General features: G+C 47.2%; 1 protein-coding gene and 2 pseudogenes across 1 annotated transcript in view; all 3 read left to right on the top strand.

Annotated features, from left to right (window-relative positions):
* The first annotated feature begins 25174 nt into the window (after positions 1–25174).
* On the top strand, positions 25175–26035 carry LOC146204826 (histone H2B pseudogene; annotated as a pseudogene).
* A 28709-nt stretch (positions 26036–54744) lies between these two features.
* LOC146204825 (uncharacterized) lies at positions 54745–114429 on the top strand (annotated as a pseudogene).
* A 26028-nt stretch (positions 114430–140457) lies between these two features.
* Hasp (Hig-anchoring scaffold protein) overlaps positions 140458–144179 on the top strand; it is a 550586-nt gene continuing 546864 nt past the window's right edge. The window contains exon 1 of the mRNA XM_084589524.1: positions 140458–140640. Coding sequence (XP_084445650.1) covers positions 140577–140640 — 64 coding nt within the window. The 5' untranslated portion in view covers positions 140458–140576. The remainder of the gene's footprint in view (positions 140641–144179) is intronic.

The raw sequence follows: 144179 nt of genomic DNA, 5'->3' as shown, positions 1-144179 counted from the left end.
GCATCAACGCGCATTGGTAACTGTGTGGAAATCAGCTTGTACCTTTTGGTGGACATGAGAGGAGAAATGTTACATGTAGAAAATACGAAGTACAAGGCGGCTTTCACCTATGCATGTGTCATGCGACAGGCGCTCTGCTTGGGACCTAACTACAACGCGCGGCATTGAACGTTTTGAGAAACGGGTGCGGTTACAGTGAGCTGAAAGAGTGTTTTTCTGTTAATTCCCATTATGCTTGGGCTTTTTATGTGATGTTTTGCGGAATTATCAGTCGTGGGGCACGACATCGCTGCGCCTATATTGTTAAAAATAAAAAAAATGCCACTTCACTCGCTCTGCGTGGTTGGGTGGAGAGCGAACTTGACTTCAAAGCAAAACCTGAAGACAGAGGAGGTAGAAAGGAAGTTGCGATTCGGTGCTTAAATGGCTGGTTTTGGGGAAGGGGGGTGCGCCTCCGCACCGGGTGCGGGTAGGTGCGGGTGACCCTAGCGACGCCAAAGTCCCATAGCGACGCCACTGCTCATTCGCTCTGTTAGGGCACCCAGCTGACCCAGCTCCGATCGACCAGAGAAGATATAGGGGAAAAAAATGAGCATGATAGCAACTGCTACCACCCCGTTTCAAAGGGGACGCTCCTATATTCCATCCATCCCTTCACACTAGGCAAGATGGCGGCAGTATTCACGGTTCACGCTTCATTCTGACATGCCCAAGTGCCCCAGGGACTATCAGACCGAAGTTCAGGCGCCGGCGTCGCTGGATATCCTCAAGGAATAGTGATCAGCTGACGAACGTGTTAATGAAAGCTACCGTGGAGAAAAGCGACGTGTTACTGCGTCGCCGATGCTTCTACGGAAGCACGTTGGCACTGCACTGTGTTTACATATTACTACAGGTAAGGACCTCAATGATTTCAAAATTATTCAGCGTGAATGGAAAGGCGCCACGCCACGCTCATCTTACGAGCTTCCGCGGTCGTCGAGCTTGTTGCCGCTGTTTGATAGCGATAAGCAGCATAACCTTTTTCTTTCCCCCAGTCTGTGATATGTTTTCGTTTCCAAAAATACTATGAAGCTATTCGTGGCGAGAATGGTCATCAAGAGTATTTTAAACGAATGTGGTTTTTGATGAGATCTGGCTTGTGCGCGATAGTGCAGTTTAAATTAACAGCGCATTTCACTGAACTAGTGCAACAATTTTTTTTGTGATTGATGGTGCCTAATGGTGCCGCTTGCATTGCTCCGTGTCAATTTGAGCACACAGGCGTCTTGCGTTTGCGTGTTATGTCACTACGCCGACTGTCTGTGTGACGGGCACGTATGCATCTGCTTTCCTCGATATCGAGTGCGAGCGTGATAAGTGATGCCTTCGAAAAGCTTGCGTGTTGTCTTTCGCGTGTGTATTTTCATCTAGGCTACCGGATATTATAAACTCGTTCTCTAGCGAGGCCCTCGGGAATTTTCGCTCCCTCAGGCAGTCTGTGATCGAGAAGCTTGTTAGTATTAATTCCGTGTTGTGTCGTATTCACACGCTGCTCGGCCAGCCTGGCTTGTGTCTACCTGTCGACGAATTACTTCCAACCCAGTTACAGGCTTTAAAAAAACAAAAAAAAGGTGCTAGGAAAGTTGTTAAAAAGGCAGACAGGAAAGTAACCACAAAACTGTGCTTTCTGTTGGCCTGCATGGTTCGTCACCCTCAATTTCGTCTTGCTCCTTTGATGCTTGAACTAGTAAAGTGATTCAACAACTGAAGTGGAAGTGAAATTAATATGGGAACTTTGGCTCCCCTACTGTGCACTCTACACAGGAGTTACCAGTTGTTGCAAGGCACACGCCCTGGATGTGTTTGCCTTTCTCATTCGGATGCCTAAATCGGTGTACCTAAATCATTCGAACCATAACATGTGTTACATGGTATCTCATCCATTACTTTGCCACTGGCCTGGTTTTAGGTTAAGGGAGCATATGACACTGCTAGTGTAGGATGGGTTGCAAGAGGTTTTTTTTTTTTTTTCTTTATGGCACCAGCTTCAGAGTTTGGAACTTTTCTGGCTACATGATATATAACCTGTTCTCTATAGGCGGCAAGTACCACTAGGAAGATATTTCAGGAGAGAAAGAAGTTCTGCTTGAGGAAGAATATGCTTCTACGCATTTTCGGTGCTAATAACTCGAGCATATGGTATAAGAGGAGCGACGTGTCCTTCCTTTAATGTTGTAGGCCTTTTTACTAGACTGTGGAACAGCATATGATTGTTATTTTAATCGGTTGTTTTAAACAAGTTTCTTAAGATGTTACATATCTTTGGCAAAGGAATAGAGCAATGCTTTCTTCAATTTTAGTTGCTGACTCCTTTGTGAAGTTATTTTATTTGTACTCCGTTTTCAGAGGCTTTCTTCACCATATTTTTATGTTTATACATTTTCTATAAACCATAGTGCTCGTTTCATTTACTGATAGTATTTTGTATTGTTCTAATTGTGCTTTTTAACAATGCAGCTGGAAAGGCCTGCCGTCCACATCAACCTAATTTGCTGAAGAGGACCGGCGGATGCCTGTGTGTGGAACATGCGACGCAGAGGGTGACAGGAAAACAGTCGAGTCAATGACACTGAACATTTTCTTGAGTGACTCAGATATCAAAAGGATTGCATCATTGCAATTATCGCACATACCATCTTTATCAGGCAACAAAGCTTGCTTCTCAGCCACAGTGTATTACAAATAACACTCCCAAAGACTAGAACACCTTATTATTTGAGGAAAAGGGTGCTTTTGCCTTGTAGAAGTTCAGAGCTTGGAGGTAGTGTGGTGCTGTATTGCATGACTAAGAAATAAAATTTGATGCTTTGTCAATTTTTACAAACTATGCACCTACAGTCTGTGCAAACACATTTCATGCAAAATTCTTATCAGACATTTATCCCTTGCTTACTCGTATCTAATAGTAAACCTGTCTACTCTAGCCAGGATTGCTTGAATGCCAAAATAACATTTTGTAATACGCACTGAGTTGACTGAGTTGTGACACACAAGATAGGCATTATGTCACTCCAGTTTCTTATCACTGGCTGCTTTGTGCCCATGAAGCTAGTAAATTAAATTCAATTATAGGGCACTTGAATGGTAGTTGAGTGACACAACTCTCCTGAATGCTATCTAAAATAGTCGACTTTGTCTTTTCCAGTGATGATTATCGTATATTGTGAATCTATGCTATGATGGTGCTGCGTTCTAGGCACCTAAAGACTTGTTTGTAAAAGTGTACTAAGCAAAAATCATCACAGTTCCTTCAGAAAGGCTGTAGGGAATTCCTAGTCGATGCTGAGAGGAGGCGACAATATTTATTTGGACACCGGATCTTCAGTAAGGTAGTTCACAAACTGTTAAGACTGCCAAACTACACTCCCTGAAGCTCAGTATTGTGCTTATCTATGATTGTAAATACTTAAGAATTTTGTACATTAATGCCCCACTCCACATAAAGTTTAAATCTGTAGGACATACAGTGACAATTTTTCAATTAAACAATTTCTGGTACCTCATGTACCACACAAATTGTAGCTTATGGTCTTAAGCTTGGTTTCTTAACTTAAAAATAATTTATGAAGACGAGCAGGCTTCATGTGTCTTTATACAAGCCCATCAGTTTATTGCCAACCTCTTCTGCATTTCATATATCGTTCAGATAATTAGTTCAATTCCTTCAAACCTTCTGCTGTTGGCTTTGATAAGCCCAGCAAAGGTTCGCTTGATTGAAGTGCTTACACTGTTGTTCGTCCTCTTGATATTTCTTTGTGCTTGGATTTTCATGAGTGGTGCATGGCTAGTGCTGATGAAGATTGATGTTTATTTGTAAAACAATACTTTGGTGAATGCAATAATATTTTGCAGTTAATATGTTATTGTTGTGCAGTAGTGATTCTGTGGTCTGCACTCACATACAGATGCATGCCTCCAGTACCCACCTATGTAAGTTCCTCTACTATGGGCAAACCCCCCCCCCCCTCCTCCCTCCAATTTTGGGAAGGCGTTCAGCCACCCATGCCGCTGCATGGACTAACATGAGTGCCATTCAGGGATACGTAACAGCACTTTTTAACAAGGGGGCTTTGTAACAATACAACTGAGTGCCATGGAAAATGTGCTCTCTCCTTACCTTCTCTGATGAGGTGACAGAGTGCCTAAGGAAGCAGTTGAAACATCACTCTGGCATAGTACAAAGCATGGGAACTAGAATCTCCCACCCTCTCCTGTTCCAAGCCCTCAATAGCTTTCGGCATAGCGGCTTTGCAGCCCTTTCTATGTTGTTCTTGGAAGAATAGAATACAATCATAAATGACATGTGGAAGCGCATCAGTGGAAAGAATCAGTGGACCTGGGATTCGCATGTTAAGGATTAAATAAGCTCTCATCAGTGACAACTGCAATTTCTCATTGCCGTACTTTTCTTACTTCTAAAATAAAACTTCAGATATATAATGCATTATTTGTCTCGCGTATGAATTATTGTTCTTTAGTTTGGCTCACAACTACTAAAACAAAGATAGAGAAAATTTACCTCCTTCAAAAGAAAGCCATTCGTCATATAGCAAATCTTGGTTACTTAGCCTATACTCAACAAGCTCTCCAGACAAAATGTAAGGATTCAAGATATGTATGAATTTCGAGTTCTTTTGCTATATTATTTTCCTTCCAACTTCAGAACTATGATTAAGGATGCCACCCTGCTGAAAGAAAATAGACATCTAGTGAACACACGTAACACAGACAAGTGGCAGGTACCATTTTTTTTTTTTTTTTGCCCGGACTATTCGCCTCGAGATCGACCTAGAGGTAGCGCCACCGTCACTCCGGTAGTGTGGATCGGCAGCCGGCGGCGTGCGCAGAAACGCACGCTGCGTAGGTCTGCTTCCGAGTTTACGGCGGGTTTGTTGGCGATGAAAACGTGTCTTCTGCAGTATTTCTGCAATATTGCAGAAAAAAATCTAAGGATTTCGCCAATGCAGCAGAAGAAGAGCGGATTTTAGGAAAACAATGCACGCAGCCACCAGACTTCTAGATTTACTTTGCACGTTTCTGGCGCTGTACCGCGCTCACGCGCCTAATGCTTGGGCCTGCCTAACGACAGCTTTGTTTTTCTTATCGACTTTTAAACAGTTTGCGCGTGTCTCATGCGAGTGAGACCGGCGAATCTAGTGGCAAGCCCACGCAGATACAAGGTTCGTGCTCTGACCTGCAGTAATTTAGATTGAATCGAGAAAGCCTGGTTCATTATATCATACTTGACTCGAGGATTAAGCAGGTTAAATGTAGCATTCGCAGCGCACTGCATGGCGAGTTGCTTTAGACTGAGTGCACATCAACTCTGGCCCAGACAACCAAGCACAAGTATTCCCCAAATATGAGATCACGCCGACACTATACAGGAAACCTCACCGCACAGGAAAGCTGATTGTTCACGTGTACAGCGCTGAGTGGATTGAATTTGCCGAGATGCTTTTTGCGGCCACTGTCATAGAATGTTGTTGTTGTGTGTTGTTGTGTGTTGTGTTTTATGGCGCATAAGCATCTAAGGCTATCATGCGCCAAACACATGATGAGATCTGCTGTCCATGCAGCAGATGGTAATATGGTAATTAAAACTCATAATTTGTTAAGAAGGTTGACATCTTTTAAGAACATAAAAACGCATGATATATTAACAAGGGCATTTTCTCCTATGAGTAGGCTAGGGTGAAGAGGAATATATTCTGAATAAAATATTGGAAAATGCTTCTTTCTTAGTTCTTCTAGCTTTGTACAGGAATATAATGTCATAGAATGTGATAGTATATTAATGCATGCGCCACTAAATGTAAATGATTTCCTGTAACCGAGGAAAGCATAAAGGATTTCTGATGTGTGTGATATTAATATATAACGGTAAATTAGTAGTGTAATTATTTTGTTTTGCAATGCGAATAAATTTCACCCTGTGAGAGCACTTTTACACACTTGACAAAATTTAAAATAATCCGCGATTAATTTTTTAGTAACGATAAAGTGCAAGCTACGAATTACTCGCTGCGAAGGCATCGTTATAAACTGCACATGGGCACTGTCATGTTCTGGGAAGCAATTTTACAGGCTGAAAATTTCTTTATGACTAATTATTTAGCAGTGACTAAATCTTATGCGAAGTAAAATATTAGGGTTGCTTCCAAAACAGATGCCGGATATAAAACTATTCCGAAAGAAATGGAGGTCATCAATTATCATGCGACTATAAAAATGTATTTATTCCCGAACTAAACACTGACAATAAAGCCCGCATGAAGCTGTTTTACTCCCCCTGTCAGAAATGACGAGTTTTGTCGGAAGATATCACTTGGACGAAAAGGGATTATAATGATTATAATAGGCTACCAGTAAAGTACACTGATCTAGATGTTTTATGTAATATTTAGGGTAACAATTAATTGCAGGGAATATGTCTCCCAAACATTCGAGCATTTCTCTAAAGCAAAATGTGCTCACTAAAACTTTTACGGATGCACAGAAGCCTTCAACAACAAAAGAAAAGAAAAGAAAAGAAAAGAAAGGCATATTGGCCCGGGTTTAACGCATGAAAGCGGCATCGGCTATGACGGATGATTGTAGAGGCTGGTTTTGGTGTCGTTTTTTTTTTTTTTTTTCATTATTAACACCACATTTACCACTTGGGACTGTTTATTGTGCAGTCAAATCCCACAGCAGAGGAACGCCTTTCGAAACGGTTTTGATTGAATCCCCCGTTCTCGAAATCAGCAGTCGAGCGCCCTTACCATTGAGACACCGCGACAGAGGTTTAAAAGCAAAAAAAAAAAAAAAGTACTCACACAACTCTATCGTGCATACACACGGCATAGCAGGCATAGAGTGGTCTGTTCAAACTGCATTCTGCTATATGAAGCAGTCTGCGGTGGCATATGTTTTAGTAGCTGCGGTATTCCAAACAGAAACGGGAATATGCGATTTCTGAGCGTTTGCATTAACTTTTGTTGACGGCAACGGCCTGTTTTGCTTTAACACGGCGGTAACGACAGTACCACTTCTTTTGAGACATTGCATGTCAAAGGATCTCAAGCGCCGAAGACGGCGATGGATGATGTCCTTGCATGACATGCAAGGACATCAGCCGTCATGCTCGATACGGACAAGTATATATTTTTTTAATGAAGCGTGGGGTTATAGACTGTTCATATTTATTTTGCAAGAGGCATATAGGTAAGCAAAAGCTCACAGGAACTGCGAAACAAACAAAAACACTCCAGTACACGCCGCATGCGCGCGCGTAAATCACTGCGGCCTGGCACGCGACGCTAAAATGCATCCACACTGAGTAGGTTTCGCCGCTGAGCCGCAAGGTGGCGACTCTGCTCGATCTCGAGGCCAATAGGCTGCAGACATTAGAATATATTCTTCCCACAATTTTAAATAAATTAAAAGACATAAATCAGTCCACTAAAACTGCACTGCATCAGTATTTTGTAACTATGTAACCCGATGGTATCTTCCACAGGTATAAAGTTCTCTCTTATTTTCTTTCATGGCCTCTGTTATAATTTTCACTTAAAGCATTGTTAAAGTATGCATTTTTGGCGGTCATTTTTTTCCCGGTGATTCTGTGAATATATCCTGCTAGTTTGTTTTGCTTGCAGAACAGATATTTAGATGCTGTTGTGATATACCTATGTTTCCTTTGCATTACTTACATTAGTGATTCGGTTAGCTGCATTTAAGGCATGAAAAAAAATGTTTTTCTTTCTTGATATGTATGTATATTATTTTATTTTATGATGCTGGCCTGCCTTATAACGGCTGTGTGGGTCTCGTCAAGCACAGCTTTTAGCCCTGGCAACCGAGCAGAAAATTCTGGGAAGTAAAATTGAAATTGAATTCAATTTGACTAGCAACGCGTGTGTCGATGGGGTGACAGGGCGTAGGAGGCAAGCAGGAAGACAGCCTCTCGACGGGAGAGGGTTTTATACCTTACCGGAGAAAGTGCTGCTGTATTTGTTTTTGATATAGTTCATATAGTGGGGCCCTGGGTAGGGCCAGACTAGCAATACGAATTGACTTGTAGGCCCGGCCACTTTAAATTACTGCCCTTATTTCTTTCTTAACCCTGTAATTGAAGAAAGGGTAGTTCAGTCCATTCTGAAGTTGGACTCCATGCTTAGTCATGTAACATGGTTAGGTTGTAACCATTTATTTGCTTAGGCCCTAACCAGTTAAGTAGCAGAAAGTAGTTGCTTTTGTTAATTCATTTTTGGTCCTTCCAGTTTTACTCTTAATATATATATGCTCTAAATATATACTCTGCTAGCGGCTGGGCTAAAGCCAAAAGGACGCTGAGTTGTGGATGCGTCGGGAAGCGACCGGAAAGTCCGATGTTGCCAGGAGATATATCACATAGCAACATGGAATGTAAGATTTATGACGCAAGGTAAACTGGATGTCGTCAAGCGAGAAATGGACACATTGAACATTGATATCTTGGGTATCAGCGAGCTCAAGTGGACCGGAAGGGGAGAATTTAATTCCGGCGACCATTATGTCTTTTATTGTGGGCACGAATCCAAGAGAAGAAATGGGGTCGCTCTCATAGTAAACAGAAGAATGGGCAAAACAGTGCTTTGGTACAACCCCAAAAACGACCGAATGATTTCACTTCGGATCCAAGGTCACCCTTTCAACATAACAGTTATCCAAGTCTATGCACCAACCACTACTGCTGAAGAAGCTGACGTTGAGGGATTTTATGCTGCCCTGCAATGCCTTTTAGACCGCACTCCATCATCAGACGTCCTTTTTCTCATAGGAGACTGGAATGCTAAGGTGGGGAGTAAAGAAATACCCGGAATTACAGGCAAGTTCGGTCTTGGTGCGCCAAATGAAGCTGGGCAGAGGCTAGTAGAGTTTTGTCAAGAAAACAACCTGATCATACCGAATACTCATTTTCAACAGCACAAGAGGCGCCTGTACACATGAACTTCACCGGACGGTCTGTACAGGAATCAGATTGATTATATTCTTTGCCGGCAGAGATGGAGAAGCGGTATACAAGCAGTAAAAACAAGGCCTGGGGCCGATTGTGGCACCGATCATCAGCTTCTTGTTGCCAAAATTACGCTTCGATTGAGGAAAACGCAGAAAACTAGAAGGCCTTTCAGGTATGATCTGGATCAAATTCCATCAGAATATGCTGTGGAAGTGAGGAATCGATTTCAAGAATTAGATCTAGAAGACAGCCTGAAGAGATGTGGACTGATTTTCGTGATACAATACAAGAAGTTGCTACTAAGGTAGTTCCAAAGCCAAAGAAATGCAGGAAAGCAAACTGGTTATCTGAAGAGGCTTTGCAAATAGCTGAGGAAAGGAGGATGGCAAAAGTTATGGGGGAAAGAAAAATACAAGGTTCTCCATGCGAATTTTCAGAATATAGCAAGAAGAGATAAGAAGGCCTTCCTGAACATAGAGTGTCACGCAATTAAGGACAACAGCCAAGTGAGGAACACAAGAGCTCTGTATAAGACAATCAAATATATCAAAGGAAGCTTCTGTGCTAAGCTGGGCGTGATAAAGGACAAGCGAGGCCGGGACCTCATTGAAGCCTCAGAGATAAAGAAGAGGTGGCAGGAATACACAGAACTGTACAAGAAGGACCCGGATGTGCAAACCCAACATAAGACGGTTGTGATTACTGATATCGAGCCGGGCATCCTGAAGAGTGAAGTTGAATGGGCCTTAGCCAGCCTTGCTAAGAACAAAGCTAGCGGAATTGATCGCATTCCAGCTGAGTTGCTTCAAAACCTCAACCATGACGACGCTGTTAACGTTCTGTATACATTATGTCAGCAAATTTGGACAACCCTGCAGTGGCCACAGGATTGGAGGAGGTCAGTTTACATCCCTATTCTAAAGAAAGGCAGTGCCAAAGATTGCTCCAACTACCGCACGATTGCGCTTATTTCGCATGTTAGCAAGGTGATGTTGAAAATCCTCCAAGGTAGGCGGCAGCAGTATGTGGATCGGGAGCATCCGGACGTGCAAGCTGGGTTTCGCTGGATTATGGAAAAAGCAAGAGAGTTCCAGAAACCCATCTACTTCTGCTTTATTTATTATGCGAAAGCGTTTGACTGCGTAGATCACAGCAGATTGTGGGAAGCTCTCCAAGAGATGGGAGTTCCTATTCACCTCATCTGTCTCCTCAGGAACCTGTATGAAGGGCAAGAGACCACAGTCAGAACTGGGCATGGTCTTACTGATTGGTTTCCGATTGAGAAAGGAGTGAGACAAGGCTGCATACTGTCGCCCTGCCTATTTAACCTATATGCAGAGTGCATCATGAGGAAAGCCGGTCTGGACGAGTCTTCAGTTGGAGTGAAGATTGCTGGAAAACGTATCAACAACCTTAGATATGCGGATGATGCCACTTTGATGGCAGAAAGTGAAGTGGAACTCAAGAGACTTCTGATACGCGTACAAGAAGCGAGTGAGAAGTTTGGGTTAAACTGAACATTAAAAAGACAAAGATCATGGCGTCTTGCCCTATCAAGTCCTGGAGCATCAATGGAGAAGAAGTGGAAGCTGTGAGAGATTTTCTCTTCTTGGGCTCCAAGATTACCTCGGAAGGAGACTGCAGCCATGAAATGAGGAGAAGCCTGCTTCTGGGAAAGAGAGCCATGGTTAGCCTTGACCGCCTAGTAAAGAGCAGAGACATTAGTCTGCCAACCAAGATCTGTATAACTCGTGCTATGGTCTTTCCAGTTGTGATGTATGGATACGAGAGTTGGACTGTGAAGAAGGCTGACCGCCGAGGAATTGACGCGTTTGAATTGTGGTGCTGGCGAAGACTCTTGAGAGTTCCTTGGACTGCCAGAAGATCAAATCAGTCGATATTGTCGACCATAAACCCTGACTGCTCATTGGAGGGTCAAATTCTAAAGTTAAAGCTCAGCTACTTTGGTGATCTGATGAGAAGAGAGGAGTCGCTGGAGAAAGATTTGATGTTGGGAAAGGTTGAGGGTCGCCGGAGAAGGGGTAGGCAGCGAACGCGATGATTAGATGGCATCCTCGAGGCACAACAGATGAAATTATGTGATGTTAGGAAGATAGTGAGAGACCGGAAAGCGTGGCGTGACGCGGTCCATAGGGTCACGAAGAGTCGGACACGACTGAACGACTGAACTGATAAATAAAAAAGAAATAAATGCAGCTAAAATTAGTTAAACTTGAAATGTTTGCTGTAATTCGTTGTTTTATGACGTCAGCTGACGTCAAGCTCCACCAATCGGCTAACTGCGTGAAAAAAACGAGTCCCATTGTCAGCAACATCAACTCGATGATGACGAACAAAGCAAAAGGCCCCTGCGAACTGTGCGGCAAAATATTAAGCACAAAAATACGATTGCTCTAAAGAATTAGCAAGCAAATATATAATGTTCACGCGCAGAAATGAATGCACATTTTTCTTTCTTGCTTAAGGAAAAGATGGCAGTGGCTTAGCTCTGGTTAAGCCTGGTAAATTTCGTTAGCAATGGCCGCATCGCTACGCTTGTGTGTTCGCTTGTGGCGTAGCTTGTGTGGTTCGATAATTTGGCTATAGAGTAACGTATGACACACAATGGTTACGACTGTTCTTCCGGCGATTCTTCAGCGCGCTGTCTTCGCTTGGTGGCATTGCGGCATTCCTGAGCAGTCATGTGTTCATCAGTAGGCGACGAGGTGGAAGCACTCGGAGTGCTAGAACGTAGTCGCCGAGCTTCATCTTGTGCACGACGCCTTGCACGACGTTCATCACGTTCTTCCACTGTCTTTTGTGGACGTTGTCGCTTCCTTGCCGCAGCTTGTCGCTGACGTCTCTCTTTAGCAGCCTGCATAGCAAAGTAAACACAGCGAGGCCGAAGCTCATCTTGTGCATGACGCCTAGCACGACGTTCATCACGTTCTTCCACTGTCTTTTGTGCACGTTGTCGCTTCCTTGCCGCAGCTTGTCGCTGACACAACGAGGTCGAAGCAGCGGCGAACCATCTGTTCGGCGCGGCAGCGACGCCGCTGCAGCGCGCGCCGCGCCGATGGTTCCGCCATCTGGCGGAGCTCGTCTGAAGCGGTTGCTGTTCAAGGTCAAACACGGCGTCCGCCGGGGATACGCGACGGCTCGAAACATGGCGCAGTAATCTATCGCAATAAAAACGCATCATATGTATAATAATATTTAAATTGTTTTAGTGACCTCTCTCGGCCATTTAGCATCCGATGCGTAGTTGCCGGAAGCTCGGACATGGCTCAGGCAAGGCCCATCCCATGGTCGCGTTACTTGGAACCAAACGGGGACAGAAACCCATTGCCAGCGACGCCAATCGCTTGGAAGTACATCTTCAAAAGGGGTTGTAAATATTGGAACTACTCAGTAAAAGCAAACATAAAATAACATTTTCACGTTCTTTTTCTTTTTTTTTTTGTACGCAAGCTTGCCATGAGGCATATTATAGAAACTAATGTAAATGGTTTTCCGTGAGGAACCGGAGCAGGATCCCACTCTTAGCGTTGTCGGTGAGCCATTTAGAAAGGTCCTCTTCTCTTGTTGTGGTTAATGAAATTTAGCTTCTTGATTTCTTTGAAAGAATGAGGCACAGATCATCATCATCATCATCATCATCATCATCATCATCATCATCATCAGCCTGATTATACCCACTGCAGGGCGAAGGCCTCTACCATATTTCTGCACTTAACCCGGTTCTGTGCTAGCTGCATCCACTTGACCCCTGCGAACTTCTTAATCTCATCCGCCCACCTAACTTTCTGCCGCCCCCTGCTACGCTTTCCTTCCCTTGGAATCCAGTTTGTTACCCTCAGATACCATCGGTTATCCTCTCTTCGCGCTACATGTCCTGCCCATGTCCATTTCTTCTTCTTAATTTCCCCTAGAATGTCGCTAACTTGAGTTATTTCTCTGACCCACTCTGCACGCTTCCTATCTCTTAATGTTACCCCTACCATTTTTCGTTCCATAGCCCTCTGGGTTGTCCTCAACTCTCTTGTAGAACTCTCTTGGTTAATCTCCACGTTTCAGCCCCATAGGTGAGTACAGGCAAGATGCAATTGTTGTATACTTTCCTCTTGAGCGATACCAGTAAGCTGCTAGTCTGCGAGTGCTGGCCAAATGCGCTTCGTCCCAATCTTATTCTTCTTGTTATTTCCTTTTCATGGTCCGGATCTGCGGCTACTACCTGTCCTAAGTAGACATATTCGCCTACTACTTCCAGTATTTCGCTACCTAATGTAAACTGCTGTTCCTTCCCGAGGCTGTTGAACATTACCTTAGTCTTCTGCATATTGATTTTCAAGCCTACCTTTCTACTTTTCCTGTCTAGGTCATCAATCATTATTTGCAGTTCATCCCCCAAGTTGCTTAGCAAGGCAATGTCATCAGCAATTCGCAGATTACTGAGGTATTCTCTATCTACCCTTATCCCTAACTGCTCCCATTCCAAGTCTCTGAATACTTCCTCTAAACAAGCTGTCAATAGTACTGGAGAGATTGTGTCTCCTTGCCTAACACCTTTCTTTATGGGAATTTTGTTACTTTATTTACACACAGTTATTGTGCAGTTATTGTGCACAGTTATTGTGCAGTAATTATAATGCACCGTAGTTTTTAACCGCCTTTTTTGCTTTTGTAAACCCGGCAAAACTTTCCAAAACACGATGGGCTTGCGTGTGGGAAAATGGCGGTTCAGCAGTGTCTGCTTTGTATCGTCATACAGAGGAAGGAATTGTATCGTCACGTCTTATTCTTGCGATTTGGACGCGGTACGTAACATGAACGTAGTTTCTAATGTGGCACTCGTAGGCGCACGTCGTTATGTTAGTCGCGGTAAAGCTTGTATAGTGCAAAGCTTCTCGGACGGTGCTGCGTCAGGGCTTCTCCGGGGAGACCTTCCGTCGCGGCAAGTGGCGGCATGTACTACTCGAATGGCGCCTGAATGAGTCGCTTCGGAATTTTAAATGGGAAGGTGAGCAAGCGAGCATTTAAATTCCTTTCTGGGCGCGTGGCATTCTGCACAGCCTTCCTCCTGTTACTTTGCTGCCCATTTCGGTTACTGCGTCGCATTAACCAGCCTTAACTGCATGAATCCGCTCGAAGAGTTGCTACTAACGAATATGCGTGTGGACAATAGTGTTAGGTGATTTACATGGCTGCATTAAAAGAATACGTCAAAAGAAGTGTTGCTGATAAATGACACTGCCTAGACAGTGGTGACTTCTCGTGCCTCTGCGAGTCCAGCAGCATGCTGTGAATTACTCGTTGGCGTTCCTCAGTTCTCGTTTTTGTTACGTTTTATAATACATTGATAGAATACACTTGCTCCTGTGGCACTTTACAATAGCACTTTTGTAGCGTGAGCTACACTGGCCGCACTCTCACTGGCTTCGTGTGGTTCTGCGGCAACTGTACTGCTCATGCTCGAGGAGTGAGTGACGTCACTGCTCGCAGCCAGCGGCCCTCGCCCTGGCTAGGGAGCCTACATGTTGCACAGCAAAGCCTCATCTATTCTTCAAGAGGCGGCCTTCCCCCCTCTGCTCCCCGCTCAGAGCTCCGGCCCGCCAGCAGTTCCAACCGCTCTCATGGTTGACACTTTCTAAAGCGCTGATTATGCTCTCCAAACAAAGGAATCCCCTCCATGTCGTCAGACGACACAGCTACAGCCCCCTCAGGGAGACGGAGCTACTGAACTCTCTCCCATGAAAACTGCCAACTCCGATGCCCATCCCCAATCAAAAGGAGTCGCCGCTCCCAAAAGTAGCCCCCCCCCCCCCCCCCCCCCCCGCCCCTGCCAAGAGCGATACTCGCAAGAAGCGTCGCCTTGCCTTCCGCCCCTTTGAGGAGGCCCTATCCTCCGCGGATTCTTCTGCTGGCTCCGCACCCGCGTCGGAAGCAACTGTCGGCACCACACAGGCTGCAGCTACGCCGCAGAAAAGTGCTCAACACCTTGTGGCATCAGCTGCATGATTCAGCGACGCTTCAATCGACCCACCTGCACTCTCCAACAGCAAAGCAACTGCTTTTTCGTCCCGTCGGTAGGAAAGTGGAACTTCCCAAACTCCCAGCTGTGAAGCAAATCCGCATCAACCTTGTGGGGATTCACAGTCCCCTTCCTCCATTATAACGCCGGCGCGTAATTAACACGCGTGATTACGCGCGCTGGCAGAGAGGTTGGCGGAGGAGAGGGCATGCTGGCCACCCCCCGCCGCCTCCCGGGCCTGTGGCGACGCTGCCGCGGGCTTCCCTCTTTCCTGCCGGCGTAACCGGGAGACCTCCTCTCCCGTTCCGTGTCGAGGAGCGTGACTGTAGCAACTCGCTCGGGTTCTTCGGCGAATGGGCGCGCACGCGCGCGGTTCATGATTTCCGCCGAGGAGACCACCGCCGTCACCGAGAGTCACCCATTGACCGGAGGTACTTACCGCAACGGGATGTGAGCGAGAAGCCGTGTCAGGTGAGAAGACACTTCCTCTCACCTCCCTGACGCGCTTCCCCATTAGGTGGTTTTTATTTCACCCCCGTACGCGGCGTTCGCTCGCTACACGGTGGTTGTTCTTGATTGCTATTCCTTTGCCGTGTACTCGAGCACAATAAACTCTGTTCGAGTACGTAACTCGGTGTTTGTCCCCTCTGGCCCGAACCCGCCGCAGTGGCGACTTCTCGCACCGCGGGTCGGGGGTCACAGCTCTGTCTGCTAGGGCTGGCACGTCGGACTAGGAGGCGACTGTAGCGTCTAGCCCTCCCGTGGCGCATTCTCTTGCGAGAATTAACCCCCTTTTATGGCGCCCAACGTGGGGCCAGAGGTGTGACAAATCGAGTGTCTGTGTGTACAACGCCGACACATAGACTAGCCATGGCAGTGAGCAGGACTGACCTTTCAGTCTCTTCTAATACTGCAGTGGTTATTGCACAACGGCAAGCAAGCAAAACCACCTTAACTGTTTCTATTGCGAGAGCTCAGGAGCTGACGCTAGCCACTGTGATCTTGCAATTTTCTGCGAGAGCAGGATGTCACACGACTCCACCGCTCTGTAGCAGGGTGACGCGCGGACGCTGGTGTGATGGGCATTCTCTCGTAGTGTTTTGACTTACCATGCTCTACGTGAGGACGGTCAACGTTGTAGCGTATGTATTTTTGCACGCGCACGTTGATGGCATGAGAAGTGTTATTACTATCCTTTCTGCCGTGCCCGTTAGCCAGTTCGTCGCGATAGCTCGCAGCTTCAGAGGAGGGGCGGCCTACCCGGCTTCTCGGAGTGGTGACCGTTTTAATTGCATCAGTGCAGTGGGGAGCCTAGTCAGCCTTAAGGGAGCTTTAAGAAAGCGGTAGGATCCTGTTTTTTATTTTATTTTGTCGACCAGTGTTCGACGGGCTCTGGGAGCCGAGTGGCGCGGCCGCGGTGCACATAAGGGCACGCTGGTATTGCTGCCTGTGCGGGCGTTACACAGCTTGTATTGCTGTGAGCGCATTGGATCCTTGCCGTCTGTAATCCTATAGCACCTTGCGCAATCCTTTCCCCACGCGAAGGATACACATGAGTCCTTCGAGGTTGGTCACGCCACGCTAAAACGAGCTAATCGCACATGTGCATCACGGAGCATGCGAACGGCCCTAAGACTTTTCTTCAAGTTGTGTCATTTCGCTGCCTAGTGATGTGCATGGTGGTGACGTTGTCGAATGGGTAGAACTTCCTCTATAAGTTCGCAACAACGCCACGGTTGCTGCGTTGGGCACACGCCGATGCGCGACAGAGCTGCAAGCAAAGATGGCGGAGCTAGACTTTACACAAAGCGCACCGCAATTCGAGCCCCGCTGCGTGGCCCGAGGAGGACGCACTCCCCCACCAGCAGGCAGCTGCAGCTAGAGGCAAGGCTTGGGATTTCGAGCATCGCGCCTCGTTACGACTTGCGCCCACGGCAGACGTAACTCTGACCAATGCGCGGGGAGTAATTTATTGTGCTGAGTATGGATGGGACGCTCTGTTAATATTCAGCGCATTTTGCTTCCAGAGAAAGCACGCGCTTTCTTTTGGAAAAGATCGAGTGGGGGTAGATTTGAAAAAGAAAAAAAATTGTAACTAGGGAAAAGACAGCATTGCAGCCAGAAAAGAGGGGAGCCGGCGGAGGCCACGACGACCGTTGAAGCATCGAGGAGCAGGACGTCCAAGGAGTGGCGTTCCCGCACCCAGAGCCTGCTGTTACCGTCAACCGGGCCAAGATGGACGGTTTCCGGTCGGCTGCGGAGCGAGCCAGTCAGAGTTCGTGGAACGGGCCCCTGCGTCCAGCACGACGAAAGCTGCAGCAAAGAGCCCGCCTTGGCGCCGTTCGGTGCTCGCGGCCGTGGCTTCACCAGCGGGAGCAGCTTGGCGCCCCGCTGCCCTCGCAATCGGCGGCGTCAACGACGGAGGGAAAGGAGGCCAGCCGGGAGCGAGCGGACGACCCGCTGAGGGGGGCCTGCAACACGCTACGCAACGCGAAGACGCAGTTCCTGCCCGTCCCCCGGCAGGCTGCCCTGGCTGACCGACGATGAATGCAGTAGCAGGCCTGCAGCCATCGACACTTCCAAGCCTGGCCGAGTGACGGTGAAGAAGCGGGACCTGCGGCCGCCGCACGTGTGTCCCAGCTCCAAGGTCGTCTCCTGTGGTCGTCGGCCTTGCCTCCCCCTCCGACACCCGTGGCTGTGAGCTGTCTGCAACTTTTTATATATTGGCACTTTTCTTTGGGTTTAAAAGTAAAACGGCGTTTAGCCGGCCCCCTCGGTATATCCCTCGGTGAACGTGACTACTTTTAGCCGTACGGCGGTTTTAAGGAGGGGGGGATGTGGGGATTCACAATCCCCTTCCTCCGTTATAACGCCCGCGCGTAATTAACACGCGTGATTACGCGCGCTGGCAGAGAGGTTGGCGGAGGAGAGGGCATGCTGGCCACCCCCCGCTGCCTCCCGGGCCTGCGGCGACGCTGCCGCGGGCTTCCCTCTTTTCTGCCGGCGTAACCGGGAGACCTCCTCTCCCGTTCCGTGTCGAGGAGCGCGACTGTAGCAACTCGCTCGGGTTATTCGGCGAATGGGCGCGCACGCGCGCGGTTCATGATTTCCGCCGAGGAGACCACCGCCGTCACCGAGAATCGCCCATTGACCGTAGGCACTTACCGCAACGGGATGTGAGCGAGAAGCCGTGTCAGGTGAGAAGACACTACCTCTCACCTCGCTGGCGCGCTTCCCCATTAGGTGGTTTTTATTTCACCCCCTTACGCGGCGTTCGCTCGCTACACGGTGGTTGTTCTTGATTGCTATTCCTTTGCCGTGTACTCGAGCACAATAAACTCTGTTCGAGTACGTAACTCGGTGTTTGTCCCCTCTGGCCCGAACCCGCCGGAGTGGCGACTTCTCGCACCGCGGGTCGGGGGTCACAGCTCTGTCTGCTAGGGCTGGCACGTCGGGGCTAGAAGGCGACTGTAGCGTCTAGCCCCCCCGTGGCGCATTCTCTTGCGAGAATTAACCCCCATAACCTCCACCGCAACGTTGTTGCAGTCGATGGCCCGCAGTAAGCCGACATCGCGCCCCTCCTCGCTGTCACAACTGTGTGGCATCTCCGTTCGTGCCAAGGACGCCCGCACAAATGCAAGTACCGGCATCATCTATTGAGTCGACCCTTCCCTTCCCATTGAGGACATTGATGAAAACCTCGAAACAAGTCGCCCATCGTTGGATGTTCCCTACCCGTTAAAAACGTCCTAGTGCGGTTTGCTAGTGCCGCGCCACCCGACGAGGTCGCCCTCTTCAAACTCCGCCGGCCTGTGCAAGCCTGCCTCCCCCGTCCAGTGCAGTGCACCAACTGCGGCACCTTCGACCATATCACTGCGGCCTGTAAAGCTTCGACCCGCTGCTTTCGCGATGTTGGTCGTCACAACAGAGCTGACTGTGAAGCCACCCATCCCAAGTGCGTCAACTGTAGTGGAGACATGCAGCCACTGAGCCCCGCTGCCCCCGCTGGCAGGAGGAGCGCAAAGTCGCTACCATTCTCTCGTCCTCGGGGCAATCCATGACGCGCCGAGACGCCCTGCGCTCTGTTTGTGCTCAAAAGCTTCCGGAGAATGTTCCAAGTGACGCTCCCTCTGGTCCCCTACCCCCGAGGAAATCCTCGACTCCAGTCCAAGCAGGCCACTCCTTTTGTGATGTCTACAGCGGGAACAGCCCCCAAGCAACTGCAACCTGTGCTCCAACTCAGCCACCAAAGGCTGATATGCGGGATGCTGTCATCGCAGCTCTCTCTGCCCTGCACGTCAACTCTGTGCAGCGGCCCTATAGGTGCCCAACGGGCGCTTTCCCATCATAGCTAAATCAGCTGTTTTTCGGCCGCGCATACTGCAGTGGAACTGCAACTCCGTGCGCCGTCGTCAAGCTGACCTGGTTCAGCAGCTTCCCCTCTGTGCGTTTGATGTCCTAGCCCTACAGGAAACTTGCGCACGCGGAGGATGTCCCTTTTTTTGGCTACACAGGATACAATGGTGTGATTGAGTGTGCCTCATCCGTGTGTACCGCTGTCCTGTGTCTTAAAGGCCCACTGTCCACCCTTCGGTCGAAAATATTTTCTTCCCTGGTGACTGTGAGACTTCGCCCCTAGAACGCACGGCCGCAAAATATCTTCGAAAAGAGTAACTAATAACGCAGTTACAGCCACCGCAATCACCCGATTCTGTCGTGCTTCTCTCCTTCCGTTCCCTCGCAAATGTTTTTCACTCTCCTGCCCGAGGTTGTCTAGCCTCCACAAGACAAATTCCCCTTCCTCCTCCGCCTTTGGCAGGAGGTGGGGCGTGGCACTCAGCGTGCGCGAAAAAACAAAAAATTGGGCGAGGGAGCGCGCGCCGCTGGATTCAGTCTGGCCGTTCAGGGAAAAGCGCACAGCGAGCAGTAGACACCCATCCTTCTCCCGTCAGTCAGCGAGACGGACCAATGGACGTCGTTCTCAGGAAGTACGTCATAACTTTTGCTCGACGGGCCAGCGCAGGAAACGGAGAAGCTGGCTTGCCGAAGGAGAGCATGAGAGCTTTGAGTTGTATTTACGTTGCTTTGCGGCGCACATGTCACTGTAGCATTTTGTACAGACTATCTCCGGTACCTCATCGAAACACTGGGCTTATTTGCTTAAAAGGCCCTTCCCTGGACAGTGGCCCTTTAACTCCTTCCACCCGCCTGCGAAACCTCGGGTAGCTGTGCACGTTCGCTCTAACCTCCCGCACACTGCCATCGATGTGCATGGGGTATGAGTGGTCCTTTCGAATGTGCCGCCATTGCAGTGCGAGTTGGTGACACCGATACCTCTATTGCGAGTGTATACGTTCGCCGCAACTACAACTGGGACGCCAATGTCATTTCCCGCATCGTCCACGTGCTCTCTTCGGACGCTATAATTTGTGGTGACTTTAATGTTCATCACACTCTCTGGGGATGTGCCACTATTAGTCGCCGGGGTAGAGAGCTACTCGACGCTATCCTATCTGCAGGACTTCTTCATCTCAATGAAGGTGAAGTGACTTATGTCAGTGCACGTGGTCCGTCTAGTGCAATTGATCTCTCCTTCGCTACCGAAGCCTGTGCGCGCAACTGTCGGACCCCTGACCCAAATGGGTCCAACCACTTCCCAATCGATCTGTGTCCCCGTGTGTCTCGTCACAATGTCAACACTTATAGCGTAATTCGCTGGTCACACTTGGTGAGCTGTGCGCCAATGACCGATGTGAGGCATATTTCTTCGCCCACATAAGCCAGTGTACTGCGTACTGTGGCCGCAGGTGCACCGGTGCCAGATATAAAGCTGCTCAACCTTGGTGCCGTTCGCCGTGTTGCCCAGCGTCATGCTATCCGTGCTTGTCGACCAGAACTGTGGACACTTTACAATCGTCTTGACGCGGCCCATGCAAAACGCCTCCGTCATCGAAGCTGGGCCGGCTTCTGTGCAGCCCTCTCTCCAACCTCGAACTTTCGGAGCAACTGGCCACGCAGTTTGCACCCCTCCCCCCCCCCCCCCCCGACAGCCGCCAACTTCGGGTTCGACCTGCCGATGCCCTCTGTCTTGCTCCTGGTGTACGCATAGCGCCCCTGGTCTAGATGGCGTTTCTTATGGAATACTCCGTAACCTAGACAAACCGCATCAACAGCAACTGCTCACCGCACTTCATGACATGTGGCACAGCAGTGACATCCCGCAAGCCTGGCGTGTGGCCGTTGTAGTGCCCATCCTGAAGAAAGGGGTTTGGGTTGGGGGATTTAACGTCCCAAAGCGACTCAGGCTATGAGAGACGCCGTAGTAGAGGACTCCGCAAATTTCGACCACCTGGGGTTCTTTAACGCGCGCTGACATCGCACAGCACACGGGCGCCTTGCTTTTCGCCTCCATCGAAAAGCGGCCGCCGAGGCAGGGATTCGATCCCGCGTCCTTGGGAACAGTAGTCGAGCGCCGTAACCACTGCTCCACCCCGGCGGGGGAGAAGAAAGGTAAACCCCGAAGCAATCTCACCTCGTACTGACCTGTGTTCCTCACTTCCACGTACTTCAGGAAAAGTGTTTGAAGACATGGCCCTTCATCGGCTCAACTGGGTAGCAAAGGCTACCAACGCGCTTGTCCCACGACAAAGCGGATTCCGAATCCTTCGCTCTACAGCGGACTCCAGCGTCGATGTGGTTTCGACTTTGGAGCGAGCCCTCCTCTCCCGCCATGCCGGATTTCTCATCCTGCTGGCCGTGAAAAGTGCCTTCGATTCCCTCCCACACTGGGCCATTTTGGACACACTTACGGCCATGGGGATAAGTGGACACCTTCACGACTATGTCCGTTGCTTCCCGAGTGGCCGAACTATGCGTGCGCGTTCACTCAGAGCTCAGCTCTCCTCGCCCAGTGCCGTGTAGTGTCCCTCAGGGCAGTCTCTTGAGCCCCTTTCTTTTTAACTTAGTAGCTCGCGGGTCTGGCAGACAGCATCCACTACTCAGTTCATGATGTTGTGCGTGTTGCCGTCTACGCTGATGACGTAGCGCTCTTTGCCTCCTCCCCAACAACAGTGTCGCCGCAGAGTTCGACTCTTGCAGTGCGCTCTTGACAGTGTCGTGGGTTTGCTGGCGAACATCGGCTTAAGTGTCTCCTGTGAAAAGACCAAGACACTTTTGGTACATATCCTCGTCTACAAAGCGCATTTGGGCTGCACCAAACTTCGTCTCGGCGGCCAACCTCTTCCGTGGAGGAAGCAGGTCCGGTATTTGGGTCTACTAATCGACTGCTCTCTTAGTGGTCTCCCGCAGTCAAGGCTCTCCGCAAAGAGACCCAGCAAGTCGCTGCTAAAGCACGTCGCTTCCTCGCGCGGGGTGAAGGCGCCAGACCTGCTCTACGCCAGCGCCTGCACGATGCTATGGCTACTTCAAAGGTGCTCTATGCCCTCCCTCTCGTCAACCTCGCGCCATGCAAGTGGCACTCCCTGGATGCAGATCACCGGAAAGCACTCCGTCTTTTCTACAGCCATCCAAAGTTCTCACAAGTTCCTGCAGCACATGCTGAGACACGCTTTTGTACTGTTTCCATCAGAGCGCTCAAAACGCTCCTCAACCACGTCGAGCGCATGCATCCAGCACCCGAGTTTGCGCAGCAACGTTAGCTCACGAGTAGGAAGTGCCGTACTCCTCCTCAATGAGCTCCCAAGTCAGCTCAACTCTCCAGGCCTCCCCATGTTTATAAACCGCCTCAAGTCTCCACAAACCTCCCAGGTGTAACAAACAAACGTCACACCCCGCACTATGCTCTCCAGCAAGAAGTGGCCGCTGTTCAGCATAAATTATAAGCGAACTAACTTCATGTCCATCTTCACTATTGGCTCCGTTACCAATGAATGAAACTCCGCAACAGCAGCTTTTGTTGCCCCTTCCCTGAACTTGCAAAAGAAATGCAGGCTCCCCACCTCCACCTCCTCAACCATTGCCGAGCTCGCCGCGCTTGATCTTGCACTGGACCTCGTCCTCGAAATGCCGCACCCCATCAATGCTGCAGTCACGTCTGATTCCCGCTCTGCGTTGCAGACTCTCATTCACCACGAGAGAGGCTACAACCTCCCAGTCGACATCATCGCGAAACTCGAAGAGCTGGAGGTGGGTCTCGCGTCGTTTTCCAATGGACCCCTTCACATGTTGGAGTCCACGGCAACGAAACCGCCGACCATCTAGCCAAGCAGGCGCACCACCTCTCTGTTCCCCTTCCGCCATCAGCGTCGCACTATGCTTCAGCGAGGATCATTGCTCGCTACGCTCGCCGCTACCTCCCTGACCCTGACAGACGTGTGGTTGCCAACCAGCGCATCTGCCTCCCCGACGCGCGCGTTTGACCGCTGTGGCTTTGTTTACCTCCTACGACTCCGCGTCGGTTGTGTGTGGACTGCTGGCAGGATGTACCACCTCCGTTGTGCAACCAGTGCTGCGTGTGTGCTGTGCGGTGCCTCTCGAGAAACTCTCGAACACTTGCTATGCGAGTGCTTCTGCCCTACACCAACAGCGAACCGCCCTTAATCTCGGCTACCGCCACCTGGGACTTCCCTCTGTATCCCTCGGTGAAGTGTTGTTCTCGAATTGTGCGCCTTCAGGTTGCTCCTGGAAGAAACTCATCTTCGCCCCCGTCTCTAAACCCGACGGAGGCGTAGTTCAGCTTTCGCACCAACTACACCCTATCTGCTCCTTGCCCACTCCTCCCTCCCCTCCCACCCTCCTCTATTCATCGTTTTCATCCCCTTCCCCCTGCACAGCCCTGTTGCGGTGGTCCCTAATCGATTCTAGGAGGCAGTTATAGGGCAGTGCCCTCCAATTTTTTCACATTCCCTGATTCCCCCGCCCCCTCCCCACAAAAGGAGCTCCAAGGTAGCTGCTCCTGGCACTAAGGGGCTGAGACTGGTAGGTCACCGCCGCTTGCGGCGGGGGCTTGCCTGTCACCGAATGTTTATCTGTTGTACGCCGTCATTGCACCCGCCACCGCTTCGGTGGGGACGACGGCTGTTGCGACGCGCATCTTCCTCTCCCTCTTCTTTTTCTTTCTTCTCTATTTTCTCTTCTGTCCGCACGAGGCAGCGGAGGTGGCTCAGCTCAAAAGCCAGTAGCAGGCGCGTGCATTTTCTTTTTCTTCTTCCTTCAGTCGATTTTGTTTTTCGCTGCCCGCCGCCGTGTATTGCCGTTCCCTGAAAACTGCAGCAATGGAAGTACCGGGTGCGTCACTGAAAAATAAATCACAACCTTATGTTTTGTTCGAGCATGAAGCGCAGTAGGGAAACGGAAATGCAATATTAATAAAATTGTTTTATGGATTAAAATTACTGTAAAGAGCGTAATACATCGGTTGCATCCGTCGCGCCATCTTTGCGACGTTGAATAAGTTAACTTGAAAAATCGGAGTGGCGTAAATCCGCAAAAAAAAAAAAAGAGTTTAAAGCATGTTAAACGGTGATTGTTGCTGAGAGCTGTCTCTGAATGCAACCTAAAGGTAACATACACTTACTGAAGGCAGGAATTTATTACGGTGAAGGTAATTAAATAGTGTAATCGTTGTCATACTGTCACATCCTGGCTGCATTCGCGGCTGGTTTTGCTGCTGTTAAGAACAAAAAGATAGTACTATGCAACCTTAAGGGGAACATACCCCAGGAAATATGGTCGTAATTTATTAGAATGTTGTGAATTTAAAAAAGAATAAACAACTGCGCCTACAGGAATCGATCACTTGTCTTACAATCAGGTACATGGTGTTAATCCATTGCGCCACAGAAGCGACGGTTAGTGGGGTCTTTTAATGCGCTCTTACTCGTTTTGATTCAACGCACTAAAGATAGCGCGACGGACGCAACTGGCATTGTCAGATGATTACTGCAAGCAACCTTAATCCAGCAAACTATTTTATTGCGTATGCATTTTAGTTTATGCACTGCAATGCATACTAAAAAAACAAAAAAAAAACATATTGCGTTGTGTTCTATTTTTTAGTGACGCCACCCGGTACTTCTGTTGCTGCAGTTTTCAGGGAATGGCAATACGCGCCGCCGCTACGGCCAGACGCCAGGAGTCAGATGACGTCACTCTATCGGCGCCGCCACTTGTGGAGCAGAAGCGGCGCGCGCTATTGCACATGTGCGACACGCAGGCTTCTGGTCAAACGGTCAAGCTCGCCCGCATGTCGTCATCGTCTCTGGAAGCGTGCTGACTGCGCGCTGTGATTTTGGCGCGGTTCTGTGCACCACGTGACCTTGCCTCTGAGCGTGAGAAAGCAACGCGACTGCCAGCGGCCCCATTTCGAGGCTGCTGTCGAGCAAGGATGTCGTCGAAGATGGCCGCCATTGCTGCGAAGGCTATGAAGGCGAAAGGCGGTAGGACCGCACGAAACGTTGCCTCGTCCTCCGCTGGCTCCATTGATGGTGCGAAGAACCGTCGTCGACGCCGCCGCGAGAGCTACAGTCTTTATATATTTAAGGTTTTGAAGCAAGTTCATCCAGAAACTGGAATCTCTGGCAAAGCGATGGCCATCATGAACAGCTTCGTGGGCGACATTTTAGACCGCATCGGAGAAGAGGCTACTAAGCTGACCTTCGCCTCGAGGCGACACACAGTCACGGCACGAGACATACAGACTGTGACGCGGCTGCTCCTGCCTGGTGAGCTGGCGCGGCATGCCGTCTCCGAAGGGACAAAGGCCGTCAGCAAGTACACCGCATCGATGCTAATTCCGCCGCCATCTTCGCATGAGCCGCAGCAGAAGCCTGCCCAACAGCAACCGCAAGACCGAGAGCCCCAGTCTGAGGAGCAGTCACCGCAAGAAAAGTCACAGTAATCGTGTTCCGTCTCGACTCAACACTGTGAGCAACTATCTCTGGGACGCTGAAGTTTTTGTGTGCGTTTGCTCTCTGTAATGTTTTGTGAAATATAATTTCCGGTGATACACTTCGTTTCGCACTGCATATTCTGATGCATTTTTTTTTTTTTTTTTTGCTGCCCGTGCAGAAGCTCTAAACGACTTCATCTATTCAGCGTCGCAATTATGAATCAGTGAAAGGGAGGGGAGTTGGGTGGGATTTCTTCAACCTGCTAGGATTTTTTTTTTTTTACGTTATGGCTCATTGCCGCTTTTGACTGTGCGAGGCGATGGCGCAACGAGATTCCCGGTAGGTACTACCAAAATTTTTTTCGGCATCATCGTGAGCACGCGCGGATTTCGTTTGCATGGCATCGCGTTCCGATGCGTATCACTGTTAACGATATTGGTCTAAACTGAGGCGGTGAAATCTCTGACCTGACAAGGATGTTTTTCTCGTTGCTTGTTCATTTTACGCCTATCACTTGAGCAGATGTATAAAGTTGTTCAGCGTGGAGAGGAGGCAAATGTATCACGCAGTAGCAGCCTATCATTTAAGCGATGCAATTTTATTTCAGCTGATTAGAGGAACTGGCAGTTGGGTGTGTACGACAGCGTCGACTTGTTTTGAAACATCCCCTGAATGGTGCATGTACGTACGAGGAAGATCGGAGCATACAAACATGTTACTTGAACGCTGCGCACGATGGGTACACTGCCGTAAACGAAGGTAAGTTTGTGCAGATGTCATGAAATTAGGGGCCAGTGCATTACATGATTTATGACATTACCGAAGTGTCCGAATCGGTGTGAAAACATTGCCTGATGGACATTATGCAACGTTGCTAAGTAAAGGACTCAATAGCATTGAGTTGTGATAATTAGTGGCGTTAATTTGAATTGTTGCTGTAATGTCTGGTTCTTACTATTAATCTATTGCAGTGAACAATTGTTCCTTCACTTTTGCGAATTGGAGTGCGCTCTAAGTGAGCTGCATCTAGAGGGAAAATGGTGGTTTAAGCATGGCTTGAATCTGATAAAGCGAAAGCTGTGAGCGTTGCAGCGATAGCCTCTGTAACACCCGATTTTCAAACGGCGGGTTTTTCATATTTTTTTTAAATTCGGTTTTGGGGAAGGAGCCTTATGCTTATGCTTCACGGAAATGTGGACACCTAACCAGGTCAATATTCATATTATTTTTGTTGTATGTTCAAGGTGATAGAAAAAGGCTCGGAATATAACCAGCCCTTATACATAGCATTCATTGATTACGAAAAAGCATTTGACTCAGTTGAAACCTCGGCGGTGATGCAGGCATTGCGAAATCAGGGGGTAGACGAGCCGTACGTGAAAGTGCTGGAAGATTTATATAGTGGCTGCACAGCAACCATAGTTCTGCATAAAGAAAGTAACAAAATTCCCATAAAGAGAGGTGTTAGGCAAGGAGACACAATCTCCCCAGTACTATTCACAGCTTGTTTACAGGAAGTATTCAGAGACTTGGAATGGGAGCAGTTAGGGATAAGGGTAGATGGAGAATACCTCAGTAATCTGCGGTTTGCTGATTACATTGCCTTGCTAAGCAACTCGGGGGATGAACTGCAAATAATGATTGATGACCTAGACAGTAAAAGTAGAAAGGTAGGCTTGAAAATCAATATGCAGAAGACTAAGGTAATGTTCAACAGCCTCGGGAAGGAACAGCAGTTTACATTAGGTAGCGAAATACTGGAAGTAGGAGGCGAATATGTCTACTTAGGACAGGTAGTAACCGCAGATCCGGACCATGAAAAGGAAATAACAAGAAGAATAAGATTGGGATGGAGCGCATTTGGCAAGCACTCGCAGATTATGACTAGCAGCTTACCGGTATCGCTCAAAAGGAAAGTATACAACAGTTGCATCTTGCCTGTACTCACCTATAGGGCTGAAACGTGGAGGCTAACCAAGAGAGTTCTACTTAAGTTGAGGACAACCCAGAGGGCTATGGAACGAAAAATGGTAGGGGTAACATTAAGAGATAGAAAGCGTGCAGAGTGGGTCAGAGAAATAACTCAAGTTACCGACATTCTAGTGGAAATTAAGAAGAAGAAATGGACATGGGCAGGACATGTAGTGCGAAGAGAGGATAACCGATGGTCGCTGAGGGTAACAAACTGGATTCCAAGGGAAGGAAAGCGTAGCAGGGGGCGGCAGAAAGTTAGGTGGGCGGATGAGATTAAGAAGTTCGCAGGGGTCAAGTGGATGCAGCTAGCACAGAACCGGGTTAAGTGGAGAAATATGGGAGAGGCCTTCGCCCTGCAGTGGGTATAATCCGGCTGATGATGATGATGATGTTCAAGGTGTCTACCAACCGGGAATTTTCAGAGAATGTGGATAATCTGGAAAAACTCGGGGAATTCGTGCCTATATCAGGGAAAATTAGCAGCAGTTCTGCCTAAAGGGAACTAAAGTCGCGATATTGATGGCTCGTGTAAGCAAAGCGGGCTAGTGTTGAAATATTGTACACTACGGGGTTACGCGTCCTTCCCTCTGCGACTGCCGGCCTCCCGCGTTGTGCCAAATTGACCATCCCAGCAAGGAGGCATAAAGCGTTGCGGCGTTTTGAATTTCGAAGCGCGCCGAAAGCGGACTCTCCCCCGGTGCTGTGGCCGACAGCAGAGCAAGCGCTGTTACGATATTCGGAGGAAACTAGTCCGGTAGTACAGTGCCGCATAAACGGGAGTGAAGCTGAAATGTTAGTTGACACGGGCTCTCGCATTTCGCTCATTTCTGAACAGGCTTTCAAGAGGTTGCAAGAGCGATGTACTGACAAGATTACTTGAGCGGTAAGCTCGCATGGGTGCTTTGTGGGCATCACTGGGAGTAAGATCGACATCCACGGCTGTTACTATTTGCAAATTTCCTTCGGAAAAAGAACGTTTTTTCGTGACTGTTTTGTGATTGCGGATGGGCCTGCAATCCCAGTAGACGGAATAATTGGACAGGGCATCATATCGGCCCAGAAAATTAATATTTTAACAACTGAAGGGGTCTTGGATCTACAAGAGTGCCAAATTCCTATCAAAAACTGGGGAGCTGAAATCATGAGAGAGGTCCCTCAGCGCTAGCTGTCCTCGATGATGCGTAATAACGCCTATCCGTGAGGCTGACATGCCCTTGCACTGTCAAAGTTGGCGAAACCCGTGCGCGTAGGCCAGGTTTGCGTCGTCGAGGTTGATGCTGTTTTGGCACATGGATTGACAGTGTCCGCGACTCTAGTGAAGCCAGACGAAAGATTCCGCGATCCCGTCTGTGTTGCGAACTTCACAAAAGAGGAAATAATTTTGCCCCGAAATAAGAATATTGCTACATATTGTGACGTGGTGGTGACCAGGGTCGATGGCACAAATGAAGAGTCGGTGATTGCAATATTCTTATATAGGGCACGGCGGCGTTCTTCAGGGCAGCATGGCTAATCTTGCCTGGCTTGTTGTGCAGGTTGTTACCCTCGCCCAGCCACCGCTTGATTCGGTGGGGCCTGCTCTGATAGCTTAAGTGCAGCTTCACAATGTGTACGTGGGCATCAAGTCCTCGGCGATTTCCCGGGACGACCGACTCAGGATTCAAGTCCCTGTCATCAGATGACATTACCGGCTTCCAGCGGCTGCGACGTCACCAGACAACGCTCTAAAACCTGTGGATTCTCCTCCAAACTTCAGAGGGCACGGCGGCTTTCTTTAGGGCAGCAAAGCTAATCTTGCCTAGGTTGTTGTGCAGGTTAGTTTCTACAGTCCATATTGTTCCCTCCGTTCCTGCGATTATGCACTTATGGTCCTGCCGTGCCCTCGGAAGTGTCTATTTATGCTTGTTGACTGTTGGTCCGTTCTCCTACTTCTCATGTGCGGGGATGTTGAGGCCAGCCCCGGTCCATCGCAAAAGGAGCAACTGGAGACTATTCTGGCTGAGCTCAAAGAGATGAAAGAAACTAATAAGTCTCGTGATTCAACACTCTCCGCGATAAACTCAAAACTATCAAAATTGGATGAGGTTCTGGAATTGTGCAAAGTTAATGAAGAAAGTATAAGGCAACTTGAAAAATCTGTGAAATGTTTGGAAAAAGCCCTGGCTGCGCAAGACAAAAAAAATGATAGAGTACGAGGATCGCGCACGCCGGAACAACGTCATAGTGTTCGGTGCAAAAGAAAGTCCAAACGAATCAAGAGCTGATTTAGAATAAACGATAATCCAGGAAATATGCCATGAAAAACTCGGCGTGTCAGTTAGCTCGGTCGAACGTATACATCGAATTAGCAAGCCTCACAAGGATCGACCTCGGTCAGTCGTTATTCGCTTGTTTAATTACAACGAAAAACTTGCAATTTTCCAAAACTGTTCCAAACTGAAGGATTCTGGGGTGTCCGTGTCGCATGATTACTCATACGCCACACCGCAAAAAAGGAAAAAAACTATGGCAATCCGTTGAAGCCGATGGCCAACCTGGCGATAAAGGAAAGTTAGTCCATGACAAACTACTGATAAGCGACGAACTGTATGCCTGGGACGATGCTAAGAACTGCAGGGTGCTGTTGCACAGAACGAAACAGCAGAAGGAACCATGATGCCGTTACGCTGAAGGGGTCGTCGGCGAAAAAGATTTTCGATTTATTTGTCTAAATGCGCGAAGTGTGTGCAATAAACAGGAACAGATTGAACATGTTTTACTTTCCTACGATCCTCACGTGGTGGTACTCTCTGAAACATGGCTGCAGCCTGATATACCTGACTTTTGTATTTTCCCCCCTTCATACACTTGCTACTGCAAGGACCGCTTGTCGAAGGGAGGCGGTGTTGCGATTTTGGTTACAAGCGGATTATCATCTCAGGCACTCCCATCAATCGACAGTGATCATGAAAGCGTGTTGTGCCGAATCGACTTTTATGGTAACACTATCGTTATAGTTGGTGTCTACAGGCCTCCTGAAGTTCCCCATGGCTTTATGTTAAAACTGTACGATGAGCTAGAAAGATACAGAAGGCATAAAATGATACCAGCTGGCGATTTTAATCTACCAGATATCAATTGCAAATCGCTGACTCCAGGCGGACGTGAAGTACAGAGTGCAGAAACCCTGCTCGACATCTTACTGGCGTATAATCTAAAACAGGTTTTACTCCCCACTCGTGTAACCGAATCAACGGCGTCAGTGTTAGTCTTAATCCTTTGTTCAAGTGACATAAATTACGCCACTCAAGTGCATCATGGAATATCTGACCATAAACTAGTAGTTTTCAGTTTTTCCCTCCCGCGCAGCGCTGAGAAGATTGCTTCCAAGTTTGTAACAGTAAAAAAAATTTGCCTTAGCGGATCATCCAAGTATTGTTTCCTATTTAGAAGACTCGCTGCAGTCATTTGACACAGGGGATGTTAACACACTTTGGGCAAAGTTTAAGTCTCTATGCCAATGTTGCCTTCACAACTTCGTTCCAGACAAGAAAAAGAGGGTAGACAGAATGAACCCGTGGATAACAAGAAAATAATCCACATCAAACGTAAACTTAAACGTTGCAGAAAAAAAAGCAGCTCACCACATCCATCATTAGCAGCCTAAAAGCTACACTTTCAGCAAAATTACGTGCATCTAGAGAGCGCTACTTTAACCAGACACTTACCCGTTTTGTTACCGAACATCCCAGTAAATTTTGGCAGTTTCTCTCGAACAAAGCAGGTCGTAAATTTGACAAAATAGTAGTAAATGACTCCCCTGTTACAGACAAAAAGCAGATCGCAGATGCTGTCAATACGTATTTCCAAAGCGTCTTTATTAAACCCAATGAGGCGTTCGACCACCGATCCCCCCCCTGACTCTCACACGGCTATAACTATTAGCAGGGAAGGAATCCTAGAACTTCTATTGCGCTTAGACCCGAAGAAATCAGCCGGTCCAGATAACATTCCCGCTGCTTTTCTCAAAACTTACGCTCAAATAATAGCGCAGTTCTCAGTAATAATATTTAACAAGTCTCTTGAATCTGGTATTGTGCCAGATGAATGGAATATATCCCGTGTGGTTCCGATTTTTAAAAGTGGTAGCCGAATGGAAGTCAGTAATTACCGCCCAATTTCATTAATTTCTTCTTGCAGCAAATTACTCGAACACGACCTACCTCAACAACTTCTTAGAACCATCAGGGATTCTAACAAATGCTCAACATGGCTTCCGACGAGGATTTTCAACTGCAACCTAACTGGTGCTCACTGTAGATGAACTTGCTAAAGTACTTTATAGTGGGGGTCAGGTGGACATGATTGTTTTTAGACTATTCTAAGGCCTTCGATAGAGTTCCCCATAATAAGCTGATAACTAAAATGAAAACGATAGGCGTCCCGCCCCAAATAATTAACTGGATTACATCATACTTAGCAAACCGGAAGCAATTTGTTGACATCGATGGGGCCAATTCTCGCTTCTTAGAGGTCTACTCAGGTGTGCCTCAGGGATCGGTCTTGAGCCCAGTACTGTTCAATATTTATATAAATGATCTCGTTAAAGCTCTAGACCCGTCTGTGCGTTAAGTTGTTTGCTGATGACTGTATTCTTTTCAAATCATTTAAAACAGTTGATGATCAGTTCGTTTTGAGCTCTAACCTACAGCTGTTAGCAAATTGGTGCGACAAATGGGAAATGGTTATCAACTTCGATAAAACCGTTGCTATCCATGTGAGTAAAAAAAATGACCAAATAAAGTTTGAATACCATATAAATAATAATGCAATCAAAGAGGTAAATGAGTATAAGTATCTAGGTGTCACAATATCCTCCTGCATGAAATGGACAAATCACATAGACAATATATGTTCCTCTGCCCGTAGGAAGCTTTGTTTTGTCAAGTCTCGTATGGCCAGCTGTACTAGTGCATTGAGGTTGAAAGCGTACAAATCTATAGTAAGGCCGAGCCTCGAATATGCTTGCATCGCATGGGACCCCTATACAACAGACGACGTCCAAAAACTCGAAAAGATACAACGCCTTGCGGCTCGCTTTATCTTGAATCGGTATAGGCGCCTCGACTCTCCGTCCGCTATGTTGCAGCTTGCAGAATTAGAACCACTGGTAGATAGAAGAAATAAAGCACGTCTCAGATTCCTGCAGTCACTATATTTCTCTCGACTTGGTACCCGACCCGAAAACTATATCGCCAAAGATTCCACTCGACCCTCACGCCATAAGAACAGCTTCTGTCTAGCCCCCATTTTTGCGCGCACCGACTAATATAAATACTCTTTTTTTCCACGAGCAGTGTTTGAATGGAATGCTCTACCCCCAAGTTCTGAATTCTTTCACCCTCCTTGATTGATGTACTGTAGCTGTTAGGTGCTGTGCATTTTGTTATTTCGTCTCATTGCATCATGTACTTGCTGTGTTATTCGAAATTAATGCATAGATTGTATGACTGCTTGCTCTTGCTGGCCTTTTTGCGCTTGCTGATGTCTGATATACTGTCACTTATGTACCCTTCCTCTCCTGCTTGGACATGCGACATGTCCGCAGTATTTCATAAATAAATATAATATCAGTGCGCTGTGGAAGAACCAAAAGATGAAAAAGTGCTTGCGGTCACAGATCATTGCCAGACATTGACAGATGATAAGATAACATCTCATTTTGATGTATCTCACATACCTGAGGAGGACTTGGCCCAACTGAGGAATGTAATCAAGGCATAGTCTTAAGTTTTTTCTCGAGGCAACTTTGACCTCGGGCAATGTGAGGCAATCAAACACCACATAGACACATGGGGGCGGTTCCTCTGTGTACCAGAGGGCCTACTGCATTCCTTATGCGCAGCGCGAGGAGATGGCCAAGCAAGTGCAGGATATGCTGAAAACCGGAATCATAAAACATTCCAAGTCCCCGTGGGGTTCACCTGCACTATTGGTTGAAACACCAGATGGGTCATTCCGTTTTGTAGTTGACTAAAAGAAGCTAATCAGGGTCACCCAAGTTGACCCGTATCCGCTGGCAGGTATCCAAGAGACCTTGTCACAGTTGGTATCGGCCAAGTACTTTCCGGTTGCGGACTTGGTCTCTGGCTTCTGGCAAATTGAGATAGATCCTTCTGATAAGAAAAAAAAACGGCATTTAATACGACCTGTGGTTATTGTCAATGGACGAGAATGCCCATGGGATTAGTAAACAGTCCTGCTGTCAGGCAGCGAACCGCCGACGTTGTGCTCGAGGGGTTGGCTGGCCACATATGTCACGTGTACATGGATGACATAATCATCTATAGCTCTACGATCGAGGAGCTCATGATAGATATATTGAGACAGTTCTGAGGAGAATGAAAGGCGCTGGGCTGAAGTTGAAACCGAGAAAGTACCAAGTTTTGAAGGTGAAAGTAAAGTACCTCGGACATGTGGTGTCTTCCAACAGCGTGCAACCAGATGAGGAGAAAGTTTAGGCGATTCTTCGCTTTCCCAACCCAAGCGGTGTCACACAGGTGCGAGAGTTTATGGGCTTAGTAGGGTATCACCGACGTCACATCGCAAACCTTGCGCAAATGGCTAAGCCACTGACATTGCTAACAGCAAAACACACACATTTCGAATGGATGGCCGAGGCACAAGCTGCTTTCGAGAATCTGAAATGAAAGCTCGTTGAAGCGCCAATACTCAAGCACCTTGACATTAGGAAGGAGTTTAATGATGATGAACGGATTTTTATGGCGCAAGGGCTTATCTTAGGCCAAAGAGCGCCAAACACAAGGTGAACTGTCAACTGAAGTTAATTAAATGTCCGAGGTATGGTGTTTAATGATGTACTTAAAAACGGTAGTGTATAGGGCCTAAAAGTTCTTTCGGAGTGTATAGTCTAGATACAGTAGTGTATAGGGCCTAAAACATTGAATTGCGGTGTATAGTGGTCTAAGTAAAAATTAAAAGGAGACATGTACGTGTTAAAAGGCTAAGCTGCCTCAGCAACAATTTCTTTAAAAGAAAGCCATTTAAGTAAAAGAAACGGGCTGACGCCCACGTTGATAAATGATGCCATATAAAAAGCCAACTCTTAATAAATATATAAAACTTCTTTCTACAGGGAACATTGGATGATCGCCAAGATGGATGGATGTGTGGGTATTTGTTTCATGTGTAATTCGGGAAATGGACGTCTCCTATGCTACTCAAGTCTCGGACATTCAATTAAAACATGGAGCACTGTTAGCCGGTCACCGAATCTTGAACAATGTGGTGCAGGAGAGTTTGTTAAAAGGTATGAATGTGTTGTATATGTGTGACCTATTCTCAGCCTGCACAAAGCTACTTCTTTGAATCTGTTTCGTGTTTCTGTAGTGTACTTGCCTATCCTTGGTTTTATTGTGTGTAGTTTATTTTCAGTTGCTGTGTCCCACTCCTCTTGCCATTGTTGTCGAATCATGTTTTTGATGTGTGGCTTGAGGTCCTGATATGATATGTTGTCAATGTCTGTAGTGTTTCGAAGGGCAGCTGATGCAGCAAGCCTATCAGCTGCCTCGTTAGCGGTGGTCTGGCACCGAACACAATGTAATTTTAAGTTCTAGTTTATGGGCAGACATAAGGGTGTTATAAAGAGAATTCAGGACTGGGTTCTTATTATACCACTTCGAAAAGGATAGGGACGTTAAAACACTGAGGGAGTCTGTGTAGATGATCAATGTCTGCATTTTATTTTCTATAATGTGGTCTCACAGCTAAAAGGACACCATGGCATTCAGCGGTAAATATACTTGTATGTCTGTTCAGTGTTTTTGACTGTGGAAACTGTGGTCCATGTGCTGCACAAGAGGTTTGAGCAGACTTTGAACTATCAGTCTAATACTCATTGCATATATACTTTGCCTGAAGTGACTTGAAGTGCTGCTGTATGGCAATAGGGGACGCATGTTTCCCGACTTCATAGAATGATAGATCACAATTAACAGCGTGTATTTCCCAAGGAGGAAATAGATCTTTCATGGAAGTTGTATGAATAATGGTCAATATGCGTAGCCACTCTGATTGGGTATGGTGGCGTTAGTGATGGTTTTCTTGAGAAAAGTTCTGTGCTAGTTGTGTCAAGCAGGAGCCGGCGACATGGATGATCCAGTTGGCATAGTGCCTTCGTGGCATAAGTTACACAAGAAAATTCTCTTCTTCGTTGCAGTGACCATCGGTTCGCCTCGACATAAAGACTAGCAATTGGGCTAGTTCGAAAAGCGCCCGTGGCGAAGCGAAGGCCGAGGTGGTGCACGGGATCGAGCAATTTTAGAGCAGAGGATGATGCTTACCCATAGACCATCGAGCCATAGTCAATGCGTGATAGAACTACACTATTCAGAAGACTCAGAAGCCAGTCGCGGTCTGTGCCCCATGACCGGTGAGAGATAATTTTTAGCAGAATCATTGCTTTGAGACACTTCAGTCGCAACATGTTTTATGTGGGCAATGAAGAAAAGTTTTTCGTCAACAACTACGCCAAGAAATTTGTGTTCCTTTTTAAAGGCAAGGCTATGGCCATTCAGTGTAATGTTGGGGTCAGGTCTGATGCCACGCTTCTTAGAGAAAAGTACACACTCTTTTCAGAGTTAAATTTAAACCCATTGTCATCAGCCCACCTGGACAATTTGTTAACACCTAGCTGAATCTGTCGTTCACAGATGGCCAGGTTGCAAGATTTGAAGCTTATCTGGACGTCATCAACATAAACAGAACAAGAAATGGTTTTTGGCACCACGCTGTTTAGCGAGTTCATTTTCACTATGACAAGTGTGCAACTGAGAACACCACCTTGAGGGACACCATTTTCCTGTATGTACTGCTTTGAGTATGCATTGCCAACACGAACTTTGAAGGTCCGTTCAGACAAGTAGCTTCGTATTGTATTCAACATGTTCCCTGTGATACCAAGAGAGAAGAGTTCGCGGATGATACCATAGCGCTAAGTGGTATCATATGCTTTTTCAAGATCGAAAAAGACAGATAAACAATGTTGTTTGTGTACAAAAGCATCCCTTGCATACGACTCAAATACAATGAGCTGATCAGCTTTTGACCGCCCAGCTATAACGCCAGCTTGGTTTTGATGAAGAAGACCATTGTATTCAAGGAAATGTGGAAGGCGACGATTTACCTTTTTTTTTTTTTTTTCAAAAAGCTTGCATAAACAGCTGGTTACAGCAATAGGCCGATAACTGGCAGCAAGAGTGGGTTCTTTTCCGGGTTTTAATATCGGTATAGTGATCGCTTCCTTCCATGCTTCAGGAAAGCCTCCTGTGGCCCATATTTTATTATACAGGCAAAGTAGGGTTTCAAGCGTGTCCACATGCAGGTGCCTGAGCATTCCATATGGGATCCTGTCAGGACCTGGTGCTGTGTTCCCACATGTGCCTAGGGCAATCTTCAGCTCCTGCATGGTGAAAGGGCTATTGTACCCTCCTGTGCACGGTCTTTTATCGCATATAGGCTTCCTCTCCTCAGTTACTTTGTGCCGCAAAAAGGAATCTGCATAGTGTGCTGAGCTGAATGTGTATTCAAAGTGTTGCCCTAGTATGTCTGCTTGATGTTCATCAGTCACCACTAGGGCTGACAAGGGGTGTTGGGAGAGTGCTATATCCTTTGAGTGCTCTTATCCGGTTGTATACTTTGTGTGCATCAGAATAAGAGTTCACAGAAGAAGAATGATGACCAGCTTTCTCGCTTGGAGATGCGTCGAACACGCCTGCCATTTGCTTTTGCGCGCTTAAATCCTATTAGGTTTTCGGCCGTGGGGTATCGGCGTAACTTCGATCATGCCCTGTTTTGTGTTTCACGGGCAGTCTTACATTCTGCATTCCACCAGGGCCTTCGTTTGTTTCGTGGCTTACTTGATGTTTGTGGAATGTATTTTTCTGCAGCATCTATAATGTGCAGCGTGATCAAGAGTTGAGATTCGTCCACGCCTAAGGCAGTAACTGATGAACAGGGCAGAGCTGAGTGTTCCCTGAACATCTCCCAGTTGGCCGCATATTCTTTAAATTTCCTGGGACCAGACACATTTACATTTTTATTGCCTGTGTACTTCACAGAGATGGAAAAATGGTCGCTTCCATATAGATTGTCAGTAACAACCCACCCTGCAGCTGCGAAGAGCATCGGAGTGCCAATGGCTATATCAATGGCTGTGTACGTATTATGAGCTGAGCTGTAGTATGTTGGCTGTTTTGTGTTGAGCAAACATGATCCTGAAGACAACAAGAATTTTTCAATTAGTGCACCTCGGAAGTCCGTTCTTGTACATCACCATAATGGGTGGTGGGCATTAAAGTCTCCAACCAGCAGCCATGGTTCGGGAAGTTGGTCAATCAGCTTTTCAATATTTTGTTACATAGTCTATGATCTGGCGGAATATAAAGCGAACATACTGTTGTTATCTTATCGAATATTAAGGCTTGTATTGCCACTGCATCTAAGTCTGTGTTAAGCGAGATGTTTCGACAAGCAATCGACTTTTGAGTTACAATGGCAACGCCACCGGTGGGGTGAGTACTGCCTTGCCTATCTTTCCTGAATACACGATACTGCTTGAGAAAACTTGTGTCGGTTGGTTTCAAATGCGTTTCTTGCAGACAAACTATGTTTGGTTGGCGTTCGGCTAGGATTTCATGTACGTCATCTAGATTTTTTAGGAGTACTCGGCAGTTCCAATAAATGATGCTCTCGGTAGCCATTTTGGTAAGTGTGGAAAGAATATAGAGTAGTATTAAGACTCGCCGCCCTTATCAGGTGGCTTAACTGGTGTATGTTTTTTTTTTATTTGAAGCGGTCCAACAGGCCTCGACTCGTGGGCGGACTCCCTAGGCGCCACTAACACTGCGGAGTCCATGCTCACCTCCATCGCCTCTGGTGAAGGTATGGAGGCAGGAGATTTTCCAAGAGGAACCAAGTCCCACTCAGATGTCTTTGGTGTCCCGGACGTCTGGGAGAAAGTGACCTCTGGGATTGCAAAGATTGGTGCATCCGGTGGCTGCTTAGTGAGGAGCCGTGGTGGGAGCACGTCAGCAGCATTGCACTGCGTGCCCACCGTTACTAGACGCGGCCTGGCCCCTCTGCGGGCTGCGTTAGCATAGGGAGCTGAGGAAAGCATTCTGTGCTTTTTTCGCAGCTCTCCGTATGTTATCTTCTCCGTTACCTTCATATTATTTACTTCCTTTTCGACCTGAAAGGCCGCACAGGACCATGAGTATTCAGGTTGGGTGCCCTTACAGTTCACACATTTGTAGTCAGTTGCACTGCAGTTTTCTGTTGCGTGGTCGTGTGCGCTGCACTTTGCACAGGTAAGGCGTCCTCGGCATGTCTGGCTGCCATGCCCATACCGCTGGCACTTGAAACACCTGCGGGGGCTTGATATGTACGGGCTAACATTGCAGCGGATGAATTCCACGTTGATGAATTCAGGGAGTGTGCTCCGGTTGCAACGGAGAACAATATGTTTCGTTCTTACTTCCTCATTCTTTCGCCTGATTGTTATCCTTCGAACTGCAGTTACACCTTGGTTCTGGAGGCCCTCAAGGAGATCAGATTCTGTTTCGTTTAGGTGGTCTCGTTCAGAAATCACTCCCTGGCAGCTGTCCAGACTGCGGTGCGGTGATACTTGAACATCAAGGTTAGCAAATGTCTTTGTTATGAGGAGCTTGTCTGACTGGCTTTTGGCTGATACCTCTATTAGTAGGTCACCAGATCTTAGTTTTTTGGCTTTATAGTTTGCCCCAATGATGGCCTTCAGCGAGTTGGCAATCAGAAAAACTGATAGCTCGTTTACAGGTTTATACTCTGTTATAGAGCGCAGAACAGGAAACTTTGGGAAGTTATCAGTTGGTGCCATGATTTGTTGCGTGACTTCGGTGCGACCCCTTTTCGGAGGTCGATCGTGTTTTTTTGAAGATAGTTTTTCCGTACACTATGGATAGTCTAAGGGGTCCTAACATATGTCGCTTCTGGTTCACCCTTATACGCAGAGGAGGTCCCGGAGCCCCTCACGTGGTGGATATGCGAGGAGCCCGTCGGCCGAGACTTGACCACGGCCTTGACCGCCACCGTTCATGGTTTCCTCCATCCCGTTTCAACCTTTCGCCACGGTATACGGATAACAACTTCGGAATGGGGGCTCGGGGTCCATGGTGGCGACAAGCACCAACACCTCGCTACACAAGGTGCCCCTGCGGGGAGGAAGGAGTGTTATGACCGTGCATGGTCCGCACTTGGGCGCACTATTGTTCGCCTGTGGGCATGGATATGTGCTGTGGATATGTGCTGTTGGTGTAAGGGCTCTAAGTGAGCCTGTTTCCATGAATCTTTTTGTGTGAGCCTGCTTTGCTTTGTCGAGACCCTGCAAATGCCAAATTGGCCCTGTCAAGGGAACGTCAAGAAAAATACAAAGAAACGTCGCCCTGTGAGAAATAGCCGGATGTGCTTTTGTTCAATTGTTCACCCTTCCCGTCGAGAAGCGCTATTGTCAAGTGAGGAATGCCTATTGTCCAAAGGAGACGATCGGAGTGACACATCCGCGTACGTACAGGAGAAGAAAGGAGCATGATGATTACGGCCATTAGAGGATTTCCCTGGAATGCAGGAAAGAGTTGCAATTGCCGGAAAGGGACAATGCTGGGAGCAGTATGTGGCGCGCACGTGGGTTTCTGAGAAGGAAATCCACTTGCTGGAACCACCATATCGGATCTTTGCAGAAGAATAGAAATGTACCTCCTCGCCGTTCCCAAGCTCTACCCGCCAACAAGTGACCACGCCAAACGAAACAATACCGGACCAGTCAGTGCATCAGACCATCAGTGCAGTGATGTGTTCGATTGGATGCCGATATCTGAGGGGCGTGCCCTGGAACTGGTTGGTCAGCATCTTCAGAGAGGGGCTGGACATAGGGGGTTTTAAGGACGTTGCAGAGCACGAAATGACGCTCTGAGCCCTGGGTAAACGGCTCATCCAGACGCTTCTCGCTATGAACTCTTAACGCTTGCCATTTTGCTGATATATCCTTCTTTTTCATGTAAATAAGTTTTCTCAAAGTGCCATTAAACCTGCTTGTATATATTTTACCAACTTCGATAATTCAATCCTTCTTCAACCCGGAGTCTCTGCACGCTACCAAGTGAAGGCCTGGTAGACTTAGTCCCAGCGTCACGACAGCCCGGTGAGCAGGACGCTGCATATTGCCGCGAACCCTTCAAAACTCTATTTGTTGTTTTTTTTAACAGCCGCCGGCATACGGCCTTATCACTTTGATTCTGGATCGCGTATCAGTTCTGTATTCTTTGTTTGTTAATGCTCGATGTCGCGAGACGGCCCCTTTATCACTTTTGTTGTAGCACAAGATGCACCGAGATCTGTCTCGAAGGTTCTGGCCACTCGGGTGTCTTTCCACAATGTTCCAGCCCGTGCTCGTCACTGTTTGCGACGTTATCTAGATTGTTCTGTGCAGCCTTTAAATTGAGCGTTGACGAGTGCGACGGGCATTCTTTGTTCGACGATCGACGAGCACGTTTGTTGCTATCGCCGCCGCCGAGTTGCTTAGTTCTTTTGCGGGCGCAAGTCAGCCCAATAAAGAGTTTCTTCAGTGCAATCATCGACTCTTCATTTGTGTCATCGACCTTGTCACCACCACCTGACAATATATTTGCAGACGCAAGCACAAAGGCTTACGGCGCCGTAGCCTACCTTTGCACCGAAAGCAGTACTGGGCAGTGCACGTCCACCTTGGTAATGTCGAAATGCCGTGTGGCTTCAGTAAAACCTGTCACACTTGCAAGGATGGAGCTGATGGCTGCATGCTGGCGTCACGACTTTGCCAATTTTTGAAAGCCAGTCTCGAAGTCGAGATCGCCAACGTGTATATGTGGACGGATTCCATGATTACTCTCAGCTGGATCCGTGGAGATGCGGCAAGGTGGAAGGAATTTGTCAGAAACAGCGTCACTGAGATTCAACAGAACACGGAAGGCACGACATGGAAGCACTGCCCAGGGAAAACGAACCCTGCTGACCTCATGACCAGGGGATTGACAAGCGCGCAACTGAAATCCAGCGAGCTCTGGTGGAGCGGGCCACCGTGGATTACAAGCGCAGCTGAGAAATGGCCAGCCGTACCAAAACCGGCCGACTTCACCGCTGAAGAGCTTGAGCAGAAAAGAGGTGTGGGTGTATTACGTTCCACCTGTTATCAAATAGAGGTGTTGTTGGATCTAAAAAGGTTCAGCTCCGCGTCGAGAGGAGACAGAGTAACGGGTTGGATTTTCCGATTTGTGCGAAATTTGAGGATTGCTGACAAAACATCAGGCCCTTTAACTGCGGAAGAAATTGAAGGTGCAAAAACATTTTGAGTATAAAGGGCTCAGCGGTCTGAATTCTCGGAGGAACTCGAGCGCACAAAGAAAGGCAACCGCATCCCGACCGACTCACCCTTTAAAGATTTCACGCTCTTGACAGATAAAAACGGCCTACTGAGAATTCAAGGGCGGATCTGCTCAGCGAAGACAACGCTCGATGAGCGGCACCCAATTGTGCTTCCCAGGCAACATCGATACTCATCTCTGTTGGTGCACCAAGCCCATCGACAGCTGCTCCACGCAGGCGCCAGGGACACACTTGTGCAGCTACGAGAGAAGTACTGGATTGTGCGCGGCCGTCAGCTGGTGAAAAGTGTGGTGAGGTCGTGTGTGGTGTGTGGGCGGCATAGTGCTTCCCATTTCGATGCACCGACCGGGCTCCTTCCACCTGATCGAACGTCTCAAGCAGACCCGTTCTAGGTCGCGGGCCTGGATTTCGCCGGACCCCTCATGGTGAGGGAGAACAGTCAGACGCTGAAGTCATATATTGTGCTGTTTACACGTGCTGTGACGCGGGCCGTGCATCTTGAGCTTGTTGTGGACATGAGTACTGAGCGTCTAATTCAGGCGTTCCGATGATTTGTGTCGCGAAGGGGCTTGTGCCGAATCATTTACTCCGACAATGCTCTTTCGTTTAAACGAGCCTCGAAAGATATGGGCGTTTTGGGGAAGCTCCTGCGACACCCTGACACACAGGACCATTTCGCCAATTCAGGCATAGAATGGAAATTAATCGCTGAGCGCGCGCCGTGGTGGGGCGGGTTCTACGAGAGGCTTGTCCGTCTTGTGAAAAGCGCGCTGAGGAAAACGATCGGACCCCACTGGCTAGACGCTATTGAGTGCAGTGATGTGTTCGATTGGATGCCGATATCTGAGGGGCGTGCCCTGGAACTGGTTGGTCAGCATCTTCAGAGAGGGGCTGGACATAGGGGGTTTTAAGGACGTTGCAGAGCACGAAATGACGCTCTGAGCTCATCCAGACGCTTCTCGCTATGAACTTTTAACGCTTGCCATTTTGCTGATATACCCTTCTTTTTCATGTAAATACGTTTTCTCAAAGTGCCATTAAACCTGCTTGTATATATTTTACCAACTTCGAAGATTCAATCCTTGATCAACCCCGAGTCTCTGCACGCTACCATGTGAAGGCCGGGTCGACTTAGTCCCAGCCTCACGACAACTGGTGACCAGCGGTGGGATCTGAATCTACAAGCCACAACATCTGGTGATTGGAGGTGGATCAGAATCTACAAGCCACAACATCTGGTGATCGGAGGTGGCATCTGAAGCTACAAGCCACATCTGGTGATCGGAGGTGGCATCTCAAGCAACAAGCAGGAGCAACAATCGGCCAACAAGAGAGCAGCTCGGAACAACGATCGCATGTGTGGGTGAGTGCTTGGCTTTTCTTCTGATGCGGACCAGGTTCTAAAACAGGGTTAGATTTTAGAACTGGTAAAGAGTGTTGAAACGCCTTTAGGTTTGGTAGTTTGCACAGTTGTTTTGGAAGTAGCCGACACTCGGAGCGATCATGGACCTACAAAAGCTGCAGAAACCGGAACTGTTGCTATTGTGTGAGTAATTGGGAATTTTTACAAGTGGTTTGGCACGAAAATCCTTGATTATAAAGGCAATCACTGATTTGGGAACCGATGATGAGGAGCTCAGTGAAGCATGGAACCTCATCGGACAAAAAAAGGAGAAGCAACTCAGACAGCAGAAAGAGCGGGAAAAAGAGGAAAAGAGGCGTGAAATTGAGAGAGAAGCAAAAAGGCTGGAGCAAGAAATTGAGCTCCGGAAATTAGAACTAGAGTTGAGCAAGAGGTCGGGCAATTGTCCCCAGCTAGCGGTAGCTGTTCTCAACAAGGAGGCAGATTTCAAGATGTCAAAGTACATGCAGCCATATGTGATATCAGGAGATATCGGTTTGTATCTGGCTAACTTTGAGCGAACCTGCGAAAAACTGTCCTTCCAGCGAGACACTTGGTCTCAGAGATTATTGACGGTTCTGCCCTGCGAGGCAGCGGAGGTTGTCGCGCGGCTAAGCAAGGAGGACGCGGACAACTACGAGAAGGTCGAAGCTTGCCTCCTGAGAAAGTATAGGCTTAGCGCCGAGGCGTTCAGACAACGTTTTCGGAACGCTACTAAGTCCAGGGACGAGAGTTATCCTGAATTCCTGTACAATTTAAGAGTCAATTTGGGCGAGTGGCTAAGGAGCACAGATTCCTACAGTGATAGGGACGCTGTAGTCGAGCGAATTCTTTTGGAGCAGTTTTATAACTGCCTCCCAGAAAATGAAATTGGTTACAGGACCGAGGCGACATTAAGTCGGCAACTGAAGCTGCCGAACTCATTGAGGAGTATGCTTCGCGCCGACAATTCAGCAACCCAGCAGTGGATAGGCCCCGCAATCCCAAGTTGAGTGTGAATAACCGCCAGGAAAGGCACTTTGCTAGAGTTGCAAACGAAGAAAGGAAGGTTTCTTCAGGCAAACTCCCTAGAAAGGACGGCAGTGAGAAAAGTGGGGAAGTGACCAACGCGCAGAACACAAAAAATAAGCTTGAGGCTAGGAAGCCGCTCACATGCTTTAAGTGTAATGAGCAGGGCCACATTGCCGTCAACTGCCGGAAAGAAAAGATTGCTTTCTCGTATGTCAGTGACTGCGATGAAAATATGCAGCTTTTGGAACCCTACCTGCATGACCTAGTAGTCAACGGGAAGCCTTGCAAGGTACTGCGCGATTCGGCGGCAACGATTCGGCGGAACGGTCCATCCGGCGTATGTGTCGCCTTCCGACTATACAGGACAGTGTGCATGGATCCGCCAGGTAGTGGAGGAACAGAGTGTGTGCTTGCCAATCGCGAACGTGGTCATCGAGGGCCCTTTCGGCGAGTTAAGAACCGAGGCTGCCGTTTCAGGAAAGCTTCCTAAGTGCTATCCGTATTTGTTTTCCAACAAATCGGACATGCTACTGCGAAAGACGGGCATCCTTTTCGGAGACAGAGTTGTGCAAGCCTTAACACTTTCAAAGGCGCAAGAACTAGCTACACTGCTCATTCCAGAAAAATCCACAGCGGAGGAAACGGCAGTTAAAACAGTGGTCGATGCGGAAGATAGCGGGTCAGAAAACTTTGAGAGCGAGGCATCTCAGATAAGTCAACTTGAAAGTGAGCTTGATGAGACGCGGACTGAGGACGTTCTTGAGAGTAACCTCTTGCCGCCAGTGTCTAGTAATCTCACGAGACTTTTAAGTGGAACCCGAGAGGACTTAGCTATGGAGCAAGCCAATGATCCCAAGATACAGGAGATAAGGGAGCGCCACCGCGCCACTAAGACAGCAGAGAATATTTCTTTCGAGATGAGAAAGGGAGTGCTGTATCGCTTATTCAAGGATAAGCGCGGAGTAGAGCGGGACCAATTAGTCGTTCCGCAAAAGTACCGCGAAGACTTACTGCGACTTTCCCATGGCAGCTCGTGGTCATGTCACCTTGGAATAAGGAAAACAAAACAGAGGCTGTTGCAAGAATACTATTGGCCTGGATGGTTTAAGGACACGGAAAATTTTGTACGGTCATGCGACACGTGCCAGCGGGTCGGAAAGGAGCAAGATAAGTGGAAAGCTCCGATGGTGTTAGTACCAATCATTACCGAGCCGTTTCACCGGTTAGTAATGTAGTTGGGCCACTTCCTGTGACAGAGTCAGGGTACCGTTATATCCTCAGTATGTTATGCCCCGCCACAAAGTTTCCAGATGCTGTTCCGCTGCGCGAGGTGACGTCCGAGAGTGTAGTGGATTCGCTGCTGTCAGTGTTTGCACGAGTTGGATTCCCTTCCGAGGTCCAAAGTGATCAGGGTAGCATTTTCACAAGTGTCCTCCCCACCTCATTTCTCGAGCGATGCGGCATTAAGGTAGTGCATAGCTCGATCCACCATCCGCAGAGCAACAGCGTAGAAAGATGGAATTCTGTTCTCAAACGAGTCCTGAGGGGACTGTGCTATGAAAACAAGCGCGAATGGGATACCTGCCTACCTGCAGCACTTTTCGCTTTGCGGCCAGTGCCGCACGAATCCACTGGATTTAGCCCAGCCGAGTTGGTGTACGGAAGGTCACTGCGCTCACCTTTGCGAATGGTGCGCGAAGCCTGGGAGGGGCGCGGAGAAGACCCAACAGTAGTAGAATTCATTCTGAACCTCTTGAATCGCTTACATAACACTAAGGAACTCGTTGAGGCCAGCATGAAGTCAGCCCAGGCTCGTTCCAAAGTGTACTATGATAAGTCAGCCCGTCAAAGGACGTTTCGTATCGGGGACGTGATGTTGCTGAGAGGTTCAAGGCAGAATAAGCTCGAAGTACAGTGGGAAGGACCTGCTGAAGTCGTTGCAAAGCTTTCTAACACTAACTACGCAGTGAAAATCCCCGGTAGGCGTAAAGAAGTGCGCATTTATCATTGCAATCTTATGAAGCCTTATGTGCAGAGGGAAGCCGTGGTAAATCTAACGTTAAACCTTCCCGAGGAGATAGGGGACAACTTGATTTGCCTCAGCGGAAAAGAAAGCAACACTCAGGAGCTTCTCAAAAAGACGGAGCAGAGAGGAGAACTAAAGAAATCCCAGCTGTCCGATCTGGGAGAGATAATAACAGAGTTCGAGGCGTGCTTCGTCGACAGGCCAGGCAGGACTGATTTGACTGAGCACGATATTGAGCTGACTTCAGACGTGCCAGTGCGATCAAGGTGCTACCGATTTTCTTCAAGGCAAAGAGAAATTCTGGATAGGGAAGTAACTCGCATGCTGGAATTGGGAGTAATAAAACCCTCGGAAAGCGATTATGCTTCGCCTATGATCTTAGTAGAAGCTCCAGGTAAAGACCCTAGGCCTGTGGTAGACTACCGAAAGCTGAATTCTCTCACCAGGAATCAAGTGTATCCTATTCCGAATATCGAGGAGAGAGTAGAACAGGTCAGTAGAGCGGCATATGTGACTACGCTGGACCTTACTCGAGGATACTGGCAAGTACTGCTCACTGAACGCGCCAGCAGATACGCGGCTTTCGTCACTCCGACGGGCAGCTACCAGCCAACAATGATGAGTTTCGGGCTCAAAAATGCTTCATTTTGCTTTTCCCGGCTCAAGGATAGGGTTTTAAAGGGGTGTGAAACATTCGCGGTGCCTTATTTAGATGACATTGCGGTTTTTTTCCGACTCATGGGCGGACCATATGGTACATCTAAGAGCTGTACTCAGCCTTTTGCGTCAAGCTCGGCTAACCATAAAGGCCGAGAAATGTTGCCTGGCAAGGGCGACCGTGGACTACTTGGGTCACAATGTAGGTCAAGGTTTCAGGAAACGCAGCGAGATTAAGATTTCAGCGGTAGCAGACTACCCGCGGCCGAGCACGAAGACGGAAATTCGGGCATTCCTGGGGCTGACGGGATACTACAATCACTACATCCCTAACTATTCAGCTTTGGCTAGCCCTCTGACCGACGCTCTCCGCAAGACAGAACCGACAAATGTAGTCTGGGACGAACAAAAGGAAGCCTCCTTCGTAAACCTGAAGGCTGTGCTGATTAGCCGTCCGGTATTGCGAGCTCTGGACTATGACCGAGAATTCACGGTCCAGTGTGATGCAAGTGATCGAGGACTAGGTGCTGTTCTCTGCCAGAGAGATGACGACGGTAATGAGCACCCCGTGCTCTACCTGAGCAGAAAACTGAGTTCTAGAGAGAGGGCTTATTGCGGGTCAGAGAAAGAGTGCGCTTACATTGTATGGGCCATTCAAAAATTGGAGGGGCCAAATTCACCGTAGAGACGGACCATGGTCCCCTGGCTTGGCTGCAAACTGCGACATCGAAGAACAGTCGCTTTCTGAGGTGGAGCTTGATTTTACAGCAGTACAATTTTGAAATAACATACAAAAAGGGGAAGTTAAATGAGAATGCGGACGCGCTTAGCCGCTGTTTCTAAGCGGTCCGAGTTGCTCCTCACCATGTATCCAAATTGATACTCAGGTTCTTTTTTTTTTCGTGAGCTTGTATATGTGTAACTATGTAAAGCAGCACGTTTGGTTTTCTAGGCATACGTGGGTCGTGAACGTCTTGAGTGTGGGCTCTTCTCGGACAACGATGGCAGTTTTCTTTTCAACTGCTCTCTTCAGACGGGAGCCGAGTGCTTGCTTAGACATGTGGTTGATTTCAGAGACAGCTCAAGCAATTTGGCCTACGACAATCAAGACAACGCGACAAGCAACAGCGAGCTTCAAGCGTTCATGTGCAGGCCATCATGCAGCAGCTGCGACTGCTGCCCTCCGTGACTCTTCTGGCGGGGGAGGAGGCTGTTATGATGCATGGTCCGCACTTGCGCGCACTATTGTTCGCCTGTGGGCATGGATATGTGCTCTGGATATGCGCTGTTGGTGCAAGGGCTCTAAGTGAGCCTGTTTCCATGAATCTTTTTGTGTGAGCCTGCTTTGCTTTGTCGAGACCCTGCAAACGCCAAATTGGCCCTGTCAAGGGAACGTCAAGAAAAATACAAAGAAACTTCGCCCTGTGAGAAATAGCCGGATGTGCTTTTATTCAATTGTTCACCTTTCCCGTCGAGAAGCGCTAGTGTCAAGTGAGGAATGCCTATTGTCCAAAGGAGACGATCGGAGTGACACATCCGCTGACGTACAGGAGAAGAAAGGAGCATGATGATTACGGCCATTAGAGGATTTCCCGGGAATGCAGGAAAGAGTTGCAATTGCCGGAAAGGGACAATGCTGGGAGCAGTATTCGTGGCGCGCACGTACACTTGGGTTCCTGGGAAGGAAATCCACTTGCCGGAACCACCATATCGGATCTTTGCAGAAGAATAGAAATGTACCTCCTCGCCGTTCCCAAGCTCTGCCCGCCAACAAGTGACCACGCCCAACGAAACAATACCGGACCAGTCAGTGCATCAGACCATCAGTGCAGTGATGTGTTCGATTGGATGCCGGTATCTGAAGGGCGTGCCCTGGAACTGGTTGGTCAGCATCTTCAGAGAGGGGCTGGACATAGGGGGTTTTAAGGACGTTGCAGAGGACGAAATGACGCTCTGAGCCCTGGGTAAACGGCTCATCCAGACGCTTCTCGCTATGAACTCTTAACGCTTGCTATTTTGCTGATATATCCTTCTTTTTCATGTAAATAAGTTTTCTCAAAGTGCCATTAAACCTGCTTGTATATATTTTACCAACTTCGATAATTCAATCCTTCTTCAACCCGGAGTCTCTGCACGCTACCAAGTGAAGGCCTGGTAGACTTAGTCCCAGCGTCACGACAGCCCGGTGAGCAGGACGCTGCATATTGCCGCGAACCCTTCAAAACTCTATTTGTTGTTTTTTTTAACAGCCGCCGGCATACGGCCTTATCACTTTGATTCTGGATCGCGTATCAGTTCTGTATTCTTTGTTTGTTAATGCTCGATGTCGCGAGACGGCCCCTTTATTACTTTTGTTGTAGCACAAGATGCACCGAGATCTGTCTCGAAGGTTCCGGCCACTCGGGTGTCTTTCCACAATGTTCCAGCCCGTGCTCGTCACTGTTTGCGACGTTATCTAGATTGTTCTGTGCAGCCTTTAAATTGAGCGTTGACGAGTGCGACGGGCATTCTTTGTTCGACGATCGACGAGCACGTTTGTTGCTATCGCCGCCGCCGAGTTGCTTAGTTCTTTTGCGGGCGCAAGTCAGCCCAATAAAGAGTTTCTTCAGTGCAATCATCGACTCTTCATTTGTGTCATCGACCTTGTCACCACCACCTGACAATATATTTGCAGACGCAAGCACAAAGGCTTACGGCGCCGTAGCCTACCTTTGCACCGAAAGCAGTACTGGGCAGTGCACGTCCACCTTGGTAATGTCGAAATGCCGTGTGGCTTCAGTAAAACCTGTCACACTTGCAAGGATGGAGCTGATGGCTGCATGCTGGCGTCACGACTTTGCCAATTTTTGAAAGCCAATCTCGAAGTCGAGATCGCCAACGTGTATATGTGGACGGATTCCATGATTACTCTCAGCTGGATCCGTGGAGATGCGGCAAGGTGGAAGGAATTTGTCAGAAACAGCGTCACTGAGATTCAACAGAACACGGAAGGCACGACATGGAAGCACTGCCCAGGGAAAACGAACCCTGCTGACCTCATGACCAGGGGATTGACAAGCGCGCAACTGAAATCCAGCGAGCTCTGGTGGAGCGGGCCACCGTGGATTACAAGCGCAGCTGAGAAATGGCCAGCCGTACCAAAACCGGCCGACTTCACCGCTGAAGAGCTTGAGCAGAAAAGAGGTGTAGGTGTATTACGTTCCACCTGTTATCAAATAGAGGTGTTGTTGGATCTAAAAAGGTTCAGCTCCGCGTCGAGAGGAAACAGAGTAACGGGTTGGATTTTCCGATTTGTGCGAAATTTGAGGATTGCTGACAAAACATCAGGCCCTTTAACTGCGGAAGAAATTGAAGGTGTAAAAACATTTTGACTATAAAGGGCTCAGCGGTCTGAATTCTCGGAGGAACTCAAGCGCACAAAGAAAGGCAACCGCATCCCGACCGACTCACCCTTGAAAGATTTCACGCTCTTGACAGATAAAAACGGCCTACTGAGAATTCAAGGGCGGATCTGCTCAGGGAAGACAACGCTCGATGAGCGGCACCCAATTGTGCTTCCCAGGCAACATCGATACTCATCTCTGTTGGTGCACCAAGCCCATCGACAGCTGCTCCACGCAGGCGCCAGGGACACCCTTGTGCAGCTACGAGAGAAGTACTGGATTGTGCGCGGCCGTCAGCTGGTGAAAAGTGTGGTGAGGTCGTGTGTGGTGTGTGGGCGGCATAGTGCTTCCCATTTCGATGCACCGACCGGGCTCCTTCCACCTGATCGAACGTCTCAAGCAGACCCGTTCTAGGTCGCGGGCCTGGATTTCGCCAGACCCCTCATGGTGAGGGAGAACAGTCAGACGCTGAAGTCATATATTGTGCTGTTTACATGTGCTGTGACGCGGGCCGTGCATCTTGAGCTTGTTGTGGACATGAGTACTGAGCGTCTAATCCAGGCGTTCCGATGATTTGTGTCGCGAAGGGGCTTGTGCCGAATCATTTACTCCGACAATGCTCTTTCGTTTAAACGAGCCTCGAAAGATATGGGAATTTTGGGGAAGCTCCTGCGACACCCTGACACACAGGACCATTTCACCAATTCAGGCATAGAATGGAAATTAATCGCTGAGCGCGCGCCGTGGTGGGGCGGGTTCTACGAGAGGCTCGTCCGTCTTGTGAAAACCGCGCTGAGGAAAACGATCGGACCCCACTGGCTAGACGCTATTGAGCTGTCAACCGTTTTGGCTGAAGTAGAGGCAGTGGTAAATTCCAGACCCCTCACGTACACTTACGCACTTACGAGGACCCTAAGAACGGCGCCCGAAACACGAGCCATCGAGACGTCCGAGGCTTCGCTGCGTGCGCTCTGGAAGAAAAGAGGCCAGATGTTGAATTTGTTTTGGCAGGCATGACAGAGAGAATACTTGGGGAAGCTGCGTTCAAGCGTACGCCTCTAAACAGACCAATTCTGTGAATCCGCGAGGGAGAGGTTGTTTTGGTCCGATAGAACCGACCGCGACTGCTCTGGAAGAGCGGGGTCATCGCTGCCATAAATACTGGGCGCGACGGAAACGTTCGCTCTTGTGAAGTCAGGATGTTGCAGGGGAAAACGATACGACGCCCCGTTCAGCTACTGTACTCATTAGAGTTGTTCGAAAACGTAGAATGAGCGAGCTCATTCGGCGGGGCAGTGTTGAAACTTGGGGAGAGGGGCCAAAGCCGCGACAAGCGGACCGCGGACCCCCTCCGACCGGAGGGAAAAGGAATGCGGGCAGTACGAACAGGGAGCCCCATCGATGAGCATGCCTCTTTCCGAGCTCTTGCTCCCCTCTTAAAGAAGTTGTATTTGGTTCATTAATTGTTTGCTGAAAATAAACGAAGTTACTTAAAATGACAACAGCCCAAACGAAGTGAATCAGTTACAAGACATGTACAATTACAGACACCTTTTTTAATTTTTCATATTTATTCCATCAAGAAAGACTCCCTATAAGAGTCTCTGATGAAGGAAGCTTTGTGGTCTGAGAAATGAAGACAGCAATTAAGTTATCGGGATATTGCGGGAGGCAGCGCGTGGGGCCCGCAGGAACGTTGCACGGCGATGAGATAGCAGCCTGATGCCGCTGATGTCGCTAGCGAGTCAAGACAACGCGGCTCTGCTTTTCGGCTTGGGATGCACGCACCGCGATCTGCTGATAGTGAGACAGAGCTTCGGCAACCGGAGAACTCCCTTGCCGCCAGGCAGGAAGAGGGAGGGGGGGGGGGGGCTATACGCAGCTGTGAACGGGGGAGCGCGCGCGACAATCGGATCACACGCGGGGTCGCCACCACGGAGGAAGGGGGGGGGGCTGAGCTGGGAGACTGAAATGGGGGCGGAACTGGTTACGGGCGCCAAAGAGCTGCGCTCTAAAACGAAGTGCCGATCAGGGAAACTGCGCCGCCCACGAGTTCTGATCAGCCAGGGCAGACCCACGATTAGTGCGCGTCCGCTGTAGCCAGCCACACTTGCAAAGTCGAGAGCGAGCGACCAGAGCGGAGTCAGCACCGTTCGTGCCCTGATACGCTGGTGACGCCGGGCTGCATTCGTGAAAGCAACAGCCCTCGTACGAACGATGACGTGCATACATGGCCTTCACGCGATCTAAAGCGCCCCAGGTGTTGAAAGAACTTGATCAAAGGTGGTTTCAGACGGGAGGACCGGAGCGCGGACGGTCCGCGCGCGTCAGCGCTACCCGCGCCCCGCGTGACGTCGACGTCACTGCTCTGAGCGACGGCGAGCGTGTGGCGTGGCCATCCGGGACCCCGGATCGCGGATCGGACTGAATATGCCAAGCGCCTTTTTCAGTCCGCGCGGGCCGAGCGTCCGCCGCGGAACGAGATTGTTTTTGCTCTTTTTGCTTTATCGTTGCTGTTCAGTTCGTGCGGGGTATTGTTTCGTTCGCTGCAGTGCATCGTTTTTTGTGTGTTTTCGCTTGTGGGTGTGTCAAAGTTGTAGCTTTACTCGGTTTCTAATGCTTATTATGGATTAAGTACCGAAAAAAGCGCTCAGTGATGAAGCGACAGTCCCGTTTATAGCGCTCGTAGTTCCCACTGATATGGAATATTGAAGACGCTTGCAATAAATTAACGCTGCGCTGAGCGATGCGGCACACCGGCGGACCAGGGTAACCTGAGTGGCGAGCCGCCAAAGGAAATGCCTAGCTTGGGGGCTGTCGTGAGCGGTTGCTGCTCGGACTTGACTGAAAGTGAGTTATGCGCTGCTGGCCGCAGTGCAGACGCGGCTCCGCACTTTGACCACTTTGAAGACGGCGGTGCCATACTCGCTTCGGTTACCACTAGCTTACAAGAGCTGGCGCCAAAAGAAAGCAGAAAGCTGGCATTCAAGTGCTGCCGCTGAAAAAAGCGGGAAGGCAGACGCGAAAAAGAATGCTGTCATCGTAAGGTGAGGAAGTTGAAATTATCGCGAAAAGAAAAAATGACTATCCCAACGGCAGAAATGCACCCGTGCTGAGAAAAAACGCGACTGGTGCGCAAAACCTAAGGACAGGGACAGATCATTCAGCAAAGCGAGTGACTCGTGCTCGTGTGCTTATTCGCAGAGAAACAGGAGGGTAAGGACGTTTTGGGAAACGGAATGAAAAGTGGTGTCTCAACAGTAACGCCGGTGGCGAAAGTCGGGAGCCCCTAACGTGAGAATATAAGCCTCAAAGTTGTCACTTGTTGGTGTTTTTCTTCCTGGCACAGGATTCTGAACATATTGCATTTTCTTTGCTATAGTGCTTGGAAGTCACGTACATTTGAAGTGCAATTTTCGAATTTGTGGACGCGTTCCAAGTGCTGCTTAGCTACCTCTTAAGATAGATGGATGTATAAGAGAGAAAGAGGCTCGCATAATTTAGTGAAGTTTGTGTCGTGCTTGCTGGCTTAACGGCTAAGTGTTCAGCTAAGTTGTGACGCATGTGGGTACGACGAACGACTCTCTGGAAGCCATTTTGCAGATTGCTTTGGGAACCAGAACGTGCGAAGGAAGCCTTCTGGCTGACTGGGCTCAAGAGAAGCAGAGTTGGACGACCCCGGGTAGCAGCATCATCGCAACAATCCCCCTGGACAGCGGATGCAGTTCCCTGCCCTTCGGGATCTCCTTCCCCCGGCGGGGCAGTCTGTTATACGATTCGCCACCGTCATGTGCGACAGCCGACGTGGCCGGAACGTATGCAGCGAACGCGAGAGCATGAGTCAAAGCACCTAGCATTTCGGCCATTTCAGCACCGTCCAACGCTTTCTCCCACGGACATGCTCCGACGTGTTGAATCTACACGTACCGTCATGTGTATGCAAACGCTGGCCAGGCCAAGTCCGGCGCTCGAGGAAGAGAACGTTGCCCTCGAGGAGGTGGAGGAGGTCTTCCGCGCCGCCGTGACTGAGTCAGCAGAGCTTGCTCTGACATGGATTCTTCTCCCCTTTCTATCTGATCTGCCGAGCGTATAAAATGCAGCGGCTGTTGGCGCTGCGAGAGAGACTACGGAGAGACTAAGCAGAGACGACGCCAGACACCTGCTTTGTGAGCGTCTCAGTTTTCTCTCTAGGCCTGCTTCTCTGCCCGTTCCTACGTGATACTGTATTCGAAGTTCTTTTTGTTAGTCGACGCCTCGTCTTTGCCGGGACCGCTGATGACTTCCGCCGAGCCACCGAGCCGCAAGGCCAACGCTACCGATGGGTCCTGGAGCCACATCTAACAACTTGTGTCAGCGGTGGAATGAACCAGGCGCAACAGCATGCTCTGCCATGTTCAGGTCATCGAACCAAAGTCCAGGGCGTCGAACTAAATTGAAGGTAGCGCTTCTCAACACGCTCTAAGTCTGAGGCGCCCGCTGCTCAAAAGCTCCAGTGACCACATGAAGCCCGACCTGCTGGTGGCTTTCCTTTATTGTATTTCATTTTATTTAATAACAAATACGTGAGCAAAATAGGCATGGAATATTTATATAATACCTTAGCTAGTTAGGTATAACTCAGGCGTATGTAATAAGTATACAAATGCACATACTACACATGCACGTGCACCCAAGCGATACGTATTCCCGGCAGAAAATGTTTTCTTGTGAAGAATACTTCAGGAGTGACATATCGCTAAAAAGGAATCATCCCGGATTTTCACAGAACGCTTGAGGACCGATGTTTTCTCTTTCTTACCAAATAGTCGCAGAAAAAAATGGCCCGGAACAATAGTTTGTTTTGTGTAATTACGGGGTTTTCTTCTTACTGGTGCGAGTAAGTAATGCAGCGGTGGCGTAGCGGTAGAACATCCGCCTCGCATGCAAGTGGACCGGGGTTCAAATCCCGGTGCCGCGCAATTCTCCACCGGATGAAAAAAAAGAAAAAAAATCCGCGTGTCGATGGGATTGCATACACAGGTTTTGGGTGCGACCTGATGCTGGTGAACACCTCCGGCAACGCACTCCCTCACCAGAACAGGAGTTGGCCACCCTGGTGCAGTAATTGGCCACAACCTCCTATGATAAGCTCCATAAAACTCCGGCCCTCAGTCACCAGCGGCTGCGGAACAACTGACCACGGCGGCGGTCAGACCTGTGACGCAGCAGGGGGTGCTAAGAAAGCCTGGCTCCGGTGGACAGGCCGCCATTGGAAACTGACCCTGGCAACGTTTAATGCTAGAACCCTAGCTAGTGAAGCTAGTTTAGCAGTGCTATTAGAGGAACTAGAGGGCATGGAATGGGATGTCATAGGGCTTAGTGAGGTTAGGAGGCCGAATGAGGCATATACTGTACTGAAGGATGGGCATGTCCTGTGTTATCGAGGTTTACCAGAGAGGCGACAACTAGGTGTATAGGTTTCCTTGTCAATAAGTATATAGCGGGTAATATAGATGAATTCGATAGTATTAATGAGAGGGTTGCAGGCATCGTAATTAGGCCTAATAAGCGGTATAATCTGAAGGTTGTACAGGCCTATGCACCTACATGTAGTTATGATGACCAGGCAGTTGAAAGCTTCTATGAAGATGTAGAATCGGCAATGCGAAAAGTAAAGACGCAGTATACTGTATTAATGGGCGACTTCAATGATAAGGTAGGGAAAAAACAGGCAGGAGACAAGGCAGTAGGTGACTATGGCATTGGTTCTAGGAATAGCAGGGGGAGTTACTAGTTGACTTTGCAGAGCGCAATAACTTACGAATCATGAATACCTTCTTCAGCAAATGGAAGAACCGGAAATGGACATGAAAAGTCCTAACGGAGAGACTAAAAATGAAATCGACTTCATAATGTGTTCAACCCCCGCCATTGTGCAGGATGTAGAGGTAATCGGGAAAGTACGATGCAGTGACCACAGGATGGTGAGGTCCCGAATTAGCCTAAATCTGAAGAAGGAACGCAATAGATTAGTAAGAAAGAAACCCATCAACGAATTAGCGGTGAGGGGGAGGGCAGAAGAGTTCAGGATCTCGCTACAGAATAGGTATTCAGCTCTAACTGAGGATGGCGACATTACCCTAGAGGCAAGGAACAATCATTTCAGAGATATCATTACTGAGTGCGCGGTAGAAGTAGGCGGTAGGATAGTTAGAGAGGATACCGGTAAGCTGTCTAAGGAGACGAAAGTTTTGATTAAGAAACGCCAGAGTATGAAAGCTTCCAATCCAACAGACCAGATCGAATTGGCCGAGATATCAAAGCTAATCAATAAGCGCAAGGTTGCCGATATAAGGGAGTATAACATGGAGAAAACTGAGCATGATGTAAAGAACGGGGGAAGCTTTAAACGGTAAAGAAGAATTTGGGCATAGGCAAAAACCAGATGTATGCGATAAGGGACAAGGAGGGCAACGTCATCACTAATATGGACAAGATAGTCAAAGTAGCCGAGGAGTTCTATACAGATCTCTATAGTAGCCAAAGTAGTCAGGACCGTAATGAGATTGGCGGTAGGGAAAAACAGTCAGACGTTCCACCATTGACGAAGGACGAGGTCAAGAAAGCACTAGAAACTATGAAAAGGGGGAAATCAGCTGGAGAGGATCAGATAACTACAGAATTGCTGAAGGACGGGGAGGATATCGTGCTAGAAAAACTGGCCACCCTGTATACGCAGTGCCTGGTATCATCGACGGCACCGGAACCATGGAAGAATGATTATCCTCATTCACAAGAAAGGGGACTCTAAGGACCTTAAAAATTGCAGACCAATCAGTTTACTGTCTGTTACGTATAAGGTATTTACTAAGGTAATCGCTAATAGAATCAGGACAACCTTAGACTGCAATCAAGCAAAGGATCAAGCAGGGTTTCGGAAACGGTACTCTACTATTGATCATATCCATACCATCAATCAGGTGACAGAAAAATGCTCGGAATATAACCAGCCCTTATACAGCATTCATTGATTACGAAAAAGCATTTGACTCAGTTGAAACCTCGGCGGTGATGCAGGCATTGCGAAATCAGGGGGTAGACGAGCCGTACGTTAAAGTGCTGGAAGATATATACAGTGGCTGCACAGCAACCATAGTTCTGCATAAAGAAAGTAACAAAATTCCCATAAAGAAAGGTGTTAGGCAAGGAGACACAATCTCCCCAGTACTATTCACAGCTTGTTTAGAGGAAGTATTCAGAGACTTGGAATGGGAGCAGTTAGGGATAAGGGTAGATGGAGAATAGCTCAGTAATCTGCGATTTGCTGATGACTTTGCCTTGCTAAGCAACTCGGGGGATGAACTGCAAATAATGATTGATGACCTAGAGAGAAAAAGTAGAACGGTAGGCTTGAAAATCAATATGCAGAAGACTAAGGTAATGTTCAACAGCCTCTGGAAGGAACAGCAGTTTACATTAGGTAGCGAAATACTGAAAGTAGTAGGCGAATATGTCTACTTAGGACAGGTAGTAACCGAAGATCCGGACCATGAAAAGGAAATAACAAGAAGAATAAGATTGGGATGGAGCGCATTTGGCAAGCACTCGCATATTATGACTAGCAGCTTACCGGTATCGCTCAAGAGGAAAGTATACAACAGTTGCATCTTGCCTGTACTCACCTAAGGGGCTGAAACGTGGAGGCTAACCAAGAGAGTTCTACTTAAGTTGAGGACCACCCAGAGGGCTATGGAACTAAAAATGGTAGGGGTAACATTAAGAGATAGAAAGCGTGCAGAGTGGGTCAGAGAAATAACTCAAGTTACCGACATTCTAGTGGAAATTAAGAAGAAGAAATGAACATGGGCAGGACATGTAGTGCGAAGAGAGGATAACCGATGGTCGTTGAGGGTAACAAACTGGATTCCAAGGAAAGGAAAGCGTAGCAGGGGGCGGCAGAAAGTTAGGTGGGCGGATGAGATTAAGAAGTTCGCAGGGGTCAAGTGGATGCAGCTAGCACAGAACCGGGTTAAGTGGAGAAATATGGGAGAGGCCTTCGCCCTGCAGTGGGTATAATCAGGCTGATGATGATGATGATGATGATGATGAAGTAATTCTCGTGAACCTGTCCATTCGCATACATCTTAACAATGTGAGGCACCAAAAATGAGACGCAAAAAAAAGCGACATTCATGTCAGAAACAACATAAAAAAGGGGGTGTACATTTTTACTTTTTCAAATGTTGAGAAAGTGAAAGGAACCAAATTAAAATTGAACGCAATGATCAAGCGAACAATAATAGTTTGTCAACTACTGAACGCCACGATACCGTCACGATTGAACTTGTTGCGCTCACAGCGCACCAAGACGGGACGAGAGACGAAGCTATAGGTGACAAAAATAAAACAAACAAACAAACAAATCGTCTTACTGCATTGTGAGCGGAATGAGTACTTAACAACCGGCCGAAATTTCTGGTTTACTCGCTGCTACTTCATGTTGCCTACAAAACTATATAACATTTATGTTCCAGCGTCCAACAACAAACAAGCAGCGTGGAAGCAAGACGAAGAGCGTTTATTCGAGATGCATGCTGGTATTTATAGCCTACAAGCGGCTGCATGATAACGGCCAGAGCGCATGCGCGACTGATACATTACATCTTCCTCGGTGTAATCTTTAAAAGTCTGAGAGCACAATACGCAACACTTGTTGGAAATTCTGGTCGTAGTGGAGATGATTGGGCTGTTTCTTTTGTCGGGTGGATCGCCTTGGCGCAAATTGAGTGGGCTGTATTGTAGACTGCGACGCTTCCACGTTTTCCTGGGAAATGTCTTCGCTGCCAGAGTCATCTTCCGTTAAGTCGCTTCGGAATGGCTCACGTGTGGCTAGAAGATGTTGTCGGTTGCGTCGAAGCACTTTGTTGTCCTCTGTAAGGACGCGATAGGACCTTGGTGCTACCAGGCCCATGACTCGAGCCTTGCAGTCCCATGCATTCCCTCGTGCTCTTACAACTGCATCTTTCTTTAGTTCAGGCAGATTTTTCCCTTTTGAGGGCCTTTGCTGGCGTGGTTGGCGCCGGGACTTCTGTTGACTGGAGCATGACACGAAGTCTGGTAGCCGAGTGCGTAAATTTCTGCCTTGAAGAAGCTCTCCAGGGGACCGGCCTTCGGCTAGTGGAGTCGAGCGATAACCGAGAAGGCCCAACCAGAAGTCCTCGTTGAGTTCACCAGTCTTCTTCATTATTCTTTTGACAATTTGGATTCCCTTCTAGGCGAGGCCATTGGACCGTGGGAATCGCGGACTGGACGTGACATGCTTGAAGTAGTATCTAGAGGCGAACAAAGCAATTTCATGTGATGAAAACTGAGGACCGTTGTCGGTGCAGACTTCCAACGGAATCCCATACCGTGCAAAAATTGAGCTAAGCTTAGCAATGACAGTGCATGTCGTTGTGTCAGTAAGCTTTTCGACTTCAGGGAAGTTTGAAAACGCATCGAACACGCACAGGTAGGAGTTTCCACCGTACATAAAGATGTCAACACCCACCCTGAACCAGGCATGGCCTGGGATCGGCCTAAGCAGCACTGGTTCGGTTTCTTGTTTGTAAGCGTATTTTTGACAAACAGAACAGGTCTTCACCATGGTTTCAATGTCCGTATTCAGTCTCGGTCAGAATACCAAGCGACGGGCTCTCGCTTTGCACTTATTTATGCCTAAGTGACCTTCATGAATACGACGCAGTATTTCAGCTCTCATATTCTTCGGAATGACGACCTTTGTTCCCTTCATAATAATACCCTTAACTTCTGATAACTCAGGATCAAAAGGTTTCATAGAGCCTTCAATTTCTTCTCCATTCCTTAGTTGCCGCAACACTGTTTGCAAGTCTGGGTCAGAGGCTGTCGCTTCTGCCAGTCGATCAAACATTTTCTTGCTCACCAGCTCTAAAGTCACGCTCACTGCATGAACGTCGACGTCTGCAGTGAAGTCATCACGTTCGCTTGGAACGGCTGGCGGCGATCTTGAAAGCAGTATCTTAGCAAGCGCAGGAAAAATCGTTGCAGTCTTGGTGGCATGTCACCAATGGCTTTTGAAGCAATTGCTATCAACGGTCTGAGGTCTGTTTCGATGGCGAACTTGCGGCCGTAAACAAAATGAAAAAATTTTTCACAGCCGAAAGTAATGGCCATTGCTTCTTTCTCGATTTGAGCGTATCTTTGTTCTGCCTCCGTCATTGTGCGTGACGCATAGGCGACCGGCCGCCAACTACCACCGTAGTTCTGAAGAAGGGCAGCACCAATCCCATTTTTCGAAGCATCAGCAACGACCTTGGTCTCTTTAGCAGGATCGAAAATGGCTAGCAAAGGAGGACCACTCAGTGCGTCACAGACAGCTTGCCATTCCTTACAGTGGTTTGGAGACCATTCAAAAAGGGCGTCTTTTTTAATGAGGCTTCGTAGAAGCGTCGTCCTTTCCGCTAGATGCGGTATATACTTTCCGAAGTAGTTCACTATCCCGAACATTCTGTGAACGCCGGCTTTGTCCTTTGGCTGAGGCATTTCACGTAATGGTGCGATCAGTGCGGGGTTAGGTCTTATTCCGTCTTTGTTTATGATGTCACCCAAAAAGTCAATTTCCGTGACACCGAATTTGCATTTCGCCGCATTGAGCGTCAGGCCGGCCTTTTTGGCTAGTTGCAAGGCTGTGCGGAGGCGAGTATCGTGCTCTTCCCTTGTGCTCCCCCATATCAATATGTCATCGACATAGATTCGGACCCCTAGAGCCTGGTCGGATATTTCATTCATAGTTCTCTGGAAAACCTCAGGCGCCGAAGCAATGCCGAAGGAAAGTCGCAAGAAACGGTAGCGTCCGAAGGGTGTTCCGATTGTGCATACCTTTGATGTAGCTTCATCTAAGGGGATTTGGTGGAACCCCGAATGCGCGTCGATGCGAGAGAAAAAGGAGGCCCCGGCAATCTCAGCCTCAATGTCATCTCGCTTAGGCATTTGATAATGTTCTCGCTTTAGGCACTCGTTAATTCGTCTGGGATCAATACATATGCGCAGTTTCCCATCCTTTTTTCTTGCTGCAACAAACGGACTCACCCAATCAGTGGGTTCTGTGACTTTGGCCACGATGCCAGTCCGCTCCATCCGATCCAACACTTCTCGCAGGGGCTCGAGCAACGCCAAGGGCACCCGTCGCACCGGCCGGACTACCGGTGTTGCATCCTCGCGCAGAACCACGTGGTAAGGGCGTGCTAGGCAGCCGATGCCCTGAAACAACTCGGGAAATTCCTTAACCACTTGGTCAGTGCTGTTCATGTGCACAGTGTTCACAGAACGCGACAACAGACCTAACGCACCACTTGCAGACAGTCCCAATATGGCCTGGTTGCCCTTTTTTACAATGAAGAAGTCGAAGTACCCACTTTGGTCGTTCACAACCACTTGGAGCGTAGCCACGCTCATGTGCTTTATAACGTCACCGGTGTATGAGCGGAGGACGGAGGGGCTTGCTCTTAAACCAGACTTCGCTTTGAGCCTTTGAAAAACGGAGTAAGGCAATAAATTCGCTTGCGAGCCTGTGTCTACTTTCAGAGACACTACTTGGGAAGCCACTCTCGCGTGAATGACCCAATCAGCTCTGTTGCCTAAGCAGACGTCGAGTATTTCAAAACCTTCCTGCTCGCCGCGTACTTCGCTTACTTGAGACACGTTTTTGCAACAGGCCGAAAAAGGGTTAGCGCCACGGCACCGGAAGCATGTTTTGCCGAACGCTGCAGCATCTGCCGCGTTCGTAGACACGGTTGCACTTGGAGCATTTGAACTGCCGGCGTGCTTTTATACGAGCAACTTCCTGTTCTCGTTGAGCCTCGTCCTGCTCTGAACATTCTGCACACTGTTCACAGGCTGAAAAGTGGCTGCGGTGGCTTCACTAAATCCATCGTGCAGTGCACAGTGACACCACCGCTTCGATCAGCGCGTTACTGCATACGTGAACGCTACCCCACTTCTGACACCATGTTCCAGCGTCCAACAACGAACAAGCAGCGTGGAAGCAAGAAGACGAAGAGCGTTTATTCGAGATGCATGCTGGTATTTATAGCCTACAAGCGGCTGCATGATAACGGCCAGAGCGCATGCGCGACTGATACATTACAATTTATATTGAGTGGTCATGTTCAAGAAATTTTACGTAATTTTCTCGCATTGCTTTATTTATTGAATCACAGCTGAATCACCGGTATATACAATGCCATATCGTACGAATATTTATGGAGGTAATTTATTATCAATCAAATAGGAAAGGCCTTAGTATGGGATGTTGAGCCAGTCCGTGTGAACTGTTGAGAAACCTTTGGCGAACCTTTCAAAATGCATTACGTGCGCTTTCTGAAAGCACTCTAAGTAAATAAATTTGATGCTGTTTTGTTTTGTTTATTGAATTAGCATTGAATGGTTCTGACCGTGAGGTAGGACAATGGAATTGCCTGTTACGCGTTCAAACTGTTTCCGTTGTACGTAAAAATATCGTTTCTACATCATTTGTGTGATGGCTGGACTTGACGATTTCTTTGACCTGAAACCATGTTGACATAATATTTTAATGAAGAAGCCAGGAATTTACGAAAAAATTATAACAACTGCCGCATAACCAGGTCCGCAAGGTACGTGCATGGTCAGTTTCATCTCAGTTAGTTAACCAGTGATAGTCCGAGACGTTCAGTCAGGAGTTCACGCAAAAAGAAAATAGTAAGGACAAATGAGATTGTAACCGTCGTTTATCGGAGTACCCGGCGGAGGAAGGTTAGTTACAGTTACAAAAATAATCTGATTTCGAGCTTCTCCATACGTAGAAATAGACGACGCCCGAACTCTGCTGGCACAGCCGCTGCCGGTGACCGACCGCGCGCTCGGTCCAGCGGTGACGTATAGTCACGTGACAGCAGCGAAGAGATCGTTTCGATCCTCCTCTGAACTCAGTTAAGGTCATGCTGGAAGAGTTGCGAAAGGCAGATGAAAGATCAGGTTCGCGGCGAAGGCGGTGATGAACGCGCCCGGTCTGGAGGCTACAATCTCTTGCCGCTTCTTCGTGACCGGGACGTGGAGTATTACAGATAGTATGTTAATGTGAACTTCGTAGTGACTTTAATATGCTCAGCGCTATCCCCTCAACGGCTTGCTCTTCTCGGCAGATACCTGCGTATGTCACTCAGCAGCTTCGACACTCTTGTAGAGCTTCTTCGGCCTCGCATCAAAAAAGACACCGAGATTTCGTAAGGCAATACCTGCACATTAACGCCTGGAGCAGGTTATCAAGTAAGGTGGGAATTTCTGTATCGTTGGTTTCATTTTTTTATTTTGATTTGGTTTATGGTGTTAACGTCCCAAAGCGACTCAGGCTATGTGAGGCTGATTTGGATTGTCATTTTTGTTGAGATTGTCGAGATTTTGATTGTCATGTCTGAGACAGCTGTTTTAGTAACGTGTACAAAGATTGTGGAGTGTTAATGTTATACACCAATTTTGCACAGTTTACGTTTTCTTTTTGTCCGTCCGTCCGCCTGTGAGCTGTTTAATTTCGGGAGTTCAGCTGTCTAAATTTGTGCTATCTTATAGTCCCGTGGTAGCGTAACGGCTTCGTATAGGCCTAAACTGTTTTGTGCTTAGTCCTTCAGCAATGAAATTTGCCTTCAGGTGATGTTAGCGACGTCGGCGGTCTCTGGAATAGTTTCGAAAAATTTCGCCCCACGCGTTCATCAGTTGGGCGTGAAATTTTAAAAGCTGTACATTTTAAAAATAAATAATCCAGCACCTAGTATTTTGAAGGCAAAAACTATGTTTATATGCTAACATACATTCATTTTGTCAGTGAGACTCACCCACAGATGACATTTGAATTGTTTCTTAGCTCCTTTAGATATTATTAATTTGCACTTCATCTCCTTATTATTTCAGATTTTTGGCACCTGGTGAAACCCTCGACTTTTAATTTCCTGACCTGCAGGTCAACAACCTGCAAGCTTGTTGAGGAGGTTTGCCAGGCCATCTGGAAAGTCCTCGGTCCCATTTATGTTCTTAAACCATCTTCTACCTACTTCGCAGCCCCCTGACTGTGAGCGTGTCTTAACTATGCCGAAGGAAACATACCTTACGCTATACCTACCATTTTCCTGCAGTAACACGTTCATCAAGCACTTATACATGAGACACGACCACTGTCATTCGACCACGAAAGAAATATATAGACGCGTCCTTTGATATTGCAGCTTGCATTGCGGACGGCGCTCCGCCATCTATGCTCTCATGACGTCATACGAGCGTTTCAAAATGGCGGTCGCTCTCGGTGGGTGGAGTTTCCAGATTTAGATTTCTATCGCGTTTTGTGTAATATGTGCTACGCGCTAAGCACTTAAACTTTGCGAGTTGATTCACAGACTTGTATTATTCACAGAAGTATAAAACGGCAATACATCGAACGACCCTGGCATCGCCCCTTTAAGACTTTCGCCTTAAAAATTGGAGGACGACCTCTGGGGGCGATCTTTCATCGCGAAATTCTCCCAGAGACCCGGAGTAAGGTCAAGCGCGGCGCGCTGCTGCGAAATCTTTGCACGATCCCCCAAGGAGCGAATGCCACTGGTGCGCCGCCGTCGGGCGAAGCGGAGTGTGTAGCCGTCGGGTGCCGCACCTGCGGCTCGCACACTGAAGCGCTCAACCATCGCAACGACGTGCCTTGGCTGCCGGACGAAAAAAAAAGAGAGAGAGAAAAAAAGAATGGCTACAGCATACTACGGGATAGCACGTACGCAAAGTGACAAAAATCTTTAAAAAAAAATAGAAAGTAACAGGCTACGGCATATCGTACATAGTATGTTTGAGTAGCAGCCGGGCCAGTGCGCTGTTTCACCGGCCGCTACGTTCTCGGCTTTTGTCACAAGTTTGTTTTTATATTTGTCGTAAGCTTTTCCTTCCCTTTAGCCTTGCAAGACATTTCTGCGCCGTCGTTGTCCACTTCTCCTTTTTGTCTCGTCTTTGTTGCGCACTTATATTACTGTCCATCAAGACATTTCAATGGAGCTGTACAGTACCGCAGCAGCAACTGAAGAATCCCCGCGACAAGCCATGGCAATTGTTCAGATCATCGAGGCATATTTATTCACACTGGGATCTTGTAAATGCTTCTGCATCGCAACCGACGCGAGAACAGTGATTCTAAGAATTCTATATACATTGTTTGCATACAATGAGCGAGCCACTTAATCATTGCAGGAAGCAAACACTTCATTTCACCAGAGAAGCCAGCGGTCTGCGTTCGGCCTCGGCATCTTTTTCAAACTACGCCTCAGCCGCTGCAAGAACGTGCGCTAGCATCTGACCATGCTAGATCGGGCGCGAACAGGACTCGTGCTCAGCGTAGTGTGCTCCGTGCATCATCTGAGTGCTTGTCTTCGTGCGCGGTAGATTTTTCTCCTTTCCAAGTTCTCGTTGTAGTTGTGCTGCAGGAAGAAAAGTGCAATATGATTAAGTTACGATGCGCTTTCAAAAAAATCTCTAATTTTAAAACCTATTTTCGCGGTGCGAACTTGAAGAAGGGTGAACAGCTGAAGTCTCATGTATTTGACGTGGAACAGATAGTTGACGGTGCACGTGCCTCTTGAAGGCCCACTGCGTGTCTCATGTAAATGATTTTCCACGAGAAGGCTGCACCCTTCATTCTCTAAACAACAGGGACAGAGACACTGGGGCTTCCGCATTATTCTTCACTATACCACACCTTAACAACACAAGAGGTGCCGCCTTGGGTCCCTCAAAATACTTGTCGCTTGCCTCTAGCCTTCCAGTAGTGAACCCACGTTCATAATTGGTTTTGTCTCAGAACCTGCCAGCAAGCGCTATTTGAAAACAATGTTCGCGGTGATCATTTTTCAGGACCTGAAGCGGCGCGCAAGGACGACAGTCTATTAGTTAATCATAATTTCTCGCTTTCGAAAGCACCGATAGAAAACGCGTCTCCAACCAGCCTCTTTGTATGTTGATAGCAGTGCAGATGCGGAGTTGTCGTTGTCGTGATAACGCGCACGATCACGCGCATGAATTATGCTGGATTTGTGATTTGACAAGAATTCTATACGTATATGTGTACGCTTTCTGTCGATAAGAATGAAACAGTTGTAAGTTTGCGCTTGTGTCGTGTGCTGTCCTTCATCCGTCCTGTAATCTAGCAAGTAGCGCATAAGTTTCGAATATGATCAACCAACTAGCCCCTATGTTAACATTGTTTGTACCTTCCCTGGCGCATACCTTTTTGGAAGCTTTCAGTATCGCTCGTGATATCCACTTTTTAACTCCAGCATATTCTATATCGAACATGCTGTACTAACCCAAAAAGCACAGACGGAGGCTGGCAAAAGGTATCGTCTGACATCTTACGTAGTTTGGATTGAAAAACATACGCAAATGTTCTTTCTTCTCTTCTGCAGATTGTGGCATTAAATTTATTAGTGCCACACCAAGCTTGTAGGAATTGGAGAACCATATTCATATTACAGATCAGCGTTGGAGACACCAGCAGAAGTGGTTACTCAAGTGGCTCCTATTAAGATTGATCTGGCAAAACTTTTTGTATGATGAGTCATGTTTTTTTTTTCTTTAGTCTTAGAACAAATATTGATGACGTTCATACGACCATATGCTATAAACTTTCCACTCAGAGACTGATTTTAAATCATAAACGTACTGAAGGATCCATTTGACAGGGCTGCCTATTAACACCATTGTTATTTGCTTTATATATTGAGTCTCTGTGTCTCAGTACCACCATAAAAATGAATTCATGGAAGTTGTAGCCCCTGTGCTGTCATTCCGTTACATATATATGCCAACTTGACGGGTGCCTACATTGGGCCACTTAGAGCTACTACTGCTGTCAAAATTGTGGCCCATCCGCTTGGCGCAGATGGTTTGAGTTGTGGCGGACGATTTAATACAGTATGGAGCACATAATTACTAGTCCAGTTAAAACCCCGCATGTGTGAGGGATTCGCAAAGACGGCCTTTGGTCCTCAGAACCTTAAGGAGGGCGACCTTCGGAGGGCCGTGGCGGCCGAACCAGCGGTCGCAGAGGGAAGCCACTTTGTCGAAGAGGGATACAGAGTGAAGAAGCGACCATGTTGTGTTGAATAAGGTGTTATAGCAGAAGAAGCGGTAGTAGCATTGTAAGCAGCAGCGGTGAAATGAGGGCTGTAACAAGTTTAGTAACATCGTTTAATAAGGTGTGTGTAATATGTGCGAGTTGGTTGCAAAGACTGAGCTAACATTCTTCAGTCGAACGCCGAATCAGCGGTGCCGGTATAATGTTTTCTTTTTTTCTTTTTTTTTTTTTTTTTCAGGGATTCGAGTTTTGTTTCGAATGACTGCATGAGTACAGCGCTTTAAAATAAGTTGCCCACTTGAAAGTACAAATGGAAAGAAAGGGATAGCCGCAGCTGAGGACTTTCGTGCAGAGGCAGGAAGGTCCCATTCAAGTTTTCTGGGCCTTTCGGGCTTTTCAACACTAGCTGGGAGGCTTCAGTGAAATAGTGGACGCGAACCAAACGCACTAAATATGACACGTGTCTGAAATCATCCAAACTAGCATTGAAGGTGAACGGGTGCGAACTGTGTCGCCACCTTAGCAGGAGTCATATTTTAGGTGACCAGTGCATGCTTCGTCGTTTAATTCATTGCAGCTTATTTCGCGGATCTCAGAGGAATAGCTTTATAGAGGCGAGGGACGTTTTTTCTCGCAAAAGATGCCATACACGTGGTTCGATACTTTCGTTGCGCCATGCGCTGAAGTCCCCAACTGCGCCATAGGCCTGCCTACTGGTGACAAAAAAAAAAAAAAAATTAAATGAAAAGAAGATAGCGCGAGAGGCAGCCAGGGAAGAGCGGTGCGACTGGCAGCGACATTAGCCAGGACACAACAATGCATGCAGTGTGGACCTGCGCGATATTGCGCGGCGCGAAATAGAGCGCACGCATACGATTGCTGGTAACTCTCGGCGAAGTTGTGAAGCCAGCCTCCCAAAGGGCGCTTTAGAGAAGCAAGGCGCTCCATATCGCAACTCTGCACGCAGCAACTGCCTAGTACATAGGCTGGTCCGCGCTACCCCGGGCGGCCGCACGTCGCTGATTAGCCGAAGAGCGAGTAGTCTCTCTCCCCCCTTCTCCTTCACAACCGGAGCCCTCCGCAGATCCCTCACTCGTCTCGCTCTTGGAAAAGCAGAACAATAGAGCGGCACCATTCGCGTGTCGCAGCACATGCAATTAGAGCTAATAACGAGCGAGACAAGCGCGCCGGGACGAGCGGCTGATCCAACGCTCTTCCGCACTGCTGCCCCGCCCCTCCCCCACGCACATCGCCCTCTAGAGGCCGCCGTCTCTTGTCAAAGCCCTGTGGAGCTTGTCACGACACCATTAGGCGTCGCGGGGCAGATCGCAAAAGACATTGGGCCCGCGTATGCGAGGCGCCCCGTCCTCCCGGCGCGTCCATCGCGGCTTCCCGTGAGACAGTCAGTCATCCAACTGTGCAGCGCGTAGAGACTCTCTCGCTGCTGCACACTCCGCAGTGAACGGGACGGGTTGGTTCGTTTAGTCCTCTCGTTACTCGTTACTCTTGTTTGCGCTCAAATATGATGACGCTTCGTTAGAGTTGGCAAGGCTGCACGTGGCTTGTGCTGCCACACTGTTTTTGTGAACCAATAGGATGAACGAGGAGGGTGCTTGCAAAGTATTTCACACAGTACAACAGATCTAGTGCACGTGTTGTTTAGGATTGGCTATGACAACTAAAAATTTACAGAAAGATCGCAAGCTGCGGAAATTTTTCTTCTCGTCTAGGTTATTTGCGCGGTAAAGTCAGGTTTGGGTGAGCTCATCTAGGAAAATAGCCTACAGTATGTATGTTACTCGTATCCATGCTTGTACCTTAGATGTGGACCCTGCTAGAGCTACCTACAAATAAAAGGCAGAATTTATGCAAACATCAGCTTCCAGATTTGTTTGCAGGAAGCCGTCAACCCAGTGTACTTGAGATAAAAACATGCAATTATTTCCCGCTTTTATAGACAATCGCCGCTTCTCTACCCGTAATGCAAGACAAATTACAAGCAGAGCGCTTCACCGTGGTCGCTTACAATTTTGTGCATGTCTTGATGTCCAAATAGTCACGTTAGCTTTGTGCGTGTCTACGTGCACCGAATTGCAATTCAACCATATTTCCTCGCTGCACGTCACATTGAAGTGATCGTCCTTCATTATTTGTCACAGAGGCTCGTATACTTTTCTTGATTCAAAGAAGTACAGTTCTCCTCCGTTGAAAATCGCGTTTTTAAATTAGCGCAAGTTTTCGTTTATTATAATTCGTTAGGTCTTTACTCTTAAAATAACAGCTTTTCGGGCCGCAACTTAATAGGTCGTGATCTCATTGTCGTCCGCAGAGACGAAGCGAAGGGTCAGAGGACAAAAGTTGGATATGGCCGATATAGCTCCTCGCTGGGCGCTGGTCGGGACCTGTGTTCTTTTTGCGCATATGCCTTCTTCCACAGCAGCGCGTATCTCTCGCCAGCACGCGCCGACAAGCTGGCTGCCTCCTGCGAAGCTTTGCCTCTTTCGGGTCAAATGGGAAAGCTGGAGATAACAGACCTTAAGCTGCACAAGCTTAAAGGGACTATGAAACGATATTGTAGAGTTTTAGAATAGTGGGCCTCTACCGTTTAGGGGCATAGAGTAACAGCGGAGCGACAATGCGCACGCGCGGAGTAGCCGTGTTTACATGAATGCGACAACTAATATCGCATAGCATTGCGCCAAGTTCCTAGCGCATTCATTTAAACAGGGGTAATGCGCTAGGAAAGCGCCCAGGCAAAGCTGGACTGAGAGGAGTAAGGAGTCCGTCCCACTGTCTGAGGGTGAAGGATGGGTGTCTACAGCTCGCTGCGGGCGCTCCCTCGCCCATTTTTTTTTTTTCGCGCACGTGGAGTGTCACGCCCCACCTCCCGCCAAACGCGGAAGAGGAAGGGAATATGTCTTGCGCAGGTTGAGGGAACGGGAGGAGAGAAACACGACAGAATGGGTGATTGCGGTGGCTGTAACCAGGGGCTCCGGAACTCTTTTTTGAGGGGGGGGGGGGGGCAAATTTTATCAGGTGATAACCGTTATTTTTCAGGTAATTTTGATTTTATTTTTTATTTTAATTGGTTTTGTCGTTACTTTATCATTTTATCTTAATTTTTTATTAAATTTAGCCCCAAATTTACACTTTGCAAATTTAGTTTTACGCAATTTGAAAGCATGTTTTACCGTTAAAGAAGAATGAGGCCATAAATTTCGCAAATACAGCCTTCTAAAACACCATCGCACTTCACACTTTCAAAATACTCGTTACTGTACTCACTCAAAATTACCAACATGATTCAAGTTCAAGCAATCGAGAAGCTAGTTTAAGAAAATACATAACTTCAGGGAACCAACGAAAGGTTGTTTAAGGGTCCCAACAACTTGCCTTCAGATTCTTTCCGAGAAGAAATTGTTATATTGACTAAAGGGTGTCCTATTCTTGCAATCTGTCAATTTTCACCTCCACTGAACATGCCAGGGCGAAAGGTAATGACCTTGTTTTGAAGAACTGCTTATACCATCACTTAGCAAGCCCAGGTAGACAAAAATGTGTCCTGGAACGTCGTCTGAAAAGAAGGTTTTATATTTTTCTTTGAGATATTCGTTTTGTCGATGTCACGAGTGCGCCAAACCACCTTCGACAACTAAAAGTGACAGCTTGCAGTTCACCCCCTTATTGTTGGGAACGTCAGCTCCGGCGCTACCCATTAGTGAGAGGATCGATCTGGCCTGACCACGACCTAGCAGGTACGTGTCGTCGTAGTTCCGGCCACGTTGTGTGAAATGCGTCCTCGCTGATGAGGGTGCACGCCGCTCCGGTTCGGAGTCCATCTCGAACTGCATCAAATAGTGGTTCATGATCAAGTGAGCTGTTACTTAGACCGTGTGCAGAGGTTAGCAACGGTGTTAAGATCACACAGCATTGACGAAGATGACACGTTACGTCCCAAATTGTGTAAATGAAGCATTGGCGCTGTAGCTGCGTACAATAGCTGCTTTACCTTGCTTCTTTGTAGTGATGCAGCCCTTTTCTAGGTGTCCGCGCCGGTAGCAATTAAAAGTTGCATGTAACTTCTTGAAACCGTCATGTCTGTGTATTTTGTTCATCACAGCTATTTCCAACAGCGGCGAACTTTTGCAACATTTTCCAAACTTACCTTCGTGTTGTGGCTCTGGTTGTGCGAACGGCTTTTCTGGTGCACTGTCTTGATGGGTCGCCACATGCTTTCTAGAATGCGAGGTCCTTTCCAGCGAACCGGCGCTCTTGTAAGGCTTTGTCACGAAGCATGACCACCAATGCATGGGAACATAGTCGGGTTACCAAGCGATAGCAGCGACACTGCTTTGGATGACTCTTCAGTGGCTGCTGTGTTCGTATAGACATTGTTCCAAAGTTGCACTATGCAGCCAGTTTACAGTTCTTCCTCCACCTAGTCTCGTCATTAAGCGAGCCGGCTGCTGACTTCAGATGGCCGCGGGTTTAAATGCTTCTTCAGTGCAGCTACGATGGTGTAGTACTCTAGCAGACCACGGCAGTTGGCATGCTTGGCTGGACCACGGCACAGACAGCGTCGTTCGTCTCCTCCTCGCAACAGCTTGAGCAAGTGCGGGTTCTTTTCTGGGCGCTCTCCGTGACACCGAAGCCGAAGTAAAGCCATTGAATTCCGGTATCCGTACGGGATAAGCGAGCGTAGCCAAGGTGTTGCACGGGCATAGTTTAAAGGTATACTGAACAAATATCCAATAATATTGAGAAAGAACACAACTGAATTCTTAAGACACGATTACACTAGTACAGACACATAATTCGGGTTAGTTTTGGGCGGATGGGTGTATTTTTGACGTTTTCTGACTTCTGAGCGGCCTTCGGGTCCGAGGCAGCGCGCTCCCGACTGTGAACCGGCGGGTGTGACTTCATATTTACCTTCAGCAACGTCATGGCCCCGCGATCCCGCCGCCCCCGCACCTGAAGTTGGTTGACCGGCTACATGCAGTGTTGGTTCCCTCGCGTCGCGCCGTGCACAGTGCTGAGAAGTGTGGAATGCTGCACACGAGGAAGGTCGAGGGGGACCCTGCAATCGTTTTCGCGCTGGGAGGGAGCGATGAATTACGCGCAGGAACACGAGCAGCAAAAAAACAAAGAAAAAGAAAACACATCCGTCCGTGCGCTTTGTGAGTGCCACGGGGGAAAGGAAAAATGAACAGGTGCGACTGCTCGCGATGGGGTTGGCTAGGGAGGCATGAAGGAGGCAGGTAAATCATAGAGCTAATGTTCATTAACTGTATGAGGTAAATGTGCCGTGTTATCCAGTTTTGTCAGAGCTTTCACAGGAGCCCGCTAAGTTCGGCGATTTGAGAAATAATGATTAAAATACTTACTTTCCGCTCATTTCTGTTCATAAAGTGGATTGTTTTGTTCACTCCCAATGCGATAGCTACCATCTGCGCTGGAAATCTCGGCGGAAATTTTTTTATTCAGTATACCTTTGACGCTGGACTGGGATCTGCTTTCTCGTCACCACTGTTATATCAGCCACTGAATTTACAGCCCACATTTTTCGGAAGCGAGAAAACTATTTATTTACACTCGTCTAGACGCCACATGTTTCGTGCACAACACCCGTTACTGGGTCACCCGCGTGAATCCCCCGCGCAGTCTAGCCTCCAACTTATAACTACTGTAACGTTGGGAGATAAGGTGCGCCAGAAGCGGTACCGACAGAAAACAATTTGGCCGGTAGAAGTAGATCTACTGAAGAATTAATGACGTTACAAACCTGAAAACAAAATTTTGAAAGAGAAAAAAGTTAAGATGTGCGGAGTAAAGAAGGAGCCTATAATTTTACACACACAAAAACAATCTGTTGTGTATTGCTACTACGCATGACGTTAAATGCGGAGGGAGTAATTATATCACTTTATTCTGATAACAGCACATGAAATACGGAGTAAATTTATTAGCTTGACCAGCCACCCTCTGGAATATGTGGGGCCAGCCTTCATTACCTCGTCTATCGCGACATTTAAATGAAACAAAAAAATGATTTCATCCCGGAACATTGTTATTTTTCATCGCTGTTCAAATACGACTTATTTCACATCCGTTGAGGGACGCTTTCGGTACTTACAGATCCCTGTCACTTTTGACGCATGCGTTTATTGTGCTCCCAAATACTTGCAGGCAGGCCAATTTGAATGAACACTTGTCGGCTGTTAAAACGACTCACCTGTACACAAGGCGGCGCAGAAACAAGCCCGAGCGAAGATCCAGAGATGAAAGGAATTCGGCACCTTGAAGGCAATCGAGAGCGTCATCAATACGTGGAAGGGGGTATACGTCTTTTCGCGTTATCTTGTTCAAACGCCTGTAATCATCAACACAGAACCGTATAGAGCCATCCTTTTTCCTCACGAGAACTGGAGAAGCCCAAGGGCTGTGCGAAGGCTGGATGACCCCACGCTGAAGCATGTCATTAATGTGCTCGGTGATAACTTGACGTTCTGCAGCCGATACCCGATAAGGGCGCTGGCGTACCGGGGCGTGCGTACCGGTATCGATGCAGTGAGTGACTACGGATGTGGGCCCCAAAGATGTCCGAGGAAGGTCAAATGAGGAACGGAAGCACCGCAGCAAGCTGACGAGCTGGTCGCGTTGATCTGCTGAAAGGCTGGCATCCAGACAGCCAGAAAAAGCTGCAGTGGAGTCGTCGTTTTGTACAGAAGCAGGCAAGTCAGTAGTATCGAGCTGAAGGGGGGTTGGGTCTTCTGAGACGGCATATGCCATAGCGTCATCAAAGGACTCGACATGACCAAGACGTTCTCCACGAAGAAGCGTTGACGGACAAGGCAACGGGTTAGAGACTTACATGGCGCTGTAGCCACCACAGAAAGTCAGAAGGGCGAAAGGTAGGACTAAGCAATGGCGACGATTAGCGGCATGAGTCGGAGTGCAAAGAACTGTCGAATCAGAAAAGCAGGCGCAGGAAACGGGCACGAGGACGGTAGAGCAGGCGGAGATGTCAGTATCTTCGGCCACGGTTATCTTATCGACGTGGAGCGGTGTGTCAGACGAGGCGGCCGGTGAAAGCGGAGACAATTCGATGCTGGCTCGGGCACAATCAATAATCGCATGATGACTGATGAGAAAGTCGCAACCCAGAATCAGTTCGTGAGAGCAGTGAGGCAGCACAAGAAATTCGGCGACGTACAAAACACCCTGAATTACAATTCGAGCTGTGCATGCCGCAAGCGGTTGAATGCGATGTGTGCTGGCAGTTCGGAGAAAAAATTTCGAAACAGGCGTCGTAACTTTATGGAGTCGGCGGCAAAGGTTGGCACTTATAACAGACACAGTGGCGTCAGTGTCCACAAGCGCGAGAACTGCGACGCCATCAACAAACACTTCGATAACGTTGGCCGGGGAAGACGGAGGACTTGCACAAGTAGAAGAAAACGCATTTCTTGCCTCCGGAACTGCGGCTGGTACAGGCGATCACTAATATCGCTGTCACGCGGGAAGTTTCAATGCCTATTGAGTCGATGGAGTTTGAGCTCAATAAGGATCGGCCACTTCCACACGGCGGTTTTCTATGATGCTTGAACACAATCAGTATTGACTCAAGAGGGTCACAAATGACCACTGGCATGCCAAGGAACATTAAGAGCAGCCCCACATTCTTCTCAAGGTGAAAAACAAAAAGCAAAATAAAAAAAAGCAAAATGTATTCGAGACTAAATTGTTGAGATTACATTAAACAGTTCATCAACTAGATTTTTGGGAGTCCAAATGATCGCTTTAGATAATGTGCGGTGTTCAGATGCAAACAAACTGACAATTTTCTTATATGGCAGCACGGCATGCCACAGCGTTTTGCTCCTGTTCTCCTTTTACCATGCTTTGCGAGAGCCAAGACCAAGGAGAGCTCATATGTGCTTTTAATGATAGCAACTACGAACGCAGTGAGCACAACCACCGAGCTGTGTCAGCATCCTGGAACAAAACGAATGCGGCAAATGTATATTATTCATCGTCGTTCTGGCGTTGCTCGCCTGGAGTGCCTGTGGGTTATGCAGTGCTGTGAGGTATTTGAATACCCTTCTCTGAATGAACTTTAATTTAAAAAAAAAGCACTTAGTGTGATATCCACCTCGTTGTATACTGTTTCACTTCATATTTTTACTAGATGTTGTTGCCCATGGCTCGATCTGTCGGATCCCATGCTCACTACCCAATGACCATTGAAATTGGCCGAGTGGCAGTGATGCATCTCGATGACCATAGAAGATGTCAATTGCCATTAACTCAATGGACATTGAGACTGCCCATGCGACAGAGATATAACATGGTGGTTGGCAGGAATTTTTTTTTAAAGGGGGGGGGGGGAGCGTGTATAGGGAGGCAAAACCAACTCAACTACAACCTATAGACAGCAGGTGGGGGACGGCCACATGCCATTTTTGCACCCTTCTGCCGACACCCATGATAATTAACAACCCCTTCTTGCCAATCTAACATAACATGCTCACAGGTGCTGAAAAACAGCTCTTCTCAGGTGCATGGCTTATCAAAAAAATTTGAAAAGGCCTGAGCTTTTGCTGTTGCACATGTGGGGGTGTCATAGCCCTTGTACAGAACAGCTAGCTGTTCTTCCAAGGGCAGGTGAGCAGTTCTTACAGATGCTGCAAATTTAGCTGAGCTCACCCAAGTTGACCTCTTTTAGATCCTTCTAGCCTCCTGCAACCTAGTGCTTAGACACCTTCCTCTGACCGATATACATATTTTCACCTGACAGGGGAGTGAAATGCACTTTTTTTGCAGTTTAGCTAGTATAGGCAATGTTTGGCCACACAGACGGCTTCTAAGTACTCTCAAAATTACTTTTTTTTTGCACCACTGGTTCAATATCACTGGCACGGAGAAGACATAAGTTCATGCCTTCTTTCCAATCTTTTTTAGGTTGTGTGATACAGTATGTAGACAAAATATGAAAGCACTGAACAAGGTTTGACGGGGAGCCTCAGTTCGCAAGCCGAGCCAACATTTCGACAAGAAGACGTCTTCATCTGCACCCAGACAAAAACAAGTCCGCTTGTCAAAACACTGGTTCGGCTTGCAAACTGAGACTTCTCCTCAACCCCTGTTCAGTGCTTTTTTATACTGTGTAGCCATCTTCTTTCTCTCGTTCTGCCCAGTCTATAAACGCAGTATCATAGACACCTTCCTTTGAGTGTTGTTTGCTTTAGGTCGCTTCCTGATAGCAGAAAGCTCTCTGCTACAGCAATCAAAAGGTTCACTGGATACCTGGCTTCTTTAAAACAGCGCAGTTGACTTTTAAATGCATCTTCCTGTTGGCGTGCGCATGATTTTTCAAGAGCGCTCATGAAGCAACAACTTACTATAGGTCTCTTTACTAGTTCCAAATATGCCGAGGAATGCACAAGAACTGGCTTGTTGCCCCTCAGATCCCAGGCTCAGCATACATGTTTAGGATTGAAATACAAGCACAAATCCAGACACCTAATATGACCATCAGCTGGGCACTGAATGGCTACCTTAACATTAGAAAGCAGACAGTGACCATGGTTACAACTTGGGACACTTATGTCTCAAACACCCCCTGACATCATTCAGAACTTTAAGGACGGTATCCATAAACCTAAAGATCATGGCTTACATAACGCTCGGTGCACTGATCCTCACACAAGCAGTCTTGGAGAGACATAATATCACTCAAGACTGGCACAACACATGGACCAATACAAACTCCACTTCGTTGAGAGACAATATGACCTTCACACTGTATGAAAAAAGATGGAAATGAAGTTTTTTGGAGTTTCTTTCAACATACTTGAACTCCATCTTTCAGAAATGAGGTCTCGGAGAGCAGGATATATATCACTCAAGAAAACTCGGACGCAGATTGAAACTCTGTTGAGGAAAGCAAACACTGCAACAAGTGTAAGAACTTCAAACCTGCCTTTAAAAGAACAGCTGTTCCGCACAAATGCTGTGACACCAACACAAGAATTATGGCCAAAGCTCATGCCATTTCATAATTTTTCAAGCGTGTTACCATGCACTCCATGCACTTGAGTGGAAAAGGGTTCTTAAATGTCCATGAACATGTTAAACATTAGAGGGAAGGACTGGAGCAACAAAGTAATCATGTAACAGTTGCATGACGTGTTTGTGGTTTTTTCTTTGTATTTTCTTGGAACTGGTGGCTCTATAAGCCAGTTCAAGTCTGTAAACAGCCTTTTGAGTTTGTTTTTGCATCAGTCTTCCTTGTCCTTATCACTACAGCACTGTGTTAATCTGTTTCAAGCAATAATTTTAAGAAAAAGGGAAAGGTAACTCAGCATTTTATGTGACCATTTAAAACAAAGGTAGAACAAGAGAAAGAAGATGTCTATGGCATGAAAGAGAACTGAGCAAGGGATGTATGGGAGCCTAAGTTCGCAAGCCGAGCCAACATTTCAACAAGGGGACTTGTCTGTCTGGGAAGCACGATCATCGTGCTGAGAAAAATTTGTCAATGCCTGTGCAAAACCATAGTAATCACAAAACCAATAACAAATCCAGCACAATCAAAATGTCAGAACCTAGTCTAGGCAACCAGACACAAGATGAGCATAAAAAATAATTCATGCGATGAAAAGCGTAGATTCAGACGCAGAGAAATTAACCTTTGTTGGTAATACCAACAGGATCGCACTCAGTTGGATGGATCCAGCAGTCAAAAGACACAGCCAAACACATGCATGCTATTAAAGTGATCTGAGTACCTGTGTCCACAAAATACTGCTCTCATCTTGATCACCAACTATACATTTAAGCTAGCACGAGCAATACTTGAACACATAAAAAACACACACAAGAATACGGGAACTAGCACGAGCTGAAATGTGTACAACGGGACACAGAAGTGGGCAAATTACTGCTTAATTTCAAGCATTTCATAAAAAAAAGAAACCAATCTGCCTCCTGCTGAAGCTAAAGTAACATATAGCATTGCATACACACGGTAGCATTTTCTTTTAAATACAAAACGACTGGGTCTATAATCATGCTGCAGCCTTTCTGCACCACGCCATCTCGCAACAAATGCCAAGAATCTAACCCACAGGTGCCTTGACCCCTCTACGGCAGTTGAAATGAAGTACCTATAACACTATTTAGAGGCTGTAAAGACATACTGCAGCAGTACGATACAATACATCGTCTCTCTAACTTGTCTTATTTCGCAATGTGCACAAGTACTTCAAATTCAGAATGTAAACATTGCTTACCTCTAAAGACAACTGTGCAGTCATGCAGACAGCCGTTCGCCTTTATCCAGGTTCAGCAAAAGTACTGCTGAATATTTGGCAGATCCAACTTGTAGTCACATTGAATAGCACTGTCCAGGCCTCCTTCTTCCCGTCCTTTAAAACTGGACTTAGAGCACCCATCCTTCAGGCAGAGCACAGCGCTATGAAGTACACACACTCAGAAGTTAGCAAGACTTGAAATGGCCCTTTACGTGGAATATTGCATTCCGACAGCACTACTCGAGTGAACGCCCTACTAAAGTTGTAATCACATGCTGAACACAGCAGACTTCATGACGGTTCACAATTGAAGAAGCGCTTCGAACAAACATTGAGGTTCGCCGACGCCCGGCATAGCGAGCAATGGCAAAGACGTTAATTACTAAAGTGACGGGTCTATGCACTTTAACAACGGCGTTGAAGAATTGAAAAGCATATAGTGCATTTCGTTTCGGTTCCCATTTCACTGGGATAGAACAAATTCAGACATTTTGCTTTACATTTTACTTTTACACTTGGGTACAATGTCGCATCAATGCATATAAAAACTACACTGACTACAACCTATGTTGACCATAATCATCAGTGCACGTCATTTTTTGCATTATGCCATAGTAGCAGTGGTTACCTTCACCGTAATGAAAATTGGGTGGAAATGGCCCCATCTCAATGTTGAGGTGCATATCTGCATGATGACATGTCTATCTGTCTTTTTTTTATGCCTGCAAACTTGTTCCATTGAACTTGCAATGTTTTAACAAATATACAGCTGATGGAAGGAAGTCCTGCCTCGGGTGACGTACCTAAAGGGGAATTTTGTGATATCTGTCAGATTATGTAATACTGCTTCGACCTGTAGGACGTAATGGGAGAGAAGAGCGTACCACGTTTGCGTAATCTGCCTTTAGTACAGCCTGAAATCATAGTTACTGGATACACAGGATATACCTGTAAAATGTTTTCCAGTCTGTCCGACGCACTTAAAGCATTTTTTTCCCACAACCTATGCCACAGTTTCCTTGTTTGTGGCTCTCACAACATAAATTTAAAAAGAAAAGTTAAAGGGGCCTGCACTGAAATGAGTCATCGCGAACTTAATCCAATTAAGAATGAAAGAACCGTGGGCCTGACACTAGTAAAAATAGAAAATTTATAAAGTGAACCAGTTCGAGTTAAGAGAGAATAGAGGGAAGTCACGGTAGACAATTTAACCCGCCTTATGCACAGCGTTGGTTGGATTTCAGACCGAGAAGCGCACTACAGAAAAAAAAAATTAATAATAAAGCTCACGTCGAGATTGTCAAGCCATAGAGAAAAGGTGTTATGCTGCTGGAATCCGACAGTCTCCCCGGCAACAAAAAAGATGACGGTCACGTGAAGTCGATCAACCCAGCTTTTGCTTCCTTTTTCTTTGGGGGGGGGGGGAGGGGGGGGCACGGGTTTTAGTTAGCCAGCCCGAAGGAAAATAAACTTTGACAGGTTGCCTAGGACCTGCGATGGACAATCTTGAACAACCCGCTAGATCATACGAGGATAGGCAACAGCGTGAACATAGACACCTCTCCAGACCTCACATTTGTGAATGGTATCAGGGATGCAAAGTGGGTAAACACGGGACAGCCACTGGAAAGTGATCACTATATCCTTTCCACGATATTTAGTGCTGCTAAGCACAAAGACAAGGTGAAAAGAACTCGAGTGACGGACTGGGACCGATTTCGGAAAGTCAGGATAACACAGTGAACGGGGAAATCGAGGACATAGGAGCCTGGGTTGAGGCACTAAAGCAGGCCGTGAAGAGTACCACAGAAGAGGTTCCAATGGAGGAGGAGGGCTTTACGGCTGACTCTAGACTGTTACACATGTGGGAAGCACATGCGAGTCTCCTTCGGAGGTGGAGGAAACAAAGGCATAATGGTGTCCTCAGTAGAAAGATGGCCAAGTTAGAACGAGCCCGGTCGCTCGATGGAAGCGCACCCAGTGCGCTTCCATCGAGCGGCCGTGGAACGAGAAACCGAAACGTACACATTGAAGTTGCAGTGCAAACAGTGGGGGTATACTTAATTGTGACCTGATGAATGGGCAATTCGGATGCAAAAAAAAAAAACACGGCAGTTGGTGAGGCACCTTCTAGACCCGGCGGCAACCAAATCTGCGCTGAAGGGGCAAATGGCTAGGTTAGTGCATCGGTATCAAGGCACGACTGGGGAGTTTATACATGAACTCCGAAGTCGTTACATAAACACAGAGGCGGGCGGTTGCTTGCCGGATCACTCGGGAGAGGAAAACCTTGAATTAGATGCAGACTTTACGGTGGCGGAGGTGGAGTTTGTAATGGGTCAGCTTCGTACCACGTCAGCAGCGGGTCCGGACGGGGTTACTAATAAAATGCTGAGGAACCTGGATTTCAAGTCAGTGGGGGCACTCACGAATTTGATGAATAAATATTGGGTGGCCGGGGAGATTCCGCCAGAGTGGAAGCATGCTAGGATTACATTTATTCCTAAAGCAGGGAAGAAGCTCTGCATTGAGAATCTGCGTCCCATCTCGCTAACGTCATGTTTAGCCAAATTGATGGAGCATGTGGTCCTGAACAGGCTTCAGGGTTATGTAGAGGACAAGGAGTTGATACCTGAAACAGTGATTGTCTTCAGGGCTAATTTATCAACGCAGGACGTCACGATACAGCTCAAAAAAGACGCGGTTGATCCTGGGTACGGCACGGGCACCAAGGCTTTCTTGGGGCTCGACCTAACTAAGGCCTTTGACAATGTTACCCATGAGGCAATATTGAGGAACCTATCGGACATAAGACCGGGGCGTAGAACCTTCCCGTACTACATCAGATCGTTTCTGGAGGGTATGACTGTGGAGATTCTAGACAGAGAAATGAAATCGGATCCCTTCCCATTGGGGGGCAGGGGGACACCGCAGGGGTCGGTATTATCGCCGTTCCTAATTAACCTCGCCTTGATCAAGATCCCACCCAGGCTGCAAGGGATATCGGGACTTAAACATACATTTTATGCGGATGACATTACCCTTTAGATAACAAGAGGCAGTGAGGCACATTTGGAAGAAAATTGTGGAGGAGCTAGCAAGGGAAGCAGGACTCTCGTGCTCTCAGCACAAGTCCGAGCTTTTTGTGCAGAGGGACAAACCAAGAGGGATGCATGCGAGGAACTATGTGCCGTCACCGCCTTTAGAGGTCAAAGGGGGGGGGGGGGGGGAGTACCGGTCGCTGAGGTCCGAACGATCAGGATCCTGGGTATGTATCTGCTGACTAACAGGAAGAATAGCGAGTCCTTGGAAAGGCTTAAATATACGGTCAATGCTACCGTGAGGCTAATCAGGAGAATCGCCAATCGTAAGAGAGGTATTAAGGAAAAGGACTTGTGTAAACTGGTGCAGGCGTTTGTGCTCAGTAGAATAGTGTATGCGACGCCTTATTTGAAGTTGGACGCGACGGAAAAAGGCAAGGTGGAGGCTATGATTAGGCAGGCGTATAAAGCGGCCCTTGGGTTGCCTCACAATGCGTCTACCGAAAGGCTGCTGGGATTAGGGGTGCAAAACACCCTAGAAGAACTACGGGAGGCACTCTTGGTGATGCAGCTCGGTAGGCTTTCAAAAACAAAAGCAGGAAGGGACATATTGAAAAGGATCGGCATTGGAGTTGACGTTTCAGCTGGTGACACGAAAATTCAGTTTAGGCGGGAAATGCACAAGGGCTTGTACATAAAACCTTTGCCCAAGAACATGCATCCAATACATCACGAGGACCGCAGGAAGGCAAGAGCCAAAGCTTTACATGCTAAGTACGGGAAGTACAACGGGGCAGTCTATGTAGATGTCGCCGAGTATAAGACAAGAACGCATTTGCAAATGCGATGGTGGACGGGCGGGGACGCTTGATCGTCTCCGGATCAGTCAAAACCCGCTCCCCAGAAACTGCAGAGGAAGCGGAGATAGCACTAGCTATTACTAGTAGTAATGCTGACCTGCGATTCAAAAACAGCCATCCGAAATTTGGCGAGGGGCAGAATATCTGTCACAGTGGCGCGATTGCTGAATCGGGCCACGGGGCGAGGGACTACGCAGGCGGAAATTGTCTGGGTACCTGCACACTCTGGGAACCCTGGGAACGAGACGGCTCACATGAATGCTCAAGGTTTCGTCAGCCGATTAGGTGAGCCGGACGTTCCGGGAAGGTCCACGAGAGATGGGCTGGTATCCTTTCCATGACATTACTAATCATATCAAACTTGAGCAGAGGATTTACCCACCTCCGGACAAGCAATTGGTGAAGGCGCAGGAATGCGTCTGGTGACGATTGCAGACTAGATGTTTATTCAACCTATACGTGTTGAGAAAAATCTACCCGGACATTCAGCCGGAGTGCAAATGGTGTCAGGAATTGGGAACCTATGACCACATATTATGGAGCTGCAGCATAGCACCGCCACCGGCGGATATTATGCGTGATCCTTCCCTCGAGCAGTGGGAGGCCGTGTTGGCCAGCTCAGACCCGGTCGTCCAGACCAGGGCCTTGGAGTGTGCCGCCCAGGTCGCCGTCAGCCATGGGTTGATGGCCATCTAACACGGAATCGTCCACACATGCTTTCTGACGAAAATAAAGTTTTTCCATCCATCCATGTGCTCTAAATGCACTTGTACTAAGGCTTGAGTATCACGCTAATGCGTTTCTTCTGCATCAGTTCTCCGCTTTTTAAAGCAGGCGCCGATACCGACTGTTTTTGCGAAGCAGTGATGAGTCCCACGCATAGTCCAAACAAATGTTCTTTACCGCTGCTGGCTTTGGGAAATACACGGAAACCTTGATAACTAAACGATGAATGGATATACATTCCTCTCGCTAATTTCGCACTCGCATGGGTAAGAGAGGTTGCGCAAATATCGCTGTAGGTTATCTCTTTGAACAAATTAGTGACAGCATTGGTTCAAATTCTTTTTATGGTAAGAGGCTCTTGAGGGGGTAAATGGAACAAAGACTGTGGTCAACGGAAGAAACTATCACCCCGCACATCCAGCACCATAATGAACGAACGAAATTTTTCTCACCTGCTGGCAAAAACAATGTCTTCTTTTTCTCAATCTGCGTTCCTCAGTTAGATCAGCTTCACAATCGCCGCACCACCACAGCGGCCACAGTTGCATAGCCCTAATTTTCAAAACCCGGAACGGGAACACTCGCTAACTACGTAAAAAGGAGGACATATAAAGGCAGATACGGCTGCATACCAGCACTTAAGGGAGGTAAGCAGCGCCGCCACGACTATACATCGCATTTGTGAATTTGGGGGCTTACCAAAAGTACATCTACATTATTTCGTGAATGAAAACAACAGCACAACATAGCCCAGCACTTGATTTGCAGCGTTTCGGGCTGAAGTGAATTTTGTCGACATCCTAGCAACCCCCTTCACGGATGTATTATTGCCGTTCTGTCCGTTTTAGGTAGAACAGAGCTGCTGTATTCTCTATTATTTAGGGTTCCTACGTATGATTTACGGATTTTTTTTACAGTGATGGAAAGACCGCTAGTAGTGAGGCGATTACATCTGGTAGGTTAAACCCGCATGGCACCTCCAAAGTGGGCAACCTTTTCGGCGGCTAAGACAAGAATACCTCGAACAGCCGTCCCCTGCACATACCGACAGTCCGTCGCTAGCATTCGGAGCTCCTCTCTGGGAGTCATTATGTTGTCGAGCTATCGGGGGAAGAACACTCGGTCTTTTCTCTGAGCGGAACCTCGCTTTTGCCCGATTTTCAGCAGGTCAGAGGGTGTGCTGGTAGCACGCCAGCTGTACATATGGGACATATAATATGGTGAGGCAACCAAAAAGAGAATAAAATAATATGCCTCTGCCCGTGCCACTAGGTATAACAGGCTCAATCCAATCGAATATAAAAGAATTGGTCCCGAAGGACAAGCTTGGTCTGTGTTTGCACCCGTAGGCGAAAGAACCCGAAGGTTCAAAAAAAAAAAAAATGCGGGAATCTCTACGCAGCGGCCCACAGCCGGGAGCGGGCCCGGGGAGATCCCCCGTGATCTCCCCTGGGAAGTAGAGGGAAGGGATGGGACAAGGGAAAGGGAAATGGGATATAGGGAAAGGGTTATGGGAATGTAGGAGGGATCGGGGCAGCTTAGGGATTTCTCAAATGATCCTGATTCGATTCAAGCTCCAATTCCTTGGCCTCAGTTGAGGGCGAGCACTAGCTTTAGCCAATGCACGGCCCTCGGCCTTCAAGCGCATTCACATTCACATCACGTTCGCACCCCGCCGGGGTGGCGCAGTGGTTACGACGCTCGACTACTGTTCCCAAGGACGCGGGATCGAATCCCGGCCTCGGCGGCAGCTTTTCGATGGAGGCGAAAAGCAAGGCGTCCGTGTGCTGTACGGTGTCAGTGCACGTTAAAGAACCCCAGGTGGCCGAAATTTCCGGAGTCCTCCACTACGGCGTCTCTCATAGCCTGAGTTGCTTTGGGACGTTAAACCCCCACAAACCAAACCAAACCAAACATCACGTTCGCCGGGTCTCCGCCACATGAGACAGGCTTCTGGGCCACAATGGGGTTCCCCGTCCCCCAAGTCAGGCTCCCTCGCCCCGACTGTACTAGGGCTACTGGAGGGGCGCATTTCGCTGTACTAGAATTCTTTCAGCCCTACTCCAAGGTACTAAGAGAGGTGCCCAGAGTCACCTTTTGTAGACAACCCTCCATTCACCGTTTTCTCTCCAACATAGTATGTTTGTCGGCTAATATCTGGTTCTCCAAGCCAGGTTCACCGTCTGATTATGTCCGCAAAGATACTCGTGCACGCACCTACAGAGGTACGGCACTGAGGGGTCCCACTCCCCTTTTTGGCCCTGAGTCAGCGAGCCGCGGTTCCCTTAGTACTTCGCGAGCAGCGCCACCGGGCCCTTGGCAGCGGGCTGGGCTTTCCCTCGGCCAGCACTACCGCCCAGGACCAAGGAGTCTCGAACCCCCCGCTTCTTCCGCGGTTAGCAAGCCGCGGTTCCTTGAGTACTACGCGGGCAAAGCCACCTTTAGGTGGCCGGCTGGGCTTACCCATGGCCCGCCTACTAACCTCGGTTCTGCGGGGCGTTGCCCCCTGGGGGAGGTCCAAGTCAGCGAGCCGCGGTTCCTCTCGTACTACGCGAGCAGCGCCATTGTTCCCTTAATGGCCGGCTGAGCTTTCCCTCGGTCAGTCGTACCGACTCGGTTCCTCGCAAGGGGTCTTTACTTCCCCTTGAATGCAAGCATATGAACTAGCCAGCCGCGGTTCCTCTCGTACTACGCGGCTGAGCCATTGTTCCCTTAACAGCCGGCTGGGCTTTCCCTCGGCCAGCCAACTGACTCATATCATTGCGGGGTCTGACTCCCCTGAGTAGTTCTGCGTGTTCGTTGAAGATACTGACAGTGAGGGACACATGTGCTTTAGCACATTGTGCGACCACCCTCTTTTCCCGAGTTTCTGGCTTACTCGAAACCATGTAGGCTACTTTGACACCGTCTTTTTCGCCTTTTCGAGCCTAAAGGCAAGTTCCCAGAACGTGGACTTGGTTCGCCCCAGCCGCGGCCCCGCGAGGACCCGCTCCCCCTGGCAGCGGAAACCAACGTGTCTGCGGCTGGGAGATGCGCTATCTCGCACCGAGTGGTAATTTTGATCCAACGTACGGAGTCAGCTAACTGCATTTCCTTTAGTACTCTGCAGCTACGCCACCGTTCCCTAGGCGGCGGGTGGGGCTTTCCCTCGGCCTACCGACCGCCCCGTACATTGGAAATTTTGTTCTGCTTTTAACCGGATTCCACGTGCCCAGTCCGAACCCCTTCAGACTTGCCCCCGTGTTAGGCATCGGGCTACGTGGGCGCGGCACGCTCACAATGCCGCAGGGAGTAGGCTGACAACCTCCCCGGGGATTCGCAACCCCTCAGTATGGGTTCCGGCTGCACCCATACTGACCGCTGGCCGTTGCAACTGGACAAAGCCTAGCAGCCTTAACCGCTCTGGCCCATCCAGCTGGCGGGAGGGACCGCGTACAGTCGCAATGGGTCCAAATGCGACCTGGATTTGATCCCGCGTCCTCGACTTAGCAGCCTCTCGTTACATTGCTGTAACTGTGAAGGCAGTCTTGATACCACGCGTGGCCATGGAGGCTTGTAAAGCCAATCAATAAATTGATCAATCAATCACCAAGTAATTAATTAATAGTTAATTTACACTAACCCTGTCACTGCATATTTGTGTTATTTTTTGTTCATCATGCTCAGTTTTTTTTATTCGTTTGTGCATAGGCGTAACGGAGCAAATTTATTTTTGGGCTCTACATATTCGTTCAAGTGAGAAGATAAATATCGGTACAGGGTGATCCAAAGGCAACACAAAAGTCAAATTCGATAATTCTAAAAGCATGCGCACCATCGCGATGTTATGTATATATATGGAGATGCACAGGGAAGGTCCGGGACTTCTTTTCAATAATAACAGTTGTATTGCCAGAATTGTTGTATTTACTGCTGGAAAGTGCGCTTTAGTTGTTTGAGATACAGACAAGGGGGGGGGGGGGTGATGATTAAATTTTTTGGTATTAAAAGAATTCAATGCCTTTCTGTGCATTTCTATAAGAACTGCGAAACGCTGCCCGTTGATTAAAAAAAAAATAATTTTTCAAATTTTATTATCTGCTTTTTGTTGTAAGCAGAAATTTGCAAGTGGTCATTAATAATACTCATATCGTATTTTAGATGTTCAACAACGCAATTAACCTTCTCGATTTGGCCCAAATAATTTTGGCCATTTCTGACGCCAGTTGAGTCCGTCGTCCCCATCGAGAAATCGTACACACCCGGCGGCGTCCATCAAAATTCCAGGGGGCACTTTCGCCTCATCGCACTTCATCGCAGCTCGATGTTTACTGAAGATGATTGTTGAGTCCTTAGCGCGATGTTTGATGAACTGTGGCTGATTGCTTGGTGAATTGTTTAATGATAGTAAAGATCCCCAGGTGGTCGAAATTACTCCGCAGCCCTCCGTTACGCCATCTCTTTCTTTCTTTCTTTCTTTCTTTCTTTCTTTCTTTCTTTCTTTCTTCCTTTCTTTCTTTCTTTCTTTCTTTCTTTCTTTCTTTCTTTCTTTCTTTCTTTCTTTCTTTCTTTCTTTCTTTCTTTCTTTCTTTCTTTCTTTCTTTCTTTCTTTCTTTCTTTCGTGTTTCTTTCTTTCTTTCTTTCTTTCTTTCTTTCTTTCTTTCTTTCTTTCAATCCCACCTTCCTGCTTTCAGGTGTCCGCGGAGAAGTGTGACATATATCGTGCCTTTTATTTCATTTAAACCAATTTGAAACGCCGCTGATTTTTGTTTACTGCGTCTGCTTCTGTGCGCAGTGTTGTGTGTCGTTCAAGGAAGCGCCAGATGAAAGGCGCAGCACAGACGCCTGCTTGGATCGGACGCCCGGCGGGGTCAGCTTCGCATATGCTTGAATCGTCTTGTGAAGCCATCGGTCATGACATCATGAAGACGTCTGTTCAGATTATTAGGCATTACCGGATGTAACTTCGTGCTGCCGTCACATTCTGTCGGGACATCCCATATCCTGTCATGGCCGATGGCGTCACCAGGCGATGACGTTACAGTCGGTCATGAGTGCCGACGTCACGGTCTCTATCATTAACTGTGACTGTGACCATCAAGAACTATCATAATCGCTATCATTATCATCATAATCGATGTGTCACTATCATTATCGGTCGCTACGTACCACTCACTAAAGTTCTTCACTGAGAGCTTTAAAAGTAAACAGACCCCCGCGGAATCTCGCGAAGTGTGACACTTCTCGCGGACGTACGCACGGACGGACAAATACTCATGAGCCTATAAAGGCTTCCGCTTACATTCTCCATCCCATTCGAGCTGCGTATATATTCGTGCGTGCGGTCTAGCCTGCTCCCTTTCCAAATCCGAATTCTTCCTCCACTCCTTCGCCCGAAGTCTCACTTTCCGGACCGGAATCGGGCCCCCTCCGTCAGCTCAGGCGCGTCTGCTTACCTCGACAGATATCCGACGTGTTTACACACTGCACCCTAACACTAACCGAGGCCTCCCAATGGCACCGACTCCTGACGCGTGCTGCTCCCTACCCTATTCTTTTTCATGCCCGCTACCTCGATCAGTTCCTCTCCTCCTGTAAACTTTGCGGCAAAGCGGGAGATTTTTTTCACGTCCTCAGCACCACCCACCATCCCCAACCACGGCGGAGTCATACTGAGAGACTCTCCTGGCCAGCTCCGCTGCTACAGACCAGCACAGGGTCATCACCATCGGCCTGAAGGGGATATCCCTCCAAGGGCTGTCCTTTTCTCTGTAAGGGCGGCCTCCTAAGGGCTCTCTCGTGCCATGTAGGGGGAGTTTGCCCCCTCTACATTTTTGTAGTAAGTGTTTTCACCACCACCACCACCACCAGCAGCCAAGACGTGGCATAGCGTGGCAGGCCACGTGGCACATGTGCAACAGCGTGACGATTTTTGATAGATACTGCTGAGCGCCCTCATCAGGCAGGCGCGATTTTACACTGCTTTAGAAACGGGCAAAATTTGCCCACCCACAGCACGCAGGGTAAATACGTTTCGATTTCCGTCAACTCTTGCGAGCAGACACAAATTGCAATTAGGCGCGTATCCGGTGCAATTAAAAAGTTTATTGTTTGAACTTAGGTAACTAGCAGCGTAATTAATATAATTATTCAAATTTTCGATGCCCGCCAACAGCGGTACTATTATACCGCAAAAGTAATTGTTGCACCTCAGAAAATCTATTTTAAGAGTTAGTGACGGGCCTCCCTGGAAGACCTGGAATGAGGCAGCTGTATTTAACGCATTTTAGAGGCCTGTTAAGGTTTCAGTCTGGTTGGCCACAGCCTAGGTTTCGGTAATAGGACATCAGTTTAAGAAAGTAGCCGTAATATTTTTATCCCCCATTATGCTGACGACCGTTCTTTCCTTCGGCTGCCAAGAAGAGACATAACTGTGTGCTTCACTTTCACAAGGCACAAGCTAGTCTCGGCAGCACCTTGTTGTCGGCGATGTGAGGCAACCGCTTCTGCTCCTACGAACTTCTGCCTGAAGCAAAACATATCTGTAACATTTACTCTTGCAGCTACAGGCAGCATCTTTGAAGGTTTCTCATACGATGAGAAATTATGAGTAACTGACTGTCTTCATTTCTGTTATGAAATCATGGGACATCGTCCGTGCGTGAATTAAAAAAAAAGTCAAATAATATTACCCCGCGTTTCAATGCGTTCAACCGACTCTCTTCATTTCTGTTATGAAACCACGTGATATCATCCGCGCGTGAATAAATTACCAAACAGCATTGTTTCATTGCTCTGCGTTCAATTTTTGTAACCCGAGTTGCTGCTAACTATTTAAAGACAGAACTTCAAGTTCAAAGTCATGAACTATTGGGGCACAGGAAAATAAGCGAAAGAAAGGAAAGAAAACACGGCTGGGTGCTAAGCAGAATTCTAGCTGTCAACGAGGGCCGTTGACGGAGACATGCCTGACTCAGTCCTCCTGGAGTCGTGTGAGACTTCAAGCGGAAAGCTATAGACGGAGTGCGCACGGACGCCACACCTTCGTCCCATACTATTGATTGCTGCCTCATGTGGGCTCTATTGGATTAAACTTCCAACCCCAGTGCCACGATTGAAATCTGATCATTACCGACGGGTGCCCCCATAGCAGCAGCGAACTTTATCTTCAAATTCGGCGCTCCAGCCATTCCTCCTTTGTTGTCACTCCTCCCCGGAGCACACTCGTTTGTGTATTGGCACTTTCTCCCAGTCCTCTATCAGGGCTCCCAAAAGGGATATCAGGCGGCGCTTGACAGAAGTGTCAGGGCCAGCAGTGATGGCGGCGGAGGGAAGAGGGATCGCGCCTCATTGTTAGAGCCAATTTCTTCGTTTCAGCCGAAGGCGGGGATTTAAAAACAACCGTTGACGCATTACGTTGAGCCGACTGTTCCCACCCACACATACTCTCTTTCTCTGTTTTCATTTTCGGTTCTTTTTTACACTCGGTTTTCTGGTTATGCTGTTATTGTTCAGGCGACAAGGCGGGGGATGTCGAGCTGCTCCATATTCGCGTTTTCACGAGAAATGCGGCATAACTTGAGCGCGATATTCAATAATCGCTTCACAATTTTCAGTGGACAATAAAAAAAAAATATAGAGGAAGGGCTGTTTTCTGGCGGTTTCACATAGTCAGCAATGGCATGTGCTGGAAGCCTCGACTTTTTGGGTAAGCAAAGATAACCGACTTCTTTGCTGACAGATAAATTATGATTCTCCCGGGGCTTTTCTTTTTGAGCTAGAACGTTTTTTTTTTTTTTCATACGCGCTTTTGGTATCGGTTCTTTCCGCGGGCAGTAATTCCATTTTCGGTTTGGTTTGGTTTGGTTTGTGGGGTTTAACGTCCCAAAGCGACTCAGGCTATGAGAGACGCCGTAGTGGAGGACTCCGGAAATTTCGACCACCTGGGGGGCAATTTCGCCTTGCCAAAAGAATGCGGTGGTAGCCAGCACCATATAATCAAATGCATCGAATTAGATGAGCGAGAAATGTCTTACTCAACTTAAGGCAATTCTTGGTTTAACGAATTATTTCGTGGCTTCCTTTAGTCCTATCCTCTAAATGTACTCTGTAATATATAAAGCCGTCGTTATGTTTATAAGGGCTTTTTCTTGTTTTGTTGTGTTTTGTCCGCTGCTGTATTGCACTGTAAGCGGGGTGCTAGCCTTTGTCAAGCCATCGTAGGCTTTTTGCTAGCACCCTGCAGCATCACGAGTACTGTATAATCAGTGTTGATGCTAAATAAAATTATTTGTATTTGTATTTGTATTTCTTTTTGTTAAATCGGGTTTTAACTGTGATGCATATCCTTAGAGGCGTGGTCATATGGTCTAACATTGTTTTAATGTACTATTCGTATATTATTTCCCATTCCTGCGGATGCAAGTGCAGTCATTTTGTGAGTGTTCAAAATTTTAAATAGTCCTTACGCTGAGTTTGTGGAACCAGCGAAAAGAACATGAACCACGAGGAGGCGCACCTACCAGTTCTCATGGTTTTCGCTGGTTCCGCTATGCCAAACGAATACGAAGCAGCCCACATTGCTACCACCGCGGCATCTGCCACTTCACTTCTTTTTAGTTTGTTGTGCGCACGTCGGTCCAGGTGTTTCTAGACGCTCAAAGTTGGCATTTCCCGTGGTTTATACGTGCTTGTTTATTTTTATGGTTCCGATCCGGAAGTTCATCTGTCGAAAACATCTTGTTCTTTCTTCATAGTGCATCTTTTTTTAGAAAACAAATACGACTTGCACTGACTTTTGGGCTTGTTTCAGAAATAAATATACAATTATATTCCCTTTGTGTGCTGCTTTGTTGAAATATTCGTCGTGAGATATGACGGGGGAGGGGGAGGAAGAGACAACTTTATTCAACGCGCTATTAAGCGTCGAGAATGTCCTGTGCCAGAGTCACCAAGGCCAACTGGTCTTTCAGCTGGTCAGAGGCTAACCGAGCCTTCCACGTTGTGGGAGGAGGGTGGGGAAAGTGAGGTGACTGTATTGCAACAGGGCAGGAAAACATGCAGTGTTCTAAGTTTGCGCAGTGCTCAGAACAATTTGGGCATGCGGAGTAATGTATGATTCGGTATAGAAATGGCCGCGCAGGAGTAAGGAGTGTATTTAGTTGAATGCGTCTAAGTATGCGTATTTGCGTGGTAGTGAGGGATTTATCAGGAAGAGGAAGTGTAAGAAGAGTTTCCCTAATGTTGTCATAGTGACTGTTGATTTCTTTTCTGTAGTGAAGAGTAGCGTCCCACGAGGGTGGATAAGGCCAGGGGATATCCCAGGCGCCCGGTGCTGAACTTCGCGGGCGAGGCGATGCACTACCTCATTGCCTCGGATTCCAGCATGACAAGGAATCCACCTCAATGTGACAGTGTTGGGACGTAGTTTTGTGAGAGCTCTGTGCAGATCATCTTACAGTTCTTCAAGAATGCGACGCGTGTGAATGGCGCGTATAGACTGTATTGAATCAGTGTATGTTGTATATCCTGAAGGGTTGTGCTTGTGCAAGTTCCTGAATACGAGCGACTATTGGCAGGGTCTCGAGAGTCGCTGTAGGAGGAGGATCTATGTAAGGACCGAGGGTATGCGTCACTACCTCGCTGCAGCTCTCGAGTAAGCAGCCGCTCCGACGTTAGTTCGTGATGCATCTGTTTAGGCGATCGTGGAATGAGTAGAATGAACATGATTGGGAACGCGAGCGGAACGACTGCCTGGGTTAGTATCGGATGCAACGTTATTTTTTTTTTTTTTTTGGGGGGGGGGGGGATGGGGGTTACTTAAGCGAGCTACGAGGGCAAAGGAAGTTGTGGCCTTGCGATCGGAAGGGGGGAGGGGGTAAAGGAGGAGAGCTGTTGCTCCCAACACTTCTAGGCGGTGTTGGTTGCGCTGCGTCCCGCACAATGACAACTACACCTCACCCCTCTTCCTTCCCTGAGTGCACCCGCCTAAAAGCCTCAGTGATCCGCGCCTACACTCTAATCCTGGTAACCCTTAATATAGGTGCACACTTTCACAATATTGTGCACCGATAATTTCAAAGTTAAAACTTAACGTATACATTTTAGCGGCCTTACAAAAATGCATGTTGGGTGTCTATAGAAATTCGGATCAGATGTGTCAACATACGCTGTTGAAACTCTATCGACAATCATCGACATCTTTGAAGGTGCCGTGTTGACCTCTTGTTGTGCTCTTTTGGAATAGTGGCCCATGTGTTTCTTAAGGGCGCTTTTCGAATTCGCGCCCCTGAAATTCTGTTGATTTCAGGCTCAAATGCTTCACAAACTCTGCAAGTGACGCTTTTTGATTTTCTGCTACCTTTCCACTCCTGAACAACAGAAAATAGTACACGACCATCGGTTTGCCAGGAGCAGACACGAGGTGATTTTCATTAATGCAAAAGTAGTACAGTACATCTCCTAGCTGTGATAAGTCACCACATTCTACGTTCTGCCCGACCAATCAACAATCCTATCTGATCAGTGCTGGTTAATGAATGATAAGCATAGTGAGGCTTAAAAGATCAAAACAGATCTTGATCTTTTAAGCCCCATTATACTTACTCACTCATTAACCTACACTAAACTGACTAAATTGTTGATTGGTCGAGCAGAACATAGAATGTGTTGACTGACCGCATCAAGGCTATGTGCTGTGCTGCTTTTGCATTAATGTAAACCACCTCGTGCCTGCTCCTGGCTAACCGTTGATCACACACCATTTTCTGTTGTTCTGCAGCGGAAAGGGAACACAGAATGAAAATGTGCGTTAATGAGAAAGAAAAAATAAGGATTGCATCTTTCGTGAACCCACAACATGAGCTGGGTTGTTTATTTGCTTTATTTCAATTCATGTGCAAGGTATGACGCCAGGCTGTTTTTTGCGTAAAACGCTCATATGTCCGGGAACTCCTCGCATGTGATGCTGAAATAAACAATGGAAATCATAATTAAGTTGCGGCATATACTAACCTAAATATCAAGCAAAGGCATTTGTGCGCTGCTCCACGTCATAGCTCAAGAAATTTCTTGTCTAAAATGAGTTGTCACTGTCTTTCATTGCTTAGATGGCATCGACCGCTGCCTCCACAGCTCGGCAGCACTACCACATCGTTCATTTCTCGCTGATAAACAATATATGCTGCCGCCAAAGATCCAATTGTGAATATAAATAGCAAAACGCAGGTCACAAGCATTACTACCCAGAAAACTTCAAGCAAAATTACCAACTATAGGCACTGAAATAAGTGGAAACAAAAACACTGCAAAAATGGTGGAGCTGCGCAGATTCAGATAACCCACAATGTGTGACAGAGGCATATTATGATCTCGATAATGTGTCCGTCTCAGCGCGAGTACCGTATCGAAAGACTACAGCACTGTGCCGAACAATCCTTCAAAAACGGTCAAAAGAAAGAAAGAAAATGTCGCCACCCCAACTGACGTTCCATAGGCCCCAGCGTCCGCGTTGGAGACAAGCCTCGTTCTCTCTCCCGCTCCTTGTTTTCCGATGAGGCTGGCTTGCCTGCTAGAAATATTTACATGCACGCTTCCTCTTGTAGCACACATTGTACAAGACTGGCACCAACACGAAAAGGAAAAAGCAAAACACTCACCAAAGTGCAGACACTCCGCCCGCGCCGGCTTTTCGCCTAGAATCCAAAACGCCTGCTACTGTTGAACTTCTTAAACACGTCCTCCTTGCGCAGAAGCTGCCGCCCAAGAGCGGAGACCTCCGAAGACTTAGACTTAAATTCGTACGTTCGCGCTCCAATTTGAACAAAACGATCTTCGTGTTAATCACCAGCTAAAAACCTACATACGGTGCTTCGCTCACAGTGCAAGATGCGACCACGGTGGCGGGAAAACGCCAACTGAACTGGCACATCGCCGCACTCAGCGTACCCGCGTCTGCGTGCAAAGAAAACGGGGCGCAGAAGAACAGCTTCGGTGAAAAGGGAAAGACGCCGCCCCCGCTGCGCGGCTCCGGCTATGTTGAAGCCAAGGTCATCTCCGTGAAGACAAACCACGGAGAAGGCAGAGAGCGGGGAGCACCCCTCCCCCCCCCCCCCCCCTTTTTTTCCCCCCCAGCCGACAGGAAGAGACCCCTCCGGACATGCTGGCGCCGTTCGCGGGGCACGGGGGAAGTGGGTACGGACAGGAGCAAGGCGGCGGCCGAATGCTTCTTTGAAAAGAAGAGTCGCCGATAGAAGACGCATGCAATCTTGTTTTTTTCTTCTTTTTTTTTTCATACGCGAATGTTTTTGCTGTGCGTGTTAACTCTATAGTATCCGTGGGATCAGTCCGTGATTATTAGAACCTCTCAATGTTTAAAGTGACTTCATTTTAGCATGGTTTCCACTTTAAGAAAGGAAAGAAAAGAAAAAAATAACAGTAAAACTCTTCAAAGACATAGAGCGGTGGAGGATTCCAATACAGACTGCACCTCATTTTGCGGCAATAAGCTACGGTCAAAAACACCTAGGCTTGGGCAGAATGTCAGACCCTGAAGCATATAGTGAACTTTGCAACTGGTTTAAAAAAGCTCTGTCCGGCCCTACATATAGTAGGTTTAATCTAGGATCCTGTTTGTTAGTATGATGACTCACTGAACTTGATTTATGATAAATATAAAATATGTCCTACCACTAAAGTTACCTTCTGCGACATACAGAAGCTGATTCATTACGCGTATTCTGATTGACATTCAACGATGTATTTGCAATATTAGTGGAGCCTTTGCCATCATGAAGTTTTTAGGGCATATTTTCACTGTGTTGTTGCGAAGCTTGAGCTAAGTGTGCACCGTTAATATGCACTTTTATATAACATGTACGAGTACGCAACTGCATGCTGCTCTTATATTTTCCTTTGCAGAATCTGGACAATAGTTGATTACAAGTGAGATCAAATATGCATAACGAAGTTGTTACATCATGTTCTTATCATTGGTGCCTAAAACTACTTAAAAACATGGGTCAGCATGAACAGTATACGCTGATTCTTCGTGAACGTTGAAAACTAACCACAAAAAGCATATAGAAAAAATAGCACAAAAAATCTATTGGGTAGATCACAATGAAAATTCTGTTGGCCCTGTAAAGATTGCACTCAGCTGGGGTTGAATGTCTATCGAAATTCAGTACATTCAAAAGGCGGTCAATAATCCAACAATAGAGTTTCAAAACTCATTTTTGTAAGGGATATGTACCTTTGAATATACTGCCGGCCACGAACTAGATGCAGGTTACTCCGTAATCCTAATTTTTGAGCCTAATTTTGAGAAATTTAAAGGTTAAACGGTAACCCTTATACTTACCATTAGCTGTGAATGTTTTCACGTTAGGTTGCAACCTTCATTTTGTCTTAGTACTTTACAGGTTGCATGTTAACTGTCAATTTTTCCATTTAATGCTTGCCTTCGGGCACACAGACGCATTTACAATGAGTCTCGTGGGAACGCTGAGCTTTGCTTAGCTGCGCGTAGTCACCGCTTGCTGGGTAATCTGTTACAGTTTTTCGTTTTCCAACAGGGCTATCTGGGTATTTCTATCTTTTTTTTTTTACCGCTGCAACTGCGAGATGTACACTTATGGACCCACATCAGCTCTGATGCATTCAATAGACGAACTGTGGATTTAAACATGCCCCGTCTGCTTAAACTGCAAAAATGAATATTTAATCACTAAAAATATTACCAGCAGTAATAAATTACATAGGAAACAGACGACGCTTAACACCCAAAACGAGACTAATTGCTAGTACACAATTGCCTTTGAGTAGATGTAATTAAAAAAGAAACTGAAATGACTTTTGCAGAAGATCTAAATAACTGAGCAAAACAGAAAATGAACGCGAAATTGAATACACTGTCTTATTAGATACACATCATATACGGCTAAGAATATTATTTCATTTTGAGGTAACGAAATGGGGCAGTTATTGCCTCACGTGTTGGTGGACACCCGATGCGCGCTGTGTGGATGCAAGGAAGATGGGAGCGAAAGAATAGGTGCCGATATAATGGAGGGCTCAGAAATAATATCGACCACCTGAGGATCTTTAACGTACACTTACATCGCACACCACAATGACTCATTTACGTTTCGCCTCCTTCTAAACGCGGCCGCTAATAACTTGGGCTCAGTAGCCGAGGTCCCATGTTCTAACCAGTGAGCCAATACGGCGGATGAAAGTTTCAACAAATAACTCTGACCGGCCAAAGTTTAAGCTAGGAGTCCTGAACAGTGGTGAAATATGAGCTCCAGAGGTATGCCGTTGCATAAAAGAGAAACAAATATTTTGATGCACAACTTGTTTTTTTTTTTTTTTTAAACTCACTGCTTGAAAAGGAAATACATAATGAGAATGAACCTGGCTTTGGCTCTGTAAAGATTACTAACAAATCTTTGCTGAGAGCTCCACAGTCTTACAAAACCTTATTCAAAACAGTCAAGAACTTCTTCAGGCGTGCAGAAACAAGGCCCCTAGGAATAATTTCCCCCAGCAGCACTATTTTTTGCACCAGGAAATGAATTTGCGAGAAAGCAAGGGGATACACTCCAAGTTCTTAATGTAATAGACAAATAATTAATGCGTGCTGCAGACTACCATGGGAGACCCGGATGACTTCGTTCTGGCTGCCAGCAAAAACAAACGTTCCGTTCGTGCAAGTGTAGATGTGAGGAGCTTTCACTTGTACTTCAACGGCCGGCAGTGCCATCTACAAGAAAATGGAAAGGAAGAGGTCTTTGATGTAGAAATGAATAAGCGGTTCTCATATGACACAGTTTGATAGTGTTCTAAAGGACATGGTTTTGGCATACAGGGGAGAAAGTTCTTCATACTCTCGTTTCACCGCTTTATCTCTCATTATGCGGAGTTTGCAAGGATATATTGGAAGCACAAGATGTAAATTAAAAACAAGTGATCTTCAAATTTAAATTATCAATCAAAATTTTAGCATGGTATTCGACGAGCCTTCGCGCCTTTAGGAACAGAAATCCCGACAGTGACTTTGAAAATGCGAACAGACACAGGCGAAACACGCACTATACGTCCGTACGGAAGACGCTGAACCAAGCTGAGCTTAGTAACGCTCAATTTCACGCCTTTGTTCACGTACGAATATGTATTCTATAGTATAAAACAACATAGGTAACCATGAGGTAAAAGTCCGCAAAGATACTTACCGATCTCATTCATCCTCCCGTGTGCTGCCGGGCAGTGTCCGCTGCATTCGCATTTTATTTTCGATGTCGACAAAACAATGTATTGCCGGCAGTCACAATGATTTTCACTGCACCGACCGCGCACAACGCCAAACACGTATACATACATACATAATTGTTGCTTGCAGCTATCTTGATTTCTGTTCCATTGTCCACTCGTGAGACGAGATAACGCATCTCTGACGAACTTACCTAAGTTTTCCCAATTATTCTCCTCCTTCTTCTCACCCTCTTCCAACATTCTTAGATAAGAGACAGTTGAAAACTGCGCTGGCTAGCCGCGCTGCGAAGCGGGCCCAAACGGTCGCCTGTCAGGCGCGAATTGATCGTTACGCGGCCACAGCATCCCTCCCCAACGCCCGACCACATGGCAGCGTTACTTTGGCACCGTATCATCTTCTCGGCTACCGGCGTCGTACGAGGCGAAAATCCGGCGCTTGAGGCGAGACGACGTAGCAAGACGCAGCTATCTGGCAATGCCACATCACGAACTCTCCTGCGCCGTCCCTTCAAACGAGCTCCTAGAGGGCGCGCCTTCTGGGTAGCCCCGTGCTCATGCACGCTCCGATGCCCACATGGTCTCGAAACTGATGTCCTCCGTGCCGCTGGCATCTTTCTCGCTACTTAAGCTTTTTTTCTTCAAGAAGCTGAGATTTAATCTTTTCCGCATTATTGCTTATGAGTCTAATTAAGAGCCTAATAAGTGTAACCTTATTAAGGAGTCGGTAATCAACGCAGAACCTGCAGGTATTGTCCCTTTTTTTAACAAGCACGACAGGTGAAGCCCAGGGGCTGCTAGAAGGCTCTATAATGTCTCTATATTGTCCGACATCCTGTTTACGTCATCATTATCATTTATTGGCCCTTAAAGACCCCCACGAGGGGTATTACATAAGTGAGGGGGGGGGGGGGGAGACATCTAACAACGATATTACATTTTAGGTCAAAGCAAACAAAATAGGTGAAACAATCGTTGTAAGGCAGGCAATAAAAAGGAAAAAAAATACATGTGTATCAATCAAGCAGAACAGTACAGTGAATCATACAATGACGAAACAGAAAGGCAGCAGCTACCACATTAGTATTGTAAGTGTAAAGACAGCATTTGCGGAATTTAGGAGCATCTCGTTCAATTACAATACATTCGGGAAATGAATTCCATTCTTCAATGACAAGAGGCTGGAATGACTTGTTAAATGTGCCATGGAGTCTTGAAATGCTCATAGAGTTGAAAAGATGGCGCGATGTTCGGAGGGGAAGGAGCAAAAGGGAGTCTCGAAGTGAGGGAAAACAATAGTACAGTTAATGGAACAATGATAAACGGGCAATTTTATGCCTTTGCGCGAGAGGCTCAATGTCGACAGATAATTTTATACTGGTAATGCTAGAGCGGGTGTGATAGTTGGAGGAAATAAAGCAGGCTGCGTGGTTTTGGACGGCTTCTAGGCTATTAATTAAATAGGCTTGGTGTGGGTTCCAAATTGGGGATACAAATTCTAGTTTGCTACGGACGAAAGTTTTGTAGGCTAGGCTGCGAATGGAAGAAGGGGAAAAACAGAGGTTACGTCTGATAAAGCCGAATGTTTTCGATGCATCAGCAGCAATCTTTGTGATGTGCTCGGACCAGGTAAGGTTGTTCGTGATATGGATTCCAAGATACCGTTATGATTCGACTTGGGTGAGGTTGGTTGAATTCAGAGAATACGCGTAGTTTATGGTAGTTCGCTTGCGTGCTACCTGCATGAATTTTCACTTTATTTTGTTGAGCGTCATTAGCCATGTGGAACACCAGCTTTCAATTCTGCTCAGGTCGCTTTGGAGCAATTCTTGATCATTATTGGAAGTTATGCGGCGGTACAGGACGCCGTCATCTGCGAAAAGACGAATTGTCGATGAAATGTCGGAGGGAAGATCGTTAATGAATATTAAAAATAAAAGTGGACCGAGCACCGAGTCTTGCGAGACACCAGAGAAGACTTTTGTTGTGGGAGAATGGTCAGTTTCGATAACAGTGAATTGAGAGCACTATATTAAGTAATTGTACTCCTGAGTGCATCTCACCCTGCGCACAGCGCCACAGCGTTCTAGTGCTAACTCTGCATCTACTTCAAGGGGCGTTGAAAAACGCAACAGAAAAATAATGATGGACACCTTGTTTGTAGTGTATTGATATGGGCGGTTTTGGTTAATTGGTTGGGGGCGGTTGATAGCGTTGTTTATTGTTTACAGAGTAGTGATTGGTGATTAGGGAATGAAACCAGCGTGATGTATACGAATAATCCCATGTCTGTGTCGCTGATTTTGAACACGTGTGATGAAACCTGCGGCTGGAACCGATGCGGCAACGTCGATCGTCTGGAACTGTAGCAGATGTGCGTAATAGTGCGGGTGCTACGTCAAGGAAGGGTCTTCTCGTCATGTTGGTGCTCGACTACCTAGGAGACTTACTAAAACGGATGCCGGGAAGGAGGAAAACTTTTGGTATGAGGCAACTAGATAGTTGAAGAGAAGACGGGATGCCGAGGTACGAGCATTAGAAGTCAGGCAATGAGTGCTCTCGCTACCGCGTCTACTCTTATGGCGAATGCTAAGTGTCCTCCTAATTTTTTTCGACTTTCTAATCAGTTATGATCGTGATTACACCATTATTTCACATTTATGAAGAACAAAAAATCCCCTGTGAAACTCAATAGCATAGAATAGCAATAGAATGGCATGTTTAACCGTATCAAAAGCGTCTTCTAACTCCAGGAATACTTCAACAATATTTAATTCTTTTACGATTTGTAGAGTAATGGTTCCTTCATTGTGACTAAAGAGGACTGTGTTGTTTTATTTTTAATACGTACTGCTAACGGTTCAGAAATTACATCTGCCATAGATTTAACTACTCGCGTTTGAAATCCGCCAGTTTCAGTGACATTGTTACTACGGGCGTAGTCAATAATACCTCTTATTTGACTTGATTTGTAAGGGGCTATATACAGTGAGTTGGGGAATGCCTGACTATATAAGCTAAATAAGAAAGTAATTTTTAAATTTGATTGCCAGTACTTCGCACTGATACTGCTTGCTATCACTATTGAGTGGAGGCATAGAAATCCTGTTTTTCTGGCCTCGTATATCAATGAATAATGTTCAAGCTTGTTTCGGGCTTGAAAATATTCAAAAATTGTTGCTTCACCATTTAATATCTACACTTAACTGGTTTGGTTTCGTTTATAGGGTTTAACGTTCCAGAACGACTCAGGTTATGAGAGACGCTGTTATGGAGGGCTCCAGTAATTTCGACCACATGGCTGGGGGCTGGGAAATTTCGACCTTGCCTTTCACTCCATCGAAAAGTGGCCGCCTTGCCCGGGAAATGATCCCACATCCTTGGGTATAGCAGTCGAGCGCCCTAACCACTGCGCCACTACGGCGGGGCCATTTATCTTATTTTCTAAATGTCTTGCAAGTCTATGTCTATGTCCTTAGTAAGTCTATAGTAAGTCTATGTCCTCAGTACTGACGAACTTTGGTATCATCCCCCCTGCGCGGTGGTTGTCTATAAACGAACGCTTTGCAAGTGCTTTGGAGGCACTTAGGTGAAAAAACAGAAAAATAATTATTCCCAGTCTTCATCAAGGGTTTTGTGTGTTCGTTTATAGACATAACATCGGTATAAGTCAAGTTGGGTTGTCTAACCGTACACTACGGTTATCCTTCAAAAAGCTTCAAAACACTGCTACAGAACCTTTTCAAGGTCATTCTCTGTTTAAATGTGTATCGCTCTTGTTCCTGGCCTCCTGCAAACAAAGATTTTGCCGTCTCTCTGCCACGTAAATTTGCGCCCAATCTGTTCCCCTCTGCCACGTGTAAGCCAGAGGATACGCTAGAGGTATGCCATCAAGTTTTCATAGAAACGGATGCAAGGGTAGCTATTATGTGTTTTATGTTTTTCATTTTGAGAGCCATCGATTTTTTTTTGTGGTTCAAAAAGCGAATGAAGAACGGAGAAGGCTTGTCTTGTTTCGCAGATATGAATATATGAATGTTATGAATATATGACTGACTTATAGGAGCTATATCAATATTAAAGCCCAGTTCGTTTACGGAGGACAACAGCCAGATCATCCTTTTGATCCTTCAGCCCGTGAAATTTCAAGCTTTGTCGCCTCCCGTATTGCTCTAGGTGGTACATTTGCAAGATGGCAACCTGACAGGCCGAGTCGCATGCCTCCAAGTGATCCACACGTTTTTGTAGGCTCTGAATCTCTGTATCCTCGTGGGCCGGATTTTCAAGAATTTAGTCATGTTTCATGTTTAGCAGACATTGTCAGCACGGAAGCTTTAAGGGCTTCAATGGTGTTTGGTTGAGCTTGCTCAAACCATACACTTGCATTTAATATAAAGCATAATAGAGTGTTTTTGAGAAATGTTTTTATTGCAGACATCTACTGTTGTTGTTCATTCCTTTTTAGGGGAAATCTCATCTGTAAAATTTATTTCGGCTGTTACTTTGGGCTGATATCAGCCAGTTGACCGGAGTAGCCACATGTGTGTTCAGTCGAAAGTTTGTCACAGGCTTTGGTCCGTCACATCTTTGCAAGTTTGCAGTCCTTTTACATTAGCATATATATATATATTTTAGTGCGTAGCACTACTAGCCGCAATCACGGATTTCGCCGATGTATGTCCGAAGCCGCTCACTTTCTCTCCGTGGACTTGAAGTGGAGAAAGAAAAGGTGGCGACGCGCGCGTCGCGGAGCTCAGAATTGAGGAGGCGGCACGGCCGCACAGCTACAGCACAAGCCTTCTCTAACTCTCTCTCTCTCTGTCTTTCCGCCTCTCCGTGAACTTAAAGAGGAGAAAGGCAGTGAGAGAGGGTCGTGTCAGTTGCGGACGCGGCGGCCGTCACTGGGCAGAGTTGCACAAGCGTGTGTTACTCCGGAGTGAGCAGGCGTGTGTCGCTCGCGCATCAACTTCGGCATCTCTCCCCTCACATCACTCACTCCTTAGCCTTCACGGACAGCAGATGTGCACGCGCGGTGCTCCCTACATCTCGGCTCCGAGCCGCTGGCAGCGTCGTGAAGCAGCTTGTGCTCACCTCCGCACCTTAACTGGCGCTCGCCTTTAAGCGCGTTTTCCTCCCTCTTCTCTCTTTCTCTCCCCCTATGATCGCACCCCAGACCTTTCGGCAGCAGAGCAGTGCATTGCAAAAGGGTACATTGTTCCTGTTTTCGTTCATTTCTAAAAATGGTGTAAGGAAAGCTGAGGACGCAGCTGCGCCGCGCGTTTGCTTCGCGTCGCAGTGGATAAAGCTGGGCTATCTGGCACTGAGGCGCAGGTTCGCCGTGCGTGACGTGCTGAAGTGCAATGTTACGAAGGAAGCGGGATCGTAAGTCTCCTGATTCTCAATAGACTAAGCGTCGTAGTGAAACAGATGCCGAAGCGAAGAGGAACAAACGTGCGGTAGAAACTCCAGGACAACGGGGGGGGGGGGGGGGGGCGACTGCAAGCGATGGAAAGGTATAGCAGAGATAAGCGGTGCTACGCATCTACTTCGCATTTGAATAACTATGCAAATCCGCTGTAATTTTTTTTAATGCCTTCTGAGCAGTTACCACAAAAATAGCCAAAGTGACATTCCGCTCAGGTAACAAACCGAGCGCAATCACCAAGCGTCTACTTGCACGAGAGGCGGCGGCGGCGGCGGCAGCAGCAGTAGCAGCAGCAGCAGCGGCGGCGGCGGCGGCGGTGGCGGCGGCGGCGGCGGTGGCGGCGGCGGCGGCGGCAGCGGCAGCGGCGGCAGCGGCCGCGGCGGCGGCGGCCGCGGCGGCGGCGGCAGCGGCCGCAGCGGCCGCGGCGGCAGCGGCGGCGGCAGCAGCAGCAGTGAAATGAGAGTGCTTTTAAACAATAGTGTGAAGCTTAGAATTGACCCGGCTTGCGTATGGGAAGCAAATGGCACGGCCAGTCGAGTCGTTGAAAAGCACAGCAGTTGGTTACTGCTCCTATACCAAATGCCTGAATTTCGCACTGCGTGTCAGTTTGCAACGGAGCCCAGCACTTCCGTATCGATTCGATGTGGCAAATCGTCCCTCGTTCTTCACACTTCCTCGATGCACAAGGTCCACTGTGAGCGCACCCTTCTCTCGTTCCACGTCCTGTGTGAGGTATGCACTGTCGCAGCATGGTCGCATAGGTAAAACAATTTCTTCTGACTGGAAGGTGCTCATCATCATAGCCTTCTACCTGGCGTATATGCAATCTTCGCATAACATTCCTGTAATGCGAAGAAGTGGCACGGCCCACATTTTTGCGAGCTGTGCGCCAAAGCCAACTAAAACGTACTCGCGGAGAAATCTCCGCGACGGGCCCTGTTTTAGAGCGGCTCGTAATGGCTTCAGCGTCTGGGAAAGGTAAAAGTAAAAACTGTGAACAAATTTCACCCTGTTCGCTAGGATATTATTTTGAAAGAACTGTTTTTAGGCTCTAAAGCCCATGCGAGCAGCGGAAGAAAGGGGCATGTATTGGCAAGACCGTCATATTCGGTTGGTGTAAGTATCTTCGTCCGTGAGGCGGGCACTCGATGCGCGCGTTGAAGGCTGCCGCTACGCGTAATGAGCGGCTCGCTTAACGATGACTATGTCGTCGTTATGCACAGTGGAATATAAGCCCGCTGACAGGATACTGTTACAAACAAGGTCGCGTACAGCAACTGCTATAGCGAAGAAATCATCGTGCCCCGTTGGCTTCGTTATAACTATAGGTTGAACTGTATTCGCTCGATCGAAGAGAGCTTCAGCCTTGTGTTCAGCGCATCCTAGCCGCATTTGCTTATGCGCCGTAAAACCCAACACAACACGATCGAAAAGAACGTCTGTATGGCATCGGGTGCGGAAAAAGGCACTTTGAGTTTATTTGATCTAGCTGTCACTGACGTGCCTTCGTTATTTTATATAGCATGTAAAGCTCGCAAATATATTTTGTGATGGCTAGGAGTGGGCATTAAAAATAGACACCACCAAAGGGAACGGTTCCTTGTTTCCTTTGGCCGGTTGAATAAGCTTGGGTATGGTTTTTTTTTTTTTTTTTTTTTTTTTTTCTGTACGCTTTTAGGGGTAACAAAAAAATATTCCTTAATAAGGTATTCCGCTCCTAGTTCGTGCGACTTTACTCGTAGACAAGTTTCTTCACTTGGACATATTTTCTATGTAAGTCTTCAAGTAAAGAGCAGAGACATTAGTCTGCCAACCAAGATCCGTATAACCCGTGCTATGGTCTTTCCAGTTGTGATGTATGGATGCGAGAGTTGGACTGTGAAGAAGGCTGACCGCCGAAGAATTGACGCATTTAAATTGTGGTGCTGGCGAAGACTCTTGAGAGTTCCTTGGACTGCCAGAAGATCAAATCAATCGATATTGTCGACCATAAACCCTGACTGCTCATTGGAGGGTCAAATACTAAAGTTAAAGCTCAGCTACTTTGGTCATCTGATGAGAAGAGAGGAGTCGCTGGAGAAAGATTTGATGTTGGGAAAGGTTGAGGGTCGCCGGAGAAGGGGTAGGCAGCGAACGCGTTGGTTAGATGGCATCCTCGAGGCACTGCAGATGAAGTTATGTGATGTTAGGAAGATAGTGAGAGACCGGAGAGCGTGGCGTGACATGGTCCATAGGGTGACGAAGAGTCGGACACGACTGAACGACTAAACTGAACTGAAGTCTTCAAGCGTCATGCGCACGCTGTTGCTGATACCATGTTTGCCTCGCACGTTGCGAGGATCAAAGCCAACTTTCTCTAAATTTTGTGGGCATTCCTATGAATGAAATCAATTAGAAGAGGTGCCAATATATATGGCATGTTTCTTTTCTTTTTTTTTTTTGTCCTTATTCGATAGGTGTATTTCATTGAGGCTCTCTTGAGCGTTCGTGCACTTCGAAACTACACAAGCTTCGATTTAGTTGCGTCTCGCTTTTAGGTCGATAAGAGACGACCGAAGCAGTGAAATACCAACGCTTCTTGTTTACCTCAAAGCATGCTGCTCAGCTCCAGCTCATCTCGTATTCTAGACGTATGCGACACGCGTATTGATCGCGTGTACTATACTGCTGAGCGCTTTTCCACCGCTCTCAACACGCTACCTTTTGTGCGTCCCTTGAAAGAAGGAGCCGACCGCGCACTGACTAGTTGGCTCCACTGCAGACGGACTCAGTAGCCTTTTTCCGCCCTGAGATCGGAACCATACCGCGAAGAAGGAGACGCGGGCGCCAGACGAAGGCAGCAGCTCGGAGAACTATACAGCGAGATACGAGGAACCAAAGCCGCGGCTTGGGATAGTCGGCTACAGCTTGTTTGTCCGCTTCTCCGGCGATCTTAGGCGGCGCCAATTGCCACGGCGCCGCACACGGGGCCGATCTAAGGTGCTGTGCGCAAAGCTCCCCGCCCCCCTTCCCCTCCCTACAGACGCCCCTATCATCGCTTTCCGCTCAGACGCTCCTTTCTTGTCGACTTGTCTGTTCTTTTTTTGCTCGCCTTCTTGCTTGTCTTTGTTGAGACTTCACTTGGAGAACATAACAACATAATAATACTGTTTTAATTCTGTTTCACCTAAAGCATAGCAAAAAGCTCTCGTTGAGCGCAGCAGAGGGTGAAATGTTTACGTAATAAAATAATCTCGCTTGTCTTACGCACTCTATACTTATTGCCTCCCTTGCCTCCCCAACCTGGTCCCAACCTTCAGTTTTATTGTTACTGTTACACATTTCGGAGTGTGCTTCGTGGTCAGCCTAGCGTTGTCGTGGTGACTGAAACCAAGTCTGCGCGCCCTCATGGTATAGTGCTTTATACGGATCAGCGCAGTTAGGCTCTGCATGAAAGAAGCGTGGTTCGGAGAGCAAGATAAGTCAAGTCCACGCGTCCTTTGCCCGCAGGACCTTTTGGAACGGGCCAGGCTTTGGGCCACACGACCGAAAACAAAGCAGAGTTTTAAACTGGTGATTTATCCAATCCCTTGTCTGATGTTCTGAGCCACCCTATCAGTATGGTATGATTGGCCGTCAAGGGAAGCAGCTCATAGAAAGTGGAACTGGAATGAAATCCATCCCTTTCTAAGCCACACCAAATCACTGGAAACAATTCCAAGTTATTCCAAGTTCGTGTCCTTTCTTTATTGGCGCTAGTCCTGTACGCCCCGTCCTAATGCCAACACGAATGTACCCCCTGCAGGACCCCAAGGACTACATTTGAGTACATCATGTTCATCTGCGGAGAATTCCAGCCTCTGCACTCCTGGAGCCTCGTGGACAACAGGGGCTGGGGGATCGCGGTCTCCAGCTCCGAAGAGGGGGCTGGTCGAACAGGCGGGAGCGGTAGCCGTCATGCAGGGTCTGCTGGCCATCACCAACAATCCAGAGCAGATCCCCCCCCCCCCCCCCCCCCCCCTAAAATCTCTTCGGCTCGTCAATAAAGTATTTACCACCATCATGCGGATTGCTCTAAACAGGATGCATTAGGTAACAAATGAACCAATCAAGAGAGCTCCTGTCATGATAGAGCTCAGAAAAGCTTTATTTTTTGTTATTTATTGGTAACCGTCCAGGTATAAGAGTCTGATCACGTTGCCTTCCCATGAATACACTGGAAACATACCGACTAATTCGAACAACTACTAAGTTCGGGGTTTGAACTGAACCGAAACTTAACTATTTTTTCTTTCTTTTATTTTGTTGGTGGTCGGGGGGGGGGGGGGGGGGGAGTTGAACGGGAGCGAACGACCTCTGAGTTCAACATTCTGCATGGAAGGAAGGTTAGGACCATGTCGGTTCGGGATTCTTTTAAATAACTTAGTTGTTTTTAAGCGCAGAGTAGTTATTTTTCAGCATGAGAATCGATGTTTTGGCGTGATCATATACTATTGGCTTCGTGTGAAGAAAAATACTCCCTTTAATGACTGAGCTCTGGGGAAAATATGAATCCAGAGGCGGTCGCTTGCGGCACGTGGTGAAAGCAACTCGAACTAGGTGAAAGCAACTCGAGCTAATAGCTTGACATGAAATTTTGTAAATTACCATATTAGGTTTCTTCTGAAGCGTAAATGTAAATACACTGTAATGTGTTTGTATATCTTAAGCTTTGGAAGATCCGGTTTGGAATTCTCACTCCTATTCTAATTCGAAAGTGGCCTCGATCAATTCGGCGATTTTCTGTCCTCACACCGCGTGTCCAGTCTGCGAGTCCGGAAATAATACTAAGGCCGATAACCACCATCTGCTGTATAATTGCTTGGCGCTGGAGCCCACGAGAATCAAGCACCTGGCGACAGCGGAACTCTCACCGAACAATCCTTCGTCATACACTGTTTGGACGTAGGGACATCACCACCGCTCTCTCCTCGGCTTCATTATATCGGTCAAACTTTTATTTCATCCTTCTTTCCATTCCCCCTCCCCCTCACGCATACACACACATCATTACACACACCCTTTATATCTTGAGATAATAAACATCGCTTCAAAAAAAAAAAAAAATATCGAAGCACGATATTGTTCTTGAAAACCAAATGGCTACGATGAACTTATGCGCGTTTTCATCACTCACAAATTTCGCCTAAAACGTATTCTTTCGTATGGTTGCCTGGCGACTCGCGTTGCCATGGCGTCATTTATGGCGAAATTACAGTCAATTATCCTAGTAAAACAGTGGGATCAGGAACAAGTTGACGAACTTACTTTCTTTTGTTTGTGGTTCGGTATAGCTCGCAAAAAAAAAAAAAAAAAGGAAAAAAGAAGGAGGGGGGGGGGGGGGGAGCAAGATTGCGATCGAGCAATTATGCCTGGAATAAAGCATTTGCAGACTGTTTGCTGGATAACGATGTGGGGGAAAGAAGCGCTAGTATTTTTTTTTTGTTTGTTTTTCCAGATATGCTACGCCCTCGCTCCCATTTTTTGCTAAACCGAACGCCCTTTTATTTAGCGCTTCGCCTGCAGCTGTGTCTTCAGCCCTTGCCCTAACCAGCACTCCCCGGCAACGTTCTTCCTCAATCAGTTCAAGCTTTTGTTTGGTTTTCCTTATGTCCTCCATCCATTCACCCGGTGCTTAGATTTCCTGTTTTACTATTTTATGAAGCAGTGTTCTTAACCGCACCTCGTTTTGTTTTTTTCGTAACTTATAACAGCAGCTCTTTCAATTGCTTTGAATTAATTGGAATCGCATTGAAGAAATAGAATAAGGAGGGGTATTATCAACAGACATCAATCATATCAAAACAACCTTTTTCGAGCATTACCAGGCACTCTCCGCATCGCACCCAGTAGATATTACTACACTTAAGGATGAGTTTCTGGCTGAGCTACAGCGTTTCGACGATGAAACAAATGACAGATTAGAACTGGACATAACTGAATTGGAGGGGGAGCACGCAATTGATAAATTAAACCCTGCTAAATCCCCTGGACCAGACGCGTTCAGTGCGACTTTTTATAAAGTACTTAAGCTCGAAATAGTCCCTGTCCTAACTGTAATCTTTAACGGAGCCCTCAAAGAAAAGGCTCTTACTCCGTCATAAGGTTCGTCCCACACTGTGCTCATTACGAAAACAAATGAAATGAGTAAGTTACGACTGGTTACTGCATACCGATCAATAGCACTCACAAACGTGGAGTGCAAAATGTTTATGAAGGTTCTGGGGCGAAGGTTGCAGACCGTGATTAGTGACGTAGTTGGGCCTCATCAGACGTGTGGTATCAAAGGGCGCTCCATTTTCACCAATATTCATAAAACGCGCAGTGTACTAGAATACTGTGATGACAGTAATGGTCGGGTGGCTTTTCTTCAGATTGACTTAGCAAAGGCATTTGACTGGGTCACCCACGAACTGTTGTTTGCATTTTAGACAATGTGAATGTCGGTTCTGTTGTTTGTGAAGGCGTGGCCTTGGCGGTACCGGAGCTGCACGATGAGATTGATCGTTAACAAATGTTTAGGTACCCCCATCAGCGTACAGCGTTCCGTACGCCAGGGCTGTCCCCTCAGCCCTCTTTTATTTTGTATCTATATAGGGACCCTTTGTTCGAAAATACTAAAAAATAATAGCATTCAGGGATTCAAGTTACAAGCAGCTGAAGTAAAGCTGTTGGCGTATGCAGACGACATAGCTGTTTTAGCACATGCCGAGGGGGCATATGCCAAGCTGTGAAGTGTGTGCGCGAATTCAGTCACGTCACCGGTAGTGGAGTTAACTGGTCGATATGCCTCGGAGTTTGGCATGGAAGGTGGCCATCTACGCCTGAACGGTTTGCCAGTGTGCCTTGGACGACGACACCAGATAGGTATAGGTACTTGCGAGTTCCGCTTATGGCTTACCGTGACAGTGAAAAGTATTGGAGAGGGCAGGCTAAAGAGATAAACAACAAAGCTGGAAAGTGGAGAGGGACCAACCTGCCTTATTTTTTGCCAAGGCCGCAGTTTGCAACTTGTTCTTTATTAACAAGCTCTGGTATGTTATGCAGGTGTTGCACTGTTGACGTTTAAATATTCAGAAGCTGCACAGGACTTTCGCCGTATTTGTCTGGGCGTCTGAATGGGAGCGCTGCAGCCGAACCAACTTGTTCAGACGAGTAAACGACTGTGGGCTAGGATTGAGCCACCTGTTTTTGTGACAGCTGGTCAGTCGTTTTGTGTTTTGTAGAGACACGACTGACACTTTCTTACCAAGTCAGACTGCCAAGTCAGTCTGAGGCGGCTGCTCCCGGAGTACGTTGTTTCAACTGAAGATGTTTCCGCACGGATTAAGGGCTTTTACGGAGAAGCCGTAGCAAGTGTGCGGTTTCTTTCAGCGCGGATTTCAAGTGATTATTTGTCAACAGTAAAACGAAAGAAATTGTACAGTGCATTGCGTGACGTTATGTTCCTTGTGCCTTTGTACAGGGTCTTGTACAATGGAGGCCCAGGTGCAGATGTGTTAAAAGGGGTAAAAAGAATGCAGGTGACTCCAGGAGCAAAAACCTTTTTTTTTTTAATTGCACACCGGAACTTTGCCGGTAAAAACATTTTTGGAGATAAAGGGATCATTTATATTTTGGGGATCATGCTGTTTAATATGCAGGAAACCAGAAATAATAGACAATGTTTTTTACGCTGTTGGGAAGGAGTATATTTTTGGGATGTATTGAAAAGAACGCTAATGAAAGAATTTCCGCTAGACCCTCATGGCATCCGGTACTTATGCGTAGAAAGTGAGGATGGGGTACCATTTAATTTAATTATGCTCATGGGCCTCCACTGTATACGGCGTTCAATAATGGCGGGTTACCACTATTATAAAGATGCACGGCCTGCCAGAATTTATTTTCGGGAAAGCGTGGAAAGGTTTTTGGCAATCCAGAAAGCTGCGGCAAAACCTCTCAAGGCTAGAGCCTTTGTTGTGTATGCGTGAATTTTAGTGTGTCATATGTAAATAGCGTTTGTGTGATTTTTGTTGATTTTCTTTTCGTGAAATGCAATGTGTCAAGACCACGCAATAAAGAAAAGAAAAAAAAAAAACGCCCTCGCTTCCATTAAGTTCAGCTTGCTGTTGGTTTCTCTGTATTTGAGAAGCTGACTGAGCATACTGCTACTGTTGCTGTAGTTGATGATCGAGCAAAGCAAACAGCTACAGTCACTTTTCTGCACCACGCGAGCTCAGGACCCATATTAATGTATACATTGCACAAATTACATAAGTTATGAAACTTTTATTAACAGCGGCAGTGAAGGGAGCAGAATTTGATCCCTCTACAGTCGTATGGTCCGCACTTAGCACTAGTTATCTTGCAAACACGGTGGCAGGAAAGTACATTTCATATCGACCATGCGTTCTGTTCCCTTGAAGGAAGCAAAAAACAAATCATCTTAATGACAAAAAAATAAAGAAACAAACAAACTGATTGGTTGCTGCACATCAGGATAAATTATTTCTCGTCCCCCCCCCCCCCTCCCCCCCCCTCAAAAAAAAAAAAGAAAGAAACATGAAAGCCTGCACTTCAGTTATTGGACAGTCCGCAACTCAATCAAGAAATCCTCTTTAATCAGCCTGGGACTTCATTTCATGTCTCTATTCCTACAGAACCGAAGTTTTACATTTCTGGCGTTTCGGCTTTTGAAAATATTGATACCATGTCGGATGTATAGCTGGAGTGTCTAAAGTGAGCAACACATAAGAAAAGACAGACACTCGAGATAAAACAAAAGAAAACGATATATGATCTCGTAAATACGAGTTTTTTGAAATGAGGCAAACACATAAACTGAAATTAGGTTAAAATATAGTGTAATGCAAGCTCGCTCATTCATCTTTACTTTCGAGAAACTGTGATAAAGAAAGGGGCCCCAGAAAACTTGCACACAATTCCTACTTCCTATAAGATATGAGCTGGACCCTGCTGACAGTGGGCACGGCGGCTGCGCCTAGATGCAGTTTTCCAACCCTTTCCTGTTTCTCGTTCATGTGACGAAATACTACGGCAAATCATTTCGTAGTAACAATGTTTGCTTAATATTGCTGTCGTGCCCACGGCCAGTTGCAGATGTGCTCTTCTACATTCGTATTTCACTGAGGTTTCTTTTGTTACTGGGAGGTGATGTGGAATCAAACCCCGGCCTTGAGGACTCTACGCTTACCGAGCAGCTGAGGGCCATCGCGGACGATATTCGAGAAATCAAGACAGAGAAAACAGTCACTAACCAAAAACTAAATGCAATCGACAAGAAACTTGAAAAACTAACTGGGCTCGAAAAGCAAGTCTCAGCTTGCACAAAAAGAATAGCTGAGTTAGAGAAGAACCTTGCAGCCATGACCAAAAAAAATTGATGAACTGGAAAACAGAAGCCGCCGATCAAACATTATTGTGTACGGCATTCAAGAAGAAACAAATGAAACGACTGAAATTTTGCTACAAGCTGTAAAAAAGAACGTCTTCGAGGGATTGCTAGGGCTTAACATTTCAGGAATCGAGAGGATCCACCGAATTGGAAAATCAGTTCCAACAAAAAGCAGACCTGTAATCATGAAACTTCTCGATTATCGCGATAAGGTCAGCTTCTTTAAGCAGTGCTCTAGACTGAAAGGCTCCGGCCTTTCTGTCAGTGAAGATTTTTCACGGGCTATTCGTGACATCAGGAAACAAATCTGGGACCGCAGAAAAGAAAACCGTGACCGCAAGGAAAAGTATTTCTAACCTACAATAAGGTTCGAATAAATGGGCAACTGTTTGCTTGGGATGATGACCGCAATGACATTGTCGAAATAGAAATAAAAAACTAAACGCCTCAACCTGAATCACCAGCAGCAGAAATCGATAACCTTTCTTAACTTCGATGCCCGCAGTCTAGTAAATAAAGTGGCTGAACTTGAGGCCACGCTACTAGCCTTTGAACCTAATGTCGTGACCATCAACGAGACGTGGCTTCACCCTGGTATTTCAGACTGTGAAATTCCCCCCCCCCCCCCGGCTATACAGTTATTCGCAGGGATAGACCAGCGAGAGGCGGGGGTCTGGCAATTGTTAAACAAGCAATAGTGTACCTCCGTCATGCAAGACATCCCGGGTGTTGAGTCTGTGTGGTGCAAGATCCATGTAACCGATAGCTTTGTTCACATTGGAGCTGTCTACAGGCCTCCTAATTGTGATGCTTTGTACTTAGACCCGTTATTCGACTACCTGCTACATGCTTCCAGCGGCAAGATTATCATGGCTGGCGACTTTAACCTACCAGACGTTAACTGGAGGTCTCTTAGTCCTGGAACTGCAGCAGGCAACTCGATGATCGACTTCTTGTTTACATTAAACCTTACGCAGATTGTTAACACGCCGACCCGAGTTCACAACCAAAGCAGTTCAATTTCAGACCTAATTTTCGTTAGCGATCACTTTTTAAGCGGTAGCAAAACAACTGAAACACTCCAAAAGCTATCAGATCACGAACGAACACTTTGCAAGCTGCCTATACCTGACCTTGTCCGTCCACATCGTACTGGAAAATGTATCCTTGCTTTCAATAGAGCTAACGATGATGCCATCAAGACTTATCTCGTTCATGAGTATGAGAATTTCTCCGATCTATGTCGGGATGAGCAATCAGGTGTCGATAACGTCTGGCTGCGTTTCAGGAATATTGGTATGCATTGCATTGAAAGTTTCGTCCCCGCAGTGCAAAAAGTTGTTCATGAACGGAATCCCTGGATCACACGCGAAATCATTCATATCAAACGGACGATTAAAAGGCTCAGACAGCGCAGTAAAGTTTGTACTATCCCCGAGTACCGCTCTCGCCCAAATTCACTTAATAGTGAACGTAAAAATTTAACGCGAAGTGCAAAATAATATTACTGTGATACTACATTAAGAAACTTTATTACAACTTCCCCGAGCAAATTTTGGCGATACTTGAGCACAAAGCAACAGCCAAGTATTCCGATGTCATCACTAGACGAGAAACTTAAAGCCGACACGTTCAATAAATATTTTCAGTCAGTGTTCACCGTTGATAACGACGATGTTGTCCAGACTGTGCCACAACAATATCACCATGGGAAACTTGTTGGCACTCCTGAAATTTCTGAGGCGGGCGTGCTATCGTTGCTCCTAAACCTGGACGAAAAGAAAAGTAACGGACCGGATAATATACCCAATAGTTTTCTGAAGCGTTACGCTGAACCCTGTAGTAAATATCGTTGTCTCTTGTTCCAGAAGTCAATCCGCGACTGTCGAATTCCCTGTGAGTGGTAAATTGCCAAAGTAATACCGGTACATAAATCAGGTGACAAACATTCCCCGAATAATTATCGAACTATTTCTCTCACGTGTAAATGCGGGAAAATTCTCGAGCACATTATTCTGAAATTTCTAACCCAATACGTAGAGGCTAATTAACTTATCCACCCTCGCCAGCATGGATTCAGGAATCGGCTGTCGACTATTACACAACTTGTTGAATTCATACACGATCTTGCACAGGGTATAAATAATCAGTCTCAATATGATATAATTTTCCTAGACTTCTCTAAAGCATTCGACCGGGTATTACACAGGAAGCTGATCAATAAACTCTAGCATTTAATTGGTGATGGTCACAGGACCGAATGGATTAGCAATTATTTAACGGATCGTTACCAATTAGTTCATCTCGACGGACACATCTCTGACATCATTCCAGTAGTATCGGGAATTCCTCAAGAATCTGTGCTGGCACCTCTATTATTTTTGCTATTCATTAACGATATAACAAACCAAACTGATGTAAAAATGAGACTATTTGCAGACGACTGCGTTCTCTACCATGAAGTTAGACACCCGTCGGACCAGGTAAAACTAAACAGGGCATTAAACAATGTCTTTCAGTTGTGTGAAGACTGGAGCATGGTAATTAACAAAGGAAAGACAGTTTCTATGTCCGTCCCAATGAAAAAATTCCCACTTAAGTTCACCTATGGCTCCGACACCACTGCACTACGAGCTGTAACAGAATACCGATACCTTGGCATCCTTATCACATCAGACTTAAACTGGACAATGCACGTGCAGCATGTAGCAAAAAAAGCCATGAACAAGGTCTTTTTCCTTAAACGTGCCTTAAATAATTCGCCTTCGGGAATAAAGCTTCAGGCATACACCACGCTTCTCCGCCCAATGCTAGAACACGGCAATATCGTATGGTTTCCCTACACAACAGGCTGCATAAACCTACTCGCAAAAAAAAAAAAATGCAGCAAAAAGCTACGCGATTCATCTATAACTGTTACAGACGGACAGAGTCACCGACTGAACTTTTACATCGTGCGGGGCTTCACCCTTTATCTAGCCGGTCAAGACTGCATCGCCTGAAATTCTTATACCTACTGCTACACAATTCATACAAGATTAACCCCGAAGACTTCGTGAAAAAAAGCCAGTCATGAATAACACGTCATAAAAATCCCCTCTTTCTTGAGAAAAGTTTTCTGTAGCAACAACACTTTTTACTTTTATTTTTTTTTCCGCAAACAGTGCGCGATTGGAATGCACTTGACGCCTCAGTTGTAAGGCAACCTACAGTCCAAAAGTTCTTAGAGCTTGCCGAGCCTACTTTGTTGTCATGAAGCTGTCTGAATTCGTGTCAGAGCTCCGGTGATATATACTTTTTATTGTATAACTGATTTTTTAGTGTCCTTTGTGCTATTCTATGAAGGTTTTCCATATTGAATCTGCCACATCAGTAATTATGTCCATGTCATGCAGTTCACGTCCACTTTTGTAAAAACCCCATTGGTGTCGACAGTGTATCAAAATAAATAAATAGATAAAAATAGGGATCACAATGAGTCAAATCCACTCGTGAGAGCTTTCTTATCAGCTATGAAAATATTTAACGTGGTTTCTTCTAATCCCCTTCCGATGGTATAGCTTACAGTCGATTGAACTGGATATGGAGAGATCGGCAGAAGATGCTAAACCCAGAAGACGACGACAACGAAGCAACCATTAGCCCCTTCGACAAGGAAGCAAGGATGCGAATTTGTGACACTCAACTTGAGTGTTGTGCTAGTTGGTATTGGCTTCCTAAATACTGTTACTAGTGAAATGGCAGGCATAGACAGAAAACGTCAGACCAAGCGTTTTGTCTGTGTTATGTCGTTTTGTGTCCTGTCTACGACTACTTTATTCTAACATCTACAATACTTCCTAGGCAGCAGAAGACAGTGGCCCAATATTGTTAATGTATTGGCAAACGGTGGTCCTATAGAGGCCCAACTTGCCGCTGTCTGATCAACATTAGTTAAGCCAGTCCACAACACAGCCAACGATGGACCAAGGTTCACGTGTTCACACAATGTTGGTGCTACCGTTCTAGAACGTTGGCGATGTTGGACCAGTTTATCCGACACTTTCCCGATATTGGTGCAACTGCCTTTAGAAAATGGCTACATTGGACCAATTTGCCTTACGTTCACCCAATATCGGGTGTGCCACCTTTAAGAATTGGCTACATTGGGCCACTTTGTACTGTGTGCTCCCATTATGGGCCGTGCCGGTTTTAAAAACTGTCTATATTGGACTACGTTTTCTGGTCTCATTCCAATATCTGCCAAACCGTTCTAAAAAACAGCCGACAATGGAGCACATTGTTCCTCGATATCCCGATATTGTTTCCGCCACGCTGAGGCTTGGCTATACTTAATTTCAAAATAATATTTAGTGTTGTTATTCATATCAAAACAGGGATCGATGTTCGCATACTTTATTACAGGCGTACTAGAACCAATTCAATGAAATTTCTCTGAAAGCATTTTATTTGTTATTTGTTATTTAAGCAAGTTATTTGTTATTTTATTTGTTATTTGTTGTCCCTATAACCTTTTTATTCCACCATGAGCCGCAGGCCACAGCACGCGGCGGTACATATATATTAACGGAATGTTCAGAGCTGTTTTTGGAGAAACAGATGGCTGATCTCCGCGATTTTCGCTGGAAAGCAGTAGCAGGGAGAGGTTATATATAATTAAATATGAAGTCAGGGATCCATATTTCTATATTTTATTGCGCGTATGCTAGAAGCCATCTCATGGAATTTCTGGAAAATTCCGTTGAGTCAAATTGCATTTTAACGCATTCATAGCATGGCTGTAGAAGCTAGAATTCGCTTTTGCCCGTCCACTCATATGCTGTACAATTGGTATTCCCATGCACGCTAATATATAGACACTTCAGTTCCCGAGAACAGCGCGTAATTTGTCTTTACACTGAATTGCGAAGGAAGAGAATGTTAAAACAATATGGCATTATTAAGATCTGTTTTGCATAGTGGCGGCCAGTGAGATGTTTTTGCATATAAAAGCCTATTCCCCCGGACTTCATGAAATATAAAATGGGCTGCAACCTGACGCGCCTAGTGGAAGCAAAGCAGAGTATCTTAATCCCATATATTCTAACTAGTTTGGTTTGGTGTCTGAGGTTTAACGCCCCAAAGCGACTAAAGCTATGAGAGACGCCGTAGTCGAGGGCTTCAGAGATTTGGACCGCCTCGGATTCCTAACCTACACTGACATTGCACAGCACACGGGCGCCTAGCTTTTAGCTTACATCTAAAAGCGGCCGCCGAGGGCAGGATTCAATCCCGTATCCTTGGGCAGAGTAGTAGAGCGCCCTACTACTGCACCACCTAGGAGGGGCGTTCTAACTAGTTTATGTTTCTGCTGTCGATGCGCGAACATAGAAAAAGGTGGTCACGTGAAAACGTCCGACAGCAGCTTGCTATTCACGTATACTTGCTTGTGTTCGTAAAGCACCGCAGTGTACTGGTTGCGCACATTGGCTGTTTAATTGCTTTTAGCTCAGTTCACATCGCAATCATTTTTAATCATTGTTTTCGTAAACGATATTATGGCTTTAGAAGTAATCTTTCTGAAACAAAACTGGATCAAACGTACAGTTTCAATCCGAGAGCATCCAAATCTCAAGGTATCTGAGAAATTCTTCAACACACGGCAGTGAACAGTTGCGCTAACTCACATGTAAAGCATATCTTACAAGGTTAGGGATAGCGCTACGGTCTATGCAAACAAAATTTTCTGTATTCGTTAGTTTCTGAGTAGGTGGATTTGGATCATTTCATCCGCGTTTCGTTAGCGGGCAAACCGCTAGGCGCCAGTGTACTGTGCGATGTCAGTGCACATCACAGAACCTCAAATGGTCGGAATGATCGGTAGCCCTTCTATACGGTGTCTCTCATAGCCTGATCTGCTTCGTGATATTAAGCCCCATGAATCACATCCAACCATTTCTAAAAAAAAAAAACAATCCTTAAATATTTATTGTGCCGTAAAAAGATGATAAGGCTGTAATATGTACACAAAGGGTCGTAGCAGCAGATTGTTGCTAGAAAATTTGCTGATGCTTTAGCTTGAATAAATTTGGTGTGTAAGCGAAAGCTTCATTACTCATGGTTACGCGTGTAAAGCTCTTTACACATCGGTGCGCTTGCAACCCACCTCTTCATCCACTGCGGATCTGACAAGCGAGCGCACGCGCCGCGGGTTTTGTCCGCTGCGGTAAGAACACGGCACATGCGCACTGAGGTGTGTAGATGGCGATGACGTCACGCGCGCCGCATACCTGTGGCTTGTAGCAATCGGTTGTCATGGCAACGACGTATGCGCACTTGTGGCCACCGCCCGCTCCGGCGACCATGGCTTTACATGGCGTAGTGAAGCTTTCGCTTCAATAATCGAGTGAGGTATAATGGAAGCACGACAATGAACACAGAGAATTAAAAAAAAGAAAAAGGAAACGTTGGGAGGAAAACTGAACTCGGCCTATAAGAGTATGACACGACAGCGTTGCTGCTGTTTGCCGGCTATCTTGTGAGCCCTCGTTCGCGTCCATTCCCTTTCTTATCGCTTAATCAGTGGTCATTTGTTTGTGTCTCCATTATCCTAGTGTGCAGTGGTAGGATACAGTATTATGGGAGAGATCACCCGATATAGATATGAAGCCTCATTTTAGAGGGCAGTCGCTTCACTTTTCCAGAATTCCGCGACAATCAAGGATTCAAATCCTTTAGAGGCTGTAGGTAATTCAAGCAAAGTGTTTTGCGCTAGCATTGAAACTGATGACGTAATCAATGATTACAACTAGAGCTCCTCCTCACAGCACTAAAGGCCTGAGGAGAAGCTCGGTGCCGACGTCATGGACGGTAATATTTCTTATGTTCCTTGGTTTTGCCCACTTCTTGCGGTGCCTTTTCTGACGCCGTCAAACATTTCTAGGGCTTTGTTTCCGTAAGCGTTGTTTTAGTTCTTCAAACCAAGCGTTTCTATGCGGGAAATGTACTGGTACCGTCAATGACGTCATCATGCACCACCACCCGTCGCAGTGCCGTGCAGAGAAGCCTGATAAGAATCGCGGTTTTAATCGCTAATTGCATTACTGATTCAGTTGCTAGCGTCGAGATATTTGGCATGCTTAAACTGCAAGCCATAAGCATTCAACCTCTCGAAACTGATCGAAATTAAAATCGGTGCAGTTTTCCTTTAACCAAGCCGTACAAACGTTTTTGCCTGGCTTTGGGGCAGCATATCGAACTCGGAATCTAAAAGCACTGGAAGGCTAGATTCTGACGTCACCCTCCCATCCCACAATAGCTGCCTGAGTTGGCAGCTCCAGCTGATTCGCCATGGCCTGTGGTCTCGTGACGTCACAAAACCTGCCGACCAATCGGTTCCTGGTGATGCCACCTGCCAACTATCACCTGCCGGAGGCATGTCCGTGATTTTTCGCTCACGGCGCGGCAGAACTTTTGGAGAATCGAGCCTTTAAACCTATTGCGTTATTTTCTCTTCTTTTTTTGTCATTTGGACGAGATACGACGATTTGAATGGACGAAGATTGTAGGTACGTCGTGCGACCTGGTTTTGAGCTTGCATTTAAAATGAGGACGCAAATCTTCTCCTCAACCAGCTGGAAGAGTGTAGAGAAACTCGTTATGACATCTTTGCTGTCGGATCTTTTTTACTTCTCGCTACGCCCACATGCACTCGTGTGTCGTCCGATGCTGCGAAACAACTCCTCATGAGCTATACGTTCGATGGCGTTGGTTTTCTCTCTTCAAGTAACCTTTTCTTCGATAAAAACGTGGCACCGCTATATATGACGTCACCGCTGAGGTATCAGCTCGGTGCGGTACACTGTGGTCAAGTCTGAACGCGTACGTTACATTATTTGACGATTACATCGAAAATTAGTGATAGCACAAAAATACTTCACATTCTTTACCTGCAAGTTTCATATATTTATCCCCTCTAAGCAATGCGCAACATTTTCAGTCGCCCTTTGAAGTAACTACGGCGCCCAATACGAACTGCATTCGCTATTGTGCCACGTACGTTTTTTGTTTTTATTTTCCGCTTCATGCAGGAAAATCAGAGTTATTGTCAATTGCGAGCTCATTACTGCTGCGAGTGACGTAGCAAAAGAAAGTGCATGACACGACTAAGTAAAGCGAGCATTTCGTATTTGGCGCCGCAGTTAGTGCAGCACGTCACCAGTTAACATTGCGTTTCCACTGAGCTTCCTGTTCGTCTTCCAGCATCCTTGGTTACCAAGATGACTAAGTTCGATGAAGTCCAGAATGTTTTTTTTTTGTTTCACAGTGCAAAACCAATGGCGTCTTTTAAAGGAACAATAATAGGCTCTAGTAAAACAGAAAAGGCAAAAGATCTAGAAATCGGTCCCGGTGGTGTAATTTGATTTTCTTCGGTTTTGAAGATGAGCAAGAACCGTACGTGAAATCTGAAAACTTTCTTCGAGCCTTTTGCAGTTCTACACTGGAAATCAACCGGGTAGAAATTGAGAGGGCGCACAGAATTGGAAAGTTTGCATCTGGGAAATGTCCAATTATTGCAACATTTTCTACATTTCAAGGTAAACAGGCAGTTCTCACTAATGTTAAAAACAAAAACAAAAAAGACTGAAAGATTTAGAGCTAGATATCGCCCTTTCTGTAGACTTCTCTAAAAATTTCAGAAAACAAAGAAAGGCATTATGGGACTACGCTAAGCTGCACCGTCAAGAGAATGAGAAAGTTGCTCTCAGATATGATATATTGTTCATAAATAAAGTTAGGTACACAATAGATGACCAAACCGATCAGGTTGTTCGGGCTCGCTGACAAAAATAAAATATTTCTCAAGAATATTTGTTTTTTCTTGTAATAAATGCAAGAAGCATAAATAACAAGGCAAATCAGTTTTGCAACCCAAAATGATATGGCCAAGCCTTCGGTAGTTCTTGGAACAGAATCTTGGATTCACAGAGGAATAAGGGATAGGGAGGTGCTTTTGGAAAACTACACTTGTTACAGTAAAGACCATGACGGTCATAGGGACCGGGCTCCCGTTGTATGGCGCCACCGTCGCCTCGGCGGAAAAGCGCCGCCCGCGGCGGAGTGCCGCGGCAGCTGAGCGGCGCAGTCGTTTCCGTTCTGCGACGAGTTTTCGAGCATGTCCGTACCCATCGTTTTGCCGTGTGGCTTTGAGAGATTTGAGCTGCTTTGAGTAACCGCAAGTAATATTTTTCGACCGGGAAATCTTGAAAAAGGAAAGGGCCGTCCTCGGCAGGGTGTGTGTGTGTGTGTTTAAACCGCCTGGCGCATGGTATTTCTGTTATATACTCGAAAATGCCACGCGCGTGATTTCACCATGCGCTTAGGAACACCTTCGTTAGGCGCTTGTAAAGACGACTTCGAAGACGGGAATTGCGCCTGCACTGCGCGTTCATTTTATATTAGGTCTAGTCGAAACCCGCTTGAAGATCAAATACCGCCGACCCGTGTAGCGGTAGCGCCGTAGTAGTGGTAGTTGCAATGGTCAGCGTTCATGTAAAATGAAAAGGATGCTGCGCCTGTCTTTTTTGGTAATAGCTAGGCTCAAACGATTCAGAGTAGAATAATAGCAAATGACATTCCAGTTTCAACCTTGCAACGAGAGCTGGAAAAGGAGAAAAATAAACAAGCAAGACAAAAGTAGGATCCTATTTATGGTTGGAAAAGCTAAGGCACAATTACGCTACAATAGCTCACTGAACCCGGCCTTGAGACTATCAAACTTAATCAAAATATGACCCAAATGAGTAATACCACCTTAGCATCATTTTTACATATACGACAATGCTCTTGTTGAACACGTCGGAGCTGCTTTATATAATTGACTTATAAAATATTATACTATAAATATCTTTCTCTCGACATGCTACAGGAGGCTGTGAAAAAAAAAATAAATTTCCTGCTATCAGCGGCCCTATTTTTCCGGACGCCTGCTATGATAGAGAGATCTTGGTAGTATTTGGCTTTTGCATAATCAGGCGTTCTCTCAGCGCAGGAAGTTAAATGCCATTGACCGCAATTGCCTTGAGCATTTGAAGGCAATAGTCCAATACTGTCAAACTATTAAAACAATCGAAAAAAAACACACACAGTGTGATGTGTTGTAAGATAAGCCACCAATAACTAAGAGAGCGTTCTATTGTTAAATGAATCCCTCTGATGGCTCGTTGGCGTACCACGAATTTGCGGGGCCGATACCTGACCTCGATACCTGATGAGTGTGAGGGGACACAACCATGTATGTAGTTTTCTGTTTGCACGTAAAGAAATCCGGATAACTGAAAACCATTTCTTTTACAACTTGGTCACTGCAGCTTGCCGGTCCACCGCTAAATCTGTTTACATTGGCCATAGAAGCAATTTCTGAGAGAGGTAAAGCGGTCTTGTCCTACGCCACAATCAGGAAATTTCACGTTTACTAAAACGTCAATGAGAAACACATGTAGTTAGGCCGGCCAGGAAATGGGCGCTGCTGAGAAAATACGTAAACCCGTGTCAGGTGCAACGTGAATGCGAAAAACAAAACAAAAACCAAAATTGCCTACACGGCCTTCGAAAGTAAAAAAAAAAAAAATACTACGTTTATGTTCGTCTCCAGAAATTTATTTTTTTCTTGTTCGACTTTTATATGAAGCCGATAGCAGATTTTGTGACCATGTGGTATTGACTGAGATGTGAAATAAGTGATTTTATTAGGAGAAATGGACATGCCACAAACAAATGTTAACAAATTCGAAGAGTATCAACGCAGAGTTCTCAACACATTTTCATTGGTTGATAAACGAAGAGAGGAAAAAGGACAAGATCACGGTAATACGAATTGTTCATGTCTCCTATCTGCTCTTTCTGTTAAGAGAAAAAAGTAAATTATCTATAACTATGTCAGCGAAAGTAGCTGCACAAACATTGTCTCTGCCCATCACTGAAGATCGTAACGCAGCCCGAACGACGATGGTGGAGCTGCCTTTTCTTTTTCCGTGTTGGGGTTTTCTTGTACACAGGCGGGGAAATGCTAGCGTTGTAACTTAAGCTGTTGGGTTACTTCGATTTCCAATTGTCAATAAAGTGACTACAGATGAAGGAGTGCGGCTTCGACTCCGAGACTCTCGTGCCGTCACACCTGGGGAACAGAAGGCACAGAGCATCCGGTAGCAACCGGAATTTAAAACATTCGGCACTTTCCATGACCACACAGTAACCAAATACGTAGAATCGTGCTTCTGCCTTTCAAAGAACCATGCTTAGGTCACCGGCCACTCATGGTTGTGTGGAAACCCGCAAAAATGAATCGACTTAAAAGCGTCCCACGAGTTCGCGTAGCTGCCAGTGCAGCCAACAACGCACCACGTTTCGCCAGCCTTGTTTGGCCAGACTTCGTTTCACTGAACATATTCACACAACTAGCCCAACTTTCTGCTCTCTTGAGGATATATTCACGCAGAACATCATCTAAACCTTAGGATTTCCAATTTACACACAAACCAACGACAAACAGCACGCTCCAATGTGCTGACAATGCGTCGGCTGGGGTCGGCGCATGCCAGCGATTGAGCGATGCGCAGAGAGGTGGCGCCACCCATTTAGCTGTCCGGTCCGTTCTTATTTTAGTCAGTAAGTCAGTGACTTACCGACTTACTAAGTCACTGACTATCAGAGGCACTAAATATAAATGACTTATGGAACCTATTCGTTGATAAAATGAGGAACCTACGGGATCAATACATTTCGTCCTGGACGCTAACACCACGGCGCCGCAGAAGTAAGCCCTGGTTCAACAGAAAGATGCGTGTTGTAGCCAATTAAAGAAAACAAGCTTGTGCAATTTTCAAAAAGAACCCGTCTCAGATGCGTAAAGATAATCTTCAGCAGTTGACAAACGAAATGAAAACGGTGGTGAAAGAAGCCAAATATGTATTCTTCAGTTCTTTCCACGCACGCATACAGAAATGCCTGAAGATGTTATGGTAGTTTTTTAAGCGAAATGGAAAGATGATATATCTATCCCGCTGATTGAGCATGATGGTACTGAAGTTTGCGATAATCTCGATAAAGGAAACTTTCAGTGCCTTCTTTAGTTCTGGGGTTTTGACCCACATTGGTTCCAATGACGCCGCATGGCTTGGTGCATTCTGCATTGAGCCAATGAATGACATTCTTTTTAACCATCGTGAAATTCTTATACTGCTAAAAGGACTGAAAACTAAAAGAGCCACTGGACCTGATGAATTGTCAAACACGTTGCGTTGCTTTCCTCTTGTGCAAGCTCTCTGACGAAATATCTTAATCTTAATTTTCCAAGATCACTTGAAGACAGTTATTTGTGCCATTCATGAATCGGGGACACGCCATCTGGTCTCAAATTATCGCCCAGTGTCCTTCACACGTACCACATGAAAGTTTTTTAGCATGTACTTTTTTTTTTATTCGAAGGGTGGCCATGTGGCATAGAATGAGGCTGTCTTTTAACTTAAAGGAAGTCATGCAGTCGATTTTCTTCAAGGAACCGGAGCAAGCTCCGGCTCTTAATACTGTCCATTAGGCATAAGTGTAAATGTTCCTCCTTTGTAGTGGACAGTCCAACTTTTTGTAGTCGTCTTATTCTTGACGGCTGCATTCCTGGGCATAGCCATAAAAGGTGGCGGACATCCACCTCGGCAGCTGGCCTTGGACACTTAAGGCATGTGCTCTGCACTGCATCCTCTTCAGAGCCCATCAGCACCTCACCGACGAAGTAAGGGCCGCCCAAGCCCTAATCCATGTAAGGGACACCTCCTCCATTCTCGTTAGGTTATGAGGGAAAGGGTAAGTGCACGGGGGAATAAGGGCACGTACACTTGTCTTTACCACATATACCAAGATTGGGAAAGCGGAGCGAGGTTCAAATGGGAGGCTTGTGGGTGAGGCATTCGTGTTAGGGGCTTGGTGTGTAAGCGTATCTGTTTTTTTTTTTATTATCTATGTTATTACTGACTTCTTGTATCCAATGTACCTGAACGCGTTTTGTTGTTTTATTATTTAAAACATGTATCTCCTGGGAAACGCTTAGTGTTTCTTACCAATACTGTGCATCCCCTTAACAAGTTTTCCCTCATCAATAATAACGAACATGGGTTTCCTAGTGGATTTTCATGCGTCACACAGTTAACCGGACCCGTACACTATGTTGCTTGTTCTTTAGATAAAGGGCTTTCTGTTGATTGTGTGTTTCTCGATTTCATGAAAGCTTTTGACGTTGTACCACATAATTTGATATTAGAAAAATTAACATTGTATAAAAGTAACAATAAAGTGATAGCATGGATCAAAGTGTACCTTCATTTAAGAAAACAAAAGGTGGTAGTTAGTTGTGAAACCGCGGAAGAAGTTGCGGTCACCTCAGGTGTCCCGCAAGGGTCAGTTTTGGGACCAATTTGGTTTGTAATTTTTATAGAGGACATTTTCGCTGGTATACAGTCAACACTAAGGCTATTCGCTGATGATTGTGTTTCGTACCGAACTGTTAGTAATCCTGATAACCGCGACGCTCTGCAGTGTGACCTTGACAAAATCGCTGACTGGTGTGATAAATAAGGCATGAAAATTAATAACCGCCAAAGTATCCATATGTGTTTTACTCAAAAGGTCGCCTTGCAATTTTGTTTATAGTAATAATTCAGTACATTTGTTGTCTGTCTCTGACTACAAATATCTTGGTGTTTAAAACTGCGAAAGCAGATAGTGTTTTAGGTTTCCTACGCAGGAATGCCAAGTGTTTTCCTTTAAAAATTAAAGAGTTGTTATACACAACGAATGTATGGCCTATGCTAGAGTACGCGTGTACAGTATGAGAGCCTAAAGCTAAAAATGATATTGATAAATTAGATAAGGTCCAAAACCTAGCTGTTCGTTTCGTTTTAAATAATTACAGCCTGAATTTCAGTGTACCAGCCACGCAGAAATCGTTAGGATGGGTTTCACTACAGAAACGTAGATACATACTTAGGCTGAAATTGTTCTATAACATATTTCATTCTAAAACAGGTATTGACTGTGACAGTTATTTCTTGCCCCCAGACTAAATATCAGCACGAAGGGACATCACTTACAAAGTAAAAGAAATAAAATGCAGAACAGACGTGATAAAATGACATTTTTTGTTTCTAAAACAATAGATGAATGGAATAAGCTGCCCCAAGAAGTCGTTTCATCAAAACCTAATGAAATTCTTGCCGCACTGTTGTAGTACGTGTACTTGTGTTTGCTTGTACGAAATTATGCTGCATTATACTTTCTGTGTTATGTCTTTTTTCCTGCCAGCATGTACCACAGTTTTTATTGTAATTTTCTTCCCCCTCCCCCTCACTGTAATGCCAAAAGGCGCTGTGAGTAATGTGATAGATAAAAAAAAAAATAACCTCGCTCAGCTTCGGTTTTCTGCGAAGAAAACTCACGGATTGCCTCGTGTCAGGCTCATATAGTTCCCATTTGAACCCTGTATTTCTTGGGCTTTTCTCATCGAATATATGGGGTTCAGCATGCTTCTACCAAGTAAAATTGATCACACATGAGGTCAGACCGCCATCCCCTCCTCCCCCTCCCCTTCCAGCCATCAATCCACCCCTGGACAGTGGGCGTACGAAAGACTACGCACACTCGATCCCGTATATATCAAACCCGGATATATCGAGCCCAGATATACAGAATTATTGCGTATATCGAACTCTCCGAATATTCCCTTGAAAGCCCTCTGCAAAGGTATATGAGTGGAGTTCGCTTTTATCGAACTCCCATACAGGGGACCGTCCGATATATCGAACTGCTTGTCGTGCAGCTGAAAAGGACGCTTCTAATGTAGCTTTATGATCCCTTGACAAAGCTAACACTGTAAAACCACTTGAGACGAGGTTAACGTCGAGTTCGATTGAATAGGCCCTACGGTCTGGCGGTTTGTTTTCAATGCCACATTTCTGTCATGCGAAGAAGCCGAATTTTGGCGCACAGGTTGTGTGGTGAAGCCAGCCGAAATGACCGAAAGTTAGCGACGGCTCTCGCGTGGCCTGCTTCGCTGCTGAAGAAGACGGAGGAATCACGAGTATCCTATTTTCACTGTATTTTAGTGTTTATTGTGTGCAAGTAACAAAATCATACCTCTTATGTTCAACGGCGGCTTTTCCCAATGCACTATCCTCAGCAGCTTTGATGACAACAGTGCCCGTGCCACGCGGCGCGACATGTGAAGGTGCGAGCAGCATGGAACCCCGACTCTCCGATGTGTTGCTACCAAATATTTGGAGCACGCGCTCGCGCCCAGGGCGCGGCACCTGGAGGTGCAGCCAGCACGCCCCACTTTTAGACGCCTGACGAGAGGCGACGCTCGGCCTGAAGGTGCGTGCACATGTGCCTGGAGGCGGTGTACTGCCAGTATGCCGACGCGCAGCATATCTCTGCAGGAAGCACGCCGCTAGCGTGGGTACACCGTATTCACTCTTCTGGGTCACACTGAAGCTGATCTGACGACATTTTTTGTATATCGAATTACCGGTATACCGAACTATTCGCGATCCCCTTCGTGTTTGATATATCCGGGATCGAGTGTAGCAGAGATGAGATTACAGAAACTAGATATTTATTGGAATGAGATGATAAAAAAAGTTTATACCAGACTAAATTGTCATGAAAATTATGCTTAGCGCATGAAACCCTTCTTGGTGTAATAACATTTTACTCACTCATATCGCAGGTGTTTATTGGATAGTGCGTCCATGTGAAACGCTTACTATCGGTTGCCAGCGTTCTTAGCGTGTTTTAACGCGCTAACGTTAAAGGCCCGTTCGCCTAATATCCGGTGTCGGCGTCAGAGGCCGTTCGCCAGCGTCAGCGTTGTGAGCGGAAACTCACGAGCATGTCGCTGGGCAGCTGACATGACCGAGCATAACTGGACGTAGGGTTGCCTCATATTACGTTTGGCAGGAGCTGCCAACTCGGGCCTTTCTTTTCATACGGGGAGGGGGATATCAGAAAGAGAGAGAGAAACCCTATAATAGAAAACAGAGAATTTCAGTTTCACCTCCGAGGTGTGCGGATGTGTTCTCGCTCCCCTCCCACGATATCGTCGCGCCTCGCCCCATCGCACCAGATTCGCTGCCGCCGAGCACCTTCGCCTGCGCTCACTACCATCCGTAGCGGCAGGCGTACGTCCTCGGTCGTCACGCGCTCCCCAGCGCCGGCGAGTTCTACTAGGCAGCCCTCCCAGCAGTCGGCCGCGTCAGCGGCCACTCGCTACCTCTCCTAGAGACCTAGCTCGGCGGGCCAGCTCCCCAGCGTCGGCGAGTTCCTTCTACTAGGCAGCCCTCCCAGCAGCCGGCCGCGTCAGCGGCCACTGGCTACCTCTCCTAGAGGCCTAGCTCGGCGGGCCACTTCTGCGGCCGCGGCGCCCTACTCCTCGAAGAAGGATTTCCTCTGGGCCGCCGTCGTTTGCTGCGGCGGCGACCCCGATGTGGCCGCCGCCGCAGCATGTGATGTGGCGTGACTGTTATGTGACTGTACTAACTTAAACTATCCTTCTCTCACAACTTTTATATCCACTCATCCCCTTCCCCCCGTGCAGGGTGGGTGGGTTGGTTGGTTGGTTGGTTGGTCGGTCGGTCGGTCGGTCGGTCGGGCGGCTGGCTGGCTGGCTGGCTGGCTGGCTGGCTGGTTGGCTGGTTGGTTGGTTGGTTGGTTGGTTGGTTGGTTGGTTGGTTGGTTGGTTGGTTGGTTGGTTGGTTGGTTGGTTGGTTGGTTGGTTGGTTGGTTGGTTGGTTGGTTGGTTGGTTGGTTGGTTGGTTGGTTGGTTGGTTGGTTGGTTGGTTGGTTGGTTGGTTGGTTGGTTGGTTGGTTGGTTGGTTGGTTGGTTGGTTGGTTGGTTGGTTGGTTGGTTGGTTGGTTGGTTGGTTGGTTGGTTGGTTGGTTGGTTGGTTGGTTGGTTGGTTGGTTGGTTGGTTGGTTGGTTGGTTGGTTGGTTGGTTGGTTGGTTGGTTGGTTGGTTGGTTGGTTGGTTGGTTGGTTGGTTGGTTGGTTGGTTGGTTGGTTGGTTGGTTGGTTGGTTGGTTGGTTGGTTGGTTGGTTGGTTGGTTGGTTGGTTGGTTGGTTGGTTGGTTGGTTGGTTGGTTGGTTGGTTGGTTGGTTGGTTGGTTGGTTGGTTGGTTGGTTGGTTGGTTGGTTGGTTGGTTGGTTGGTTGGTTGGTTGGTTGGTTGGTTGGTTGGTTGGTTGGTTGGTTGGTTGGTTGGTTGGTTGGTTGGTTGGTTGGTTGGTTGGTTGGTTGGTTGGTTGGTTGGTTGGTTGGTTGGTTGGTTGGTTGGTTGGTTGGTTGGTTGGTTGGTTGGTTGGTTGGTTGGTTGGTTGGTTGGTTGGTTGGTTGGTTGGTTGGTTGGTTGGTTGGTTGGTTGGTTGGTTGGTTGGTTGGTTGGTTGGTTGGTTGGTTGGTTGGTTGGTTGGTTGGTTGGTTGGTTGGTTGGTTGGTTGGTTGGTTGGTTGGTTGGTTGGTTGGTTGGTTGGTTGGTTGGTTGGTTGGTTGGTTGGTTGGTTGGTTGGTTGGTTGGTTGGTTGGTTGGTTGGTTGGTTGGTTGGTTGGTTGGTTGGTTGGTTGGTTGGTTGGTTGGTTGGTTGGTTGGTTGGTTGGTTGGTTGGTTGGTTGGTTGGTTGGTTGGTTGGTTGGTTGGTTGGTTGGTTGGTTGGTTGGTTGGTTGGTTGGTTGGTTGGTTGGTTGGTTGGTTGGTTGGTTGGTTGGTTGGTTGGTTGGTTGGTTGGTTGGTTGGTTGGTTGGTTGGTTGGTTGGTTGGTTGGTTGGTTGGTTGGTTGGTTGGTTGGTTGGTTGGTTGGTTGGTTGGTTGGTTGGTTGGTTGGTTGGTTGGTTGTAGCCACCCGCACAAAACATTCAAGTTTTGTGCGGGTGGCTACAGCCATCCCCTGGGCACGCAAGGCGGTTGTGCCGTGTGCTTTGTTCGGAGTGGTGGAGGCAAGTACGTTTCTACAGGCTTTGCCTTCGCGTCCACTGCGGCCTTGCAGGACAGGAGCTACGTCAACTTCGCATTTACGCGGATTGGTCCAAGATAGCGGACCGCGTAACCGAGTTCTTGTGGAATACCGTGAGGCTTACGTTGCCCACTAAGAAAAAAGCTTCACCAACGAGAGGGAAGGTTTGTGTCCTTGGGGATGGTGTGATTGAGGATCGTCACCGACGCACTCTTGAGCTGGGTCCGAAGTTCTGCTTTGAGCCTGCGTTAAGTCCTCTCCAACCTTCGCTAGATCATGGAAAAAGCAAGAGTTCCAGAAACCCATCTACTTCTGCTTTATTGATTATGCAAAAGCGTTTGACTGCGTAGATCACAGCAGATTGTGGCAAGCTCTCCAAGAGATGGGAGTTCCAATTCACCTCATCTGTCTCCTCAGGAACCTGTATGAAGGGCAAGAGGCCACAGTCAGAACTGGGCATGGTCTTTCTGATTGATTTCCGATCGAGAAAGGAGTGAGGCAAGGCTGCATACTGTCGCCCTGCCTATTTAACCTATATGCAGAGTGCATCATGAGGAAGGTCGGTCTGGACGAGTCTTCAGCTGGAGTGAAGATTGCTGGAAAACGTATCAACAACCTTAGATATGCGGATGATACCACTTTAATGGCAGAAAGTGAAGTGGAACTCAAGAGACTTCTGATGCGCGTACAAGAAGAGAGTGAGAAGTTTGGGCTTAAACTGAACATTAAAAAGACAAAGATCATGGCGTCTTGCCCTATCAAGTCCTGGAGCATCAATGGACAAGTGGAAGCTGTGACAGATTTTCTCTTCTTGGGCTCCAAGATTACCTCGGAAGGAGACTGCAGCCATGAAATTAGGAGACGCCTGCTTCTGGGAAAGAGAGCAATGGTTAACCTTGACCGCCTAGTAAAGAGAAGAGACATTAGTCTGCCAACCAAGATCCGTATAACTCGTGCTATGGTCTTTCCAGTTGTGATGTATGGATACGAGAGTTGGACTGTGAAGAAGGCTGACCGCCGAAGAATTGACGCATTTGAACTGTGGTGCTGGCGAAGACTCTTGAGAGTTCCTTGGACTGCCAGAAGATCAAATCAGTCGATATTGTCGACCATAAACCCTGACTGCTCATTCGAGGGTGAAATTCTAAAGTTAAAGCTCAGCTACTTTGGTCATCTGAAGAGAAGAGAGGAGTCGCTGGAGAAAGATTTGATGTTGGGAAAGGTTGAGGGTCGCCGGAGAAGGGGTAGGCAGCGAATGCGATGGTTAGATGGCATCCTCGAGGCACTGCAGATGAAGTTATGTGATGTTAGGAAGATGGTGAAAGACCGGAAAGCGTGGCGTGATATGGTCCATAGGGTCACGAAGAGTCGGACACGACTGAACGACTGAACTGAACTGAACTAAGTCCTCTCGAGAAGTTGGCGCTCACACGGACGTTAGCCCAGGCCGATCCAGAAGCTGAAAAACAGAGGTGTGTCAGTGAGTGTTCAGAAATAGTCTGCAACTTCAAAGAAGAAAAGAAGGTGCCAGGGAGTATGAAGGGCCTGATTACCTACTTGGCGGCTGAAGGCTTGAGACCTCTCCTGTCTTAGAATGAAGGGCTCTTTGTTCTTGCACCGGAAGGAGTGTTTACCAAGAAGGCAGAAGAGGCGTTGGAAAATAATTTTATAGATGTGGATGTGAGGCCTGCTGCCACCAAGAGACAAGCCTTAAATGTGTTGCACGAGAGAAGTCTGGAAGGACTGTATTCTGCCGTAAGCAAGAGTAAAGGTACGGTGTTGGATCTGTTTTTTACAGTCAAGACCCACAAACCTGATGTACCTTTTCGGGCAGTTGTATAAGAACGTGATACCTGGCAGCATGTTGTCTCAGGCTATCTACAGCGACATTTCGGTTCTCTAAAGCTGTCCGACCCTTTTGCAGTTAAGAACTCTACGGAGGTCATTGGTTTTCTGTCAGCATTGGAGCACAAGCGGTAATATGCTTTCAGCATGGACGTAGAGGATCTTTTTTACTCCCTGCACCATGCACAGCTCTTGAAGAACGTTAAGGAATGTATTGTCAAAGATAACGACGAACGGGACTTCATTAGCAGGTGTGGTGTCTTAGTGGAGAGTTTTTTGAACTTTTATCCTTTTACCTGCGTTCCACCTTTGTTGGATGGGGTGAAAATGTTTTCGTCCAACGGTCCGGTGTTTGTATTGGATCTCGGGTAGCCCCTGTGCTAAGTGACATTTTTCTCACCAGGATGGACATGACTTTGCAAGAGGATCTGAATGGCATAGCTGTGAAAGTGTTTCGTTATGTCGATGACTTTTTGGTGTTTTTGAATGAAGGATCCCCCAGAAGTGTCACTGATGTAATTAAGATTTTCAAAGAGATGGGCCAGGGTCTAGGTTTCACTTTTGAGCTACCGAACTCTGGTTCTATACGGTTTCTTGATCTGAAGGTCATATGCCATGAGACAGGGGTGTGTTGGGAGTATAATCCAAGAACAGCTAAGCCGCTCCTAAGCTACAATTCAGGACATTCAAAGTTCGTAAAGGCAGGCATAGTGACCTCCTGTCTCCAGGCTTCATTGCTGAAGTCGTGCTCCCATAGGGTTGAAGCCAGCTTCCAGGAGCAAGTTAAAAGGCTTAGAGACGCTGGGTTTCCGGATGTTACGTTGGCACAAGTATCGGAAAGGTTAATGAATACGGGTTTAAATTTTGCAAAAGAGTCTGATAAAGTTAGAGAGAACGCAAGAAAAGTGAGGATTCCGTACTTACACAGAATTTCACACCGTTTGAAAAAGGTTGGAGAAAGATACGGTTTAAAAGTACTTTTCAGAGCTACAAATAAGCTGGGCAACATCTGTAGTGCAGTTCGGAGGAAGCTGGATTCCCAAGGCGCCCAGGCGAGGATGAAGTGCACAGTAGCGCACAGGAAACCGCTCATCGACTGCGACACGGCTGTGGTATATTCCATCCCGCTTTCATGTGGAAAATCTTACATTGGTCAGACAGGCCGTTGTATTAATGAGCGTTTGTTTGAACACCGCAGATCAGTAAAAGGAGCTGTGCCGTCCAACCTTGCCGCTCATTGCCGGGAGTGTAAAGATTGTTACCCCCATTTGAACAGGACCAATATCTTGTTCAGTCACCCTGATCGGATATGCAGAGAGATGGTCGAGGCGTTTCTGATAAATAAAGAGCTTGACGCGTGCGTAGCTACACCTTCCGTTAATCTTGAAGAAAAAGAGATTCACGCTCTCGGTGAATATTTAGCGATGAAGTGATAGCGGGTGCTTGTCATGTGGGAGTTTGATAGTTTTGGTAGTTGTGTTGAAGTGTTCAATCCTCACTTTGCGCACGCGCACTGTTTCTAAAAGGGCACCGCGGTGGTTTTCACGTGTCTCGTCTTCATTTTATCTGGGTTGGTTCCTATATAACTACACCTTTCTATAAATAAAAATTTAGTTGTTAGAAAGCGCTTGTGTCGTCTCCTGTTCCTTTTAGTCTTGTGTTTTCGCGCTGCTTTAAGATGAATCTAATCCAACTCGCCCAGTTTTCTATACTTGGTCGGTCGGGGATATTCTCGGGGGGGGGGGGGGGGGGGATACCGGACACGGGTTATGCCGGCCTAATGTCGCGGTGGCACTCTTGGTGTCCGGGGGATGGGGAAGTGGGACATGGGGAATGGTGGGGGGTGGTATAAAACCGGTTGTTTTTACTGGTTAACCTCTCTGCCTTTCCTCCTCATCTTCCTCCTCCTCCTCCTTCTCGTCCTCACTGTGCGCAGTAAAAGGCTTCGCCTGGACATACCCAGGAGCGCTGCTGCACCGGAGCCTCCACGCCGACCTGCCGATGTTCACCGGGCTGTTTGCTTGGTGCGGGCCATGATGATCTCACCCCCACCCCTCCCTACGTCCCATCTCCCCTTCCCCCGGACGCTAAGAGTGCTGCCGCGACATTAGGCCGGCGTAATACGCGTCCGGTATCCCGCAACGGGTAAGAAATGATGTGGCTTGTTGAGAGCACAAAAGGAGACAAAACTGGAAGATTGGTGGCTTAAAAGCAGAAAAGTGACATAATGTTAGTAATGTAGAAACAAAAAATTAATAAATAGAATGATGGTATAGTTAGCCAATCTAAAACAATAATTAAGATATAGGGAGAAAAATGAGCATGATAGCTACTGCTACCATCCCGTTTCAAAGGGGACGTTCCTATATTCCATCCATCCAGGGCCGCAGGATAAAGTTTTTTGAGTAGGTAGTTCAACCGTCGGTGAATACGTGGGTGTGCAGCGTATATTCCTCCGTTAAGTAGGTCAGAAAAGCTTGCAGAAGCCTCGCCTCCGTCATGCGGATCTTTGACATTTATACCTGGAAAAAGCTTCTTCACCTTCAGAGGCGAGAGTGTCCAGGGGGGAAATTCCAGAGGCAGTGGTTTCCTTGGTTCAATAATATTAAGGAGGGGCAGGAACTGCACAGCTTGGCCAAATCCCGTTACAATGAGTTGGGCGGACACGGTATAAGAAGTGCTTCTTTCCTTGGAGGACATGTCAGAGATGGATCTATGCACAGTTTTCTGTTTGGCAGTCACATCCATCGGGAGACATTCTGCTTCTGCTAGTGTTCTTGATGCAGGAGAACACTTTGAGAGCCCAAAACTTATCCGCAGGAGAATCTTCTTGCTTGGTAGAGGTAGACTTTGAAGCACCAGTATATAGTAGCGCCGGGTTCCTTTCAACGTAGGCTTTTTCAAGCAGGACCATTGATTGGCAGTTGCCGCCCCACCGTGTTTCCGCCACGAATGTGAAAACTTGTGAAGTTGCTGTGATCCTCTCGCTGAGGTGTTTTTTTTTTTAATCTGATGTGATCAAGAGAGATTACTGTCTATCATAACACCCAGTAATCGCTGGCATCGTCCGCTTAGGAAGAGCGGATATTAAGTCGCTGTTTTTGTTGTGAATGTCATGGCAACACTTGTTTCTGGTGAGAGGCGTAGACTTCGGAGAGCCAGGTACACACAGATGAGTAGTAAAGCTGCCTGAATACGTTGCTGAATAATACAGCGCGGCGAAAGTGGGGCAATGCAGATAAATAATCTGCATAGCTACGCCTATTACTCGCGGTAGGTTCTTTCTTAATGTGTATGTGGGTAATATTGAATAGGAGAGGGCTGAGCACGCCTCCCTGAGGTGCACCCCACTTCACTGCGTGAAAGAGAGATGGGCCGTTTGAAGTACTTATAAAAATTTGCCACTCTTGTAAATAGCGTCCAATCCACTTGTACAGCCTTTCTTAGAGGCTAAGACTAACCAAGGTTGTTAGAATTGCATAATAAAAAACAGAGTCAAAAGCGGCCTTGTTGTAAAGGGAGACAGCTGTCGGATTGCACCTAGCATGAAGGTACTCTACGAGTCATGAGACAAGAGCGATGAGATCATCAGTCGCAGAACTATTTTTGCGAAACCCGTTCATTTCTAGAGGGTATTCATTCCGGTGTTCGATGAACCAAGAGTTGCATTCGCATATGATTCGCCACTTATGCTTACCGCAGAGCGATGGGCCGGAACGATATATAGCTTGTTGGCTGTCTACGCGGCTTCAAAACGGCCACAATTTTCGCCCGAATTAGTCTTCCAGGACCATTGCATTCACATTAACCCTTAAGTGTGCTTAAGTGTGAACCATAATTTTGAGCCTTGCTCCGTGCTACCTAATGCGTTGACGGCTTCATAGCCATCTTCGACTAGAAGAACTTTCGTCCTCATCCATGCGAGGAGGGGGACCTGCATGAAGGTTGTGCAAGAGCTCGCATAATGGTTACTAGCTTCCATGGCTACGGTTGGAAACAGAGAACAGTATTTCCCTCTTTCTCTCAAATCGACTGCGAGAAGTTCAATGCTATAAAGAGGCAACCCATGCTCCTTGAATTACTAGTGACGACTTCAACGCTCACCACTTACTGTGGGGCTGGGATCAACATAGGAGGAAAGAATATTACATTGTTCGTTTCAGACAATGACTTTTATGCTGTAAAAGAGGGAAGTCCAACTTACACGCGGGGCTGCTCCTATAGCAGTTGTCTGTGTCGTGCACGTAGCCTAGCCCATTTGAAAGTAACCACTTCAGAGCTAACCTACTGAAAAATAAACTGCTCGAACACTATTCATTTAGCGAACATGCTGCAACGAATGCATGAGATTAGATATGTGAAAGATACTCTATCCTAAACCATCATATAGTTAATGGATTGAGTGGCCACGACAACAAAACAACAATATATATATATATATATATATATATATATATATATATATATATATATATATATATATATATATATATATATATATATATATATATATATATATATATATATATATATATATTTTTTTTTTTTTTTTTTTTTTTTTCCGACCCGCCGGAACCAACCTGATAACCTTCAAAGACCTGGGGTGAAATTGAATGACTGATTTAATTGGCTGAATGGAAGGAAACTGTACTCAGATGATTACACGGACGGCCGTTTCGTTCGATGTCTCGCAAACCACTGCCTCCCTCAATGCTTGGCCGTATCCTCCTCTCCCAGCCTTTCCTATATTCTTAGTTACTGTCTCTCCTTCGCGCTCGGGAAGCCCCCAGGTCCACCCACGCACACGTATGACTGCATTTGGGATAAGCAATTACTAACTTATTAAAAAGAAAAATTTTATGCTAGACAAACCGACTATTAGTGGGTTTGGTTCTCATTTGGATGGCGCGAAGATCGCTCCGTGAAAGCGTCGGAAAGCTCTGTGTGTCTTTCTTATCCCGCAGACAAGATCTTTGTCTTCTCTTGGTGGTGAAATGTTCCTGTTTGCATTTTGGGCACATGCTGGTAGTACACAGTGAAAACAGTTACACCAGTTCTACCCTCTACTTTGACTTTGTGAAATGTAGTTATTCGATCAGGCGAGAAATTGATCCCGAGTGAGCGTAACTAAGGACATCACACCGAAATTTTTCAACAATACTCCCAACTTCTATGGCCAATCCTTCACCCCTTAATACACAGCCCACAACACCGTAACTGCTCATTCCAGCGGCGAGCTCTGGTTGATGTTGAAAATAGGGTTGGCGTGCTTCTTGCAGCGCTTGTGCGAGAACGGGTGAGCTTATGTTGGCAGTTTCTGACTGAGAATCTGAAACGACACGGCATTCAGGTCAGCTTGGCAGCAATACAAAATATTTTTTAATATTCGATGGTTTCTCCTGAATTTCCAGTTACTTTGTAGTGCAATGAGGGCGCCGAGATTCCAAGAGGTATGAGGTGAGGTGGTTCTGTGTGTTTAAATTTTGTAGCTACCTTCAGCCAGCTTTCTCCACGTTCCGCTCGGCTCTCTGTCCCACCACCGTCTCTTCGCCCACGACGGGCTTCGCCTTGGGTAGTTTTTCTGTCTTTCGTGAGATGGCGCCACGCTGGGCGGCGCCTCAGTCGCGGGTCTCCGCGCCAAGTGTACCGTGCTCCCGAGCCCGTCGTCGCTCAAACGCGAAGCGGGCAAGCTACGGGGCGCAGGGTCCGAACTGAGATCTGCAGGCTCCCACAGCGACTGCGTGGAAGAGGCTCGCGGTGCACCCCTCCTCGCTCCCTCGTGCCTCCGGCCTGCCTCGCGGCTTCGGCCGCCGCGGCAGCTCCCGTCCCAAGTCTCCACCGGAGCCGATTGCGCTCGAGGCGGTCGCAACTTGTTGAGGGAAGCCTCCGCGTCGTCTGCTGCTGACAACTTGCCAAGAGTCGGTCAACAGCTTCCAGCAGACTTTTTTTGAGGGGCGCGCGGCCTGAATGGTGGCTGCTTCACTACTGCACACCCATAGCGTCCCGACAGTGGCCGTAACAACAAAAGTCCAAATCGCCACTTTGTGACATCGGGCGGAGGCTGACAGCGGCTTCCAAGTCTAAAATACAACCGCCGGTCGTGCTTGAAAAGCGCCGCTGCACTACAAGACGTCGAGCGCATAGAGACGCTTTCTTCCATTCAGTTTTTATTTTTTTTTTCCTGCCTCTCCAGGTCCTGGTGACTACGGAGCTTCGTTCGAGTGAAAAGACTGAAAGCGTCGAATTTCTTCTTGCCACCTAACGAGGTAGGGACCCTTCCTGTCAAAGGAAGAACTTTTTCAAGTCTCCATCGAAGGGCACACAAAAAAGGAAAAGAAACGCTAGTCGATCGGACAGATTACGGAGTGCGTGCCTTTTGAAGGCGTCAGACTTTCCTTCGGCTTCAGCGGACTTCCGAGAACCTGCACCCGCAGCCCGGACGTCGTGTGACAAGCGCGGTCATTAGAGGCGATACGCGACGTCCGCACACCTCAATCGTCGCCGACCCGAAAAGTCCGGAGCGGGGCCGGCCCATTTGCGGCGGCGATCGTCTCCATCGACCACAACTTTCTAGCGTGTGGAAACCGTGCGAGCGTAGCTGGGCCCTTCGCGCCACGAAAGACTGGTGATCTGTCGGCAATCACAGAGCAGACTGGACCGAGAAATCTCGCCCGACGTCGGCGGTGTCTCTCGGACAAGCAGCTGAGATCGACCACATGGCGGCCTGGCGGTCATTGCACCGTGCCCTGCTTCTGCTCTTCGTCCTCTGGACTACAGTGGGTAAGTGAGCAAAGGGTTGGGCTGGGACCTTCGCAGCAGGCTCCGCGCATCTCCTGCGTTCGGCTAAGCGAGAGATGCTTTTTACCTTGTGAATGGTCCAGACTGTACGAAAACACAGCGACGGGTAAAGCGGAGCGAGGAGACGGACTTACGCTTTTTTCGTCCCTAAGAACCACTTACTTACACTAAAATAGCACTTTTGTTTTGTTTCTGAGATTTTCATTTTGCTCGCCAAGCATCTCAAAGAGACGTTATGCACAGTTGACAGGACAGAAGGGAGAGAAAGCACTAAGGCCGTTCTCCGTTCTGTCCTCTTCGTCTCTGTCCTTTTCTGTCCACTCTGCGCAATATCGGTTTAACAAGGGGCCCAACAGCACTACTCACATCAAGCCTTGCGCAAAGCCACATATAACCTTGCTACGCTTCTTTCAACCCTGGGCTCCACATTCATTTTGACGGAAACAAAATCTAGGTAAAATTCTACAAATTTAGCTGCCGCCTCCACACTTTTGACTGTTTATTTCGCAATAATAGTGAGCTGTATGTACAGCTACTCCAAAGGTAAAACGAAGCCTGCGGATGTAGAATTTTGTTTTAGCTGCGTGTTCTACCTGCGGATCCGTCACTTAGGTTCGTGTACGACATCCGTATGGCCAGTGTCACATTTTTGACGTTCACCTCATCAGCCACCTTGATTAACCAGCGCAGCTTTTTTTCCCTTTTTTTTTTTTTTCACTCACGCATGCCTCGCTTTACTTTTGCTGCAGCTGTGCACTCAAGTTTTAGCTCTCGTCCACTTACCAAGTATATGGGACTACAAGTGAGACCAAGAGTAAAACTCGCTCACAAGCTTCTGCCGGCTCTCCTGTACAAGCGTTAGGCCTGTGGTATGCCAACTGCATTTCAACTCAACGGCGGGCTGAGCCTTTTCACTGCCACTGAACTGAACAGTAGTTGGCGTCCTCCCATTCTCCTCCCATCGAAACGCGGTTGTTTTATATTTCAGGTAGAATCTGGCTTGCCACAATGCGTTAAAAACCGGCAATAAAAAATGATATCTGACGCCGCCTCGTGTCTATCGTTCAGTAGCGTTTGAACAAGAGGACTCCGTCGGAGGAACTGCTGCTGGGTGCTTGGCAGGAAAAGGGGAAGGGTGTCCAGGCGGTGCGGGGCTCTGCCGTTTCTTGTGCGCCACCGGATTTGATTCGCGCTTGTAAAGCACGCTGCCGTGCCTGTGCATATATATATATATATATATATATATATATATATATATATATATATATATATATATATATATATATATATATATATATATATATATATATATATATTTCATATGTTTTCTCCCACATCGTCACCCATTATGATCTTCCTTCTTTTCCCCTTCCCCAGTGCAGAGTAGCAGGCCAGATTTTAATCATTCCGGCCAACCTCTCTGCTTTTCCTCTCAATAAATCCATCTATCTATTTAAAACACACACGTACGCGCGCGCGCGCGCGCACACGCACGCACGCACGCACGCACGCACACACACACACACACACACACACACACACACACACACACACACACACACACACACACACACACACACACACACACACACACACACACACACACACACACACACACACACACACACACACACACACTAATTCTGAAACCTTCTATCACACGGTGCTGTCGGTGGGATCAGATGAAGTGCAGCATAGCAAGCCTGGACATGGCATGGCGCCTACGCTTGCTCCGCGACGCTTCTTTTTTAACCTGTTCACCTGTATTAACTGAGATGATCTTACCAACGAACCATCATGTTGAGAACAGCCCTGAAAACGCGGTCCTGCGTTTCAGAGGATCGCACACTTTTTGCTACTGCGAAGGTTTTATTTTTCTTCGCATAGATGGGTGCGAAATGACGCATGCTTTGCGAGTGTTCACTCGTGGCGAGCGTAACCACAATTATAGGGAACCCAACCTCAAGTATGGCTACGCGACTGCAGCGCGCGCTCCCGCGCAAGCGGCAAAATTTTGAAGCATTGGTTGGGCGCGGCGCTGATGCGGCGCTTGACCGAACGTGTTCTGGCGGCTTCGTGTGCTGCTCGCGTCGCTCGCGTTACCTCTGCTCGCGCCGACCCGCCGCCGTGGCTTCTCAGGCATGCAAACAGGTGTCACAGCGGAGTTTAAAACATGGCTGGAGTGGTTCCGCGACGCTCGAAATGCGGGGAAGTGTATTGTTGTGTTGCTGGCTGTCGCAACAGCTCGCCTGTAGACTTTCGTGTCTTTGCGGCTTCTGCACGCGGAAGCAGCTCGCGTTCTTTGTCGCTCGCGTTGTTGAAAGCTGCTTGCGCGCGCGCGCGCCCTGACCGCAGTCTACTGGCTTTGTACGCGCTTGGATTTCCGTGCTGAAAGAAAGCAGTCTTGCGCGCGCGCGCGGGCTCCTGCTTCTACTTTTCAAACTCGCGCCTGGACGAAGTGGTGTTTGAAGCGAGTGTGCAGCAATGTACACGCTTCGATAGGGTTTTCAGAAAATAGCCGACAGCAGTGGCTATTTTCGCAGCGCAAACCTCAAAAAGGGAGAGCTGTTAGTCAGCCATGTCCATATTGTTGAGCAGATTGTAGAAGACAACGCTGTTATCGTGAAGGCTAAGTGTGTGTCGCAGGTCAGCGATCACATCGTGTACGACGTGGGATTTGAGGCAAGTATTTCATTTTTGTTATACCCATTTCATTAAGACTCAGATGCTCTCTAAAGAGGGCTTCGGATTTTTGCCGCTGGGTTTGCCCCATTGTTGCGCCTGGCTTGTGCAGGACTCATCTTCGTGGGAGTTTATGAAACAGCACACAGCAGCAACATGCTTTCAGCGCCCCTGAATTCCTGCCTTGCAGGTACACTTAGCACGGGAAATCGCAAGCTGGCGCTTTTCAGGGCATGTCCATTCTAGCTGCAAAGAAAAATGTCACATAACAGAGACATGTCTGGTTCATTTCGAACCCACGACATAAGGAGCAAAACAAACAAAAGAGAACAAGGATATGCTGCTCGCAACTCATGCTCAGACGCAAATTGTTTCTTCTTTAGAAAGCAGACACTGAAGCTCCAAGGCAGGATATATAAAATGACCTGTAAGCAAGGATACAGTTGAGTGAACAGGTTCGTTTAGTTTTGTAGTGTTTAACGTACACCTCAGCGCGGCAAGGCTACGAGGGGCGCTGTATTGGAGACCTGTAAAACCTTCACGATAACAGCTTATCTTCTATAATCTGCTCAACAGAATGCACATGGCTGACTAACAGCTCTCCCCTTTTGACATTTGTGCTGTGAAAATAGCTACCGCTGCCGGCTATTTTCTTAAACCACATCGAAGCGTGTACATTACTGCACACTCGCTTCAAACACCACTTCGTCCAAGTGCGAGTTTGAAAAGTTGAAGCAGAAGCGCGCGCAAGGCAGCTTTCTTTCAGCACGGAAATGCAAGCGCGGGAAAAGCGAGTAGACTGCGGTCAGGGCGCGCGCAAAGCGAGTTGCTCCCGCGTA

The sequence above is a fragment of the Amblyomma maculatum genome, chromosome 1 (assembly GCF_055883805.1).
Source record: "Amblyomma maculatum isolate TAMU_Amacu chromosome 1, ASM5588380v1, whole genome shotgun sequence".
NCBI classification, from domain to species: Eukaryota; Metazoa; Arthropoda; class Arachnida; order Ixodida; family Ixodidae; genus Amblyomma; species Amblyomma maculatum.
The sequence above is the reverse complement of the archived record's forward strand: the minus strand, read 5'-3'. Positions and strand labels throughout refer to the sequence as shown.